General features: G+C 45.0%; 2 protein-coding genes across 10 annotated transcripts in view; one reads left to right on the top strand and one right to left on the bottom strand.

The window, feature by feature from the left end:
* Positions 1–15,814: 15,814 nt before the first annotated feature.
* Positions 15,815–111,385, top strand: SLC45A4 (solute carrier family 45 member 4). Of its 5 annotated transcripts, none has more exons than XM_060277571.1 (9): positions 15,815–16,116; positions 68,410–74,333; positions 75,861–76,531; positions 97,410–97,598; positions 99,698–99,877; positions 100,639–101,714; positions 102,661–102,760; positions 102,986–103,197; positions 104,327–111,385. In XM_060277571.1, exons 3-9 carry the CDS (start codon positions 76,291–76,293, stop codon positions 104,690–104,692), a joined length of 2,364 nt encoding a protein of 787 aa, XP_060133554.1. In that variant the 5' UTR covers positions 15,815–16,116; positions 68,410–74,333; positions 75,861–76,290; the 3' UTR covers positions 104,693–111,385. The 5 variants fall into 5 exon arrangements, with proteins under 5 accessions (XP_060133554.1, XP_060133555.1, XP_034980298.1 ...); XM_060277572.1 differs by having other exon boundaries at positions 68,410–73,395; XM_035124407.2 differs by having other exon boundaries at positions 68,410–68,539.
* A 9,419-nt stretch (positions 111,386–120,804) lies between these two features.
* Positions 120,805–144,179, bottom strand: part of DENND3 (DENN domain containing 3) — a 41,941-nt gene continuing 18,566 nt past the window's right edge. For 3 of the 5 annotated variants that reach the window (XM_060277573.1, XM_060277574.1, XM_035125222.2), the window contains 14 exons: positions 140,716–140,812; positions 137,819–137,922; positions 137,318–137,496; positions 136,260–136,781; positions 133,018–133,280; positions 132,166–132,336; positions 131,029–131,158; positions 130,573–130,680; positions 129,002–129,138; positions 128,170–128,330; positions 125,555–125,688; positions 123,824–123,936; positions 123,568–123,705; positions 120,805–122,293 (listed from right to left, as the gene is read on the bottom strand). In XM_060277573.1, coding sequence (XP_060133556.1) covers positions 122,093–122,293; positions 123,568–123,705; positions 123,824–123,936; positions 125,555–125,688; positions 128,170–128,330; positions 129,002–129,138; positions 130,573–130,680; positions 131,029–131,158; positions 132,166–132,336; positions 133,018–133,280; positions 136,260–136,781; positions 137,318–137,496; positions 137,819–137,922; positions 140,716–140,812 — 2,458 coding nt within the window. In that variant the 3' untranslated portion in view covers positions 120,805–122,092. Of the gene's footprint in view, positions 122,294–123,567; positions 123,706–123,823; positions 123,937–125,500; positions 125,689–128,169; positions 128,331–129,001; positions 129,139–130,572; positions 130,681–131,028; positions 131,159–132,165; positions 132,337–133,017; positions 133,281–136,259; positions 136,782–137,317; positions 137,497–137,818; positions 137,923–140,715; positions 140,813–144,179 lie in introns of those variants that run through there. The other 2 variants (XM_035125223.2, XM_035125224.2) reach the window with 2 other exon arrangements.

A 144,179-nucleotide genomic window follows, 5' to 3' on the forward strand; every position in this document is an offset into this window, starting at 1 on the left:
CATGATATTTCACTGCGGTCACGAACATGAGGCCTTTGACAGATGAATAATAGCTTTTGCAAAGCCTTCCCCCTCCTCTCCCTCTCCCTTTTCTGGGCCTTAAAATAGGTTCTCTAACTCCAGCAGCTAGTCCCTTCCCATGAGGACTGCTCTGATGGGATGGAAAAAGCAGAACGCTTCCAGAGAGGGCTCAGGGCCCATTGAGAGCAGGGAAACTGCAGGCCTGCTGAATAGTTTATGGCCTTTCATGCCACTGCTCCTCATTGCTGGAGCCATAGGCCTGTCACTCATCTCCTGGGAGCCTCTCGAGATGGTTCTGCAAGCAAGCCGTATAACAAGGCTTCCAAAACTGATTGCTTTTTAGCAAAACGAGAAAACTGGCTCGTATGGAGCATGGCTTTTGCCAGGGCATAGCTGCCAAGTACCCCATTTTCCCCGGGAAACCCCCGTTTTGACTTACCTTTTCCTGGTGGTCCCCCATATCACTTCGTCTCCCGTTTTTCTCCGTTATTTTCTCCTGCCGGCGGCCATTTTTTTTCCTTTTTTGCCCTTCTATGGGCACAAAAAATGGCCACCAGCGGCTTCAAAAGTAGCTTCTACGCATGACCGGAAGTGCGTCGACGCAACTTCCGGTGTCGGGCCGCCCATCTATGGGCACAAAAAATGGCCGCCGCGACACCGGAAGTTGCGTCAACACATTTCCGGTCATGCGTAGAAGCTACTTTTGAAGCCGGCGGCGGCCATTTTTGGTGCCCATAGATGGGCGGCCCGACACCGGAAGTTGCGTCGACGCACTTCCGGTCATGCGTAGAAGCTACTTTTGAAGCCGCTGGTGGCCATTTTTTGTGCCCATAGAAGGGCAAAGCGACACCGGAAGTTATGTCGATGCAACTTCCGGTGTCACACGGCTGCCGGTCCCGGAATCTGCAGTCCGGGACTTGGAAGGTAAGTGCCAGGGATGGCGGAGAAATGCCTTCACCTTGCCGTTTAACATAAGTGTCCCAGCTTCACTTGAAATCCGCACCATCTCTGATTTTCTCTGACCAAGGAAGGCATGCAAAGATTCACATGTCGAGCATGGGCGTACCCAGGATCAAAACTAGGGGGGGGGCAAGGGGAGGGGCCAAGGCACGGAAGGGGAGGGGCCACAAAGTGGGCAGGAACGGCGAACTCGCACTCCGCCGGGCTGTGCCCCTCCCTAGGAGCAGGGCTGGTGGGCGGAGGCGGAGCCCAGCCCAGCGGAGTGCGAGTTCGGCGTTCCCGCCCACCGCGCCGCGCTCCCTGGTTCCCCGCCGCGCTTGGCCTCGCCTGAGGGCGCGCCGGGGAGCTGGAGGGAGGGTGCGGCGCGGCGGGAATGGCGAACTCGCGCTCCGCCGGGCTGTGCTCCGCCTCTGCCCACCAGCCCTGCTTCTAGAGTAGGGCAGCTGCCCTAACTTGCCCCGTGGTGGGTACGCCCTTGATGTCGAGGGGAATAATGTACAAAAATGCAATCTATAAGGGGGAGGCAGTGGCATAGGAACCCTCTCCGGCACCTGGGGTGGGACATCGGACGCACGGCATCCCGTACTGTCACTGTGCGAGAGCGGCAGACCGTACGGATGCCACACAAGCGGCGCCCATACTAACTGCACACGCGCCCTCAGCCACTCTACTACTGGGGGGGGCAGCGGGCCATCTAGTCACCCCCCCAGTGGTGCCCGGGGTGGCCCGCCCCCCTGCCCCCCTTCGTACGCCCCCAGGGAGGAGTGGTGCTTATACTAAGGGAAGTTGTATGCTGTGTGTGTTTCTTTGCAGATAAATGCATGCAAATTTCTTCTTTAAAAAAATAATAATAATTGCAATGGGACAAACTGAATTTAAGAATGGAAAAAATGAGAAACCGAAAGAAACAAAAAAAGGCAATTTTTGCCTCCCAGTGCTTGACATCACTGTCAACAAAAGAGGTTTAAAGACTGTCTCAATGTAAATCTTTAGAAATGTAGTATAAACACTGACAACTGAGAAACACTGGCCTGCAAGCGCTCCAGCTGGAGAACAGCCTTTACCAAAGGTGCCATGGGCTTTGAAGAAACGCAAGGGAGAAACGTGCTAAGAGGAAGGCATGCTTGGCAAATCCACACCGTGATCAACTCCCGCCTGGAAACCAATGTCCCCACTGTGGAAGGAGGTGTGGATCCAGAATTGGCCTCCACAATCACTTACGGACCCATTGTTAAAACCGTGTATATGAAAGACAATCTTACTCGGCTACGAGTGATCGTGAAAGAAAGAAAGAAAGAAAGAAAGAAAGAAAGAAAGAAAGAAAGAAAGAAAGAAAGAAAGAAAGAAGGAGGAGGAGGAGGAGGAGGAGGAGGAGGAGGAGGAGGAGGTCCTTATCATTCATTCCGAGTTATGGACAGGGTAGCTATATGACAACACTGTTTCAACCCTGAATTTCTTGCGAGGTGTTTACATGTCTTCCCATCAACCATCTATTTGTCCCGCATTTTTCAAAGCATTCCACTGTCACTTTCCAAACTGCAAAAAGACCAGGCTTTTTTTTCTTTTTTAAAGTGAATTTGTTGTGTAAAGGTGATAATGCACTACAGTGGTACCTCGGGTTACAGACGCTTCAGGTTACAGACTCCGCTAATCCAGAAATAGTACCTCGGGTTAAGAACTTTGCTTCAGGATGAGAACAGAAATCACGCGGCAGTGGCTCGGCTACAGCAGGAGGCCCCATTAGCTAAAGTGGTACCTCAGGTTAAGAACAGTTTCAGGTTAAGAACGGACCTCCAGAACGAATTAAGTTCTTAACCCGAGGTACCACTGTATAAATCCACTTAACTGCAGAAACCTAAAGTTCTGGTATGAGCTCAGCTCTCACCCCCACCCCCCGCAAAATACAGTCCGGAGGTCCTCAAAGAACTCTGGAGCAGGGAGGAATATATTCTACCAGGTTAGAAGCAGGATTTACATTATTTTAAAGCAGGGGTCAGTGAACTTTTCCAGCAGGGGGCTGGTCCACTGTCCCTCAGAACTTGTGGTGGGCTGGACTATATTTTTTTGAGGGGGAAATATGAACGAATTCCTATGCCCCACAAAAAACCCAGAGAAGCGTTTTAAATAAAAGCACACATTCTACTCATGTAAAAACAAGCTGATTCCCGGACCGTCCGTGGGCCGGATTTAGGGGGCATTGGGCCAGAACCGGCCCCCAGGCCATAGTTTGCTTACCCATGTTTTAATTTAAAGCATCTCCTGCCAACCTAGTGCTTGTGGAGGCTGATGGGAGTTGTAGTCCAAAACATTTGAAGGGAATTTGATGAGCGAAAGTAGCTTTGAACAAACAGCAGCCTCTGTTCCATAAAGATTTGGAGACCTCTACCTCGCTCAGTTCCTGGAAGGGAGCGTTGTTTGCTTGTTCACAGCTTCACTTCCTTCCGCCCTCCGACGAAAATGTTGTCTTAAGTGGCTTTTGCCGACACGTGCAGGATCCCCAGAAGGATGATATAGGAAACGGCGAGTTTCCTTTTCGGTTCACTTTCTATTCAAAAGACAAGGGAGTTCCCAACTTAACGGGTGATGGATTGCAACTTATCTGACCCTTTGGCCAACAGCAATCATAAGAAGGAATTTTTATTGCATTCACGGGTAAGTGCAGAAACGTGCTGGCTAGTATATGACAATGGGGAGGTGCTTCTTGTACAAATAACAATAAAAATACAGGTTTATAATTTTAAATTCCACCTTATAGGGGGTTAGGAGAGCTGTAAATAATGCCAATATATTTTGCTTCTGGCAAGCAATGTGCCACTTTGTTTTCAGATAGTGCATTGGTTGTTGTTGTTTAGTCATTTAAAGGTAAAGGTAAAAGGTAAAGGGGCCCCTGACCATCAGGTCCAGTCGTGTCCGACTCTGGGGTTGCGGTGCTCATCTCGCTCTATAGGCCGAGGGAGCCGGCGTTTATCCGCAGACAGCTTCCGGGTCATGTGGCCAGCATGACTAAGCCGCTTCTGGCAAAACCAGAGCAGCACATGGAAATGCCGTTTACCTTCCCACCGGAGCGGTCCCTATTTATCTACTTGCACTTTGATGTGCTTTCGAACTGCTAGGTGGGCAGGAGCTGGGTCAGAGCAACAGGAGCTCACCCCGTTGCAGGGATTCGAACCGCTGACCTTCTGATCAGCAAGCCCTAGACTCTGTGGTTTAACCCACAGCGCCACCTGGGTCCCCTGTCATTTAGTCATTTAGTTGTGTCCAACTCTTCGTGACCCCATGGACCAGAGCACGCCAGGCACTCCTGTCTTCCACTGCCTCCCACAATTTGGTCAAGCTCATATTCGTAGCTTCGAGAACACTGTCCAACCATCTCGTCCTCTGTCGTCCCCTTCTCCTTGTGCCCTCAATCTTTCCCAACATCAGGGTCTTTTCCAGGGAGTCTTCTCTTCTCATGAGGTGGCCAAAGTATTGGAGCCTCAGCTTCAGGATCTGTCCTTCCAGTGAGCACTCAGGGCTGATTTCCTTCAGAATTGATAGGTTTCATCTTCTTGCAGTCCATGGGACTCTCAAGAGTCTCCTCCAGCACCATAATTAAAAAGCATCAATTCTTCGGCGGTCAGCCTTCTTTATGGTCCAGCTCTCACTTCCATACATCACCACTGGGAAAACCATAGCTTTAACTATACGGACCTTTGTCGGCATACGATTCTAAAAAGCCCAGGACACAAATTTTCACGGCCCTCTAGCAGCTATGGTGGCTCATTTACCAGAAGTAATGTTTTCGCGCTAACTATGGATGTGTATACTCAATTCTGACCAAACTGATTTTGATGACACAGTTGTACATGATTCCACTTTCCATTCTATTCGTTCCTGCCATTTCAGGGCACAGCCAAGGGGGCAGGGGGTCAGCTGCCCCCCAAATCAATAAAAATCTGAGGAAATCATTTATTCAAAAATGGGATGTGTACAAAAGATATCTACAGAATAACAACAGTGGTACAATATCTATGGCAGCGTTTGAATGACCCTTGTCTAAAGGAAATAAGCAAACAAGTACAAATTGTTGTAAGATGGTGTTAGAAAATACAGAAATAGTAAGGTAATAATGATAAGTACATCCATCACCAGAAAGGTTATATGCATCGGGAAATGATAGGAAGTCTATTGTATGTTAGCAAAAAGATACGAAAAAAGAGATTGTATAAATTTAATTTAAATTCAATTTTTGTAAACATATATAAGATTATCAGTACACGATTGTTTTCATCTTGGTATATTGTGTATGTTGTCTATGAATATCTATAAAGCATTTAAACTGGGGGGGTGGAATAAAAATAAATAAATAATCTGAGGTTTGTCCGTCCCCCAACAAAAGTTCTGGCTACACCCAGGTTTAGGGCAGACAATGTGCCTTGTTTTCAATTGGTACATGTCCCATATCTTTCTGCTGAAATCCCATAACATTTTATACCACAGATGTTCAGAAGGGGTGCCTCTGTTTTGTTGTGCTGTGGCTCTTCAAGATGGAAACGCTCTGTTATTGCATCAATAAACCTGCAGGATTATTATTTTTAAAAAAACAACTACAGCCTGGAGGGTTCCTGGGAATACACCTCCTGTTTTGCTCTCTAGGGCAGTGATGGCGAACCTATGACACGCGTGTCAGACGTGACACGCAGAGCCCTCACTGCTGGCACGTGCCCCATTGGCCCATTCACGCTGTTGTTGTTGTTGTCCCCCCCCCCCCCATTTGTTCTCCCGCTCCTCCTACAGCTCTCCTCCTACAGCTTGTCTCCGCTAGAGCTTGTCTCAGCTGTTAAAACCCGGATCCCTTTTTGTTGTTGTTGCTGGTAGCCAGTGATTGGTTTTTTAACCCTTTCTGTGCTGTTTTTTCTGGCGCATTGGCAGACTATGATTGGGTGTAACAGCGTTCGTTTTTTAACCCGTTCTGTGCTGAGTTTTTTGGTGCTTTGGCAGACTATGTCGGTGCTGCGTGTTAGTTCCAGAGAAGGTATTATTCGTCTCTTATTTCTGTTCTCATCCCCCCCCCCAAAAGCACAGCAGCTTTGGGGCACCCCTCCAAAAAACCAAAGCAACTTTGCACCCCCAAAAAACCTCCAAAACTTTGGTCAGCAGCTCCCCCCAAAAAGCTCAACAACTCTGGGCACTTTGTGATAAATAAGGGGTTTTTGGTTTGGTTTGGTTAAATAATTAGTTATTGGTTTATTAAATACAGTTATATATTACAATTATACATTTTTGTTATTTAAACTATAAATATCGCAAAATTGTGTTTTTCTCTCTCGAAGTGACACACCACCTGAGTTATGCTCAGTTTCTTGGCGTATTTTGACACACCAAGCTCAAAAGGTTGCCCATCACTGCTCTAGGGAATCTGTTCAGGAGCCCAAATTATCTCGCCTGCTTACAAATTCGCTTCCTGGTAATGCCCAGGAAAATCTAGACATATGACAGCCGTATTTGTGAAATGCTTCTGCTGCACTTTGCTAGCTCTCCTCCTCTCCCCCCCATTGCCCTGATTTTCTGACTTTGTGTAACTCAACCCCTCCAGTAGAAGCCAGGCAATTTGCATAGCTGCCAAGTTTTCCCTTTTCTCGCGAGGAAGCCTATTTGTTTGTTGAGGGTGCAGAGAATTGTCAGGGGTAAATTCCCAGGATTCCTCGCAGGAAGCAATGTGCTTTACATGTATAGTGCATATACCGAATCCTCTTTTAAAGCCACACAGGTGGGTGGTCACCCCTGCCTCCTGGGGAAGTGAGTTCCACAGGTTAACTATGTGCTGGGTGGATAAAGTACTCTCTTATATTTGTCTTGAAATGTTAAAGAAGCTATGCACTGTGATGAAGCTTCAACTTTTTTAAAAAAATGCCTTGAACTCACCCACCTCTCTACATCAGAATTGTTTTGAACCCTTCCACCTCTAGTTTCCATCATCACATTAGCAGGTTCTTTACTAGCTACAAAGCAGCGTGCATCTGGGTTCACAGGCCCTCGGCTGAAATCCATGGAGATCCTGTAGGCTTAATCCTCTGTTGGATTACTGCAATCCTGCCCCATCTTCCTATCTGTTGAAGTTGTCCCTCTAAAGTAGGGTTGCCATATTTCAATAAGTGATAAAACTTTTTCTTTTAGTTTTGGCCAAAGTTGTTGAGGTTTCTTGGGCAAAATCGCCCAAAAATGACGTGGGTTGCTATACGTCTGGATTCTGCCAGACATTTCCCCAATCTCTGCTACCGGTAGGACACTGCTTCCGACTACAATATTCAAGGTATGTCTGGGAAATTCCAGGCGTATGCCAACCCTATTAAAGGCTGAGTGCCTATTAGAGTGCCTGGGCTCGGCCAGCTGCCTCTCTGCCTTCTCAGTTGGGTTCTTCCCAACATCATTGCTTGTGATCTATTGGGAGAAGTCAGCCAGCCTGGGCCAGCAACAAGCGATTATCACTCCCGCAACATTACCATCTCAGGAAGATGAGAACACCTAAACATTAGGAAGAACTTCCTGACAGTAAGAGCTGTTCAACAGTGGAATTTGTTGCCAGGGAGTGTGGTGGAGCCTCTTTCTTTGGAGGTCTTTAAGCGGAGGCTTGACATCCATCCGTCAGGAATGCTTTGATGGTGTCTCCTGCTTGGCAGGGGGTTGGACTGAATGGCCCTTGTGGTCTCTTCCAACTCTTATGATTCTAGGTCAGGAATAATAGCTGTGGAGTCATTCTCACCTGCTAACACTGACTCCTTGAGATGGATGCAAATTTCCTCCTACTGTATCTTTCGGACCTTATGTCAAGACTTTTTTTTCTTTTTAAGGATTGAATATATGCAAAGACAGAAGTGTGTTCTAATATTGACCGAGCACAAAAGCTGACAGTTCCATTTTTCTGGCATTGTCCTTTGCAATGCAGAGAAATAAACACACGAAGCATTACAGTAATGTGAAGAGCAACAATAGAAAGGGTGGTGGCAGGTACAAGCATGACTGCGCAATACCAGCTTACAACGATAAGGGACACTGAAGAGAGATCCGCGCTTGTTTAATGAGGTGTGGATTTTGTCTTAGGATGCTTTCAAAATGCACATCCTCAACCAACAACACCATTGACGCAGTTGCGAAAGGGTAGGGTAGGGTAGGGAGAGTTAGTGTGTGTTAACAAGCACAAACCGTCATCCCTGCCCAATAAAACAAGGACATCTGAAGGGCTCCAAACTTAAATTGGGACTCAGCTACATTAGTAAAGAAAAAAGTGTTTTATATACAGTGGTACCTCCGGTTGTGTATGGGATCCATTCCAGAGGTCCGGTCGGTTTCCCAAGGTTTCCATAACCCGAGGACCACTTCTGCGCACGCATCCCAAAGTTAATGTACCGTAACCAGAGGGTTACGTAAACAGAGGTTTGACTGTATATGTTATAACGCCGTGACACTAGATGGCGCTGTGGAGTCCCGTCTTTTGCCAACATGATTTCCCACTTTGAGGTTTACGTTTTTTTTCTGAAAAGCTTTTTTCGTTGTGTCTAGATCCAGCCTTGGTTCAACGCCTGTCCCTCTTCCTACAGAACACTGGACATTGTCGTTCTGAGATCACACCTCCCCTGACCCACCTTCTGGGAACAAATACTTCTTTTCCTTTCCACCATCTCCTTTCTCGCTCTTCCTTTCCTCCTCCACCCCCTCACCACCAAAGTTTGTCCCAGTGTCAGGAATGTACTGGCAGATGTATGTGGGAAGCATTCGCAGTCTGGCGATGAACTCGGTTGCTTTTTCTGAGAGACAAAAATAATAGCTTGAAATAAGTCCAGGGGTCTTTCAAAACCTTGTCCTCCCCAACATGCTTTTTACACAGAGGTTGCCTCACACCAGCTCAGACCACCGGCCCATTTAGCTCCATAATATTGTCATGAGTTGGGGGAAGGGGGTAGGCTGGATGCCTAGTCAAAATCAAGGTCGTGTACATGACCTTCTGGTGGCTTCCTCTACAGCCACTGGCCCACCCCAAACCTGCTGAGCTTCAGTAAGGGTGGAGTCTCCATGTGGCTTCAAACCAGCCCAACTTGTGCTTCTTGGTGCATATTTCCCCCCCCCCCCCCCCGTCTAGCTAGCTTGAGCACAAATTGCTGGATGGCCTGTTTTCATTGTAGATTAACCCAGCCGAAAGCCACACTTTGGCTTCCAATCAGATAAAACAAATCATATATATACACCCCAGTTTAGCTACAGTCATGCTTAACTGATGGGTTAATCATTGTCACTTCTGTTCTCACGGCATGTAAAAAACTCTGTGCCAGTTTGCTTATTGGAGAGGGTATTGAGCATAGAATAGCACCGCCATCCTTCAGTCACGAGGGTCAAGATCACTGGCACACTTGTGTTTAAAAAAGTTCCCCAGTCAAGGAGTTGCCCCAAAATGTTTGGGGCCTCATGATGCTTCTGGGCCAGGAATAAAACAAAATAGAGATGTTTAGGTTTTATGGCGGGGTCATCTTTGGGGTGGGGGCTGGCTAAAACACTGGAGATCTGCTTCAAGGGCAATCCTGAGCTAGGAGGACGGTGGTTCTGACTTGATATAAGGCAGCTTCATGGGTTTTTAAGGGTCACATTTTGTGACTGCATGTGATGAAACATGGTGGACAAGACTTCCACATCACGGGGCATAAGAGCATAAGAAGACACTCTACAGGACCAGGCAAAGGCCAATCAGTCCAGCATCCTGTTCTCACAGTGGCCCACGGATGCCTCTGGGAAGCCTGCAGGGAGGTCCTGGGAGCAACAGCACTCTACCCCAGTGTTTCTCAACCTTTTTTGGGCCACGGCACACTTGTTCCATGAAAAAAATCACGAGGCACACCACCATTTAAAAAGTTAAAAAAATTAACTCTGTGCCGCCCTATATTATAATTATGACTGTAAGAAACACTTGCCAAATATTGCTTTCCGGCGGGTTAGAGCTGTGAATTGGCGGCCGCCAGGCTCGTTTGCACCGAGCTTTGGGAAAGAGGAGGAGAAATATTGCTTTCCGGCGGGTTAGTGTAGTGTATTGGCGGCCGCCAGGCATGTGACAATGCAAATCGCCCTTCTCGTTGCCGCACGTCGCGGCACACCAGCCAGCGTCTCGCGGCACACTAGTGTGCTGCGGAACAGCGGTTGAGAAACGCTGCTCTACCCACTTGTGAATCCCAACAACTGGAATGGAATTCAGAGGCATTCTGCCTCCTACAGTGGAGGAAGGTTACACAGCCATCACAACTAGTAACCATCAAACGCTTTGCCCTCAATGAATTTATCTAGTCCTCTTCTATAGCCACCCAATGCATTTCATTGGGGGTTGGCTAGCAATGTTGTTGTTGTTGTTTAGTCGTGTCTGACTCTTCGTGATCCCATGCACCAGAGCACGCCAGGCACTCCTGTCTTGCACTGCCTCCCGCAGTTTGGTCAGACTCATGTTCGTAGCCGCTGTCCAACCATCTCGTCCTTTGTCGTCCCCTTCTCCTTGTGCCCTCAATCTTTCCCAACATCAGGGTCTTTTCCAGGGAGTCTTCTCTTCTCATGAGGTGGCCAAAGTCTTGGAGCCTCAGCTTCTCGATCTGTCCTTCCAGTGAGCACTCAGGGCTGATTTCCTATTTTCTGTTGTATAACTCAGTTCCACTGACAGCCTTGCTATAGAAGTTAAAGCACTACCATTTTCTAGGCAACATAGGAATCTCTAATTCTTTATTCCATTCATTTCTTAACCTGCATATCAAATTGATTTATTGATTTAAAAAATATAACAAAAGGTAATCATTTTTTTTAGTTTTAAAGGATTTTCCAGGGAGTCTTCTCTTCTCATGAGGTGGCCAAAGTATTGGAGCCTCAGCTTCTCGATCTGTCCTTCCAGTGAGCACTCAGGGCAGATTTCCTTAAGAATTGATAGGTTTGATCTTCTCGCAGTCCAAGGAACTTTCAAGAGTCTCCTCCAGCACCATAATTCAAAAGCATCAATTCTTTGGCGATCAGCCTTCTTTATGGTCCAGCTCTCACTTCCATACATCACTACTGGGAAAACCATAGCTTTAACTATATGGACTAGTTTGCTAGTTGGCTAGCAAACTCAGCTGCAAAGGGTTCAAGTGCTTTTTTATTTTCAAAAAGTTGAAGCCAAAGCATATTGGACAAAAATATCATATAGAATTAGTTCAGATCAAATCCTGCAATTTCCAGGCTAACTGGTTCGTCTCATTGTCAAAACGCCCATAGGTGCTAATTCTCTGCGTCTACATCAGTCCCACAATTGTATAAACTCCCCTCCCCCCCCCAAAAAAAGTCTCTTATAAAGCTATTTCTTCCTTCCTTCCCATAAAGACTTATAAGCTAGCAATCTTCCTCATTAGCGTAATATTCCACATTTCCTTTCTCCAGAATCTCCCAGATGGCAAGTGTGTGTGTGTGTGTGTTTTCTCTCTTCTCCCCCCCATGCTTCTGCTAATAATAAACATGCCATAGTTAGCTTTTCACCTCTTTAAACACTTGTGTTCCTGGACCAGTTTTAGGAAACTTGGAAACCTAGGGCAAACACTCATACGGCACGGCTCAAAATCACTCTGGCCGTTCCTTGCTGCTTTCCAGTTGCAGAGACGGCCATCTCACTTCTTTCTCCTGCCTTTTCAAGGTTAACACTACAGGTCAATGCAAACATTATCGAGCAAGGTGAGTGAGCCAATGGCCTCGCCCACTATAAGGAAACTTCCTATGTTCCAGATACACAACCTGATTTAGACCACTTGATGTCTTCCCCACTGCCCGGAATACTTATGTCTTTGGCTGTTTATTAGATATGAAAAAAGCAGCCATCACAAATGTTGATCTGTACTGTGGATCTTGAAAATACAGAAGAGCAGCAGGCCTTGGGAGCTTGCGAGTGATGCCCTATTCCCAAGCCTGACACACAGCTGTTTCTGAATTAGCACAAGACATTGGCTTTGCGTATCCTTTCTTGTTGTTGTTGTTGTTGAGTCGTTTAGCCGTGTCCGACTCTTCGTGACCCTATGGACATCCTTTATTACGGTGCCTCAAAAGCACACCTTGACACAAGTCCTCTGGGTTTTGCCAGACAATAGCCACCAAAGCACCAGACACTAGATTCATTACTTATTAACCCCTGTGATCAAGAGAATGTGCCCTGGCAGACTATTTACTTTAGGGAGTAGTGGAATTTTCCCTTTTCTTCCTGCAGGAGAGCTAGGGGTGTTTGGAGTGGACTTGCATCCTGGTCCTTACTTTACTAGATAAGAGCTATGGGAAATAATCAGCTCTCGTGAATCTCCTGTCTTTCTTTATTAAGTAAAAGCATTTCAAATCTACCTTTCAGGCCATACAAAGGAACTTCCAAGGAAATGTTTATCACAAAATACCTAAATGGTATTTTTTAAATTAAGTTTTCCAACCAACAAACACATATTTAACAACACTAAAAGGTAAAGGTAAAGGGACCCCTGACCATTAGGTCCAGTCGTGACCGACTCTGGGGTTGCGCGCTCATCTCGCATTATTGGCCGAGGGAACCGGCGTATAGCTTCCAGGTCATGTGGCCAGCATGACAAAGCCGCTTCTGGCAAACCAGAGCAGCACATGGAAGATGGACTCTTCTGGAGGCAGTTAATTGCTAAAGGTAAAGGTACCCCTGACCATTAGGGTCCAGTCGTGGAAGACTCTGGGGTTGAGGCGCTCATCTCGCTTTACTGGCCGAGGGAGCCGGCGTACAGCTTCCGGTGGACAGCATGACTAAGCTGCTTCTGGTGAACCAGAGCAGTGCACGGAAACGCCGTTTACCTTCCCGCTGTAGCGGTTCCTATTTATCTACTTGCATTTTGACATGCTTTCGAACTGCTAGGTTGGCAGGAGCTGGGACCAAGCAACGGGAGCTCACCCCGTCACAGGGATTCGAACCACCGACCTTCTGATCAGCAAGCCCTAGGCTCAGTGGTTTAACCACAGCACCACTTGGGTCCCTTAACAATACTACAGTGTCACAAATATTATAGGGAGCATATATTCGGAAAATGCATTCTAAGTACTCCTGCTACTGACACAGCACACCAGAATTAGATTTGAGATTATGGGGTTCTGCCATCTGTGTCTGAAGTTGGCAAACTGGAGGTAAGGGGACTATACCTCAGTAAATCTATTTTTGTCTGTCTCACTCCTTGCTTTTCTGAATCTCTTTGCTTTTCATTCAACGCCAACTGCCACACTCTATCCGCTACAAATAGATTCTCCAACCTCTTCCAGTTTTGTGAGATTTCCAGATGTGCTGCTACCAGGAGTTTCAGGAACAAGTCGTTTAAGATGTGTAGCTTTGTTTACCTGTTTGCTGAAAATTGACATTAAAATGTTTCTTTTATCTCTGTGAATATAAGCGACTAACTTCTCAACTCTACCTGGATTAAGATGCTTTTAAATAAATACAATTGTCCTGGACGTCTTGTAAAGATTAACCTGGTTTTTCCTGACCATTAGAATTTGGTATTAGTAGATTCTTTTTACCTCTGGGTTGTATCCAATGCCAGGCCTACTCAGAGTAGACCAGTTGAAGTTAATAGACATGACTTACACTAATAATAATAATAATAATAATAATTTGTGCCCCAAACACTCTGGGCAGCTTCCAGCATATATAAAAACATAATTTCAATGGGTCTACTCTCAGTAGAACTTTCAACCCTCAAATTTTATTATACTGTTTTTATGTTTGTATTTTGCATACCACTTCAGAGATTTGAAACATTAAGCAGTTTAGAAATGCTTTTAAATAAATAAAATATTATTTGGTAGGATCACCAAGGGCCAAAGAACATTGCCTTGATGGCTGAATCTTGTGGACTCTATTGGAAGGTAGTGGACTCCCATTCACTGTAGGTTTTTAAGCAGAGGTTGGATGGTCATGTGCCATGGGTGCATTAGCTGGGATTCCTGTATTCCCGGGGTTGGACTAGATGACCCTCAGAGTCCCTTCCAACTCTACAATTCTATTTGGTTTGACAACTGCCCATCCCAGTAATATATAATGAAGATCTGACACAAAATACATGCGGGTATAGCATGAAATTGCAAATCTGTAGACCTCATTGGTTGACTCAGGCTATGACCAGAGAGAAAAAGAGAGTGAGTTTTTCAAAGCTGTGGGTAGATTTTAGCCACAACAAAAACTTAGTGGCATTTTTAACAACTCAGCTAATTTGGGTGCCCACCACTTAGCTGAAGATTTTGCCTTGAGGCTGCCCAAACTGGTTAACTCATTTCTTGGAAGTCACAAGACTGAAGATAATGAGAGACAACTGATTGTGAACTTGGTGGCTTGGAGCTATCGTTTTCAAATTTTCTCCTACGGAAACAGGACGTTCTGTAAAACATGCATTCCCATTTTAGATGAACCAAAGTTTACTGTGTTGTCCAAACCCTAAACTACAGTCAGTCTTATCAATTATTACTGAGAACAAGCCAGCGTCATAAACTATGGTGACTTGTTTTCAGTACTCATAGAACTGAGCGGTGTTTGTTGAGCTTCAGGCAACACAGCAAGATGCAGTTAATAAAAAACAAAAAACCCGAAAGTTTCAACTTCTCAAATCTTCCTTGCAGGCACAGTGGAGGAGGAGGGGTGTGTGAACTCAAAGCCGCAGCACATTGCATCTGAGCAAGGTAAGAGCCTTACCTCAACTCACAGGGTTTGGGCTGTGCACATTGGTTCCCAATTGGTGGTCTGTGGGCCACAGAGGGTCCTCATAACCCACCCAGGGTATTTCATTGTCAATTGCTTGTCACAGTTTTCAGCAGTTGTATTTTTTTAAAAAGCCGACTTTTCAGGATTCCCTACTATGGTGTTGTTGACTACACTGTACCAAATTCCAGGTTCCTTGGGTAAGGCAGGGTCCCTCTCAGCCTTGCCTACCTCATGGGGCTGTTGGCATTACCTGAGATCTGGCAGATCTGAGTTCCTTGGTGGGCCATACGGAGAATGAGCAAATAAACCTCTGCCCTATGAAATGCACCTGCTATAAACCATTCTAGGCAGATCAGTTCAAAGCCAGGCAAGTGCAGACCTGCGTAGGATTTCTTCCCCACCATCCATCATGTGCAGAAGGGTTTTAGAGAAGGGCGTTTGTTATTTTTAAAGCCAGCTTAACTCGAGCGAATAATAAGCATTCTGAGGCTGCTTGGGAGTTATGTACCACCGCACTCCGCGGGGCTTGTTTTTGAGCGCGCGCCCGCCCGCACGCACCGATTGCAGCGGCTGCAAACTAGCCGGCGCCTATCTGCACACGCCGAACGTGCAATGCCGGCGATCCTTCCCCGCACCTTTTCCCAGGAATGCACCCCATTCTAAGTCTCCCCACCTACAGCGCTTGCCTCTGCATCCCCCAACGAGCTCGCCGCATCCACGAGGCCTTCCCTGCCCCCCGCAAGGTGCGTTGCGATTCCCGCCACTCGCCCCCGCCATTAACTCTCCCCATGCCCCTCTCCCTCCTTCCGATTCCTAGCGGGCGCCCTTCCAACAGCCCCCCACCTTCGGCCCAGGCTTCGAGCTGACGGCGATGCTGCAGCGTCACTGGGCACAGCAAGTTCTCCCACCTTCGCGGTGCGCGCGTTCTATTTCCTTGCGTGCGTAGCCAATCGGCGCGCTGCGGGGGGAGCCCTGCCCTCCCCCTCATTGGCTGGCCGCCTCCCCTCCCTCTTTCTCTCTTTTTCTACACCCCCCCCCCGCGCCCCACTCTTTGCCCTTCGCTCCTCAGGCGCCCCCTCCTCGCTAGCCCCGATTTGCATATTCATGAGGCGGGCGGGCGCGAGGGAGGGGCGGAAGCGGAAGCGTTGCGCGGAGACGGTTTCCGAGGAGCCGAGGGTATAAAGCGCCCGCCTGCGCAGCCCGCCGCCCGCTTCGGAGCCCGCTGCCGCCTCCGCCACCGTTGCCGCCCGGTCGCCGTGACAGAGCCCGACGCTCGGCCGCCCTGACCGCGACCCCGTCCCCGGACCGTGACCGGACAGGACCCGGCCTCAGCGGAGCAGCCCGGCGCAGCAAGCAGCCCGCCCCTGCGAGGGGGAGCAGCCGGGCCCCGGCAGAGCAGCGCGCTCCGGCAGGAGCAGGTACCGGCCGCGGAGGGAAGGGCCGCGGGGGTGGGGGCGGGTCGGAGGCGCGCGGTCCACACGACCCTTCTGCCTCGCGACCCTGACACGCATCGGCACTTGCTGCGAGGAGGGGTAGGAGGAGGGAGGGAGGGAGAGCGCAGGGGCGCCGTCCACACGGCCCTTCTGACTCGCGGCCCTGACACGCACCTGCACGTCGGAACGGGCCGCCGGGAGGGGTAGGAGGTGTTCGTGCGGGAGGGAGAGCGCAGGCGCGCCATTCATACGGCCCTTCTGACTCGCGACCCTGACAGGCATCGGCACTTGGTGCGAGGAGGGGTAGGAGGTGTTCGTGCAGGAGGCAGACCACAGGCGCGCCATCCATACAGCCCTTCTGACACGCACCTGCATGTCGGAACGGGCCACTGGGAGGGGTAGAAGATGTTTGGGAGGGAGGGAGAGCACACGGCCCTTCTGACCTGCGACCCTGACACCCATCTGTGTATGGTCTGGAGTCAGGATTGGATTGTTTCCCCGAGGCAGGGAGGGTAATGGTACGCCATCCATATGACTTATGTCCTGCATCCCTGACGCTCACCTGCATGTCGGAACAGACTGCTTGGGGTGGGGTTTTTCCTTGAGATGTACCATCCACACAACGCTTTTGTCCCACATCCCTAACATGCACCTGCACTTCGGAGTGGTCCTGCTACAACAGTCTTCTGTATTGTTTTCTCCCCCACAACGGTCTGGGGGATGGGCATAAGGTTTCACAGCTTTCCCTGCTGCTGAATGCCCCACCTTGAAACAGGTGGCATTTGGAGGTACAGTGCCTCTGCCCCTGGAGGTTTTACTCAACTGTTGTAGGTAAAATTGCTAAAGAAGTACCCCCCCCATGGAGATTTGGTTCTATGGGTTGTTGGCATTCAGGGGTATGTAAGTTCTATGTAGATGTAATGTAAACTGAGAACACATTTATTCAAGTACAGTATGTGCTTGGCTACATTTTGGAAAAAAATTAAGCAATCTTTAGGATTTGTTTTCGGTGTGTATTCTAGCTTTGCAAGTTGCCTTGTGTTGATAGGGTTAGTGGTTAGAGTGTTGGGTCTGGGCGAACAGGGTTCAAATCCCCACTCAGCTGATGAATCTCACTCAGTAACTTTGGGTCAGTCACTACCCTCCCAGCCTAACCTACAGTACCTTATAGGGTTGCTGTGAGGATTAAATTGGGGAAACAGATGCCACTAAAATCTTGCCCAGTATATATATATATATTTAATCTTGGTCTGTCTGGTGCTTGTAGGAAACCCACAAGCAAGGCCTAACAGCAGCCAGCAGCAAAAAAAATTTGTGCCCTTGGAATATGAAAACCATCCAACCAGGTCCTGGAATTTGGTGTGAAGACACATCGGGCCACCACCTTGGTTGAAGGTTTAGGTTTAGTCACTGGATGGGAGACATCTTAAGAACCACATTCATGTCACCTTGGGGGGAAAGTGGCATGTAAACATAAGGAGTAAAAATTTAGCGGGAGACATGTTTTTCTGGGTTTCAGGGTATCCTGTGTTTATACCCTGGAGTTCTTTTTTTGGTGTCTTAATGTGGCTGATAGCTCCATAGCCCCGTGTGGATTTCCCAGTCATTCCCTGCCACAAACCAGTTAATCTAAAGGCTGCCTGCTTTGTGGTTTTTTTTAATATATCTGTCGGACCAGCGGAGCAATTCAGGGTACCAAGCCCACATCAGGGTGGGCTTAGAGAGCAGAACTCTTTGAGAAAGAGACTGGTGGAGGAAGGGACCCAAAAGGAAACACACAAAGGGGTGTCTCTTTAGGAAATTTGCCTTGAAAGAGGATTTCATGGCTGGGGAGGGGGCATTCTTTTGGAAAGGTGTGCATTTGAGTAGGGGTGTGTGTGTCTCTGGGCGCCGGGGTGGGTGTTGGAGGAGTGCGGAGGCTGTTGTGTGACTGAGGAATTGTTGTTCTTGACATCCATCTGTCTTGGGAGACACTGGAGGACTGCGCCTTTGGGGGTGAAGTCAAACTGTTGGGGAGTTACAGATCCTGCTGTGGCTGTAGAAACCGATACAGGAGAGACATGTTTTGTTGCAGCTGGAGCAGATGAAGGCATCTGGTTGTGTTGCTGCAGATGCACCACGGCGTTCCTTCTTTCTGTGCTCCTCCCAGGGGTCATTCCTCCTCTGGTCACTGCTGTAGCTGCACAACCTGACTCTCTGTCTCCATGCAATGAGGTTGTCTGTAAGAGATTCCCACATGGCGGGGTTGATGTTGCCAGCCTTTATATTTGGAGGCATCTTTATAATGCAGAGTTGGTCTTTGTAATGCAGAGGGCAGAGGAAACCTGGAGTGTGTACATTGACTTGGAAGCGAAAGATACAAGTAGGGGGTTGGACTAGATGACCCTCGGGATCCTTTCCAGCTCTGCAATTCTTTGAACAGCAGATTCAAGAGAGGGACCCTAGCAAATGGGGTTCAGAAGAAGAAGGGCTGGGGTGTTGTTGGAGAGGAGGATAAGGCAGAAAGAGGGCTGGTGAGTTTGAGAGGCAGGGTTTTGGGACAAGGGAGAGAATTGGGTTTGGTGGGGGATGGAAGAAGACAGCCTGTGGAAAAGAGGGAAGACACATTTTTTAAACTATCCTTAAGATGTTCTTCAGGGAGTTCAAAAAGGTGAGCAGAATCCCAGCGGTTGAGTGAGAAATAGCTGCAGAAGCAAAAAGTTTGTTAATGGGAGGAAATAACTGGGGGTGGGAGAAGATCATAAGGTTGTCTGATAAGGCAAGAGAAGAGGAGAAGAGATCACATGTTGGGATCTGTGTGTGGAGCATGCTAGGGCTGAGAAAACTGACCCTAGAAAAATCAGGTGCTGAAGGGGCTGTAAGAGAACTTGAGAGAGAGAGAGAAGAGATTCTTATCTCTGCAAGGTCAGGTTGAGGAGGCAGGATGAGTTAAGTGTGGGCAAAGGGCTTGGGGTTTGAGACAAGGAGTTTCTTTCTAAAGCAGGACGTGCAACGGAGAGAAAAGGGAAGAAGCAAATAAATGTGTCGATCCTGGAAAAGAGAGTGAAATGAGGGAGGAACTTTGCTCCTTGTAGTGCTTCGAGTCGGCAACTATCAGAACAGACTTCGAGGGCGGAATACAGGGTGGGAAAGAATCACAGGGAAGGTTGCAGTGACTTGTGGCAAAGGGGGGAGTGTTTGGGGTACAAGAACAAGAGGGGTGCGGAAACCAGAGAAGTGGAAGGGGAGCAAAGTGCCGCAGATAAAGATCTGCTGGTGTGTTGAGTGTCATGTAGGTGACCAAATTGTTATTATAGGAGGAGGCAGCAAAGCATGAGGGGGATTTGTTGCCATCCTGAGAGGCATCTATCTACTGAGGGAGACTTGGAGGGCAGCTTTTGGTATGTACTAGCTTTATGTGGAGATGTGGCTTGTGGGTCATTGAATCATAGAATTGTAGAGTTGGAAGGGACCATGAGGGTCATATAGTCCAACCCCCTGCAATGCAGGAATCCTTTGCCCAACGTGGGGCTCAAACCCACAACCCTGAGATTAAGAGTCTCATGCTTTACCAGCTGAGCTGTTCCAGGTGTAGCCTAGTGGGTCAGCCCCATCTTATCTGTTGCACCCAGAATGTGTATTGGGTTTTCCCTTTCAGTGTTGGGGACCTTTCCTGCATGACAAAACTTTGTTTCATTTGGGGTTGGGCAGGTCTGGTAGGAGGAGCAGAAGCTTAAACTGGGTTTCATCAATAAACCCAGCAATAAATCCTGTTTTGTGTCACTTTGCCTGTAATGCAAATGGTCAATTCATTTTGCTGATCAGGTAAAGTGCTTCAATTTGCATATTTGTGGTTTGACCCCAACAGGGATGAAATTCTTTGCCCCCGTATTATAAATAAGCAGGAATAGCATGTGTTACAGATGCAAACAAAGTTAACTGCATAGGATTTCTGAAAGCAGGCATTCCCAGATCTAAAAATACAAAAGTAATTTTTGTGTGTGTCAAAAGATCTCTCAGATATTGTTTGGAATGTTGTACTCGAAGCCACATGAAATATATTGAGTTATTTAGGCATGACTGAAGTGTATTTAAAGAGAAATTTCTTCTCGGTGTTGGGAGGAAAAAGGCATGGCTGACCTTGAGGCTGCTCCTGGAAAAAGGCAATTTGTTTTCTTGATAACTATCTCCATAGCCCATAATGCTTTAACTGCATGTTATCCTTACACCAGATCCTTCACCGGTTATTTTCGTTGGTGTTGTCAGTGATTCCAGCTTTAGAGGAACTAAAAGGAGCGAATCTGGTAGTGCACGTGGATTGAGAGGCTGATTAGCTAGCTGCCTGTTAAGAGGAGGAGGAGGATCTGAAAGAAGCTCAGCAGCAATGCTTGGCTCTTGTATGTACTGTGTTGACTGATACCCAAACTGAGGGTTTGGTCTACAAAGGTATGTGGATGCCCACTTGTCCGGTACCTAGTGTAGCAGTGCTAATGGTATTATTCCTTTACTGCCATTTAACTTTTGAAAATGCATACGTTTAAAATGGCTTGCATTGCACTCTGCTCTGGCATAATTATCTGTTATGATCTGTATCGCATTGCACTGCCTGGCTTAAGCACTGCTGGTAATATTTGCTGAAAATCAGCCGTATCTTCTGCTGCTTGCTTTCGGCGCAAGTGGGCGGATATTGGCTTGGCTTTGGAACAGAAGGGTGAGTGTATCTCTAAACAGTCTGATAACTGGGAGGCGGGGGAGATCCTTAAGCTGTCATACTTGCTTCACAGCAATCGGTTAGTGTGTTTATATGCTCTGCCCGGTACATATTATTCTGCCCACAGTTGCTTCATAGATCAAGATAGCCTTGCTGGCGAGAGCTGTAGCAAAATTGCGAGCCGTGCTTTTTCGAGTAAGGCTGCACAATTGGGGCACTATGCCTTTAAATGAATAGTTCATTTGTAACAAACACTTCAGAACCAATCTTCCTTAAGGAACGGGCTCGGAACTCCAAAGGGGAAATTGTACAGTTTATGGTTTCTGAGCAATCTTGTTCTTTACAACAAAGAGTGGAGTATTTCGAGCTTCGTTTATGTTTTTGAAAGCGGTTATTCAGGGCTACTTTTTACTGGGGCCGCTGCCAAAAAGATGACAAACGCTGAAATGCAGGCACTTAAAGGTAGCAGCAACAGCAGAAGCAGCTGTTGTCTTGGAAATAAACATTAGGTTGGGGCTTTCAGGAGCACAGTTTCATCTAGTGGGCATTGGTTGTTTTTCTCAAGCAGTCCTTGAGACTGCTCCAGCAGTTGGAAAAAAAGGCTGATAAGTCAGGCAGGGATGCAAATGCTGGGCATACGTAGATGCTTTGCTTTGCACATTCAGAAAAATGAGACAGAATTCTGAGATGATAGAATATAGTACATGGTACGATTTGAGATTGCCAGGGATGAGGGATCGGTTTTGAATGCTGCAGCACATTAACAAAATATAAAAATTGGGGAGCAACTGGGGATAATTTCTCTGTTATCTGCATGCTAGTTTTTCTACTTAAGGGAGATTTTATATGCAGTGATGCTTAAAAATGGGGTTTGCATGCACACCCCCGCACTTGCATCCTGAAGTGGTACATTCCACCTCACAATTTTACCATCTCATTCTGCTGCAGGTGTTGGCCAGGTCTGACACTGTCAGGTCACTGGTCTCTCTAGCCCCCTTTTAACAGCTGGCGGTCGGCATCTCTGCAATCTTGGGCCAGGGTCTTTCCCCCACTTTGCTCCCTGAGATTCTTTCACTTGGGGATGTCAGTGACTGAATCCGAAATATTATGCAATGCAGGGCGTTAGTTCTGCCACGATGGGCACACTCCAAATATTGCATTTGCACTCCACAATTGTTTCAGAGAGTTCATCTGGCATTGTGGCTTAATATAATATTGCCCCAGCTGTACAACTCCCTTCTTGCAAACTCATGGGAAGGTTACATCATAATTTTTCAGCTGTTGCTTACACAGTGAAGGAGCCTGAAACCAGGCATAAACCTAGCTTATATAGACTGCTGCTGTTGTGCATGCTTCACAATTCAGACTACTTATTCAAGCAGAAGAGGCAGCAGGAACGAATAATCCTGTGTTTCTGCAAGTGTTTTTACTTGGCTTTGTTCACCAAGTGGCCCTCTCACCGTGTTGTTCGCTCCCTGATTTGAGTGCATTGTGTTTGGGTTTATTCATACGTCAGGCTTCAAGAGGATTGCAGAGGTTTAGCACTTTCCCCTGTTTTTAGCTGATTTATTACGGAGCTTTAATTTTTATATAATTTCAGAGGGTAACTGGCCACAGCTCGGCCCTCTACATGTTAGTTCAGGGACTGTTCCTTAAAAATGCAGATTTCACCAACTCCCTGAGACAAATGGTTCTACAGGTGAATTACTTTCTCTCCTTGCCTAATTAGCTTTGGCTTTAGAACATAAAATCATGCAAAGCCGGAGTAGGGAGTATTCATGGTTTGAACCATCCCGTGTGAAAGGAGCAAGGTGAGGAGTTTATAGCAGCTTCTAGAGTTCATGTTCACTTTCCAAGGATTTGGAGCTATGATTACCAGCGAAGAGTACTTAAAGATCTCTTTATGGAGACTACTTTAACGTAAGCTCTGCTAGGAATTTTGCAAATGCCAAGATAAAAGCTTAAGTTGTTAAAGCCCAATGTAGTTGAGAAGCTGGCACTATTTATACCTGATATGTGCTCGGCCTCCCTTTTAAATTAAGCAGTTCCCCTTTTGCATATGAAGATACTCAGATGCTTAGCCAAGCTCCCTTTCCTGCCCTTTTTTTTTCATCAGACCTGTCTTGCAGAGTGATCCTTCTTGACTTCTTACACCCTGCATTCCATCCACTTGGCTGGCTGAAGGACTAAAGTTCACCCCAAGGTCTGGGGCCATTGCCAAGGTCTTGGGAAAAAAATGTTTGTTTATCCTAGGGGAAGATGTCATTGGCTTGGCAGCTCACAGGCGTTGCCCTGCCAAGCTTGATTGTGGACTTTGATTGACTGCATAACATGGCCTTTTTTGTGCTTTTACTGGCCCCGTGCTTGGCTTTTAAACTTACAGATGGAAACAGGGGGGAAAGCATCTCATGTAGCTAATCTTCATAATCTTAGCCAACTTCTGATGTGTGGCATTGTGTGAACAATCTTCTGGATGGTGATCACATTGGTGTATTTGACCAGCCTTGTTTCTGCTACTCAGCATTACTGTAACTCTAATACAAGAGTTTGAATCATGTGTCCAAATAAAATACCGTAGATTAAACATTGTAATTGTTAACTGTTTACAATTGTTATAGTGAAATCCTATTTTTTTTTACTTTAAAAAAATAAAAAATAGCGCCTTATATGTAAAAAAGATACATAAATACATACATACATAGAATTATTTTTAAAGTCATAAAAATGTATTTTAAAATTATTCAACATTGCACTTCCAAGGGCTTCTTCAAATGTTAGCTTTTTAGTGTGTGCCTGATATAGCATATCTAAACACAAAGTGTTGGTTAAAACCAGGTATTTGATATATGCACCATATAAACACATTTGTCCAAGATCAAGGCTTGATTACAGCACGTCAGAGATTCTAACCATACTTGCATGCGAAATTAGTGTTTTGTAAGCTGTCAAAGTTAAAAGCTAGTTTCAGTACAACTTCATTCACTGTACTTTAAAGAACTGTAGCCACGGCAGTTTGTAGCAGCAAATACAAGTATTGTGGCACCTTAGACAAAGAACCTGGATTGTTGAGCCTGGATATTATACAAATGAAAGCCCTACATCAGGGGTCCCCAGACTACGGCCCGGGGGCCGGATGCGGCCCAATTAGCCTGCCAATCCGGCCCGCGACGACCCCCGCCGCCCGCTCTTACGGCGCGCAGCGCAGCAGCGCTCTTCCGGGTTGGGAAAAAGCGCCGAAAATCCTTTCTGCGCATGCGTGTGGGCCTCTCCCGACCCGGAAGAAGTCATTTCTGGTGCACTTCCGGGTCGGGGGAGGCCCACGCACATGCGCACAACGGATTTTCGGTGCTTTTTCCACCCGGGAAGCGCGCCGCCGCGCCAGTAAGCGCCCATGCCCACGGGCACGCACTCCCCCGCCCTCCGGCCCGTCGCGCGATCGGCGCGGTGGGAACCGGCCCAAACGCCGGTAAGTCTGGGGACCCGCGGCCTACATGAAGCAGATGGAGGGGGGACATTAAACCTGAAATGCAGCAGGGAACAATGGTTGACGAAGGGTGAATCTACATTGGTCGGCTATAACGTCAAAAATCCGTTATAAAAATGTGACACCAGAGGATGCTGCATAGTAGTGACCCGTCAGCAGTGTGAAATTGCATTGAGAGCTATATAACTTTTATCATAGCCTTTAACAGTGTTTTTATAGATCAATGTAGATCCAGCCCAAGTGAGAAATAAAGATAATAGGTAACAGCAGGTTATGTGTATTTGCTTAGGAAACGGAAACCTCGGTCCCTCTTCTTCCCCTTAACCTGCATATCAAATTGATTTATTGATTTAAAAAATATAACAAAAGGTAATCAATTTTTTTAGTTCTAAAGGATTTAGCCACTTGTTCTAGTATCTCAAGCATCTCAGAAACTGACTGAAAATGCTACTGCTCCAAACAAAGTTGTTAATAGAATGTTGTAGCTTCAAATATTGCCATTGGGTTAAATCCGATAGCTGATATTTATTTCTTTAAAATGTTTTAAAATGTTAAAAATTCATCTTTTGATTCAACAATAATTTAATGTATGTCTGCATATATGACTTGGGAAATATTCCAAATTTCTTAGGTACATGTTAAGCACCTTTCAGCCGCCTGCAATTTCTTGTGGTTTGGAAGCACTTGCCGTTGTTCTGGGCCAAAATTCAGGCAAATCAATGGACAAAAGGGGTCACAGGGAGGCTACATTGATCTGTGATGTCTTTTGAAGTGCACAAGGGAAGGCTCAAAGGGAAGCAAATACGTAGAAAAAGTTTAGAGTTCTTCTCTTGCATGCATGTTCGTTTTGAATGCATAGGGCATCCATAGTCAGAGCATTTCATCCTTCGCCTGCAGTCTGAACAGCATCTGCCCTCCCAGCAGAAGCCCTGCATAAATCTGAGGTCAATCGCTTGGCTGTTCTCTGAAAGCTGCTTCCATTAACATTATGATGTCATGGAACTTTAGAATCCTAATGTTTTCTGTTACAGAGTCATCAGAAGCTAAAAGCATCTCTGCTCAAACTTTAGACAGACCATCGTGGGTAGGGAGGGCTCTTTGGGATGGGGGACGGTAATGGTTCTGGAAAACAAAGTTCCATTCTGCTAGTCCATCAACCTGACTCTTGGTTGCACTATAGAGATGGGCCGTTGCGGACTGCATGTTGGAAGGAAGCAGAGCTTTCCTGCCATAATAAGCTAACCTGCTCCAAGGTTCTGGTCACTGAAACTTTTCAAGCCAGGGGGCAATTTGCCCAGTCCTGCCCTGTTTCAGTTCAATCACAGCTGCAGCGTGTGCCTCATCTTTTGGAAGCTGTCAGATGTATTTTGCAAGCCAGGCTGATCAGATTGGAGCTGGCCTAATTGCATTCCCCTTGGATCACTTGTCTCCTTGCATATACCCCTGCCCACGTCATATGCTACAAAGCCTTCACATATTTGAAATTCCATCTTGCTTCTTCAGGAAAATCCAGGGAGTAAACAAGATGTTGCATTCAGTCACGGCCAGGATCACCGTCCCAGAAAATGTTCCGATGAAAACACCCCACATCCCCGATACATAGATTAGTGCTATGTAGGCAGCAGTGTTAAAATCTCAGACAGCCTGTAAGACAGAGCTATTCCGCCTGGCCTTTAATTTGAACTCAGCCTGATTTTTTATTTCCCTTCTCTTCCCCCCTCCCCCCTTTTATGAAGATTACCCGCTCTGGGCCCCCACAGCTAATTCTCCCCTAGCCTCCTCGCTGGCCCAAGTGGTCTAATTTAGCCAGCTAGCCCTGGTGACTATCTAATGTTTATTGGATGGATTTTCCCCAAATTGATTCGTGAACTTGAATTTTATTGTTATTCATGCTTTTATACTGTATTTTATGCTGCTTTTATGTTGTATTACAATTAAGTGTTTTAAATTTGTTGGTAGCCACCCTGAGCCCGGGGTTTTTAACCGGGAAGGGCAGGGGTATAAATGAAAATTTATTATTAGGAAGCTAGGTGCCCAATAGCTCCTTAAACCAAAGTTTCAGTCGCCAAAATGGAATGTCTTGTTGACATTTTTGGGCAAGACATGTTATTTTTTAAAATGATGGACTGACTGAGATTGATTCTCAGTTAAACATCTGGTTAGTTCAGATGACAACCCTGAGCTGGGTTAAGAGCTTTGAGAACTGAAAGAAGAAAAGTCACTTGATCCAGGGACAGTCCCACATATATATTGGCCTATTCCGACCTCTTTATCTTAATGGCGACTTCTCCTGCTCAGGCTGCGCAGAAAAAGCATTTTGCTTCCAGAAATTCATTCCGAAGGTGCAGATAAAATGTAACTGAGAGAATTCTACAGGATGTGGTTGGTATTGGTGTGTGAAAACAGCCGGGGTATGATCCTCAGGCGTGCACCTCCAGATGGTGGAGATGTCAGGCGCCATCCTGGCACCAGGCATCTTCACTTGGTTGCAAGTGGTCGAACGCTAGGTGCGAAATGCGCCTGGCGCCTGGCTAATTTCAAACACTGGAGTCAGCCACTGGTGGGTATATTTATTGTGGCATCTTTGTGGTGGTTCTGTAGCAGTTTAGATTTGAGCATCAGTCTAATCATATTTACAGGTATGAGAGATTCTGTGGTGAAGTATTTACGCTTCAGCAAGTGAAGCATGCCAAATTTTTGAAAGTGTGGAGCTTGGTTGTCCTAATTCTCCAGTTAACCAGCTGGTATAGCTTTTTTAAAATAGCGCAGTGATTGCACAAACACCTCTTAATTGCTGGGAAAGATTCAAATGGTTAACTTCTGCGTTCCAAACTAGACGTGACTTCAAAGTTGCGTTAAGTGTGCCACTTTTTGTTTTGTTTTTAATGCGAATAGAAGGCACAGAAGATGTTGGTCTTTTGGATCTCAGCATGCCTCTGAAAGTGACACATTCTTTGGAAATAATTCCCACACTGAAATCTAGTTTGACCCTTACAGTTACCACGAAGCCAGAGTATGTGGAATTTGCGTAATAGGTAGAAAGTTAGCAACAGGGAGTTTTCATGAAAATCTCCTGTTGTGAACCCCCTTTTTAAAATTGTTGGTAACACACTATTGTGTAAGCTATTCCCAATGGCCCATATCTATAATCCCCATTAAAAATAAGTTTAATAGAACACAAGTAGCTTTCTGAAAATAAGCAAAGATTTACCTTTACTAGGTTTGTCTATATGAACTGGTTTTGTTAAAGGAAATGTATCAATAAGCTGTTTCCACTTTGGTCCCAGCAAATACAGTGGTACCTCGGTTTAAGAGCAGCCCTGTTTACAAACTATTCAGTTTACAAACTCCACAAAACCGGAAGTAGTGTCCTGGTTTGCAAACTTTACCTCAGTCTAAGAACAGAAGCCGAGCGGTGGAAGGGCACAGCGGTGGGAGGCCTCATTAGGGAAAGCGCGCCTCGGTTTTAGAACAGTTTTGGTTTAAGAACGGACTTGCGGAACGGATTAAGTTCATAAACCGAGGTACCACTGTAAATGTGTATTCTGGTGCCAAGTTGGTCTAATCTATTGGCTCCTCCATGTTATAACTATCTCCCTGTGGAAGGCTAGCTTGTGCGAGAGAGATTTAAATCTAGCTCTTCCCTTTGGTATGCTAGTCTTCTGCATGCAGGGAGATGGTTTTCTAGGTGGTAGAAAATTCACAGCATGCTGTTTCCCCACCCATAGGCTGAAATGTCAGAGAAGGGCTTTACCACATGTTTTTGTTGAGCAAAACACCTCAATTTTCCATAATATTGGTCTCAGATTTTGGGAGGAAACCTTGTAAAAGTGATTATGATTAGCTTTTCACATACTGATGCTAATTAAAACCTTAATGTCAACAGTGTGCTTGGCACTGCTCAGAACTTAAGTGGTGGGGGCCCTGCCAAGAAGAATTGTGGTGTGCAATCAGGCAAGCTACCTTGTTCCATAATTTGCACTAATTCTAATCTTAGATCATATTCTTTGGAGACTATCGAGCTCTCTGGTGGTTAAAACTTCTAGTCAACAAGCCTCAGCAGTTTAAACCCTCGAACACAATCCAGCAGCTCTGGGTGCTGTGAAGCCAGCATTTGCTTTGGGGGGGGGGACTGGAAATGAAAGGCATACTGCGCTTACCCTCAAGTTATGGCTTCCGGATTTAGTTGCAATTTAAATCCTAGCATGGTTATGTCATAGTAGTTGCTTGCTTTGTAATTAGCATGTGCTAATGACTTACCTGGAGGCTTATAAACTTTCATACTATTGTGTATACTTAAAGGCCTGCAGACAAAAAAAGAGTAATTATTCCAAATTGGAACGTGAGCCTTCCTCACACCTTCAAGTGCTAGTTATGTGCATTTCTCCCCAGGTTGCTTTCCCCGCTTAGGCTGCTTCCTCTGGCCTGATCCTTTACACTAACTACTGTGTAATGTTCTCTGTTCCAAATATACTGTAATTTTCCCGGGCTTCCTGGCGTCTTCTATGCTCCTTGACTTGCCACCCTGTGGTCAGAGTACTGTTACTCCCTCGAACGTGAAGGTAACTTGGCCGATCATCATTGACAGATGCCTCACTCTCATTGCCGGAGTAGATTTAAGGCAGCTTTGTATTTAAACACTTAGCTGGTACTCCTAGGCGCTCTATCGCCCTTTCACGCATGCGCAAAAGCGCCGCTCAGGTTGCGGACTTTTCGGGGTGTGAACGGCACCCCGGAACGGATCGGGTCTGCAACCCAGGGTACCACTGTAGACTGGAAAGAGAAGTTGCTGAATTGCAACTTATTACCAAACTTAAAACCATGGAGAGACCTGGTCTAAAGCGAGACATTGGATTCTTATCTCATTATGCATGATAAAGCTATTTTTAGCCATCTCACCCCTTGCTTTTTCCTGTAAGACCAATTGCAGTCCTTAACCTAGACAGCATCTTAAAAAGCAGAGACATCACCTTGCCTACAAAGGTCTGTATAGTTAAAGCTATGGTTTTCCCAGTAGTGATGTATGGAAGTAAGAGCTGGACCATAAAGAAGACTGATCACCGAAGAATTGATGCTTTTGAATTATGGTGCTGGAGGAGACTCTTGAGAGTCCCATGGACTGCAAGAAGATCAAACCTATCCATTCTTAAGGAAATCTGCCCTGAGTGCTCACTGGAAGGACAGATCCTGAAGCTGAGGCTCCAATACTTTGGCCACCTCATGAGAAGAGAAGAATCCTTGGAAAAGACCTTGATGTTGGGAAAGATGGAGGGCACTAGGAGAAGGGGACGACAGAGGACGAGATGGTTGGACAGTGTTCTCGAAGCTACGAACATGAGTTTGACCAAACTGCGGGAGGCAGTGGAAGACAGGAGTGCCTGGCATGCTATGCTCCATGGGGTCACGAAGAGTCGGACACGACTAAACGACTAAACAACAACAACAACAAACAGTTGCAAACAGGTTTGCCACACCTATCAGCCAATCACCCATTCCCACCACCCTTCTGAGTAATACCCCTCCCCACCCTCTCACTGTATATAAGGGTCTGGTGACTTCTGTTTCAGTGTATCTGAAGTAGTGTGCATGCACACGAAAGCTCATACCAATGACAAACTTAGTTGGTCTCTAAGGTGCTACTGGAAGGAATTTTTTAATTTTGTTTCAACTACAGCAGAGCAACACGGCTACCTACCTGTAGCTAAAAGCATGTTAGAGATCTATGCTCTGGGCTGGTCCTCAAGGTTTAAAAATGTGATATGGGGGAGGAAGACCAATAAAGCAAGGTTGGTGTAGAAGTAATGTTTTAAAACTCCAACTGCAGGATGTTCAATTCCCTAGCTACATAGAGAATGTGAGGAAGAAAAGACACACAGTTTGAAGCCTCAAAGTGCTTGCACTAGCCAGAGGCTTCTAAACGTAAATTTGGCTTGCACATTTCAGATATTGGGACCCACAAATTCATTTTGTCGTGGAAGGTGTCCTTCCCTGTGTGGTGAACATGAGTCCCTTGCTCCCTGCCTCAGATCTAGGATCCTCAGAACTTCTCTCACACTGCACTTTGGGATAGTAGCTCCAAATTGCCTCCTAAGTTCAGTGTGAACTCCAGCAAGGAGCCCCCTCCCTTTCCCTGAGTCCTGGTATCCAAATCGGTGTACTTTGGTTCATACCGTTTGATGGCAACCTCCATGTACTCAAGTCTTGGTTGTAGCATTAAAGTATTTCTTTGACGTGGTGGTCAATATTAAGTTGTACTGATCTTACAGTAGGGGTGAGAAGTGGAGTTTTTTTGCTGGAATCTCCGTTAACTTGTCTGCCTTTGTTTAAAGGGGAACAGTAATGTTTTTGTAGCCGAATATGACACTCGTGTTTTGCTGACCCTGCATATTTTCCCTCTTCAGCTGGCGAGCCTTCTGTTGCACGCACTGCTGGCTCATTAAACGAAAAAACAAAAAAGCCCAGTGACTTCAAAACAAGTCCATTATCAAGTGCCAAATAACTGGAGGGGAGGGGTGAATTTAAAGACAAACCTCATGAAGATTGTCTGTGCACTTAATTTCTCCCATTCTTGCCCTTGGCCTTGCCCTGGCCAGCTTCCAGTATGCTGTGGTTCAGTCACTCAATGCCATGTTCCAGAACTGTGAAGCTGACCACCCTAGCAGTTAATTTCCTGAAAATTCTGATCTTTTTTGCAGTAGTGTGTTTTTCACAGAGAACCTGCATTCGCTGCTGTAAAAAATGTTCCTCTGATACCCGATAGGAATTAGACATTAAACGTCGTTGAGGCAGGATCTGGGAGCATATGGGTAAAATAAATTCCGGTGCTTCTCATGCGTACTTGCTTTGCATTAGCACAGCATCTAACTTCAAAGCTGTCACTGGCCACAGTGCTCTGTGAATGAGGATGGGGCATCTTTTTACACCCCCCCCAATCTATATAGTGCAAGCCCTATATGGCTGGCATTGGCCCAAGCTGTTTGTAATTCTGGACACGTCCATCAGGGCAGTGTTGGGACTTGGACCTCTTTGAGCCCAGGAGCCCCCTAGACCTGGGAACAGCCTGAGCTGCGTCCAGGGGGATGTGAGAGCCTCTGTATTCTTTGCTTGCCCTTGTTTCCCTCTTCTGATAGTGAGTGCAAGCAGGGCCGCCCCTACGTGCAGGCTGGGTGGCGCAGGGCACCATGGCGCCGGCCCGCCAGGAGGGCGCCGCGAGCTGCGCCCACCCGCTGGCCGACCGGTCCGCCGCGCAGCTGCGCCTGCCCGTCCGCCTGCCGCGCAGCAGCGCCTGTTGCATGCGCGCTGCGCCCACCCGCCCACCACACTGGGAAACGGGGTGGGAGGGCGCCGGAACGGGGCGGGAGGTAGCAGAAGTAGCAGAACGTCAACACCAACTGTCTTGGAGAAGTGGAAGCTGACATTCTCATTGACCCTAGTATAGCAGCAGTGGCCTTCATGCCATCAAAAACCTTCTCTAGCAAGTGCTCATTCCCTGTGTCTTTACAGTGTAAAGAAATGTGATGATTGATTGATTGATTGATTGAATGCCATACTCACTTTTCAGGAAGGCATGATATATTTTCTCTGTTGGCTTTTCTTTTCCTTTATGTCTTATTGTAATTTTATTGGTCTTAGCCGCCCTGAGCCCGGTTTTGACTGGGGAGGGTGGGGTACAAATAAAAATTTATTATTATGTTTACTAGTAAAGGGATAGCTGCGTGTGTCTTGGATGCTAGCTGGGGTGATCCCAGCTGAATGACTCGGAAGTCTATGTGTTGTTGCTCTTTGCCTGGTCTGTAGACAAACAGCCTCTTTTTTGTGATTTAACATCCTAGTTGTTCAGGCGATTTCTACTTAAGCACCAGCTTTGTAACAGCTACAGCTCTATTCTGGGAGCCGGCACATGTCTCCCTCGGAAGAAAGTGGGTCCTGGAAGAGGCAGCCACACTTAGCTCTCTGCTGCCCTGCACTTCTGTGTGAAAGAAGACAGTGGGGATATAGAATGATGCTGAAGTCCCTATCCTCTGATTTGGACAGATCTTGGAGCTTGTGACTGATAGCTGGAAAGCTCAATGATCGCCATACTAATTTTTATGTTGCCAAATGAAACTGGAGACAGCTGCTTTGCACACATAATTTGATACGCATAAGGAGCTCTAGTTATCCTGGAGTCTTCTTAGGGCCATGGCATAATGGGTGGGGACACAGCAGAGGGGTCAGCCCCCTGCTCCTTGCAGGATGAGGCTGCAGAAATTGTTTTTCTAAAGTGCCTCCAGGCTTAGGGCTGTTCAATATCAGGACATATTTGCTGTCTGCCTGCAGATTTGCAATGTCATACCTTGGGTTACAGCTGCTTCAGATTGTGTTTTTCCAGGTTGTGCTCCGCACCAAACCTGGAAGTACCAGAACGGGTTACTTCCGGGTTTCGGCGCGTGTGCGCAGAAGCGCTAAATCGTGCTTTGTGCATGCGCAGAAGCACCAAATTGCGACCCATGTGTGTGTAGACGTGAGTTGCAAATGCTGCGGGTTGCAAATGTGCCTCCCGCACGGATCACGTTCGCAACCCGAGCATCCACTGTATAATGATCGAAGTGTCAGTAAGGACACATGAGGAGGAGGAATATTGTATTTTTAAAAAGGTGGGGTGATTTAGGGTGGTGGATTTGACCCATGAACCCTGTACATATTATAGACAGCTGAAAAGCAGATGTACCTGTTTTTAATATTACCAATCTTTTGTTAAGAACCTCAGAAGAGCCTGCTGGATGAGGACAAAGGCTATTCGCTTCTTGTGACCGATGAGGATTAACCAGAGTGCCGTATTTAAGTGTGTTCATTGTATTTAAACAAGCAAGTATGCACAAGTGCTCAGCATCTAAGGCACTCCTTTCCTGGAAAGTTCATTAAAGACTTCCAAAGACAGTGTGAGGCCATCTGGTTAAACGGAGACTAAACAAATGGGTATAAGTTTTGTAAAATAGATTTCCTCCCCCTGCCTGTTTTAACTGCTGCACATCCTTACTTTTATGGATTCAAAACACAGACTTAAATAGTTTCCTATTATTTCTTGGTCGTGGTATTTAAACTGTTAGTTTAAAACTAGTGTTAAATTGGTCTAGTGTTCTAAATAATATTTCTGAGCTGTTGCTTCCCCCCCCCCACAAGTGGTTTGGGTTGCTTCTCTATTCTAACACCGTAGAATGCTGTCCTACTCTAGGGTAGTCATATTTAATTCACAGAGCAGAAACCTTGTATAATAGGGATTGGCCCAAATTATTTCGCAGCAAGAGCCACTAAGAAATAGGTTGTAGATTGTTGTTGGCATCTATTTATCTTGAGAGACAATGGAGTGCACCTTCAGGGGTGAAATCAAACTGCAGGAGAATCACAGTGCCTGCTGTAGCTGCGGAGACCAGTAACTTGTGATGCTAGATAGCCTGCAAACCTCTATTTGGAAGCACTGGAGTCAGGCTTCTGATTGCTGAGCTGTTGATCTGAACTTGGTGTTTCAACACTGTTGCTTCATTTTCACTTCTGTTTGTAAAAAAAGAAAGAAAACAGAAAACAAAACGCAGCTTAAGCAACTTTTGCTTCCTGACTGACTCGCCGCACTACAAAGCTAACATAGATCTTGGAAATATATGTTTAAAATGCTACACTTTCATCTAATGCAGAATGCTTTATTAATCTGCCTGAATGAGTCATTGCTCTACTGATAAATTGAAACATTATTTACATAAACAGATGCATTGTACTCTGAGTTTCCAACCCTTCTACAGTATTCAGAAGTTAGTTAGTTAGTTTGCTTGCTTGCTTGCTTGCTTATACCCTTCCTTTCCCACTGACCGGGACTTTTGTCCACAGATCAATTGTTTTTTACCTGGGCTTGTAAATATTCCTTCTATCCATGTGAAGTTTTACACTGAGACTTGTCAGCAGAGTGTGCAGCAGTTCAGGGATAAGCTGGGAGTTTGGTGATCTGCCTAATAACGTAGCATTTATTGTGTGCATCATTTTCTGGACAAGTTCCAGAGCTACCTATTGTAACTGAACAGGTGACGCGAGAAACTCGCCCTTTGAACTCTAGAAGATAATAGTAGTCAGGCTATAACTGCGGTGTTGAAATAATCCCGTATTCTGTGCTGAGGACAACAAAATCCTGTGACCTCAATACATTTTTGCAGACAAAGAGAATTTCCTTATTTCTGCACCATTCTGCTCACGCAAAGAGAAGGCATGCTGAGCCCTGAACAGTGTTCAACACCCACAGATGTCCAAGTTTCTGAGGCCCTCGCTGCATGTTCTCAGATTTTATCTGAGAGGTGGAAATGTTTTAAGTACACCTTACAGATCTGTAGTGAAGTGTTAAATCTGTGTCTTGGCTGCACCACTTCTGACCTGTAGGTGGGGGCTCATACAGTTGAATAGCCCTCCATGCAGGAAAAGGAATTATCTGCTCTCGGAAAACTCATTGGTATTATGAGAAGCTAGGGGCTGTGAAGCAAGCCAGGCGAAGACTAGAGTGCAAGTGGTGCAAGCCTCGCTCTGAATCTGACTGCAGTTGAACCTCTGTTTACGTAACCCTCTGGTTATGTAAACTTCAGGATGCGCGTATGGCAAACCCAGAAGTATTTTACCGGGTTTCACCGCATGCGCAGGTTGCGGAAACCTCAGGATCCGATCAGACCACCGGAACGGATCCCATCCGCAACTGGAGGTACCACTGTAGTGGCCAAAGGTCAGTATTGGGGTGCTTCTGGATCTTGCTTTCCCACTGAATGCTCAGGTAGCCTTGATGGCTAGGAGCTCCTTTAATCAGGTCTGGCTGTGACAACTGCCGTTGTTTCTGGGCCCAGGATAGCTTGAACACAGTAGTCCAGGCACTGGTGACTGTAGCATGGGACCACTGCAGTGCACTTCATGTCAGGGTGGATTTGATTTAAATCAAAGTGATTTAAATCACGATTTAAAACACGATTTAAATCACTAGTCAGTAAGGCTTGATTTAAATCATAGTTTTCTACATAAAGACTAATTCTTGATGGTATAACTTTAATATGCAAGTAGATGAAGATTTTTAGAATAACAACTTTTCATATTAGTTTTTTATCCCCAGTTTAATAGGTTAATCATTCATATTTGGACAACTTTACTGTTGTACTTAGGAAGGAGAAAAATAATCATTACCTTAATAATAACAATTTAAATAGATTTATTCAACTGAAACAATAACATTACAGCATATGCTGTTTGCTTAAACAAACATGTTTGTTAACTAATTTGGCTAAACAAAAACAAAAAATATATATCTTAAGAAACTTAGACTGTCAGCCCAGCCTACACATGAAAAACTTAAATACTGTCCACTCCAAACAATCAGAAAAAATATTGTTTCTATTCTATTCACTGAACTTCTTGAAACTTAGCACTGAAGGGGTTGTTTCTGTATTCATAGGTTCGTAGAACAATAGGATTAAGGTCTTTTTCTCAACTCTGTTCGTGTTATAACATTTTTGCTGTGAAGAAGAGGCATGTGATCTCTGTTGAGTCAAATTCAGTTTTGAGAACTGCAAAAGTAAACCAAGCATCTGTGATAATATCTTGTAGGCAGAGAAACTGCCCAATAATCTTACAAAAACCTCTGGAAGAGCATGACATTGTGAATGGATTAATATAATTTATTTACCCCAAAAATTAAACATATACAACCTTATTCTACATAATTAAAAAACTAATCTTTATTTCATGATGGAATAACCTTTGGATGGTAATATATTTTCCTCAAAAAGCATTTTATTTTTAAAAAATCCGATTTTTTAATTTTTTTTAAAAAAAAAACATTGATTTTTATCCACCCTGCTTCATGTGGGGTTTTGCTTGTCCATGCTCCAGCAACTGTAGTTAGCGCCGATCTGCAGAACCGGAACTTTTAAATCTGCCGCATAATGTTCATTACACACTTGCAAGGATTGTATCTTCACTGTGAAAGCACCTGCACTTTGGGGGCCCCTGCCCACTGACATTAGGCAGGTCCTTCCACTGTACAGTGGTACCTTGGTTCCCGAATGGCTTGGCTCCCGAACAGATCGCCTCCTGAACGCCACAAACCCAGAAGTTAGTGTTCCGGTTTGCGAACGTTTTTTGGAAGTTGAATGTCCGACGCGACTTCCACGGCTTCCGATTGAGTACAGGAAGCTCTTGCAGCAAATTGGAAGCCACGCCTTGGTTTTTGAATGGTTTCAGGAGTTGAACAGACTCCCAGAATGGATTAAGTTCAAGAACCAAGGTACCACTGTACTGTTTTTGGTGTCTGCTAAAAACACTTTTGTTTAGGGCAAGACGTGTAAATCTGACATGTATTTTAACATGCAGTTTTATGGGGTTTGTTTTGATCAACTTCTTTTTAGCATCTAGTTTTCTTTGTATTTTTTTAATGTCCATTTTATGTAGATCACTCTGAGATTTTGATGATAATATAGTGCATAAACCCTGTTAAGTATGTGAGAAGGTTGGGCTGGCATGTTCTTCCTTGACATCTAGTTTTGTATATGGATGGAAATGTATTTGTATGGAGGAATGCTCAGTTATGTTCATCCCCACCTGCAGTCTGAAGTGGCGTAGCCCAGAGCTGGGCTTGCTTTCTCATTGAGGATCTGACTTTTAAGATTGTCCTGCAAGCATTCCAGTCTTAAGCCGCGTGGAATACAACGAGTGCCAGGGGAGGATGTTCGTTGGCATAGCATTACCGCTTCGGGGGTACATCATGACCTGCGTTAAGAAACCATGGACTCAAAATATCACCCACACGCCCTGCCAATAATCGCACATAACGACAAACACTTTAGTCGCTAAATTGTGCCCATGTGGCATAACAATACGGCAAAAATACTTAGGGCCATGGCAAGCCTTTCTGTTGCATGTGTGGACAGGGCATGGATCCTAACAAGGAAAGTAACAAAGTGATTCACTTTTTATGTTGGGAGGCATACCTATTGAGCAAGTGGAATCGCTAATGAAAGCATTTAGTCCCACCATATCATGTGGCCAGGATCCAGCACGGGCAAGTCTCTGGCTGCCTAATATTTTTTTTCCATGGAGTTCATTTGCATGCTAATCCTGTATGTAGCAATTTGTAGAACTGCCCTTGCAGGTGTCGTTACTGCGCTCTGTGTTTTGTTCCAATGGACCAGAGCCAGCTTTGAGATGCTCTGGAATTGGCGCAAAAGCGATATTGGCGCTGCCTGCACAAGTCCTGCATCTGCTCAGGACTCTCGCCTGCTAAAAATTGGTGCCTCCAAGCTCCCCTCCTCTCCCTGCTTCTTCTCTTTGCCTCCTGCCAAGCTCCCTCATCTCCAACCCAGGAGTTGGTGTAGCCCAGGTCCTAGTCTCATTCTCTGATCATGCAAAGAGTGGAGAGCAAAAACAAGCAGCACACCTTGTCAGGACAAAATAAGATAGAAGGAAATTGCTAAATGGAAGGCACTTCAGTAATGTGATGTCGAGGTAACATACTGGATCTGTCCATTAAGTTGGGCTGCCTTGAGTAACCATAAGCCGTTGTGCCAGAGCAGATCTCAGAACTGCACTAAGTCCTTTTTTTTGTTTTGGCGTCCTTGAGATTACTATGGCAAATAGTAATTAGCTGTAATATGCAGTGCAGTAGTCCTGTGCCAATGTAACAGGATGGGAGGAAAGAATTTGCTGTAGTTCAAAACTTCAGTATTTGCTGACCTGGCACCATTGCAAGATGGTAGACTCTTGCTCTATTCCATTCTGCTGGAGCTGTATGTGGCATGAAGAGCCAGACTGGCCGATATTGAATGAGAAGATGAGCATCAAGTAATCCCCCCATGTTGCACAGGTGGCTGATTTCCCCCCCCCCCTGCAGCTTGTGTAGTTCCTCCTGCCAGCCCACCTCCATGCCAGGGATCCTAGTAAAACCTGTCTGGAGCTGTTTCAACTTTCTATTTAGCTGTTGCAACATCGGCTTGTGTTCAAGAACACTCAGAAGGCTGTACCTGGATTTCCAAGGTACAGCTGACTTGTTACCCGCTGTAGAAAGCTCTGTGTATCTGTTTTTGAAGCAGTATGTGCACAGACTTAAATGAAAAGTGTGGAGGGCGGGGTAAGGAGAGTATATTCCATGGCAGTTGTCTCTATCTGTGCACAAAAAAAGCAAAGCAGAGGTCAGTGCACAGACTCTTGTTCTGGGCCTGCAGGGGGCCAGGGAAATTAAGTTTATGGTTCTCGCATCTGCAAAGCCATTCCAAGGAGCCACCAGGCAGGATGGCTGGGGAATGTAAGGAGTTACGGTGTAGGAATGTTGTAACGTTTTGGCTGAGCGCTTCCCAGCATCCAGACACTGGGTCCTCGTGCACATGGGCCATCTTCCAAAGAAGAGCTTTCCTGCCAGTCAGCATCATGCTACACACGATTCTGATGAAGCTGGCTCTTAGTTTTGATTAAATTTTACTGCTTCCCTTTTGACCATGGCTTTTTGACATCCCTAATTTGATGGATTTGTTTCTCACAGTAAAGCAGTGCCAGTAATGGAATGCATGAGAGGGTGATGGATAAGGCAATATGGTCTTCCTCGCCAGGCTTGCTAAGATGAAAAATAGCCTTCTTAGGTAATGGGCGCCTTAAAAAGTATCCCCCCCCCTATGAACTCTTAAATTTGCATAATTTTTTTAAAAAGCCTTCATTCCATTTCTCTTCTTGGACCCAAACTTCTTGTTGTTTGGTCGTTTAGTCGTGTCCGACTTTTTGTGACCCCATGGACCAGAGCACGCCAGGCACTCCTGTCTTCCACTGCCTCCCGCAGTTTGGTCAGACTCATGTTCATAGCTTTGAGAACACTGTCCAACCATCTCGTCCTCTGTCGTCCCCTTCTCCTTGTGCCCTCCATCTTTCCCAACATCAGGGTCTTTTCCAGGGAGTCTTCTCTTCTCATGAGGTGGCCCAAAGTATTGGAGCCTCAGCTTCAGGATCTGTCCTTCCAGTGAGCACTCAGGGCAGATTTCCTTCAGAATGGATAGGTTTGATCTTCTTGCAGTCCATGGGACTCTCAAGAGTCTCCTCCAGCACCATAATTCAAAAGCATCAATTCTTCGGTGATCAGCCTTTCTTATGGTCCAGCTCTCACTTCCATACATCACTGCTGGGACCCAAACTAGTGTGTGAAAAATGTCTGGAAAAAACGGCTCTTTCTTGGCAGTGGCTATGGAACCTGGAAGTGTGTAGGCTGGTCTTTGCCACCTTCTGATATCTGAGGCTGTTTATTTCTGGATTGCAAACAGGGTTTCCCTGTGTGATGACTTTTGCCAGGAGAAGAGGAATGTGACCTTGTTCATTCTCTTAGTTCCTCTCACTTGCACACAGTTGGAGAATCACCAGTTTAGGCTTTCTCGTGTTCAGGCGCATTTGCTCTCAAGAGAAAACCTTGGAGGCTGACTTTGGTATTATTAAAAATAGTTTTTTATGCGCTTGTTACGTGAGCCCTCTCCTCCCACATCAGAAAAGATAGCAGCACGTAAGGGGGACCAGCAGTCTAGCTCTGTGGATGGCAGCTTCTTCTGTCCAACAGCTTTGGACGACTTTCTCATCGCCACCGTTTGACTGCAGCTGCAAATCTTTGCAAACGTTGCCTGCAGGTTTGCTCTCTCCTCCACCCCTCCTGGTGTTGGAACTCGCTGTTGGCAGTGCTAGAAAAGCATTTTGCTCTAGGCAGCATGTTAAAACGAGCCACCTACATACTGATGCTTGGAACACCTGGGATGGGCTGCCTCTCCCGAACCTGTATTTTCTGACTGTATCCTTTATTTAATCCTTATTGTGGTCCTCAGGAATCCTGAGATGAACTACATCCAAGAGTATTAAAAGAACTGGCAGAGGTGATTTCAGAACCACTGGCAATAATCTTTGAAAAATCCTGGAGAACAGGCGAAGTTCCAGCAGACTGGAGGAGGGCAAATGTTGTCCCTATTTTCAAAAAGGGGAAAAGAGAGGACCCAAACAATTACCGCCCAGTCAGCCTGACATCAATACCAGGAAAGATTCTAGAGCAGATCATTAAGCAAACAGTCTGTGAGCACCTAGAAAGAAACTCTGTGATCACTAAAAGTCAGCATGGGTTCCTGAAAAATAAGTCATGTCAGACTAATCTGATCTCATTTTTTGACAGAATTACAAGCCTGGTAGATGAAGGGAACGCTGTGGATGTAGCCTATCTTGATTTCAGCAAGGCCTTTGACAAGGTGCCCCATGATATTCTTGTAAAGAAGCTGGTAAAATGTGGGCTAGACAATGCTACCATTCAGTGGATTTGTAGCTGGCTTACTGACCGAACCCAAAGGGTGCTCATCAATGGCTCCTCCTCATCCTGGAGAGTAGTGACTAGTGGGGTGCCACAGGGTTCTGTCTTGGGCCCAGTCTTGTTCAACATCTTTATCAATGACTTGGATGATGGGCTTGAGGGCATCCTGAGCAAGTTTGCAGATGACACCAAATTGGGAGGGGTGGCTAACACCCCAGAGGACAGGATCACACTTCAGAATGACCTTAACAGATTAGACAACTGGGCCAAAGCAAACAAGATGAATTTTAACAAGGAGAAATGTAAAGTACTACACTTGGGCAAAAAAAATGAAAGGCACAAATACAGGATGGGAGACACCTGGCTTGAGAGCAGTACATGTGAAAAGGATCTAGGAGTCTTGGTAGACCACAAACTTGACATGAGTCAGCAGTGTGATGCAGCAGCTAAAAAAGCCAATGCAATTCTGGGCTGCATCAATAGGAGTATAGCATCTAGATCAAGGGAAGTAATAGTACCACTGTATTCTGCTCTGGTCAGACCTCACCTGGAGTATTGTGTCCAGTTCTGGGCACCACAGTTCAAGAAGGATACTGATAAGCTGGAACGTGTCCAGAAGAGGGCAACCAAAATGGTCAAAGGCCTGGAAACGATGCCTTATGAGGAACGGCTTAGGGAGCTGGGTATGTTTAGCCTGGAGAAGAGAAGGTTAAGGGGTGATATGATAACCATGTTCAAATATATAAAAGGATGTCATATAAAGGAGGGAGAAAGGTTGTTTTCTGCTGCTCCAGAGAAGCGGACACGGAGCAACGGATTCAAACTACAAGAAAGAAAATTCCACCTAAACATTAGGAAGAACTTCCTGACAGTAAGAGCTGTTCGGCAGTGGAATTTGCTGCCAAGGAGTGTGGTGGAGTCTCCTTCTTTGGAGGTCTTTAAGCAGAGGCTTGACAGCCATCTGTCAGGAATGCTTTGATGGTGTTTCCTGCTTGGCAGGGGGTTGGACTGGATGGCCCTTGTGGTCTCTTCCAACTCTATGATTCTATGATTCTATCCCTCTTCCTCCAGGCCAGCCTGCTACCCTCAGCAGGTCTTGAGCTCCTTCCCCCTTACTCTCCATTTTTCTCTTGCATCTTGTGTAAGGGATCATTGAGGGCAGAAAGGTTGAAACCACTGCTCTATGAAGTCTGGAACTCACACTCACTGCCTCAGTTTAACTTTTTGACAGCTCACTAATCAACAAGTGATGTTCCACCTGCTCAGCAGGACTTCCGCTTCCCCTCATCTCTGTACACCCCAAAAACCTGCATCGTAGGGTCCCTCAACCCTCTGGAACAGATTTTGAGTGTGTGCTGGGTGTGTGTGTGTGCTACACTTGTGGATGGAGTTTCGTTGCACAAGTGGAAGTTTGATGCATGAGATGGACACAGCAGCACTGGGTGCAATATTACACATCTAGTGATTAGGGCTGTTTTTATCCTACACAACTGGAACAGGGTAAACTGTAACAGGGAAGACAGCATAGTTTTTCTCCTTGATGAGGCTGGCTCAGTGATGGGGATGAAGGCTGCCCAGTGCTTAAAATACAACGATTTTCGCATTAGTGATCCCTTCTGTGTTTGGATTAATGAATTACTTTCATATAGCTTGCCCAACAGTTTAAAAATCTGCTGAAGCCCTCCTGCCTCATCCAAGATGAGGTGGCTGTCAGTGAGAGGCAGAGCTTTTTCGGCTGTGACAGCCTGTCTAGTCATGAAATCCCCTCCCTAAGGCGTCCTGCCTGGTGCCTGCCCTGCTGTTCTCCAGGCACCTGGAAAAGACTTCTTTTGCAGTTTTGTTGCTGTTAGTAAGTTTCAATATAATTCTTTCTGTTACTTTGATTCTGGTTTCATTAACGATTGAATTGCTTTTTTCTCGCAAGCTGCTCTGAAATCTAGCTGGGTGGTGAATGAATTATTGTACCTCAACACAGCAGATTAATTTTGACTGGCTTGGTACGTAGATAGTTATTACCATGGCTAATAGTGAAATGATTGTGATTGAAGTGTTCATGTTTAGATGCAGTGTGTCTCTTATTGCCTAGGGGATGCGGAGAAGAGTTAGTGAGATCTATTGCTTTTATACACACTTTATAGACTTCCTGGAAACATCGGGCTGGCCAGTTCTGGAAACAGATCCAGTAGGTCTCATGCTGGCTCTTGAAATGAGATACAAAAGGGATGAAGGCACTCCCTTTTGAACAACCTATGTTAGCATGGGGACTGTAAGCTTCAGTGTTGTACAACTCTTTTATCAGTTTCTGTGCAAGCAGGAACTGGACCCTTCACAAGAGGTAGGTGTGATTTGGTCTGTTACCTTAAAACTACAGGCTAAAAATACTGAAGCTGCCTACTGCAACTTGAAATAAGTTGTTTGTTCATCCTCTTTCAATAATGAAGATGCCACAACCTTTGCATGTTTTTAAGATGTTAGCAGAGGGCTTGATGATTAGCTAGCTTACGGCTGCATAAATAGCTGCCGAGCTGCTCAGAGGAAAACCTGATATATCTACCGTCAGCATTTGGTGCCATGTGAGATTCTACGTCAGAAGATTAAAGGGCTAGCTGTGGCTAAAAATATAAGCTAGTCATGATAAACATTGAGCTCCCGGCCATGTGAATGTCCACAAGGAATGCATGCTGTGTGTACAGCGCTTCCTCAGGACGAGAAAGAAGTTGCTGAAACTGCCTGAGCACTCGGCGTGGGATAAGAGTTCTCTGCCCTCCCCGGGATGCATGATTTTCCTGGGTTCCTCTTCCTCATCTGAGAAGGGAACACAAGAATTGCTAGTAAGCGGTTGTAACCTTAGCACACTTCAGCCTTGAACTTAAAAGTTCAGACACCTTGGGAAAATATACTTTGCATGTTAACAACCCACTAACCAGTATCTGCTTTCCAGCTTCAGATTTTACCCGCAAGGCTGTTGGTGAAGATCTAGGAGCTTACTTGGTAACTGCAAAGCAGAGAGACATTTTCATGTGTAATTGGTTTCCAGCATGGGGCTATCACCCTTCAGATGTTATCACCTGGAGATCTTGGTCCTCACTCACTTGGGTGTGCAAGTCTTCTCTGTAACCATGTGGGGTTCTTGGAAGAATCCCAGAACTCTGGGGAGTTCTCTGTTCACTTGAAAATACCTGAAGAGGACTACTAACCTTGCAGGGATAATCCTATGCTACTAGTAGTTGTGGACGTAGTCTGGCAAAGATGATCAAGGGTATGGAAAAACCAAGACTAGGGGAGCTTTGTTGGAGGAGTTGGGTATGTTTAGCCTGGAAAAGAGTGGACTCAAATATCTAGAGGGCTGTCACATGGAAGATGGAGCAAGCTTGCGTTCTCCTGATCCGGAGGCTAGGACCCAAACCAATGGTTTCAAGTTACAAGGAAGGAGATTCCAACTAAACATCAGGAAGAACTTTGACAGTAGAAACCGTTTGACAGTGGAACAGCCGGTCTCTCTTGAAAGATTGTACACACTTCTTCAATGGAGGTTTTTGGGCAGGTGGTTTTTGGGCCACCTGTCATGGATTCTTTCGTTGAGATTCCTGCATTGCAGGGGGTTTGAGCCACAGGACCCTCAGGGTCCCTTCCCACTCTACAGTTCAATGATTCTATATGTGCTGCAGCTGAGAATGAATGAGAAACCTGGCCAGAGCTGTGTTTACTCTTGTGATGAAAGCAAAATAAATAAATAAATGCAGCTAAGCCTCCATTTCTTGCCACAAGGCTGACCATGTTAATCTCACTTCGCTCCTGCACCCAGCTGTTGAGGAAAAAAAATATCAACAGAATGTAGAACTCTGGGGAGTAAAAGAAAATGCTTAGGACAAGATCAAATGGTGAATCTTCAGTTTTCAAGAAGCTGAATTTTGCATGGCATCTTTTGTAATGACACAGCTACCTGTGCTTATAAAGTCTAAAACTCAGAGCAGCCTGGATTCCCAAAGCAGATCTGCAGATGACTACTAGATGTTATGAGGTGTGATGCATATTGCTAGCGTTGAACGTCTGTGCTTTGCAAACAGTAGATAAATCTATGCCAGCTCAGTCTTTAAGCTCATGAAAAAAACACATGTGCAGCCAATGTTTTCTAAGACATTAATGTATCCTGTCTCTCCCTACTGCTGAGGCCCCTCGTCTTCCAGGGGTGCCAGTTAGTTTCCTAGCTGCCCTTTTCTCATGCCCTCTATACCTTCTTTCATTCTCCGTCTGTGCTTTGCCAATGGCTTATCTGATGGAGAGGCTACAGACAGGATGCAACAGGAAGCAGAAAGGAAATGACTCAAGTTTTTTTTAGGAAAATGTGTTTGGGATTAGGGATTAATAACTAGCCGGGTGCCAAAGACAGTATTTTATCCATGAGAAAAGGGGGGGAAATACTGAAAAATGGTGTCAACAGCTCCCTCCCACATAGACAAAAGAGGTTTGCACCATTAGGTCTCGGCGCTGGATTTCAAACAGTGGAGTTGTTTGTGGTGCCAAGCTATTCTTATGGGAACTTTTGTGTGTGTGTATGAGTACGAAGCATGAATTTTAAACCTTGCCTTGTTTTAGTCAGCAAGAAAGTTTTTGATTATGATACTGCCTGGATCACTGTAAACGCAAGTTATATATGGATTTTCCGTGTGGAGGACAGTTCCATGGTTTGAGAGCCTTGGTGACTACTTGGTGTAGAAGACATTAAAGGACATTAAGTGGGAGCTTTTGTGGTGTTCAGGGGTGGGTGGGATCCACGATCACAGCTGTGAAAGAAAGGTGCAAATTTCCCTCCATACTCTGGTCCTGATGAGAATAATCTCTATGACGAAACATATTGGGAGGCAGTATGCCTCTGAACATGGAATGGGGGAGATTCAGAAGCGGGGGTGGGCACAGTTATGCTCCTGCTTGCAGGCTTCCTGTAGGCACCAGGTTGGCCACTCTGAGAACAAGATGCTGGACCAGAGGTGGGCCTTTGGTCTCCAGAATTCCTCCTATGTCCTGCTGGTCACCAGGTAGGGCTAAAGGTTGTGCCAGCAAAAGTGTGTGAGTGAAACTTTGGTCAGCTTGTTTCCTTGATGGTGACATTTGTAGAATTTAAAATTCCCAGTTCTCCCATATAGCTTTAGCTCTTGCCACGTCACTTCTAAATCATCTACATGCACAATTTGAAGTCAAACTACAAAAATCTGACATCAGGAATCACAAGATAAGAGAAACCAGTAGGAGAACACTTCAATCTCCCAGGACATTCTATACAAGATCTCAAAGTAGCTGTCTTACTACAAAAGAATTTCAGAAATAGACTGGAAAGAGAAGTTGCTGAATTGCAACTTATTACCAAACTTAAAACCACGGAGAGACCTGGTCTGAATAGAGATATTGGATTCTTATCTCATTATGCATGATAAAGCTATTTTTAGCCATCTCACCCCTTGCTTTTTCCTGTAAGACCAATTGCAGTTGTTAACAGTCAACAGCTTTGCCACACCTATCAGCCAATCACCCTTTCCCACCAGGCTTCTGAGTAATACCCCTCCCTACCCTCTCACTATATATAAGGGTCTGGTGACTTCTGTTTCAGTGTATCTGAAGAAGTGTGCATGCACACGAAAGCTCATACCAATGACAAACTTAGTTGGTCTCTAAGGTGATACTGGAAGGATTTTTTTTATTTTGTTTCAACTACGGCAGAGCAACACGGCTACCTACCTGTAGCTAAAAGCATGTTAGAGATCTATGCTCTGGGCTGGTCCTCAAGGTTTAAAAATGTGATATGGGGGAGGAAGACCAATAAAGTAAGGTTGGTGTAGAAGTAATGTTTTAAAACTCCAACTGCAGGATGTTCAATTCCCTAGCTACATAGAGAATGTGAGGAAGAAAAGACACACAGTTTGAAGCCTCAAAGTGCTTGCGCTAGCCAGAGGCTTCTAAACGTAAATTTTGTTTCTCTTTCCTCTGGTTTACTATGCATGGCACCATATACCCCAAAGCGTGTCTCCACCCCATCATTCAGCCCGGACACTGAGGTCCAGCTCCGAGGGCCTTCTGGCAGTTCCCACACTACGAGAAGTAAGGTTACAGGGAGCCAGGCACAGGGTCTTTTCAGTAGTGGCTCCCACCCTGTGGAACACCCTCCCATCAAGGGTCAAGGAAATAAACAATTGTCTGACTTCAGAAGACATCTGAAGGCAGTCCTCTATATAAAGTTTTTAATGTTTTGTGCTGCACTATATTTGATGTTTGACTTTGTTGGAAGCCGCCCACAGTGGCTGGGGCAACCCAGTCAGATAGGCGACATATAAATAATAATAATACTAATTATCATTATAGTATTATTATTATTATTATTATTATTATTATTATTATTATTATTTAATTTGCACGGCACTATGCATAGCATTTGGAAAGGGTACGGACCCCCCAGCTCAATGCATTCAAGGAGCAAAAAATAGTTGGTAAACTCTGTTGGAAGCAGATCTAATTTAAAACTGCTACGGGCTTGAAAAATGAACTATAGAGCTGTAGGGGAAGCTCCTGCAGCATTTCTAGCACAGGATTTAACACTGTAGGAGTATATTCTTAATGAGAGAACCTGGGTATCAAAAGTTAAAGGATACCTGCTTAAGATGCATATAGGTTGCAAAGCAGATTTTGGAGCTTTTCCACGTTCTGGCATCAGTACTTCTTTCCCCCAGCCTTTGAGACAGGAAATAGCTCTTTCAGAAACCCTGGAGTCAGCTGTGAATATACCACAGCCACTGCTCTTGGAGCTCTGCAGATGCTGCAGACTCCACGAAGCACTTATTGTACATAAACTGCTGTTTCGAAACTGGGTCAGCCGTGTGTGCGCTGCAGCATTTCTGACTGCATGCTTTTTGCAGAGTTGAAAATCGGTGCAGGAATACCCACACTCACCATTTGCCACACTTACTATAAAAAAAAAACCTTTAAAAGGCAGCTGCATAACAACAGCGCCATCACCATACTGCTTGGGTGTTTCGTCATCCTAATATAACAAAAACATTGATGGCTTAACTCTGCTTTGTTGTTGTTGCTGCTGCAGCAGCAACTACTTCCATGTTTTTTAGTGGTGGTGTACGTGCAATGACTTCATTCAGCATTTTTGCGCAATACAGTGGGTGCTTGGGGGTTTAAGGGATATATTTATTCAAAGGTTGGATATGCATTTCTAAAACAAGGTGAGAGCCTCATTCCAGATCCCTTATGTCAGAATGCGCAGAAGCCTGTCAGATCTACCTACCCCCCCCCCCAGCCAAACCCCAAGATGTACCAGCCAGATGGGCAGGGCATACATAATGGATAAATAAATAAATAAACACCATTATTATTACCAACCAGAGCAAATACAGCTAAAATTTGAGAACAGGGTGCTTCTGAGCCTATAAATTTGTTTTCAGTATGAGAACTGAGCTCAGTCCTCTCACACAAGTCCACTTTCGGTTTTTCTTGTTTCTTAGCCTGATTTAGGGGGGGGGGAGGAGTTGTTGTGGTGTTAGACCAGTTGGGGAAACCAAACCTAGAGGACCTAGAGTGATCATATACAACAAAACAAACAAAATCAAGGTTTAGATCATGATTAGGCAAACTAAGGCCCGGGGACCAGATGCGGCCCAATCGCCTTCTAAATCCGGCCCGCGAACGGTCCGGGAATCAGCTTGTTTTTACATGAGTAGAATGTGTCCTTTTATTTAAAAATGCATCTCTGGGTTATTTGTGGGGCATAGGAATTCGTTCAATCCCCCCCCAAAAAAAATATAGTCCAGCCCCCCCACAAGGTCTGAGGGATAGTGGACCGGCCCCCTGCTGGAAAAGGTTGCTAATCCCTGGTCTAGATAAATGTAATATATTTCCTTAGCGTATGTGTGCAAGAATTTAAAAACAAGTATAGGCCATCACCATTTCCTCTTTGCACAGAACGGGCAAGAGACAAATCATGCAACGGGCATTGCGAAAGGAGTCTTTCTTTGGAAAATACTTCCCCTGCTAGCGATGGATAGCATCATGGGATGGGAGGGAGGAATATTGATGCCAGCTGATAGTGCAACCCCATCTCTTATCCAGGTCATGTAGATCACTTGCCTGGTGATATTGTTGTGGTAGTGTTATAAGAATTTTGAGGTCATATCTATATATATATAATAATTGTTCATAAAACATGTACATGAATGTACAGGCACATGTCTGAAGCAGCACAGGAAGACAGGCCTTTCTGACACCATTTTGACTCTCTCTCTGACCAGGTGTTCCTCTGCAAGGAAGAAGTGGGGTGGGGGGAACCTTCTCATTGTCTCAGGAATTAAAGTGATAATCCCTGGCATCCTGATACCTGACTGCCAGACAAAAGGGTGTGATTAACTTGGCTGGGAAACAGGGAAATGTAAATATCTCTCAATTTTGTTGATTAGGTTTTGGGGGGCAGGGGGCAGGGTCCAGACTGCTCAGATTACTGCCACCAGACCTCCCCTTTCATGATGTACCTATGATGAATCTAGGGAGGGGGGTCTTGGGCTACACCCCTTCTGTGACATATGGATGATGCTTCTGGGGGGTGGGCTGAAACCAATTTCAAATTTCTTTTTAAGGGCAAGACATCTTTGTTTGGGGTTCCTTCCTTGTTCTCCTGTGTGAGAGGAAGGACCCTGTTGCAACAGCAAAAATAAAAGTGCCTTGCTTCGTACGTCCTGGTTTGGTCTCTGTTATTTGGTGGGCAGGAGACGCTTAAATTCGTCTGCTTGCCTGGATCCTTGAGCTCTCCCTGGGTCAAGATCCATTTCTCTGGGTTCATAGGAACCAGCTTAAATTTTACAACAATTTGGCGACCACTTCGGGGACCCAGTTTTGCCTTGAGCTCCGGGTTCACTGAGGAAGGGGAGCCCAGCGCGCCCTTGCCTCTTTTGCAGGGGGGTAAACCAACCTCAGGACCCGAGGCACTTGGTAGTAATTGAGAGTCCAAGCGGGACCCCCAGGACGAAGCAACGTTTAAAGGGACAAGGCTGTTTTTTTTTCAGGAACCAGTTGGAAGCTGGAGACAACGGGATTCGACTGAAAGGATCGGTCGTGAGTATTAAAAGGGGACACCTTGGGTGAGCTAAGAACCACAGCAACTAAAAATCTATTTCTCCACTTGGACTATCCTTTTCTACTCTCCTCTTTGGACCTTAGTTGCAGCAAGGCTGCCAGGCACAGTTACAAGGTAGAACTGAGGTCCAGGGCAACAGTCTTTACGTTAAACGCAGAGCTCAGAAAGACTGTCCCAGCTCCCTTCTGCCAAACTGAGCAGAAGTCTGAGCAAACTGTCGCTTTTCTACCAATCTGGGAATCTGGCTATCCCAGCTCTGTTTCCTATTCCTCTGCTCTTAATCTTCGGGTGAAGACGCCCCCCTGCCATGGCGACCTTTGTTAGGTATGACCCATGACCAGAGATTGCAAGTGCGCCCGTTCCTTTCCTACTACTCTGTATCTCTGTATTCCTCAGTTCCGACCTGACATTGCGTAGGCAAGCGTTCAGTAGGATATGAGTCTAGTGTGTAAGAGGCAGGGAAGTTGCTGTGGAACCCTCAGGCAATTGATGACCAGTGGGAGGGTTCCAATAGGGTTTTAGCTGCACCAGGCCGCCTAGTAGTTAGTGCACGCGAACGGCAGGCAGGAACACCACTAGGACGTGGGGGTGAGTCATAGACTCGGGAAGTTAAGAGTGTCCAGGAACAGGGTCGGGGACCCGAACTGCAGTATAAAAAGGCTTAAGTAAAATGGGTGCAACCCACTCTAAGGAATTCCTTTCCCAGACTCCCAACCGAGGCAAAGCACAACTGAGGCTTGGCTCCGGTAAGGACTTTGAGGATGAAAGTCCACTCCAATTCGTTCTCTTAAATTGGCACGAAATCCCCGGGGCGGACAAGCTTGAAGGGAACCAATTGCAAAAACTTTGTAAGAAAAAAACACTGGGTCCGCTTTACTATGGACCACCCAGATGAGGGGAAATGGCTACCAGGAGGTTCCTTTAACATACAGTGAATCTCCGCTTTAAAATTAACCCTGGTGAACTCTGAATGAGAAAAGTTTTGTGAGGAATCCTACAAAGTATGTTATGGTATAAAGTTATATATATTTGCATGTTACATGTTGTCTGTGTTGTCTGTGAAGTGTATGTGCGTCTGATCCTTGTGTCTGCTATAGTTCATTGTTCCCCTTAAAGTAAATGAGAGATATAATCCAGGTTTAGGAAATTAGGGGTTTGTGTAAAATTTGGCCATGACACCCACAGACTGCCTTTTTTAAAGCATGCATAGTTTAAAATAATATAATAATAAGGCAAGCTTGCTTAAATAATCTTATGTAAGGGCTTGATCAACCCAAAAACAATGGCAAATATTTAAAAGAGTGGAGGTAGTGTGTAAAGGTTTGTTTTAAAGAGGCTGTAGAAGGCCATTTTTTCCTCTCCAAAAGTAAAAAGAGGGGGCAGGATGAAGGAAAATAAGAGTAGTAAGTTTGAAAATGCTTGCTCAATGCTTTGAAAATATTTTGAAACTTGAAAATGTTCACTTCATGAGGTGTGCAAATGTTGTTATTGAGAGAGGCTACAAAGGGGAGTCTTTCTCCAAGTGACTAGAGGAATATTGACTAAAGGAAAATTGAACAGCTATTCCTATAAAGGTGGTTTGTTTGTCAAAAGTAGAGCTTCCATAGCCAGGAATTGTCTATCTGAGTCTAGTTTTAACTTTGATTGTGTTGGACAGAAGGGTTATTGTCGGGCTCCTGATATCAGTCTCTTAAGGAAAAAAACTCATCTGCTAAAGGGTTCTGTATAAAGTTGGTATTTTCATTCAAATCTTGTGAATCCTGTATCTTAGAGGGTTAGACTAAATGACCTCAGGGTCCCTTCTAACCCCCATTTTAGAGCTATGTGAAAGGCAATGTGTCTGATGTGGTGATGGGTTGAAATTCAGCCCAGCTCTGCTTTCTGGCAAGGAAAGATTATTGGTTTTCAGAGTTGGAACAAGAGTGTAATTGTTGTTTTTGTGGAGTGATTATATAAGTTTTTATCACTTTCTCTATTAAGGGTTAAAGTTTAAGCACATATGAAAGTCTTGAACATTTCCCAATCTTTCTCTAGAGAGTAAAAGTGGGGTGTATGTGCATACCTACCCCTTTCTGTACAGAAAGGGGGAGCGGGAAGGGAAAAGGGAGATTGTAACCTTGAAAATGTTTGTTTGTGAACTCATAATATTTAAGGTCTGTGTCACAAGGGAGCCATGTGCTCTGTATGTAATGTTTCACCATGTGACTATGGAATATGGTGTTCCTTCTAGGGAAATGTTATTAAAAGTAGAGGATCCATAGCCAGCAAATGTCTATCTGAGTCACTTTAACCTTGATTCAAATGGACAGAATGGTTTTAGTAAGGAAGTAAATTCCCTCTTAAACTGTTTATCCAATCTTAAGGTTTGCTAAAGGCTTCTATATAACGTTGGTACTTTTAATCTTCCCCTTCCTTATTTTTCCCTTAGTACACACATGTGCTTCCGTGATAGGGCATAGCCTGTGTTTCCTTCCCAGTCAGGCGTCTGTACTCAAATGTATGTGTATCCTAAGGGCAGTGATAGTGTTGAGATCCCCATATTTCAGAAGGGGTGGACTAGATTACTCAAGATCCCTTCCAACCCTTTCCAAACTTGCAAAAAGGAGGGAGAGAAAATGTGTTTGTAAGCACTGAAAAGTGAGTTTCTGTGTAAAATCTAACCCTATTTTAAAATCTACTCTTTCCCCTTCCCTTCCTTTATTCAGATGGTAATTTTGTCAAGAGGTGCAGCACTTTAAAAAATGGTACAATAGTCTGCCGAATCATGAACTCTGTACATGCACAGAGGCTATGTCAGCTTGAAGAGGAAAATAGAGGAGAAAAATGAGGTTTTAACTAAGGGGCGAAAAGGTTATAATCTGCTCATGAAATATTATTCAAATTTCTTAATGTAAAGCTTTGAACCACTGAGGGAAAACAACCTCATGTGTGTTACTGGTCCATCAAGGTTAAGTGGTTGCCAAGTTCCAAAAATCTTAACATGCCAGATTCTTTCCACAGGTATAAATAGCAGAGTACTACTATAAGTCTGTCTCTTGAGTAGTTTATAAATTAATTAAGAGGTTCAAGGTTATGCTTTGCACATGAAACTTAAATTTAAATTTCCTTATGTAAAAATAAATAGATAAAGAACCATTGAGAACCATCAACTGTTTAGAAGCTGCCAATTCCAGTTCAACATGCAAAACTCTGTACATTTTAGGAACATTTCCTGACTGATTTTCACATGAAATAATTTTCCCTTTCCAGCAGAATACTGAGATTCAGTGTGCAGAGAAATTCTTTCAGAACCTTAATGCAAAATTATCTCCCAATGGGGGGGGGGGACGCCACCTAAACAAGCCCCTCCACACTTGGAAATTCATAGAAAATTGCTGTCTACCAGTTGACAGACTATGCAAACAAAAGGCTCCATTTCTTTCCTAGCAGGTACTCAGGATGGATACTTATCTCTCATTTGCATTTCACCCCGAAGCATTACCCTATGTTAATATAACCCTCCCTTTTCTAATGTAGCAATGATTGAGTGTTTTGCCAATTCTTTTCTTCCACAGCAAAAAAAAAAAAAAAAAAAAGTGAGGAGTGAGGAGATACAAACAGTAATTTCATTTCTCTTTGGCGCTTCTCTTTAGCTTATAAATAATCTGCTTCCATTTATTATATCAGTTTTTCCATTATGTCTATGAAATTATTCTAACAATAACCAGGTAAAAATTGTTGTGTGAGTGGTAATCTAAATTTTATTTTGTTTTATTTTTGTATCTTTTTTTTGGTATTTCTACTTTTTCTTTCTGTACATACAAATGTAGCATCTAACTCATTCTTTCCTGTAAATAATAATAATAATATTAATCCCTTTCAAACAAGATACGTGAACCTCAAAGAGAATTCAGAACCACATAAGGAAAATGTTAATAACTTATCGATTGTGTCCTAATTAACAAAATTTTTGTCCTTTGTTTCCTCCACAGCCAAACTAGGTGAAGTAAATTAAACTGACTGAGCAGACAATAACAGCAGTAATTAAATATGAATGATAATAATAATATTTAGATGAATAAAATGCTTAACTATGATCTTATATTCTTTGCAGCTTCCCAAGAAGAAATTTCTAGAATATTCTCCCCTTTCTTGACTTTATCATTATTATACTATTTATTATTATTATTTTTTAACTAATTATATCTTCAGGCCCCAACCCCCTGCAGGCCTATTTTCAAAAGGATGTTTTACAGGAAACCAAATTGACATTTTATCTCTTTGATCACAACCTAAGAAGGAGGACCTAGAAAGCTATAACGTTTCAGCAAGGTTTAGAAGTGCTGTTATAGAAGTACTGTTAACTTCCTCCCAGTGACTCGAAGGCAGACAAGAAAACCCCCTTGTTGGAGATACATGCAAAAGCAGCAAGAATTATCTCAAGTTCACCTGATTGCCTCAAGATATACAAATGGCGTATAATTAATAATTTGAAGGTTTTGTGCATTATGTGTTATATAGGAATACTGAAATGTGTCAAATGACTTTGGGACAAAGGGGGAAAGTGAATTGCAAGGACATTCTCTCTCCTTGACCTCAAGACTCTGTGCCCTAGGATTTAAAAGCAGCCGGAATTGTCTCAAGATCATGATGGCCTCAAGACATACAACTGATATATAATTATTAGGTCTTATGTTGCGTGATATTCGACAGAAACATTGAACTATGTCTGACAGTATGTTATTTCCACAAGGAGGGGGAGGTGAACCAATTTTGTGTTTAATTGTTGGGTTTTTTTTTTAAAAAAAAAATGTATAGTGTCCCAATGTTTTTTTTTTTGTATTATTGCCATGCATTGTATGCCTTTTAAAGGATCAGGATATTGCATAGTTCAGTATTTAGATTAGATCAACTTATGACCACATTTTCTTGTCCCACCTGGCACTCTGCAGTGTGCCAACCTTCTCTACACATTTTTTAAATTTGTTTTTACTCATTTTACCAAGAATAAGCTCCAAGATCCATGAAACACCAGATAAATGAAGGTATTTATGTCTTGATTTAACAGGAATGATCCCTTTTAGAGTTAAATTTGATTAATTTGGACATGTTTTATGGGGCTGTATAAATTTTAATTTGGCTTCAGTTCTAATTGGGCAAGTGTATCCAAGGTGCAAGTAGCTTTCTTCCTTTAAGAGCAACTGGGCAACTCCCTACAGTGCAAGGCCAGAGCCTATAATAAAGGCCCATAGAAAGCCCAAGGCAAAGGCATCTCTCTCATGACATGTCCAAACCTGTGGCAGCTATGGTGAGTGCCAGGCGACATGGTCAATATGAAAGCCCTAAGGGGATTCACCAGGGATTGTTGCTGTTGTGCCACGTTGGAGGTGTGCAACCAGAGGAGAGCTAGCTTTTGACACCTGAGAACACACAAAAGGGTAAACAAGCAAACTGCACTTTCCAGTCAATATTGGTGGACCATCCTGTTAAGTGTAATACATAGACCATTTTTGAGAAATGCTTCTCCCAAAGTACTAAAACAACACATCTGGTTATTCTTTTGTGGGGCAACAATTTTTAAGAAAAATTATAGCCCCAAATGGGGAATTGTTATAAGAATTTTGAGGTCATATCTATATATATATAATAATTGTTCATAAAACATGTACATGAATGTACAGGCACATGTCTGAAGCAGCACAGGAAGACAGGCCTTTCTGACACCATTTTGACTCTCTCTCTGACCAGGTGTTCCTCTGCAAGGAAGAAGTGGGGTGGGGGGAACCTTCTCATTGTCTCAGGAATTAAAGTGATAATCCCTGGCATCCTGATACCTGACTGCCAGACAAAAGGGTGTGATTAACTTGGCTGGGAAACAGGGAAATGTAAATATCTCTCAATTTTGTTGATTAGGTTTTGGGGGGCAGGGGGCAGGGTCCAGACTGCTCAGATTACTGCCACCAGACCTCCCCTTTCATGATGTACCTATGATGAATCTAGGGAGGGGGGTCTTGGGCTACACCCCTTCTGTGACATATGGATGATGCTTCTGGGGGGTGGGCTGAAACCAATTTCAAATTTCTTTTTAAGGGCAAGACATCTTTGTTTGGGGTTCCTTCCTTGTTCTCCTGTGTGAGAGGAAGGACCCTGTTGCAACAGCAAAAATAAAAGTGCCTTGCTTCGTACGTCCTGGTTTGGTCTCTGTTATTTGGTGGGCAGGAGACGCTTAAATTCGTCTGCTTGCCTGGATCCTTGAGCTCTCCCTGGGTCAAGATCCATTTCTCTGGGTTCATAGGAACCAGCTTAAATTTTACAACAGTAGTTATAGTACTGTCCTCCATGGACAGAATGGTTAGTTCTTCGTTTCTTTCTGCCTAAAAGCATAGAAATGTGCTTGAGTGATTTTTTTTTATTAAAAAAATCCCTCTTTTAAAAGCAGAAAAGTCAGACAACTAACTCCTCTGTTCAACAGGATTGAAGAACTAACAAGCGCCTCAAATCCATGGTTGTCAAGCGCATTTGATTGGGGCAGGCCAAGGTTGCATCAACCACTGTTTGCCTTTTTAACTAAATGGAAGACCCTCCATGTCCAGTGACAAAGAGTTCAGGGACCAAGTAACTTTGAATATCAGGCACTGGAGGCAAGCGGGGGAGAGGGGCATGGTGTCCATCTTATGGGTTTCCTGCAGCTACTGGCCAGGCCATGATTGAAAGCAGAATGCTTAGGGACTGAGTGGTCTACATAAATCTGATTCAGCAAGTCCATTGTTAAGATATCATAAGTGATCAGGAATTTCCTTTGTGGTGGGGGATAGGTGAGCTGACAGGCGTATTTGGAGGAGCTAGTGGTTGCTGGCTGCTTCAAGGGACTGTTTCTGAAGACATTCTCTTGTGACCTCCCCCCCCCCCCTGCACGAATGCGCTGGTTTTAATTCATGACTTTGAGTGGTGAAGTTAAAACTTGATTTTTCAAAACAGAGAAAGGGTCATTGGAGTCACGCACCTTTCGAATGAGAAAACAAAATAAACCAGGCTTCGTCTTGATATAATCTTTAGTTTCTTTCCTTCCTCTCTCAGGAAAGCAAACATTTTAAGAATGTGAGGATCTGCTAGCAATAAAACACGATGGCCTGGAATGGCATAGAATTAGTGACCCCAGACGATTGGCTGGAATCCTTGAAAGGGGGCTTTTCACTGTCGAAAACACAGTATTATCTCCTCCCAGGACATCCAGAACTAGTCTTAATCCTTTGCCTGTCTGCAAAACTAAAATAGGTTTGTTCATATCATGTATTGAGATGCATAGGGCCTCAAGATCAACACTCTAATAATTAACCTAGTTAATGGAGGGAAGGAAAATGTTATGGGGCCCTGAGAGATAGATAGATATAGATATATAGATGATGTGCACAGAGCCATGTAGCCCCAGTTGGTTAAAATGTAAAGCTGAGACATTTTTGAAGGTGTGAGTTGTAACTCAGGACCCCAATCCTTTAACCCCAACCCCAAAAGCTGTGGTTGGCTACAGATGAAATAGTTAAGGAACAGGCACCTCTTCTTCAGCCAGTTTGCATGTTCAGAGAACTGATTCCTAGTCTTCATCATCATCATCATCATTTATTATTTGTTCCCCAGCCACTCTGGGTGGCTCCCAATTGAATACTAAAACAATACAGCATTAAATACTAAAAGCTTCCCTAACCAGGGTTGCCTTCAGATGTCTTTTAAAATTAGGATAGCTGCTTATTTCCTTGACATCTGATGGAAGGGCATTCCACAGGGCGGGTGCTGCTACCGAGAAGGCCCTCTGTCTGGTTCCCTGTAACCTCACTTCTCGCAATGAGGGAACCGCCAGAAGGCCCTCAGCGCTGGATCTCATAGTTCAGGATCAACAGCAAATTTGAAAACAGACTCCCAAGTAAAGGAATACAGTTCAATACAATACTAAAGATACGTCTGCAGTTCTTTGTGACTGGAAAGAGCAAGGGCCGGGAACTTGTATAATACATATAGATCAGTCAGCCCAAGTGGTGGTGTTTCTGTAGTATCTTGGGAAGAAGCTTCTGATGCGTTATCTGGAGGTGCCAGAGATCGATATGTGCAAATTATGTGCTTTGCCAGACAACTGTGGCTGCCTCCCCATTATAAATTACAAAAAAAGTATGAAATGTCCTTGCATTTTTTTCCCTTTGCGGAAATTTTAACTCCAGCCTTTGTATGTCTAGCAGTATCAAATGATTGATGCAAAATTTTAAAAAAATCCTTCCAGTAGCACCTTAGAGACCCAATAAGTTTCTTATTGGTATGAACTTTTGTGTGCATGCACACTTCTTCAGATACCTTTCGTGCATGCACACGAAAGCTCATACCAATAACAAACTTAGTTGGTCTCTAAGGTACTACTGGAAGGATTTTTTTTATTTTGTTTCGACTACGGCAGACCAACACGGCTACCTACCTGTAACTAGAATAAATGATTGATGAATGCTATGCTTGAGTTTCCAATATCACCCTGGTTCACAAGTCTCAATAACCATAACTTGAACTGTGATTTAATGTATTTATTATTGTGTGCTTTTTTTGTAAACTGCTTAGAGGATTGTTTTCAATAAAGCAGTATAAATTTTGATAAGTAATGTGAATGAGCAGGATGTTGGTGCAAGCTGCTCAAAAGTTCCCAGAGTGCTCCTCCCTTGCTCCCGCCAGCTCCACTGCAGGTGAATCACAGAGAAGTCAGATTTTTGGTTTACTTTCCTCCACACCAACCACACGCAGCAGCCGAAATTCATTTGGGGCTTATCCCTTGAGCCAAGGATCACATAACATAACAAGCCAAACCCTGGCGTGTTATGTCTATAGCATAGGTAGGCAAACTGGATCTGGCCCAATCACCTTCTAAAAACGGCCCGTGGACGGTCTGGGAATCAACGTGTTTTTACATGAGTAGAATGTGTCCTTTTATTTAAAACTAGCTGGCCCTACCACGTGTTGCTGTGACTCAGTCTGTTAAATGGAGCCTCAGAGTCCCCCTTCAGACTCCGCTCACCTTCAGAGTCCCCCTGTTTTACATCCCGGCCCCTCCTCCCCCCACCCCTGGCTCATCCCTGTAATTGGCCCCACCCTGTCCCATGACCTATCCCGCCCCCTCCTCCCTCCACCCAGGCGAGCCCCCACCTCCACTCGGCCCAGTCTGGAAAGCCGAGCTGAGATACTGTGGAGAGGGAAGTTTTCCTAGGTGCAGTACGAGTATAGCCATCATTAGAGGGTGCTATTTTGCAACCTCTCCTGTGCTCCCAGCATGCACTTTCGTCTGATTTGTGAGTTCTGGAACACGTGGTTTTGGGGGTTTTATGTTGTACAGGTGTGACATCTATCTTTGAAAATGGTATGGGCTTGCTCTTGTAGTCACATTTGACTTTGTGTCCAAATTTGAACGCAATCGGTCAAGCGGTTTCCTTGAACATTGGAGACGAACACACATGCCCAGTTTACATTTAGATCGATAGATCGATAGATCTCTGGGTTGTGTGTGTGGCATGCCTGGTGTTTTTACATTAGTAGAATGTGTGCTTTTATTTAAAATGCATCTCTGGGTTATTTGTGGGGCATAGAAATTAGTTCATTCCCCCCCAAAAAAGTATAGTCCAGCCCCCCCCCAAAAGGTCTGAGGGACAGTGGACCGGCCCCCTGCTGAAAAAGTTTGCTGACCCCGTCCTATAGCATGGTAGAAGCAAGGGAGGGTGATGGTTTAATGTGGCATGTGAGTTGTCACCGTTTCATTATTGCAGCAGACTGCTTTGGGGAGGCTTGGAGATTAGTACAGAACCAAGGTTGAATGATTCAATTATAACCAGGACCTATGGATCTCCAAGGCGTTGACAACATCCCTCAGAGCGTTTTATCACAATACTTTGTAAGTCAGTGTTGGCCAAACTTGGCCCTCCAGCTGTTTTGGGGACTACAACACCCATCATCCCTAGCTAACAGGACCAGGGGTCAGGGATGATGGGAATTGTAGTCCCAAAACATCGGGAGGCCAAAGTTTGGCCATCCCTGTTGTAAGTGGTTGAGCTAGTCCGTTCAGTGGGAGCATCTGCTCATCTAGGACTGGCCTTATGGAGCTGTGGCATATGACGAAAGATGCTGTAAACCAAGGTTAACTGCATGCTGCTCACGGCTCAGCATTGCATTGAGGAAAGTCAGCGTTGCTTGGCATCAGTTGCCTTTACATTTCAAACAAGGCAATACAGGAAGTTGTTAATTCGGACAACAGCGGCAGCTTTGCTCCTCCACTTTGCATCTGCAAACACCAATTACATGGGAGCAATGCCTGCGTTGATGCAGCTATTAAAAAGCAACAGAAACAGGGCCTGTGGTGTTTGGCGCACTTTTGGGGGCGGGATGTGGCAATAATCCTCTAAATCTGAATAAAATCGCAACCAACAACGGCGTTTGTGCTGCAGGATCAGAAAGAGTTGAGTTGGGTCCCAGAGTGAAGACTGCTTCTTTGAAGCTCAGAGCTGTGAAAGGGAGCATGGAGCAGAGTGCTCTTCACCCACGCCCCTAAATACAGTACATTCCGGACTTGCCTATAAAGACTTTTTTAAAAAGCTAAAGGATCTCTGACAGTTAAGTTCAGTTGCAAATTACTCTGGGGTTGCGGCGCTCATCTCGCATTACAGGCCGAGGGTGCCGGCCCGGGGCGACCCAAAGCAACTCACAAACAAGATGAATAGACATCACCACCGAAAATGCCAACTTTATTTAAATTTAAGTCTAGTTCATGTGCTCCTAAACAGGCATATAACAGCTCTGTATAATAATTTTTCTGTTGTGAACCGCCCTGGGATCTTCAGATGGAAGGACAGTATAATAATAATAATAATAATAATAATAATAAATTTCAGCTAAACAGAACTTTTCTGCTACCTTGCAGGACATTATATCAGGCTTCCTAAGATTGGTGCCTTCCAGATGTTTTGGATTACAGCTCGACCATTAGCCATCCTGGCTGAGGATGGTGGGAGTTGGAGCCCAAATATCTGGAGAACATCAGTTCGTAGAAGGTTGCATTCAATAATCCAGAGCAGCTGGGTGGCATAGCACGCTTTGCATTCAGGAGGTCCCTGGCAACTCCAGCAAAAAGAGCCAGGGTAGCAGGTGACGAGAGACCTCTGGCAGAGACCCCCAGGGGGGGGGCTTCTGCTAGTGAGTAAGCAATGCTGCCCTAGATGGACAAAAATTCTGACCCAGTATGTATCCTGTGTTGCTTGTTAATGCCTCTTCCGGTACAAAACCGCATCTTAATTCTAGATAAGAGGACAATTCTGAAGTTAATGGATTTCTGTTTGGCAGTCGGTACACATGTGAGGTTCTCAGTACGACCGCTTAAATGAAAAGCAAGAGCTTGTACAGTGGTACCTCCACTTACGTTCACCTCCGCGATATGTACGCGGCAAACCCAGAAGTATTTTTCCAGGTTTTGCCACGTGCCCATGTGCAGAAGCAGCAGCTCCGGATACGCACACCTCAGGATCCGACCGGAGCTCCGGAATGGATCCCGTGCTGAACCAGAGGTACCACTGTACTTTGGAATTTGGAAGGCTCTGTGATAGGGTCTAGGATAGTATATTCTGGATCCTAACCAGCATTCGCTGCTGGTTAGGATCCAGAATATGCTATCCTAGACCCTATGCACTCGAAAACCCACACTAAATGAACATTCTCCATAATATTTGATCTCAAACATGAGTAAACCCTCCCATCCCTGTTTTCTTTTGTACAAAAAAAGAATAACTCAATGTAGCTATGCTAGATGGCAATGGGTTTAAGTTTGAAACAATTGGTAGGCTTTAGCCTGGTTGTATTAATGCAATGAAATTTTAAAGACGACCATAATTAAAATATTAATTCAATTTGCATAAACATTCTTAAAAGTAGAGTCCCATTTTATTGATTTTTTAAATTTATTTACCTGTCCATTGGGCACAGAGTGCTGGGTTCTTTGCTGGTTGTCAGAATTGGAAGCCCAAATTAATCAGGGGCCACTGTGGTGACCCTCTCCTTTGTGCCAGATAAAAATCGGGCTGGAAGGGGTGCTGTTCCAGAAGTTATTGGCAAGAAGAATGCTTACAGTTATTGAGAGAGAGAAAATAATAATGGTTTTCCACCCTGCCACTCTTGACAAATATACCTGAGAATTAAATATGGCAGTTCAGTAGAGCAAGTTGAGAAGTTCTTATATTTAAGATTAACTTTCTCTGTGTCTGCTTCGTGGGCTCCATACATTGCCAGAACTAAATATGAAAGGCTTGCCAGTGAATGCAGTTGATATTCTTAAGCCCATGGAAGGAAATATGTGCGGCCAACTAGGAAAAAAACAAGGCAACAGTAGGAACCCACAACGAAGCTTGCTTGTAAAATAATGTCGTTCAAAACAGAAAATGGCCAGACCAGGAACTATGAAAATTTCACTCAGAAAGGGGGGATTGGCCCCAGTTGACACATATTGCAGGATGCATGTCCTCTGAGCCAAATCTCGCTGTCCCTATTCCCTGTTTCAGTCTCTCCCAGCTAGCGGAGGGCAGTTTACAATCTCAGTCTCAAATCGCAAACCTTTATTGGCATATAAGCAAGATTCCAAAAAGGTTCAGTAGAATAAAATTGCTCGGCAAAGTCTGCATCTAATGATGAAAATACTGTTGTATAACATTCACGAATCCCCATTGCGTGTTGCAGAAACCTGGCTCCTATCGCCATCTTATCCCCGTCCCGAGTGAACATTAGGAAGGCTACCTTGCCATTCGTCTTACTGGCACTCCCTGCTAACAACCAACTGATGAATGAACTTAGATTGAATTATCTGATACAAGGGCCAGTGCAAAAGAACGCGCACGAGTGATTCTATAGGACTCTGTCTACAGGGCATAGTCTCTCTGCAAGTGGCATTTTCTGGAATCTCCTGTAGTATTGCTCTCTCCCTGTTGCACTCACAGCCTCCGGGCCTGCTAGATTTTGCTTGGGATGCTATTTGACCCCCTGTATTTTTCAGAAAACTCCATGGACAAAGACAACAGGCATATAAAAGTTATGACGCTGGAAGATGAGCCCCTCAGGTCGGAAGGCGTCCAACATGCTACTGAGGAAGAGCGGAGGACAAGTACAAGTAGATTCAGAGCTGATGAAGCGGCTGGGCCAAAGCCGAAAGGACGCTCAGTTGCGGATATGCCTGGAAGCGAAAGGAAAGTCCGATGCTGTAAAGAAAAATATTGCATAGGAACCTGGAATGTAAGAACCATGAGTGGAGGTAAGCTGGATGTGGTCAAAAATGAGATGACAAGAATAAATATCGACATCCTGGGCATCAGTGAACTAAAATGGAAGGGAATGGGCGAATTCAGTTCGGATGACTATCATATCTACTACTGTGGGCAAGAATCCTGTAGCAGAAATGGAGTGGCCCTCATAGTCAACAAAAGAGTGGCAAAAGCTGTAATGGGATGCAATCTCAAAAATGACAGAATGATCTCGATACGAATCCAAGGCAGACCTTTTAACATCACAGTAATCCAAGTTTATGCACCAACTACCGGTGCTGAAGAAAATGAAATTGACCAATTCTATGAAGACCTACAACACCTTCTAGAAATGACACCAAAGAAGGATGTTCTTCTCATTACAGGGGACTGGAATGCTAAAGTAGGGAATCAAGAGATAAAAGGAACAACTGGCAAGTTTGGCCTTGGAGTTCAAAATGAAGCAGGGCAAAGGCTAATAGAGTTCTGTCAAGAGAACAAGCTGGTCATCACAAACACTCTATTCCAACAACACAAGAGACGACTCTACACATGGATATCACCAAATGGACAGCATCGAAATCAGATTGATTATATTCTCTGCAGCCAAAGATGGAGAAGCTCTATACAGTCAGCAAAAACAAGACCTGGAGCTGACTGTAACTCAGATCATCAGCTTCTTATAGCAAAATTCCAGCTTAAACTGAAGAAAGTAGGAAAAACCACTGGGCCAGTAAGATACAATCTGAATCAAATCCCTTATGAATACACAGTGGAAGTGAGGAACAGGTTTAAGGATTTAGATTTGGTGGACAGAGTGCCTGAAGAACTATGGATGGAGGCTCGTAACATTATACAGGAGGCAGCAATGAAAACCATCCCAAGGAAAAGGAAATGCAAGAAAGCAAAATGGCTGTCCAACGAGGCCTTACAAATAGCGGAGGAGAGGAGGCAAGCAAAATGCAAGGGAGATAGGGAAAGATACAGGAAACTGAATGCAGATTTCCAAAAAACAGCAAGGAGAGACAAGAGGGTCTTCTTAAATGAGCAATGCAAAGAAATAGAGGAAAACAATAGAATGGGGAAAACCAGAGATCTGTTCAAGAAAATTGGAGATATGAAAGGAACATTTCGTACAAAGATTACCATAATCAAGGACAAAAGTGGTAAGGACCTAACAGAAGCAGAAGACATCAAGAAGAGGTGGCAAGAATACACAGAGGAATTATACCAGAAAGATATGGAGGTCTCGTACACCTCAGGTAGTGTGGTTGCTGGCCTTGAGCCAGACATCTTGGAGAGTGAAGTCAAATGGGCCTTAGAAAGCATTGCTAATAACAAGGCCAGTGGAAGTGATGATATTCCAGCTGAACTGTTTAAAATTTTAAAAGATGATGCTGTTAAGGTGCTACACCCAATATGCCAGCAAGTTTGGAAAACTCAGCAATGGCCAGAGGATTGGAGAAGATCAGTCTACATCCCGATTCCAAAGAAGGGCAGTGCCAAAGAATGCTCCAACTACCGCACAATTGCGCTCATTTCACACGCTAGCAAGGTTATGCTTAAAATTCTACAAGGCAGGCTTAGGCAGTATGTGGACCGAGAACTCCCAGAAGTGCAAGCTGGATTTCGAAGGGGCAGAGGAACCAGAGACCAAATAGCAAACATGCGCTGGATTATGGAGAAAGCTAGAGAGTTCCAGAAAAACGTCTACTTCTGCTTCATTGACTATGCAAAAGCCTTTGACTGTGTCGACCACAGCAAACTATGGCAAGTTCTTAAAGAAATGGGAGTGCCTGATCACCTCATCTGTCTCCTGAGAAATCTCTATGTGGGACAAGAAGCTACAGTTAGAACTGGATATGGAACAACTGATTGGTTCAAAATTGGGAAAGGAGTACGACAAGGTTGTATATTGTCTCCCTGCTTATTTAACTTATATGCAGAATTCATCATGCGAAAGGCTGGACTAGATGAATCCCAAACCGGAATTAAGATTGCTGGAAGAAATATCAACAACCTCAGATATGCAGATGACACAACCTTGATGGCAGAAAGCGAGGAGGAATTAAAGAACCTTTTAATGAGGGTGAAAGAGGAGAGCGCAAAATATGGTCTGAAGCTCAACATCAAAAAAACCAAGATCATGGCCACTGGTCCAATCACCTCCTGGCAAATAGAAGGGGAAGAAATGGAGGCAGTGAGAGATTTTACTTTCTTGGGCTCCTTGATCACTGCAGATGGTGACAGCAGTCACGAAATTAAAAGACGCCTGCTTCTTGGGAGAAAAGCAATGACAAACCTAGACAGCATCTTAAAAAGCAGAGACATCACCTTGCCGACAAAGGTCCGTATAGTTAAAGCTATGGTTTTCCCAGTAGTGATGTATGGAAGTGAGAGTTGGACCATAAAGAAGGCTGATCGCCGAAGAATTGATGCTTTTGAATTATGGTGCTGGAGGAGACTCTTGAGAGTCCCATGGACTGCAAGAAGATCAAACCTATCCATTCTTAAGGAAATCAGCCCTGAGTGCTCCCTGGAAGGACAGATCGTGAAGCTGAGGCTCCAATACTTTGGCCACCTCATGAGAAGAGAAGAATCCTTGGAAAAGACCCTGATGTTGGGAAAGATTGAGGGCACTAGGAGAAGGGGACGACAGAGGACAAGATGGTTGGACAGTGTTCTCGAAGCTACGAACATGAGTTTGACCAAACTGCGGGAGGCAGTGCGAGACAGGAGTGCCTGGCGTGCTATGGTCCATGGGGTCACGAAGAGTCGGACACGACTAAACGACTAAACAACAACAACAACAATTTTTCAGCAAGGATCAAGACCACCTCCTACCTACCTTCTCCACTCCCTGCACCACCTTTGTTTAGGCTTCAAGGCCATGCACTTGTGGCTTAACCTCTTTACTATACATAAGCAAGCATTAGCAATATTACATGACATGTCACCTTACCACTGTCCATTCTCATCTGGTGCATTTATTTTTATTTACTTTTTAAAATGCATTTGTGTTCTCATTTTGCATTCTTATGTTGCAGACCGCCCTGTGATCTTCGGTTGAAGGGTGGTATGCAAATATAATACAGTGGTACCTCGGGTTGCAGACTCGATCTGTTCCGGGGTGCCGTTCGCACCCTGAAAAGTCCACAACCCGAGCGTCTGCACAGATGCGTGACATCATTCGTCACATCTGCGCATGCGCAAAGTGTGATTTCACACTTCTGCGCATGCGCGTGGGTTGCAGACACGCCGAACCCGGAAGTAACCCGTTCCAGGACTTCCGGGTTCAGCGCGTCCGTAACCCGAAAAGACGTAACCCGAGGTATGACTGTCAATAATATTTCCTTATGCAAAGTAGAACCACTAAACATCTGTCTCCTCCTCCTCCCAAGTTCCTTTGAAGTTGTGGCTTAGGGTACCTGTGACTTTCGCCCGCATAGGCCTATATGCAATTGGAGTCATCCTTCTGTTTAGTAAGCAAGGTAGAATATTTTACTTGTGTGGATAAAATGGTTTGAGCTGGCACTCCCGCAGATTGAAAACTGAATACAGGAAAGAATTGCTGGCACTCCCGTGCAGGAAGGCTCAGCCACGGCTGAGAGGATTTTTGCCTGGAATGTTTCTATTCGGCTTCTCCTCTTGAGGCTTGCTTTGGCGAGTGCCAGGCTGCAAATGCAACATTTTCCACTCATAATTTTTGTGGCTTTAAGGGGTAGACAAACATCCACATTATGCTTGCTTCTCAGTGTAAGGTATTGAAGACCAACCTCGCTGTTTGTTTGAATGCTGTGCAGAAAGGGAGGTTAAAGGCAGCTCTGACAGGGGAAACAGATGCTCCTCTTTCAAAATGAAGGAACTGCAACTTCTGAAAATGTTGATATCGGCCAACAAATGCCCAGAGAGTTTATTCAGTAGGTGCTTTTGCTAACAGCGTTCCAGTTGGTGGAACAAGCAGCCATCTTGCCTTGTTGTGTGAAGCCCTGCATCTGAAAAAGGAAGCTATTTTTGTTTGCAAAGTATCTTTTATGCCAGAACTGGGGTTTATGCATATTTCACGGTGAATTTGGACAAATTGGATTGATGACTTAAGTCATTTACAGTATCACTGCCTGCTTTTTTGCTAGACGTTATCTTAGCAAATCATCTTTAAGAGGCTGATAAGTGCCCACAATACTCCCACAATGTTTATCCTCTTACAGTGTAGCTTATATGTGTGTGTGTAAAAGTCAAACATGTTTTTGCCTTCCTGCTACAATCTTAGCTTTTGACACAGGCCCCCTTATCTTTCAATTTGGTAGAATTAACATCAGCATTGCCAGACTAAAGCCTTCGAAGAATCGCAATTACCCATCTTCAAAGCACACACAATCGCCACTTACAGAATTTGCCTCTGAGCTTTTTATGGCCTGTTTACTTTTTGAGTTCTCTGTGAGTGTTTCTGCCACACAGAGATACCAAGACACGGTTTCACATACTGTACTTCCGATAGCTGAGGTGCATTCATTGTTGTTGTTTTTAATTGGAATAAAAGCCACATTTCTGCTCGTACGCCCCAAAATATTTTTAAAGAGTGTCTAAACCACAGAGCTTAGAGCTTGATGATCAGAAGGTTGGCGGTTCGAATCCCCGTGACGGGGTGAGCTCCTGTTGCTCGGTCCCTGCTCCTGCCCACCTAGCAGTTTGAAAGCACATCAAGTGCAAGTAGATAAATACATACCGCTGCAGCGGGAAGGTAAATGGCGTTTCCGTGCACTGCTCTGGTTCACCAGAAGCAGCTTAGTCATGCTGGCCACCAGAAGCTGTACGCCGGCTCCCTCGGCCAGTAAAGCGAGATGAGCGCCTCAACCCCAGAGTCTTCCACGACTGGACCCTAATGGTCAGGGGTACCTTTACCTTTAGCAATGAACTGCCTCCAGAAGAGTCCATCTGTTTGTGTCACTGCATGAATTACTGGCCTGGGAGGTGATGTTTTTCCTGTCGGAAGGAGGCAATGTCTCCAGAACAGCAAGTCCTTGCACTGCCGCATTGGGCTTCCTTCAACAGTTGTTAACTCTGATGGATTGGAAGCAACTGAATGATCCCACTTTATCCAATGCAGAAAACCGCATCTAGATAAGACTGATGGGAGGGAGGCAAAGCTCACGGTGGAGGCCATGTGGAGATGCAATTGGTATCCTTCTCTGTGGGTGGATACTTTGGGACCACATCTTAATTAATTTTATGACAGCACACAATATTATTATTATTATTATTATTATTATTAAGAAGGAAGAAGTCAAACTTCTGGAGTGGATGGTAGCGGGGAGTACTGGGTTGTCTTAAGTTGTCGTGATCCCTATATTGATTGTCACAATGCACTGATTGTTTCCTCCTTTTGCATTTAAGATGCCCTGAGGTTTGTCGGTCTCATCACTATAGACGTTGCCTGGGTAAAACTCTTTACTGTGCCTCTTCATTTGCTCTGCTTGAGGAAGGGAAGCCAGCTGTGTTAATGCCTAGACTGCTTGAATGACAGGTAAAAAATGGCCACCCAATGGGTCACTTGCAGTAATGTTGTATGAGAATGCTTAGACGTTTAATAAAAATTACTGGGTTTGTATTTTCCAGGCCTTCACTGTCTTTCCAGTGCAGAGTAACTGATAATTAGTTTTCTTTTGTAATGCATGAAAGGAGAGCCCTTAATTGCCAGCCTCTATGAGCAACTATCTCGTGGCCATTTATATAAGCTCATAAGCATGCGTTGGTTCATTTAATTTTGTTCAGATTTTTTTCCTTGCTGCTCACTTTGGTCATATTCAAAAGTACATCTCACACCAAACATACTCAACTGCAAACCATCAAATTAAAATGGAATGTATATAGCTGGCCGCAACTGACACATGGGGCTGCCCTTTCTTGAAGATGGGAGACATTTTTTGTGCCAGGTCAATTCAGACATACAATGAGTTATGCAAATCAGTATAATTTATGCATATACGCTTTTTTTCATGGGCTTGCTCATTTTGCTTGCAGAGGTCTGGGTAAAGTCTTTGGGTTTTGCAGAACTCTTTTTTGCGAGGAGTGAATTGGAAATGGAAAATAACCTGAGTAATGCAGGCAAAGTTGAATAAACCTAAACTGCTTTTAAAATCAAACTCGAGTGGTTAGCCTCTTCTAGATTACAGTGGTCTTTGAGATACATATCCAGATTGCAGCGAAGGTGCAGCAGAGGGTTGGTGGCACCCCTGGGTGGGAATAAGGGGCCAACAGTGATAAGGGGCTGTGGTGCAGTGATGTCTGAACTTATGCCTTGGCTTTTGTGTCTCTTCTGCACTGCTGTCTACCTGAAAGCTCAGTAGCCTAGAGACAAAGCCACGGCACAGCAAGATATGTAGTACAGTGGTACCTTGGTTCTCAAACGCCTTCGTACTCAAACAACTTGGAACCCAAGCACTGCAAACCCGGAAGTAAGTGCTGTGGTTTGCAAACTTTTTTCGGAAGCCGAACGTGCTCTGTTTTGAGTGTTACGCTTCCGATTTGAGTGCCACACTTCCGTTTTGTGTGTTCTACTGAGGTCTGTCTGTTTTTGCAATTTATTGTGCGCTTTTGTTTTGGTTTTGTGACTGTGTGGAACCCAATTCAGCTATTGATTGATTGATTGATTGATTGTGTGACTGCAGTACATTGTTTATTGCTTTCATTTTTTTGGTCAGTGATCTCATTAGATAGTAAAATTTATGTTAAATTGCTGTTTTAGGGGTTGTTTTTAAAAGTCTGGTACGGATTAATCCGTTTTGCATTACTTTCTATGGGAAAGCGTGCCTTGGTTTAGGAACGCTTTGGTTTTGGAACGGACTTCCGGAACGGATTAAGTTTGAGAACCAAGGTACCACTGTACATATGTCCTAAAGGTTGTGCATGAATCACAGAACTGTAGAGTTAGAAGGGACCGTATTCCAACCCCCTGCAGTGATTGACACTGCAGTTTCTCCTTGTGGCCTTGGCTTATGACACAAACACCAAATGATTGGTCACACAACTGTTGTCTTTGGTTGGGTGATGACTCTTGAGGTAAGCCTTCCCTGTTTCCATATGGAATTTGACATTTATCCATTAGACTACGGGTAATTTTAGGAAAGGGAAGCCTCATGTAATCATCATACTGAAATCCTACAGCAGTTAAGACACAAAGCACCCTATCCTTGAATCATACATAGCTGCTGCTCCCCAAAAGAGCACAAATTCTGGGTCCGGAGAGTTCCTGTATGCCTCTGTACAGGCTGGTAAAGAGAGATGTTGTCAACATCATGAGACGAAGCAAGTCACATCTTGCTCACTCGCTCTCCATTATGAGGCAATGGGCCATGATGAAAGAACTCTCACATTTCAAGCTGGTAACAAGGGGCACACAAAGGGCCTCTTGTAATCTGAGAGCGTACACCCATGGATGATACCTGCAATATTAGATGCTGAAAGATAGCATCTCTGAGATAATTCCCTATTTGTAAAGCTCTAAAGTAAAGACATGCCACTCCCTGGCCTATGCAGCATAGTACACACTGGGTGCTGTTGTCATCCTTGGCTCAGGGAGCCAGGCAAATAACTGCCTTCCTTCTGTCCTCCTTGGGGAAGCGCAGTCTGAAATGCAACTGCAGGATTTCGAAGCATTAAAATGGCACATCTGGTTTCCAGAATCTGAGCAGCACAGGTTCACCATTGAAGGACATGACTGTACTGTTCCTGGGTCTGCCACACAAATGAGCCTTAATGTTGAAGTTTCGATGCACAGAGGTTCAGTTCTGCATAGGTTGCTTTTCAGTGTCGGCATTCAGGTTCTCAAGGCCTCCTGAGCACTAACTTGCCTCGAGCCTAAGCCGGAAAGTTTCTTCATGACCTCAGAACAATGGCAGGTCGGTAGGATAGATTTGATATCCAGGACTGCTATAACATTAGAGCATCTGAGCAATCAAGAGAAGAAAAGGGGGGGGGTCAAAGGTATCTGATACAAGACTCCAGGAGCAATAGGCATAAATCTAATCCGTCTTGTGGACTTTTGCAGTGACCATACAGTCTATCCGTAAGTTAGTGTGTCTTATAAAGGGATCGCTAACTGTGATAGTCTTGCTTTAAATAGTCTTTCTTAAATGTTTGCCCTTGTAATCAATAATTGGCAAAAGATATAATTGAACCCACTAACCTTTGCCTAGCAGCAAGGCAGATCATGAACAGTCGATGTCTTCCTTATCTTAGGGGATGTGAACAGATGCAATACTACAGTTGCAGTCAAAGTTTTTTTGCCCTTTCAGGCCATTGCAAAATGCTAGAGAAGCAAGACTGGTTGGGATGAAGGGAAAGGGTATTGCAAGCTAACTTAGGAATATTGAAAATGGGTCACCATTTACAAGTGCTCCCCAAGGCCCAGTGAGATCATTTGGAGGGAATTCATCCATGATGCTTCATGTGTTTGGTGTTAGCCTACGACGTTGTTTTCCTTCAAAATGCTACTTTTTATTCCAGCCACTTGGGCCGGTCCAGTTAGGTGCAGATGGATGGACTTAACACTCTGTCTCTGCGTACCAAATTGTTCACTCAGTCAGGATCCTGCTGGAATGTCTATAGTGATCCGCACTCATTAGGAGCCCCGCAGGATCAGACCAAAGGTCCATCTTTTTCAGCATCCTGCTTCCCATAGTGACCAGTTAGATGCCTTGGCGAAGCCCACAAACAGGGTGTAAAGATATGGACGCATTCTGTTATTTTCTTCCCTTGGATGTCTTGGATTCACTGCCATGCCGTCGCTTAAGCATGGAGGTTCCATACAAGCAACGTAGTCATCCACCACTTGTAAGAATGGGGATTGTATTCAGGCCTCAGCCTAAATAGAGCAGAACTTGGAGTATCACTTCACAAGCTGTGCCGTGTGCCAGCCTTGCAGAAGATCTTATTTCTCGCAAAGTTAGAAAACAACAACAACAACCTGGGATCTTATTAGGTTGCGTGAGCTCATTCCCATAGGATTTAGATCAGTGTTGGATAAAACTTGCTGTATTCATCCATTCCTGGAACGTAGGAGTTTGAAATTCAGTGTGCGGTTACTCATTTTGGACTGATGCTTTTCTTATCAACACTTTATATTCAGAAGGTGTAAGTTAGTTCTTTTGTTTCAACTTCATATCATACAACTGTAGAGTTGGAAGGGACCCTATCTTTATGCATTAGTTAGTATTTCTATCAAGGCACTACAATCTCAACACCTACACCCATTATTACAAGAGTTATTCTATTCTACATATTTAAGTAATCTAGCCATTGGTCTCTTGCTTGCCACTATTAACTCTGTTTTTCCATTTTTTAATAATCGCTGCCAATAGTTGCAACAAGTCCAGTTACTATTATGGAACAGTAGTAGAATTGTGCATGTCTTAATAATCATGCCTCTAGTTCTGGGCACATTTGATTCCTGCTTTCGACAAGCACATGGCAAGTGGCACATGGCAAGCTGATTTTAAAATGGAGGGAACTTCAAAAGTGGCTTGTGATGTGGCCTGAAGGTCTGCTTTTGAGAAGGAGCAACCTTAACCTGTAGCTCTGTAGATCCTGGACATGGAACACGACAATTTCCCTGACATATCTGGAATACTGTAGCTGCAAGCTGTGTCTGTGCAGAATTTGGCAAGATATTCTGGAAAATCCGTATGTATGGCAGTGTCGCTTTTGCCAATTTGCCAATCATCTTCAGAAAAAGCTCGATTTTGCAAAAAAAAGGTCAACAACTTTGGCCCCAAAGAAGCTCAAAGCTCAACAATTTTCCTTTCTGGATTTTCACTTTTTGAAATATGGCAACCCTACCTATGAATTAACCAGGTTTGCGTTTTGCAAGTGATTTGAAAAGCAAGCACATAATTCGGCATCGTTTCTTGTTACAGGAGCAGATTTTTATTTTTAATGCAAAACAATTGCAGTGCCAGTTTCTGTTGAGAATTAAGCCAGAGTCGCAGGTTTCTTGAACTGCTATAGGCCAGTCCTGTGATAAGCGCCACACTTGCATAACAGAAGCTGAAATATTTGTCCACAAGAAACTGCATTCACATCCCAGTGAAGTATCCCTTTTGCCATTCATTTGCTCCTGTTTAATGTGATTGTCTGTTTGGTTTGCATGGGAGCTGGGTTTCCTTACCAATACATCCCCATCAGCAATGCATGCAGCTTTGATGTACGGCTAGATCAATTTGTAATAATTGAGCTAATAACAAATGGGCCTCTCCAGTCGAGGACTCTTCTTCCCCAGTTTCTAAAAGTCTCTAACAGTTGTGCAATAGCACATTTCACTTGTTGGGCTCACATCTTGTTTGTTGTGGAGAAGACTTGTACCAAGCACAACTGCCAAACAAGGTCAGCAACAACAGAACATATCTGCATAAAGTATTGTGTGTGTCTATGACTAAGGAATCTGCCAGATCATTTCATATCTTTGAAATTGTCGTTGTGGAGATTATAGGCCTGAACTTGTATGTTTGTGCATCTTTCTGACCTAGAAAGATAAGCCATTGTTGTCATTTGTGATCCACTGATAATGGATGGGAGATAACAGTCCCAGCATTGAATTTCTGAAATTTATTTCCAGAAAATGGGGGGAGGATGAAACATGGGAATGTTATCATCATTTCACCTTCTTGCAGTCCGCAGTGCTTGCTTCGATACATGTATATTGGTGCATAATAATCTGTGCAGAATTAGATGCAAATTGGACAGAGCAGAGAGTCATTAGATAACTCAGAATGGCATTAGCTCACTGTAAACAGTGCTGACGTCCTAAATTAGGGCTGTACGCTTTAGTCACTGAAAGCTGTCATTTGTTCTTTAAGCAAATCATATAGTTAACTGAACAGCTAGATTTGAGCTCTCAAACCTACCCTTTCTGGAAAACCCCAGTGTGTTCTACTTGCCTTAGTACATCCTAGAAGTCTGCTCAACGATACTGATATATAATTAACAACCAGTGCATCTGTGACTCTTACCAGGACCAGCAAGTGTTATGTTTGATGGTTGTTTACTCCCCGATATCAACTTAGAAATTGCTTTTTAAAATGGCTTTTTAAAAAAGGCCGTCTCTGCCCTCAGGCTTAGCCTTTAAAAAATGACACAAAAGGAAGATGGATCGAGAGGGTGGAGGAAATAGGCATATTTGAGTACTGTACTTGTTCTCAGTTCCAGAAACTTTTTTGAACTGTAATTGGGCACAGTCTGATTGATTGAACAGCCACAACAGCCCTTTCAGTTGCCTCAAGCTGCTTGACATCTGTTGGATCCACCTTGCTGAAGCTTAGCAGGTCTGCGTCCTTGAATTCCCTGATTGAAGAAAATATAAATGTACTAAATAATATAATAAAAGTCACTTAACACGGAGCCATAGATTCCATGGAGCTATGTGTTCACAGTGAGAGCATAATTTGGGGACATGGCCATAAGCGTGGTAGAAGAGGCCTTGATTTGAGTTCATTTACATTCCTAGAACAGGGAGAGGAGATGTAGCTTGTCTCAAGGTGCCCTGATGGTCTGTGACATGCAGGGTAGATTTGATTTAAATCAAATTGATTTAAATCACTAGTCAGTAAGACTTGATTTAAATCTTTTTTTTTAACAGAAGGACTCATTCTTGCTGGTATAATCTCAATATTTAAAGCCAGATGAAGGTTTCATTTTTGGAATAATAAATTTTCAGAGAAGTTTTTACAGTTATATAAAAATTACTGATTTGGTTATACTATTAGAAATACATAGACAGGTAATTATGAAATTATTGTGAGGTTTAATAAGTTAACTGTTTACATTTGGACAACTTTTCTGCTGTACTTTATTGGAAGGAGAAAAATAATCATTTCCTTAATAACAACTCAAACAATTTTATTTAACTAAAACAATAACATTATAGCATACATATCCATGTTTCTTAACTGATGTGGTTAAACAATTTTTTTATAAGAAACTTAGACTGAGTTTTAGCACACATGAAAAACTTAAAACAAATCCGTATTTCCTGATGAATAGCCTTTGGACTATTGTTTCAGGGCTGATTTCCTTCAGAATGGATAGGTTTGATCTTCTTGCAGTCCATGGGACTCTCAAGAGCAGGCATCCCCCAAACTGCGGCCCTCCAGATGTTTTGGCCTACAACTCCCATGATCCCTAGCTAACAGGACCAGTGGTCAGGGAATATGGGAATTGTAGTCCAAAACATCTGGAGGGCCGAAGTTTGGGGATGCCTGCTCAAGAATCTCCTCCAGCACCATAATTCAAAAGCATCAATTCTTCGGCGATCAGCCTTCTTTATGGTCCAGCTCTCACTTCCATACATCACTACTGGGAAAACCATAGCTTTAACTATACGGACCTTTGTTGGCAAGGTGATGTCTCTGCTTTTTAAGATGCTGTCTAGGTTTGTCATTGCTTTTCTCCCAAGAAGCAGGCGTCTTTTAATTTCGTGGCTGCTTTCACCATCTGCAGTGATCATGGAACCCAAGAAAGTAAAATCTCTCACTGCCTCCATTTCTTCCACTTCTATTTGCCAGGAGGTGATGGGACCAGTGGCCATGATCTTGGTTTTTTTGATGTTGAGCTGCAGACCATATTTTGCACTCTCCTCTTTCACCCTCATTAAAAGGTTCTTTAATTCCTCATCACTTTCTGCCATCAAGGTATAGTGTAACTTAAGTAGAAGACTATCTTTAGAAAGATTTTTCCTCCAAAAGCATTTTATTTTAAAAATACAATTTAAATTTTAAATACCCATTTTAAAAAAAATAATCATTGATATTAATCCACCCTGGTGACTTGCCTTTTGTCCTTCTTCTTTGCAGATTAATCAGCCGCTCGATGGGGATTACCAGTGGAGCAGCTCTTTGTGTCACCTTTCCACCTTTGTGTAGCAAGCAAAACAACTTCAGCACCTCTTCAATAATAATTATGAAACTGGTATTAACTGAATGGCAATTATGGATTTTTAACTCTAGTTCACAGTAAGCAAAACGCAAGCCCAGCAAGCCATATGTTGAATTTCCTTACCAAATAGCTTTTTGTTCCTCTGAATGTTTCAACGCCTACACACGAAATTGATGACGGAACCTGTTCGTAACGAGGGAAATTACAAATATTGCTTGCACAAGGAACGTGACGCCATCAGAAAGAGAAGACACCGTAACTTATCGTTAGAGATGATAGTGTTATTTATATAGGTAGAATAAAATAAATAAATATATAAATAAATATATATATATTATATATATTTTTATGGTAATGAAAATGGCTCCCCAGAATGCTGACTCGGAATCTATGCAAGTTCAAGAGCTACCCGTGGTTCAGATTCAGAAACCGGAAAACGAGAATGCGAGTAAGGAGGAGACCATAAGCGAAGGATCCATAGATCGGATACCTGTCCGTCTCTGGGTGATGCACGGGGCCGTGATGTTTGGCAGAGAGTTCTGTTACGCCATGGAGACAGCTTTGGTGACGCCAGTATTGTTACAAATTGGTAAGTGGAATTGCACAACCATTGCATAACCATGAACAGTTGCCATCGTTCATCCTCTGTTATCCATGAAACAGCAGAACAAGTCGGCCCTCTGGAGGTGTTCTCCGATTTTGCTGTACCCACCTCTTCAAGAGGCAAGCAGAGACCACAGGTTACAAGCCACTGGTTCTCAGTAACCCACTCCTGTGTTGGAACCTTCAGTCCACATCAGTGTAACCAGGAGCCATGTGGGTTGAGTGGATCATGCGATTACTTTCCATACCAGTGTCTTGGCTCCAAGGGAGGTGCCATGCTGACGTGAGAAGTAACCGCATCATCCAGCCACCCAACCCAGTTTGCTTCGCTGTGTTGCCAGCCGATCACTATGCTGCAGTGGTTTATGGATCGGTCTCAAGTCAAAAGTATCATTCAACAAAACCTTAGTTCAGGAAGGATTATCCAAACCCTACAAGGCTGGTATGGTGGGGTTGGGAGTTAGAAAGAACTGTAACTTTCACTAAATCAGGCAGGTTTGTAGGTGTCATATGAAGAAATTAACTGATCCCATTATTGGTGTGTGTGTGTGTTTCCTCAGAGTTACCTTAATTTTTCTGCCTGCTGTGCCTTCCCCTTTCCTTTTTCTACTGTCATCCTTTAGAGGACTTGCAAAACTTTTAGCTTCTGGCTGGGTGGATTTGATTCGAATCAAATCTATTTAAATTATGATTTAAATCACTAGTAAGTAAAACTTGATTTAAATCATTTTTTTTACAGAAAGACTCATTCTTGCTGGTATAATCTTAATATTTACAACCAGATGAATGTTTCATTTTTGGAATAATAAGTTTTCAGAGTAGTTTTTACAGTTATATCAAAAATTACTGATTTGGTTATACTATTAGAAATACATAGACAGGTAATTATGAAATTATTGTGAGGTTTAATAAGTTAACTGTTTATATTTGGACAACTTTTCTGCTGTAGTTTATTGGAAGGAGGAAAATAATCATTTCCTTAATAACAATTTAAACAATTTATTTAACTAAAACAATAACATTATAGCATATGTATCCATGTTTGTTAACTGATGTGGTTAAACTTTTTTTTTTAAAAAAAAACCCACAACTTAGACTGAGTTTTAGCACACATGAAAAACTTAAAACTTATTACCTGATGAATAGCCTTTGGAGAATAATGTAACTTTAATAATAAATAAATAAATTTTATTTATACCCCGGCTGAGACCAAGCTCAGGGCAGCTAACACCAAATATATAATACATTAAAAACACAAAATCAAAATAAAATTAAGTGTGAACCCACGAATCATAACCGTAGGGGTAAGGAATTAAAAGTTCACCAGGCCCGTCCACACATGCTTGTCCAATATGTGCCAGAAGATAGAAAATTATCTTTAGAAAGATTTTTCCTCCAAATTCATTTTATTTTAAAAATCCAATTTAAATCAAAAACATCCAATTTAAATTTTAAAAATCACGTGGGTTTTTTTTAAAAAAATTATTTTTAAAAAAATCATTTATTTTTATCCACTCTGGATATATCACTAGCTGCACTTACAGCTACCTTGCAATAGATACTGCTACACATTGCACTCCACTAAATTAAATCCCCCCACACCTTCCAATACAGTCTTCCCCTTATTGCCTCCCCAGGTGTGCATTTGGCAATCCTAAAGGATTTAGCTCCCTGCTGTATTTATGGGTAGGCTAGTTTGTTCCAGGGTTCAAAGGAAAGCCCAGCCTTCATTTATGATAAAGTGATGTTGAAAGATTTGAAGTGGCGGTGACACAAGTGCTGTTCTGGGCTGCCCCGAGAATGCCTCGCTCTGAGAAGAACCCCCCAACTTCCTAAGAGTAAGAGGGGAAGTGAGTGTTGGGGCTACTGCCATGTTAGCAGCAGCAAAGGAGAGGGAAGCAAAGAGGAGCCAAGTGTGACACAGTGCTTTGTGTTAACCTGTGCAGGGGCCTCCCTAGGTGCGGGGGGACTGGGGTGATCGCCCCCATTCACCGTACCCTAAGGACACTACTGGACACACATTTTTTGTGGTTCTAGGCCTTACCTGTAACACACTATTGAGCCGTTCTGCTTTTTCTCAGGTTCTCCCCAGGTCATTGCAAATCCCTGTTCAATAAGTCAACTATTTCAGCTATCCTTGAAATGTCAACTGACTCGCCACACTTTTAAAGTCGCAATAGTGTTGATCTTCCAGTACCAAAGTCCATCTTCTTCCAAAGCTGATTAAGCTCTTGAAGTTCACATTACTCAGCGAATAATACATATGCCAATGTCTCCTGATGGTTTGAAGCTGTTGCTTGTGCAATAGGAGTACAGTAATGCTTAGAATTAGATTTCAGTTTAGATGCTCTATACGTTTGATATCAGGGCAGGTACATTCGCATATGCAGAAGAAAAGGGGCCAAGTTGCTGTGTGGCCTTGGGGAAGCCACATTTCTTACCTAACACTACCTCACACGTTGTTGCTTAGAAGCACCAATTTAGTTTTGAACCCTCAGGATTGGGTGGGAAATCTGAGCAAGTTAACTTATTAAGGGAGAAAGGTTGTTTTCTGCTGCTCCAGAGAAGCGGACACGGAGCAATGGATTCAAACTACAAGAAAGAAGATTCCACCTCAACATTAGGAAGAACTTCCTGACAGTAAGAGCTGTTTGGCGGTGGAATTTGCTACCAAGGAGTGTGGTGGAGTCTCCCTCTTTGGAGGTCTTTAAGCAGAGGCTTGACAGGCCTATGTCAAGAATGCTTTGATGGTATTTCCTGCTTGGCAGGGGGTTGGACTGGATGGCCCTTGTGGTCTCTTCCGATTCTATGATTCAATTATTTAAATTGACTCAAGGATGTCTACACAGAGCATTTGTAATGTTAACCTTAGAGTGTGATACATAGCATACGAGATTGTGATTATCAAAAGGGACTGATGTAAGTTGGAAGTGAGTGATGTGCAGCTTTCAGTAGTGTTGAAGACTTTATCTTAAGATGCAAGGCATGTCTCCCAATTAACTGCAGATCTCTCAGATTATCCACAATGAGTGAACGTGGAGCGGCTTTTGCTGCATAATTTAAAGCCATTAAAAAAGATGGAGGCGTACAGTAGTAGGCAGAGCTTCATTTGCAAAATGTTGCCTACAAATAAGGAGCTTAGCTTGCGAAATATTGGCCTGGAAAGGTGTTTGTGCCATAACTCTTCTCGGAAATCTTTAACGCCTCTCTTTGACCCCGGTGAGCTTAATCTGGACGTAACTTTTCCAAAGACCTGTGGGTTGGATGGCTCAGAAGGAACCTCAGTTTGGACGCAAGGCAGGTTTTTACACTCACCCAAGGGTGTGCCAGTGTTCTGGCGTTAGCAACTTAAAGCTGCCCCTTGAGAATTGTGTGGGGCAGGTGTGCCTCCTGGGGAGAGGCCGAGGTGAGCTGCCACATACCCTTTTGGGCGGGGACTGAGAAAAGTGGTGGAGTAACATCAGATAATTTTAACCTTTGGAGTCGTAGATTAATTTCTATGTATCCCTCTCTGTTCTCTATCCAGGCAAGCACAAAGCCTTGTTGGAGGTCAAGGACACAGTCTAGACAGGCAAAAACACTCAAGGAGGGTGCAGAGTTAAGGGGTGTGGCTAGCGAGGATTCCGAGGGCCAGAACAGGGAGGCCCTAGACGTGAAGTTCTCCATCTCAGTGGAGAGTGAGGGTGCGTAAAATGCACTGAACCGGTCTTTGCTACAGATGGCACCATCTCCCCTATCAAGGAGCAGAAACCTTTATCCCAGCAAGTAGGTAGATGCCAGGAGCGAGCTAGCGGGAAATCACAGTTAGTGGAGTTAACTCTTTATCAGAAAACAACAACAACAGGATCTGCACAGGAGTGTCTGGACTAATGAGCACAGCAACTCATCTCCAGCAGGTCTTGCCCCTGCGAAGCAGTTGCGGAGAGTGGAGGTCCCCACCTCCTCACAGCTATCTAAGTCCCCTCATTTCCAGGGTTTACCCCAAGCAATCTGAGTCTGCACTTTCTCCACCCTCTTCAGACCTCTCCTGGTTCTTCAGGGAGAGGAGGAGGGGGAGACACCCTGCAGGAGGGGGAGACACCCTGGCTTCTTCACCAGCTGCACTCATCCTTGCCCCTTGGCCTCCCTCTTCTGCTTCAGCTTCTGCCACCAATTCTGGACATCTCTCTGCTGTAGACTCCTCACACTCACTAAGCCCTGTTACCTCTTCTGCTTCAAACACCTCCTCTTCCCGGTCTTCTCCCTTTGACCACTCATCATCGGCCAACCACTAATCCCCGGACTTTGAGCCTTCTTCCCTTGGGAGTTCCCCAGCTGGCTCCTCCCCGCATTCCTCTGCACCCAGCCAGTCCAGTAGAGGAGTTCTTTTATAGGCAGAGGAACTCTTAAGATTTAAGGACTCATGCCATAATAGGTTCTGATATTTTTAAACAGTGCCGTATTAAATACCTGGGTACCATTTAGTCCTGCCATCACCTTCAGAAAAGGATGGGATAAAATGTAGATATTAGAAGAGGTGATAAGTGGGTCACAGTATTGCCTGCCTTTCTGTGACCACAACGGTGATGCTCTCTGCAGCAGCCAGTGATCTGCCTCCAGGCTGTCCTGTAAAAAAAAACGGGACCAAGCTATGCAAATTTAGGGGGAGCGATCTCATTCATGTGCTTGTGTGTAGAAATTCATACTGTGCCTGGAACCTGGACTCGTGCCCTCATCGCTTTGAGGTGTGCTGGCTAGTAAGTTTCAGCAGCCCCTCATTTACATAACTCTGCATATTAAGTAGAGTGCTGCCGACATTTATACGTGCAGTTTCTGAAGACTTAAATGAGGGCACTTCCACTGACATTCCATTGCAAAATGCCTCCGCTGTGCTTGTGGTGGGGTTTTTTGTGACTTTCGAAATGGACTTGCAGTAACCCTGGTACCAGTTGCATGTAAGAGAACCTTTGACCTCCGCTGGATAGGTCTCTCCAAACAAACCCTCCATTGTGGCCATTAATTTGCACGTGTTCTTGTTCTAAACTGCGCTACCCTTCGAACAGTGCTTTCTCCAGATTAGTAGCTGGAAGCATGTAACCATATCCAGGGCCTTAGTGGCATAGCAACAAGGGGAAAGTAAGCCCTATTTTATCAGGCAGGTTTCTCTTGCATGACTTGCTTTTCTGTTGTTCTAACCCCCAACCCCAGGCTAGCAACTTAAGAAGTAGGGGAAACAAATAGGAGTTGATTAGTGAATATAGTACACTTGGAAGCATCGGTCCTATGGCGTTAAGGTGAGCATCTCAAGGAGGTGCAGATAATTTCTGGGAGAAGCAACTGCTCTTTCCACATCTGGCTTGCAGCCTAAGAAGGAGTTTGGGGAGTACACAGCGGGTGCCTCTCCCATGCCAGCTCCCTTTCCCCATTGAAGTCTAGCTTTCTTGCATGCTGTTGTTGTTTAGTCGTTTAGTCGTATCCGACTCTTCGTGACCCCATGGACCAGAGCACGCCAGGCACTCCTGTCTTCCACTGCCTCCCGCAGTTTGGTCAATCTCATGTTCGTAGCTTTGAACGTGAACGCTTGCATGCTAGCTAGAGTTAATTATTTTGTGACTTATTAGCCTTCTTTTTCCTTTTCTTCTTTGCAAGGTCAAAAAAGTAAGTCTGTAAAATCCACAAGAGTCCATTTCTTGTTCCCGGTCCTCTTTGGGTCTTCAAGAACCAGCGAAATCTAAGCTTATTTTCTACCTTTAGGTGTGAAATTAAGTTTGCTCTCCCAAAAACAAACATCCCTCTTGCTTGCCCGTTCTTTCTCTTGGGCTTCGAAATGATGCAAACCATATTGGCTGCAGATGGTTCGTGAAGATTTAAGTTGGTTGCAAGTTTGATCTGTTTCCCAGTTTGGAAAGCTGGCTGCTAAAGCCGAACGAGTTCTTTAGCAAAGAGAAATCAAGACATACCTGCTCTGTGCCTTAACAAAAAAAATAGAGCTTGGTGTAGCTTCAAACAGGATTTCTGCATTGTCAGGGGATTAAGCTGACTCAAGAATGCTCCACTTGAAATCCTCAGATATTAGAGGATGACTTGAAACTGCGGCTCTGCGGTGAACCTGATTTCTTGCCTTTTGTCTTGCCAACTTCAAATTAAGCATGTTGAGAAGGATCGTTCCCATTTGGGATTCTGTGGCTTTCAGGTAAAAAATGCAGGTAAAGGGAAACAACAACGCTGCTCAATCTTCTTGATGTTGGAAGCAGCAAATAGTTTTATAACAACCCTTGATGGGCTGGGAGAGAGGCTTTCTTTTTTAATATCCTATCGCTGTGTATCTGAGCCACCTTGCGTTTAAAACGCTTACAGTATCCTCCTGTGTTTTTGCAGAGATTCTCAAATTTCATCAGGTTTGACTTGCTGGGATGGGGGAGTAAAATCTCCTACTGTGCTCCCTGTGCCCCTCCCCACTCCAAATAAAAATCCGTTTCTAAAATACGCTTGCAGGGGGGTTGTAGAAGGAGCAGGCAGTACACTTATGTAGCAGTATTAATTTTATCACTTCGTTCAACCGGCATAGCTGGATTAACTTTATTAAGTGCTACAAGCACAATGGCCCTTTTAATACCCTAAGCACTTATGGTCCTCCATTCATGAATGAGCTTCAGTCATCAACCGGCATACTATATAGAGGCTTCCCAGAGCTGATTGTCTAAATAGCCAACCCCACACAGAATGAAGCCCCCACAGTTTTGCACACAAATAGGATTTGTGTATCTCTTTCGCAGCTACAGGAAGCATCAACTTCAATAAAGGCCACATGCCTCGGAAGTGGCAAACACTTTTCTTTCTTTCTTTTTTTATGAAGCTTAGTAGGCAATTATTTTAGAACACCCTCCCAGTTCCAGGTTTTCAATGAACGGTGGGGCTAAAGGGATTGATGGATCTATTGGAATGCTTGGAACGTATGAATCAGCAACTGCGTTCCCTTTTGACGACAAAAGAATTTGGGCGAGTGGTTCTTTTTTGTGTGTGTTTGGAGTGCAGTAAAACCACCTCCGAATACGCCAACTGTGGGTGCATTCACCGCCATTGTTGGTTAGGTAATCGTAGGCCTTTTTGAAAGGATAACAAAGATTGCGTTTCATTTTATAATGGGTTGGTAAATACGGCGACTCAGTGGTTTCCTTTGCATAGTCTGCAGGAAACTTAAACCTTCCCTTTTGCTGTTTTGGTGTGTACTGCAACACCCACCCACCCCAAATTGACTCATCTATGGAGACAAGCCCCACACACAACAACTGCATGTGGCAAAGGATTCTGGGGCACATTCTTCATGGAAGGTGCTGGCCAGCCCATCATGCTTCCCCATTGGTTCATATGTGTTCCAGGTGCAGCGCTTCTAAATCCCCCTGCATCCTGTGGGAAGATTGAGCTTGAGGCAAAGCTGTTCTACCAATACCGATCATTTCATGGTGCTCAACTCCCAATAAGCTGCTTAAAAAACTCAGGGTTCCATCAGGCCTGTTTGAAACCCCCACAGTACGTCGTATAGAAATAAAACTCCTGAGCAAATCAAAATAATATTTGAATGCAAACAAAGACCTTCCCGGGCAGAAAGCTGATGAACTTGGGACCAAGAAGGTTTTGGAGGTGGGAAGAGAAGGGGAGATTTTAGCACGGAGCATGTGAACTTGCAGAAAAGAGCATCACATTGCCCAAAACATGCTGGGCCTGTAGAGTACCTGGTTTGTGCGCTCCTGGCATCTCCCCTGCCTGAAATTCTGGAGAGCCACTGTCAGTCACTGGGCTATGTCGGTCAGTGGCCTAATGTGGTCTAAGACAACTCCCTATGTTCCCATTAATGCACACATTTTTGCTTTTGTGTTTTCCCATTCGTACATCTCCAAAAATTAGGGGTCCAGATTGGTTTTTGTTTGGGGGTGGGAGGGGGACACTTTCATGGCATTCATCTTGATGCATTTTTGGAGGAGGATAAATTACACCCTAACATGCAGGTGGCGCAAACCACTGAGCCTAGGACTTGCCGATCGGAAGGTCAGCGGTTCGAATCCCCGCGACGGGGTGAGCTCCCGTTGCTCGGTCCCAGCTCCTGCCAACCTAGCAGTTCGAGAGCACATCAAAGTGCAAGTAGATAAATAGGTACCGCTCCGGCGGGAAGGCAAACGGCGTTTCTGTGCGCAGCTCTGGTTTCTCCAGAAGCGGTTTAGTCATGGTAGCCACATGACCCGGAAAAACTGTCTGCGGACAAACGTTGGCTCCCTCGGCCAGTAAAGCGAGATGAGCGCTGCAACCCTAAGTCGTTCGCAACTGGACTTAACTGTCAGGGGTCCTTTACCTTTTTAACACTTTTTAATACTAATTTCCATTTCTCTGTTTCTCTTCTGCAACAGCAAATACGTTAGAACTCTTTAATTTGGAACAAATGCAAACTGTTGTACTGTAGAACATGTGACATAAAATAGTATTCCTGGTTTTCCAGAAAATTGCAGCAGTTCACACTACTGTGCTTTTTCCTTTTTCTCCCCCCTCTCTCTTTTTCTCTTTCTTTGTTGTTCATTGTTTCATGGCACTCTATAACATCCAGCTGCTTTTTTCATTGATTCTAGCAAAGTGCTCTCTAACCACATGTTTACAAAGGACGTCGTTTCTGTGTCTGATGTCATCAGTTTTGTTGTGCTGCCCCCACTGTTTCAAAAAATATATTAATTTCTCTTTCCTCTGCCAATAAACCACACACTGCTTCTTAGATCAGTTTGGAAACCATTTTCATTAATCTCTGCCAATTTATTTGGACAACTTATTCATTGAGTCCCTGCTTCTCAGCCCGCAGCATTTGCTGGCGTTCTATCCAAGGGTAATTATGAGATCATTGCCCATCTTGAATAAACAGGGTCCCCCCCCCCATTGAAATTGATACAGATAATTCTCATTTTAGAGAGACAACTAAGGTTTTGTCAAGACAGATCAATATTATTGTCCTCCTGGTAGCAGGCCAGGGATTTTAACCCTGATAGTGACTCTGTGAGGTCCCATGTTTATAAGAGCATCCAGAAAATAATCTGTTTTAAATACATTTAGCCAGGTTTGCCCCTAAAGCTTCCCCATCAAACTGTACTGTGTGCATTACCCTTATGGGAACTTGTTCCTAAATTGGTCAATATCCTTGGAATTGCAAAAAATCTCTATTGAGCTTTGGGTAAACTGGGCTGCTGCATGTCTGTGGGCGACACATGTCATTAGAACTGATGTCTAATCTTTCAGTGAGAGCACTGCAGGCTTACATAACGCATGTGGCGCATAAGTGGGGGCCTCATGTACAGCCAGTGCGTTTTAATTACAGCCCTCCGGAGAGGGGGAGGGGAAGATTATAGCACAGCGAAAAAACTGAGCCTTTGCAGGCTGGCATCTCTCGTGGAGTATTTGGGAAGGTCCGTGTGGTCTTCCAAGTGCCTTGCTGACCATTTAGGAAAGGCTTGATGCTTTTTCGGGGCAGTCCCAGCTGTACCCACTGTACTGCCTTCTGTGTGCGGGGTGCTGGTGGTTATTAGCTGCCCCCTGTACTTGTCACTCCAGCTGACTAACAGCAGTCCGTTGCAAAAGTCAGCAAATTTCTCAGTGTGAGCATGTATGCTGGGGCTGGGCGGCGGAGGGGGGAGCAGTTTACAGGTGTTCACTAAGAGTCTCAAGGAATCTGCATTGGAGGTGGAAAAGGGGAAGTTGGGGCTTTGACACACACCTGCCTGCATCCCCTCCAATATTTTCTCGCCCAGATCCATCTCTGCTTTCAAATGCACAACCTTTTTTGTTTTTTAGTAAATTGAGATGAGCTTATCGCAAGGTCAGTGGCTGGAAATCGCAGAGAGAGAGGAGGGGCGGCCGTTGCACCCATTGTTCTGCTTGTGGCCTTCACGTGAACATCTGGTTGGCCACTTGTGAGAATGGGGTGCTGGCTAAGTTTGGCCTCTGGCCTGATCACAGCAACTAGGCTCTTACGATTGTAATTCGCATACAACAAAGTTCAAATTCTGTCTACTCAAAAAGCAGTACTGCAGCGAACCTCTCTGAAATGAAACAGGGTTCCCTTCCTTCCTTCCTTCCTTCCTTTTTTTTTAAAGCAGATTTATACTTCTTTTCTGTCAAAGAATCATAGAATTGGAAGGGACCCCCAGGGCCATCTCCTCCAACCCGCTGCAGTGCAAGAATCTTCTGTTCAACATGGGACTCGGGCCCACGACCCTGAGATTAGGAATCTCATGCTCCATTGACTGAGCTGTCGTTTGTGGTCCATTGTGCAACTACAAGCCACAAAGTGAGGTGAACACCCGGTATAGATGCCTGCTCAGTTTCATCCCACTGGCTGCCACCCAAATTCCCCCCCCCAGCAAGTCACAAGCCCTGGGAACTTGCTTTTTAAAAGAAAAGCGGCTGTCAGGTTCCACTCTTGGGCAGCGTTGCTGGTGACATGTATGCCCTGCTCCTCTGCTGCCTTTTTGGCATGTACATTCTGCCCCGACGGCTTTTTGTTGCACAGCCAATAAAACATGACAGTGTTTGATGAATACAGCAGCATAACTTAGCTCTCGCTCAGTGTAGCACAGAAGGACGGCAGGGAACGCAGTGACAGGGTAGGATTCAGTGAAGAATGAGCAGATGGGATAATTGGCAGAAGGAAGGAGGGCTCTCAGTTACCTCCACTGGCCTGTTGACCCCTTTCAATGGAGCCCAGTTGCTCCCTCGTCAGACTCCTCTTGGTTCTGTTGCATCAGTAATTCTGCAAGCATTTGATCTGGTCAAAGGCAAAACAGCTTAACCAAGGACGGATGCTACTTGCTCAAGTACATAAATTACTTGCAAACCAGTGGTGCTTCAGTACTGAGAACCTCACTTCAATTTATTCAAGGCCACTTACTTCAAAGGGAGGACATTACTTCGGTCAGATGGTGCTAAAGAAGATGGTGCTCTGATCATGAATGTTTGGGGAATGGCAAAAAGCAGGCAGTGTGCTCCTTGTGTTCTGCAGAAATACTTGTTTCCACCAGTAAAATATTTCAATTATTCCTTCATTGACAGAATCATAGATCTGTAGAGTTGGAAGGGACCCCCAAGGGTCTATCCCCTGCAATGCAGGAATCACAACTTACTCTGAATATGTGCTGTTGATAAACAACAGGTTTTCTTCCAGAGGATCATGGAACTGTGTTTTGTTAAGGGTGCTGAGAATTGTAGTTCTGTGAGGGATGAACTATATCTCCCAGGACTTTTAAATGCATGGTGTAGATAGGACCATAGGTTTTTTTTGCCTCCTGGGAGTTATTTTTTAAAGAACAAAAATAAAAACTACTATTCCCATGCACCCTAACTGAAAGCAGTGCATTAAGAATGAGGCTTTTAAATCTTTTCTTGACAGTAGAGAGCCACTCCCTGCTCCTGATGTCCGACCTTGCACTTCAATATCAGTAGGGTTGCTTGAGGGGAAGTTGACTGCTGGACGCCAAACTCAATACAAGCTGGGTTCTGGACATGGCTTGTACTGTTAGAATTTCAAAACCAGGAGAGTTTGGTTTCTGCCCTCCTGTGGTTCCAAAATTGGAGCCCCATCCACACTTCAGCTGCTTCTCCACAATCTCCTGAAAAGTAAAGGGTGGGTGGATCTCGTTCTAGAAGGTACCATTTATGCTTCTGTAATGGTACAGGTTTGTGTGGCACTGTGGGTTAAACCACAGAGCCTAGGGCTTGCCGATCAGAAGGTCGGTGGTTCTAATCCCCGCGACGGGGTGAGCTCCCGTTGATCAGCCCCTGCTCCAGCCAACCTAGCAGTTCGAAAGCACGTCAAAGTGCAAGTAGATAAATAGGTACCGCTCCAGCAGGAAGGTAAACGGCGTTTCCGTGTGCTGCTCTGGTTCGCCAGAAGCGGCTTTGTCATGCTGGCCACATGACCTGGAAGCTGTACGCCGGCTCCCTCGGCCAATAATGCAAGATGAGCGCTGCAACCCCAGATTCGGTCACGACTGGACCTAATGGTCAGGGGTCCCTTTGCCTTTGCCTTTACCTTTTAACTCAGGAAGTGGGTGCACAGTCTTCATTCCTTCCCAAAAAAACTGCTCCCCCAAAAAACGCTTCCATGGGCACAACCTTGATAACTAGATAAAAAATGGCCCGTGTTGACAGCCTCCAAGGCACCTGTAATACAAGGAGGTGTCCTTGTTTCCACGTGGCCGATCTGAAACCTGAAAAGGCAGAAACCTCATGAATCCACCAAGCACGTTGCATCACCGAGCAAACCCGAGCAGGTGGCAATTTCCACTGCCAAGCCTGTTTGGAGCAGTTGTCATTCGCCCGAATGGTCACGCAGGGTGTGTTCCCGTTGCTGGGTCACCCTCCAGATATAAAAGATACACCCTGAGCCAACTCTGCAATTAACCTGTGCAATTGAAACATTCCCCTTGCCAGAGCTGAGCAGCTTTCCACGAGAAGAGGGCGCAGTTGAACGATAAGGAGATTGCTTCCTTTGATTAGGATCTCTGTGGACAGGAGCCAAACCGCCTTTCCTCCGCCTCTGCTCGTGGTCATCGTGTCAGTTTGTGCGCCTGTGGAATTGAGCGTGTGCAGAGTTCGTTCCTCTTGTACTTGCTCTCATGGGGGTAGTGGGAATTAAGGACAAGTAGCCCATGTCCCTTGAGACCCTGCAAAGTGTTGGTGCTGACCTTTAAAGCCCTAAACGGCCTTGGCCCAGTATATCTGAAGGAGTGTCTGCACCCCCATCGTTCAGTCCGGACACCGAGGTCTAGCTCCGAAGGCCTTCTGGCAGTTCCCTCACTGCAAGAAGTGAGGTTACAAGGAACCAGGCAAGAGGGCCTTCTCGGTGGTGGCCCCCTCCCATCAGATGTCAAGGAAATAAACAGCTATCTGACTTTTAGAAAACATCTGAAGGCAGCCTTGTTTAGGGAACTTTTTATGTCTCGTGTTTTATTGTGCTTTTAATATTTTGTTGGAAGCTGCCCAGTGTGGCTGGAGAAACACAGCCAGATGGGCGGGGTATAAATAATAAGTTGTTGTTGTTGTTAAACTTGTGTTCCTGTATGAGCAGATTCTCCCAGGGGAGTGGATTTGCTTCCGCCAACCACCTCTGCCTTTCAAAATTGCGGGCTGTGGAGTGTGTGTTACTCCCTATTACAGAGGCGGAGATTATCTTGACCCAAGAATGCCGTTTTTTATAGCAGGCCCATGTCTGCTGCAATCATAGCAAGATGATTTACACCTTGCATCTGTTTGGCACGGTATTGTCTGCAGTTGGTGCTTCTCAAACCTGGGTCTCCAGCTGTTGTTGGAAGACAACTCCCATCATCCCTAGCTAGCAGGACCGGTGGTCAGGGCCGATGGGAGTTGTAGTCCAAAAACAGCTGGAAACCCAAGTTAGAGAAACACACTGCACTCACAGGAAGCAGCTGTCTAGGATTACAGGCACGGGGGGCACTCTCAGCCCCAGCTGGAGATACCAGGGATTGAACCTGCACCTTCTGCATGCCAAGCAGCCACACTACCAACGGAGCTACAGGCTTCTCCAAGCCGGAGCCAGGATAGCTCCATTGGTAGAGCAAAGGGACTCTTAAACTCAGGGTCATGGGTTTGAGTCCTACCTTGGGCAACAAATTCCTGCATTTCAGGGGGTTGGACTAGATGACCCACATGGTCCCTTCCAACTCGACAGTTCTATAAGCCCACCCACCCCTTTTTTGCCACTGGGAGAATTTGGGTTCCTTTTCCATCTTATCACTGTCTTGTGGGGGAAGTGAGAGGAGCAGAGTAACTTAAAAAAATGCATTTGTGTGGCACAGCTCCTCCTCCTCAGGCCAAGCTTTGTCTGCCAGACTCTTGGACTTGCAACAGACTTAGCAAATGCTGCTCCCAATTTTTCTGGGTGAGAACGCCCAAGAGGAGGGGTGGGTCCTCAGTAGGTCAGTTGTTACGAGTTGGAAATTGTAAAGTTGAAAAGGGGACTGAGGATCATCTAGTCCAGGCACCCGCAAACTTCGGCCCTCCAGATGTTTTGGACTACAATTCCCATCATCCTTGACCACTGGTCCTGTTAGCTAGGGATCATGGGAGTTGTAGGCCAAAACATCCGGAGGGCCACAGTTTGGGGATGCCTGATCTAGTCCAACCCCCTGCAATGCAGGAATATGCAGCTGTCCCATGCGGGTACAGAACCTGCAACCTGGGCGTTATCAGCACCACGCTCTGACCCACTGAGCTACCCAGGAGAAGGAGCTTCCTTGGGATAGCTGAAAACTTTGGCCTTAAAAGTAGGGCTCCTTTTTCACCACCCAAGATGGTTCTCATGCAAGATCCCGTCCCTACAGACCTTATCGCGAAAGGAATATTGAATGTGCCGTGTGACCGAGACTCTGCTAACAATTTCCTGTGAACAGCCAACTCCTCAGGTCCCACTATTGTTGCCCAGTCAGTCGCTGGGGCTTTTTTTTTGTGTGTGCTGTGTGTCTGGGGGGGGGGAGGAAGAACAAACAAAACTTATTTACTGTTGGCCCATGTCCTGTTTGTTTGTAGCTCGCTGGGAAATGCCATTTTTCCAGAGTCTCAGCAGGAGCAGTGGCCGCAAACAAACGAAATTGTTTTCTATTGATTTGTGTGGGCACGTCACAGCTTTGTGCAAAAGGCAGGGTTGTGTTTTTTTTATTAAAAAAAAGTTACAATCGACTTTGCTTATCAGGGGTGCTTTTGGGTGACCTGTTTTCCCAGACTGTTTTGCAGCACTTCCTCAATAACTTCCAGGAGAGGTGTATCATTCCCACCCGCTCCAGAGGTCAACAGAAACAAATGTGGGGGGGGGGGAGGTAAGCATTACTCAAGCTAGTCCCTGATAATGAGCGCTGCCAAATCATTTCGTTCTCTTTTCCAGTTAATCCCATTGGAATAAGCATGGCAGAAGAGAGCTGGTGGGATGCAGTTCTTTGAGTTGTAGAATCATAGAATTGTAGAGTGGGGAAGGGACCCTGAGGGTCATCTACTCCAACCCCCTGCAATGCAGGAATATTTTGCCCAGTGTGGGGCTCGAACCCACAGCCCTGAGATTGAGTCTCATGCTTTACCGACTGAGCTATCAAGGGCCTGCAGGTTGTTTTAGTAGGAGTCTGTTTGCCAATCCCACCCTCACCAGCTTCCCATCGTGTTCGCTGAGCAGGCTCAGTCCTCATGGGGTTGTTTTAGGTGGGCTCCCATTTTACAGTCCCTCTCCCCAAGTTATTTTATACTTCTGTGAAAAGTTGAGGTTCCCCCTGCAAACTAGCTGATGCCGCCCCACTCTGCGGGGACGGTGCCATTCTTGCTGCCTTGTTGGCATCCATCTGGTCTTGAGAGACAATGGAGTGCGCCTCTGGGGGTGAAGTCAAACCGCTGCATTAGCTGGGCCAAACTGACCTCCTCGGGACACAGACCTGGGCAGTGTGGATGGAGGTCTTCTTGGGCTGCCCAGAGGACAAGACCCACCTCTTTGCCTTGCTGATGTGGCCCAAAGGAAAGCACCAGCTTAGCTGCAGGATTTGCGTACAAGGCGCCATCCAACTGTCTTGGGGACTCCACTCCAGATCTGTGCAGGGTTTACTCATTAGCCTTTTCTACTCCTAAAGATGTCCCGCAAGGCAGCGGAGGTTTAGGATCAGAGTTTTCTTCCTCCTAGATAGGCCACCTTCCCAGGTTGACGAGCCCCATCCCACCCCCTTCCCTCTACAGCACATGCAGAAACCACTTTCTTGACCATGGAACCCACTCTTGGTCTCTTCCGCTCGGTCTGCTGGAGCCAGTCTTTGCATGCAGAGGAAGTCCCTAACTCACAGAGGGTTTGAGACCTAATGACTACCCTCACCTGGTTTAGCCAGCCAGTCAAAGCTGTTCCTGGGGTGCGGCTGCTGTCACATGCTGGCATCTTCTAGGAGCCGCAGGTGAGAGCTGAGTGCGCGCGGGGGGGGGTTCCAAAGGTGCACAAACTACCCCAGAAGCAGCACAGCATGTTCCCCATTAGAGGTGCTACCCCCTCCCCTAACACCCCATATGCCCCTCTTGCTGTATAAGCACAAGCCATTAGTATACATATACAAGGGGGATCTGCAACAGAATGTTGCAGTATGGGGTGCTCGTGTTTACTGTTCCAGTGAGTCAACCGTACTTTCCTTCCTACCCCCAAACAGGGAGAGTGGTCATTCCTTGAGGGTGGCCAAAGTACAGGGTGTTCCCAGATAGCGCTTTGAGAAGGAGCACGGCTTATTTTCCTGCTGTGTTCATCATCATTTCTTACTGTGAAACTGAGAACTCTAAGGGTAGAGGTTGGTTTGGGCTTCTCAGGATTTTGGCGAGAACTTCTGGGGTCGCACCGCAAATCCTCTGTGAGCCTAGCCTGGCTTGCGCCCTCAATTGCAAAGATCTGTATGGAACCCCTCAAGCCTTCAGGCGGGTTTAAGGCGCCGAGAGGCACAGCAAGCCCAAGTAACTCCTTGCCAAGACGCGTGATTTTAAATCACTACAAGTAACATGGTGTGGGCAGCGGGAAAACATGATGTTCCCAGCCCTCCTTTGGCTTACGATGCTTCAAATCCCTGCAGCGCTCGGTTTCCAAAACAAGAGCGTATTCCTATCGGCAGCTGAAAGAACATTTAGAGTGGGTTTTAATTTTGTGCTTGGTCAGCTCGGATCAGATTAAGAGCCGCTCTACAAGCTAAGGGTGCGCTGAGTCCCTTTCTCTTAGTTGTCGGTGGCAAATTCAGAGACAGAGGCCTCTTTTATGCTGCTGTACCTGGATCTAAATTCCTGACTGTGTTTTGTTCCATGTCAGATGAGGTGATAGGGTCGGAGACAAGCGGCGTTTTCACAATGCTTAGCTCCTGAAATCCTCCCTCCTTCCCCCCTTTATTTTTGCTGTGCTGTTTGACTGAGATCCGAGTTGTACTTACGATGTACTAAAAAGGGTCCCCAAATCAGTTCCCTTTTTTGTTTTCACTGCCTACGGGTTTGTTACGCTTGTATTTTGTCTCTGGCGCATTGCATGCCTTTCCTGGATTTAGACTTGGAAATGCACCCCATAAGGGAGTTCCTTGCCCCTAGCCCAGATGTATTGCACTCAGCTGGTCTTGTGGGGTGCTACCAGCATTAATTCCTAAACAGCCCGCTAATAGGTTGTGGTGAATTAATAGAATGCTGCTTTGTGACTAGAACACCCCTGTCCCGTCCCCCTGGAGACATGGTACGAGCATCCGCAGAATTAATACCCTTAGCCATGCCCCACTCATTTTCTATTCAGCCCCTGCTAGCAGCAAGGAATTCTGCCATAGCTCTCTGCATCAGATGCAGTTAGATCACTTGCTCACTCCCGTGGGGGGGGGGAGCAGTGCCCTCCCTCAGAGGAAGCTGCCTGTTGCATCTCTGCAGGAGTCTCTGCTTCAGTCAAGGGACTTCCTTAGCTCTTGCAGAAAGAAACACAGTTGATTGAATCCTTAATCTTGCACTGTTTTGGGGGGTGGAAAGAAACTGTGCTCCAGCTTTAATAAAGGGTGAAAAAAGAATGTGCCTCATCTATCAGAAGTGCAGGAAACCTCTGTACAAACTTGCCTGTTTTTGATCGTATAGTTAATATTGTCTTCAGTGTTGATACTAAAGCAGGCATCCCCAAACTTCGGCCCTCCAGATGTTTTGGACTACAATTCCCATAATCCCTGACCACTGGTCCTCATGGGAGTTGTAGGCCAAAACATCTGGAGGGCCGCAGTTTGGGGATGCCTGCACTAAAGCCATAGGGGAGCCGAAACTGTTCCTGTGTTCGCTTTGGGATTCTGCAACTAGAATGAATTAAAGCAGGCTGTGTGTATCCAGTTTTGAGTTTGGGAAGAATTGTTTGTTTCAAACTGAGCTTAGGGTGGTGGGGGAAAAGGAGTGAACTGGAAACCGAGATGAAATGGGTGGTTTCTGGATTGTGGAAAGGTGTGTTGGACTTGTTGAGGGGTGGGGCGTTGGGAGAGAGAATACCTGTGGGAGCCCATGAAATGGGCAAACTGACCGCTGCCTCAAAGACAACAGATGAGTCTCATTGCTTCCCATACACCTGTGAGCTTTCCCTCTGGTGGCATCTAGAATCTTGCTCTTCCTTTTAAAGAAACCCACAGTGCTCAGCGGGTGCAGGGAAACTTTGACTTTCCAGGTGCTGCTGAACTACAACTCCCATCGGCTCCAGTTATCGAGGTGTAGTTTAGCAAACACCTGGAGGGCAACAGGTCTCCCTATACATGATACTCAGAGCCATGCATACACTGCTAAATTCTCTGCTGTATTGCACAATTGCAGCCGTAATAAGTATTTCAGTGAAAGCTTCGGACAGGTTTCTGAAGGTGGGTGCCCTTCCCTTGTTTATACGCCACACAGCGAATGTCCAGCAACCTTAAAAAAATATTGTGTACTAGTCAGGTTTGTCCTTTCTTTCTTTCTTTCCTTTTGCCAGCTGCGGTTTTGACAGGCTTATTAAAACAGGCTGTACCAATTTAGGAATGCAGACATCAACAAGCTGTTTGAAGGAGAGGTTTTCCAGCCGGCAAACAGCGTAGCTGGTGAAATTGCTGTTGGCGTAAAACAGCACACCCAAAATATATCTTCTTCTTTTTAATCCACCCCTCGTTGCCCCTTGTTTCTATCCTCTCAGGTTGTAAATGCAAATTAAAATTAATCTTGGGATTATTATTGATCCAGAAGCTCACGCTACCATGCCGGAATTTGCAGCTTGCAAAGGCGAGATACAAATTTCACGAGTTGAAAAAACCCTAAACGCCGCCACCTTATTTTGCTTGGCATTGGCTTTTGGCGTCAAAATCTCAGCTACATCTTTTAAAAACAAGTTTCCACTCCTTATATTTAAGTTGAACATTAATTGGATTGTTTTAAAGGTAACCTTAGATGCATGTTAAATGTTTCTGTTCAAACGCTACAGGTTTTTTTGGGAAAGCCCAGCGTATTATCTCACAAAGTAAGTCTGCACGAAGATTAAGATCTGTCCGTGCTTTAAATAACAGCCCTTTTAGTCTCGCCTAAACAGCCATTTCAGCTTCTCAACCACGGATTGCGTAATCCCGATGGCAAATACAGAGTAGTAATGTAACCTTAAATGCATGTTGATCATGTTTGCAAGGTCAAATCCTAGGCACATCCCGGTCATGTGTCTTTGGAAAGTGGATGTTTTTACCACAGTGGGGTTTTAAACATTGGCCTTGGTTGCCCAGTTGCTAATTGGGACCTCTCAGATGATTATTTGAAGTGGCGAATAAAAACATGGTTGTATTTGGGGGGGGGGGAGATGCCTCCTTTTTTAAAGCAGCCTCTTCTGTCACGTTATTCTGACACTGGCACCATCTACAGGCTACAAGTTAGTATTACACGTACTAAATAATCTCTTCAATATATAGTGTTATCTTTTCCCAGATACTCAAAGGTGGCATTTCACAGCCAGTGAAACAGCAAGCCCAGCCTATAAATGTCTATTTGTTGGGCTTCATAAACGGCGGAGGAATCAGCCGTCCTGTTGCTCTCTCCCTACTTAATGGAATAGTGAAAAATTAATAAGGGGCTCTTTTCCGCTCAGGTTTTGGCTTTCTTTGGCAGAGAGCTAGAGCGCTTTGTAAGATTTGCCGTATTTGCAGATGTGCAAGGAGAGTGTGAGTGGAGGCAAGCAGCATTTACTCCTAGGCAGAAAACCCACTCTCCCACATCCATAGAAACATTGGAAGGGGCCTTATCCTTGCTCCATCTAGTGTGTAATAAATTATTGTATTTTAATATTTCTGTTGGAAGCAGCCCAGAGTGGCTGGGGAAGCCCGGCCAGGTGGGTGGGATATAAATAAATTATTATTATTATTATTGAGTGGCAGCAGTTTTCCTGGGGTTTCAAGCAGGAGTCTGTTCCCAAGCCCTACCTGCAGATATTGGGGGTTGAACCTGGAAGCTTCTACCTACAAGGCAAATGCTCTACCAGCGCTCCGCCTCTTTAGGGAGAAGATTTATCAATACTGGGTGAACTCAGTGTTGAAAACATTTGGAAGAACTTTCCAACAGTAAGAGCTGTTCAGCAGTGGAACAGACTCCCACGAGAGGTGGTGGACTCTCCTTCCTGGGAGGTTTTTAAACAGAGGTTGGGTGGCCATCTGTCATGGATGCTTTAGCTGAGGTTCCTGCGTCACAGGGGGTTAGACTAGATGACCGTGGGTGTCGCTTACAACTCTAAGATACTGTGATTCTAACTCCGCAGTGGCGGCACTCACACAAGGAGCACCACGATGCTGTTAACCTCTTAGAACTCCTGATCCCTCAAAGATAGTTTCTTTCCAAATGTCCCCTGTCCTTAGCTGTTGCATTCCCTTGTAACACTAATGTTTAGTTATATTAATGTAGTGCGGATTTCCGCATTTGATCCGTATGTTTCCATTCTTATTTCCAAGTGGGGTCATGGTTGTGCTCTAGTCAGTGCAAACAAGTGAGGCACAAACCTTGGTTTCATATCCTGGCTTGTTCACTAGTTACAAACTGCAGTTCCCTGAGGTTAGATGCAACGGGGAACTGCGGTTTGTTTAAAAGCAGAAGCGGGTGCTTGTAAATCTCCTTCTCGTGGACCCAAAAGGAGAGTGCAAGCCCAAGGGTCATTCAGCCACAATCTTGTAACAGGAAACCATGGTTTCTTGTTGCATCTGAACCAGGCCAGCGTTTGTTTGCTTGGTTGACTTTCTTAAACCTACAGCAGCATTGGCTAGCCTGGGGGTCCTGTGTTGAGTTGAAGATGTTCGCTTTCCAAAATGTAACCAATAACCCTCTTGAATTATCTTGTCTTTTAGGTCTTCCTGAACAGTACTACAGCCTCACTTGGTTCCTCAGCCCAATCCTGGGCTTGATCTTCACTCCTCTAATAGGTTCAGCTAGTGACCGCTGTACTCTCAGCTGGGGCCGCCGGCGGCCTTTTATCCTTGCCCTCTGCATTGGTGTTCTCTTTGGAGTTGCGCTTTTCCTGAACGGCTCCATTATAGGTAAATCAGGGGCTATGCTTGGATCACTGTGCTGTCTGCTCAAAGAAGCAGCAAAGGGCCGCACTCCGCAGCCAGCTAAAAAAAGCATTAATTGCGGAGACACTGTGGGATTTTGCTACCGAGCACCCGAATTCTGTGACCGGAACATGCCTGCAGAAAGTAAAGTTGTCTAATTTGCTTGGGTGGTATCCAGCATTAGCCCTGCTTACTCAGGCTTGTTAAGTTCAGTGCCTTAGCCTCTGTTTCTTCTCTCATCAAAAGCGACTGCCGGGCTTATCGTGAGGGCTTGTGGTGTCTGCATTTGCAAGCTCACCTTCCCACCAATTCAGTGGTTACCAGCAAAATCGTAGCAGGTCTGAAACGACTGCAGCCTGCTCTTGGCATGGGAAAACTGTAGGAACCTGTTCACAGGGAAATGTTTCCTGTTGTGCTCTGATTTCCCTTTAATGCATATCTGGCAAACATATCCTGTTTCCAGCATTATTTGAAAGGGGGGCGGGGGAGAAGGACAAAAAGATCGTTTCGGTTTTTCTTGTTCTGTTCTTAGGCTGAGAGGGGGAGAACACGGCGAGATCTAAAAATTGTTTATCAAATGACTAAAATGGGGAAGAATAACTCTTTCCTTTATCGCTGTCGGCGCTGTTAGAGCAACACACTGGGGAAAACAATAGAAGCTGGGAATTTACCTTCTTTGGGGATTCAGCCTGAGGCGAACTCCAATTGCAAGTCTTCACGTTTGCTGCGTATTAGCCAAGGTGGTGCAGTGGTTAAGAGTGCAGGGCTAGGACCTGAGAGACCAGGGTTCAAATCCCCACTCTGCCACGAAGCTCACTGGCTGCGCTTGAGCCAGTCACACACTCTAAGCCTACATTATTATTATTATTATTATTATTATTATTATTATTATTATTATACCACCCTTCATCTGTAGATCTCAGGGTGGTTCACAGGATAATAATACAAGAGAAAAACACAAATAACATAATAAAAACAAGAACTGAACAAAACAGTACACACACACACACACCCCAGCTTGTTGTGAGGATAAAAAGGGGAGGAGGGAAAGCAGAATATAACTGCAGTAATAAACAGATTTGGAAAACAATTTGTTTCCCCTGCTTCTGTGCCCTTCTCATCCTGAGGACGGGAGCACCATCGAGTGCTCACGCTTTGTAAAATAGGCCCCCAAAGCTTATGGAAAGGGAATGTGTTGGAACTTACGAAGCTGCCCTCTGCAGGGAAAGGCTGTCTCTCTCTGCACTGATCTAGGGTCTTTCCCAGCCCTGCCTGGAGATGTCCACCAGTATTGCACCTTGGAGCTTCTGAATGCAGAGCTCGTGCTGCACCGCCTCTCTCCCCTGCTTGACTCGAAACACTTCCTCCCACTCTGGACTTAGAAAGCCTGCAAGCCCTGATCTCTCTGAGGTGGTTCAGTCCATGAACATTAGATCTGCCCCACTAGAACGTTCAGGGCTTTGCCCGCAATTGACAACAAGCAACATGTGTATTTTAAAAGCCCCCCTTGCTCCCCAGCCAACGCTTCAAATCTTGGCAACTCTGGGGTTTTTTTTAAAAGAGTACATTCCTCACTCTGTGGTGTGGTTGTAGCCAAGCACATTTCATTACTTCCTCCTTGTTCTGTTTGGGGGTTCCACACACACACACACAAACACACACACACACACACACACACACCTCCCACAAGTTGTGTAATAAACTTTTTGAACACCGCCTTAACCTGGGCTGACCTTCTCAGCCAACTTTTGTCTGACAAGGGAAGAAGCAGGTAACCAAGAGCTCCCAAGGCCAAATAAAAATGTGCTAATCAAAAACACAACGTGTAAGTCACTCAAATGCAAAACAAGCCCTCAAACCAGGCCTGGCCTAACCCATGCCACAGGGCTGAAATGCCCAGCCAGAGCGGCCAAGGGATATTTCCAGCAGTTTGTCTTGGCAGCCGATCCGTTAAGGAGATCCGTTTGTTTCCTTAATAATAAAAGGGACTGTTATTTTGTTCTTGGGTCTGTTCTTTACGAGCAAAAGAAGAAGTGGGAGAGAGAAAACTCCCTCCTGTTTTCTTTGCTCTTCTTTCCTGCCAGGCCTGGCCATCGGAGATGTCCCAGACAAGCAGCCCATCGGCATCGTTCTCACTGTCCTGGGTGTGGTGGTCTTGGATTTCTGTGCTGATGCGACGGAGGGGCCGATCCGGGCCTATCTGCTGGACGTGGTGGACAGCGAGGAACAGGACATGGCGCTCAACATCCATGCTTTCTCAGCTGGTATGTGATTCTGTCTGTTCTTCTGTCCCAGGCATCTCTGGGTAGGGCTTGGGAATGTCTCCTGCCTGGAACTCCAAAAAGCTGCTGCCAGTCAGTGTGGGACAGTACAGTGCTAGACTGACCCAAGGGTCTGACTCCATATAAGGCAGCTTCCTGTGGTCCTTAAATAATTTTTATTTCAATTTATTCCATAGAAGAGCATACTTAAACTTCCAACAGCACTTAACCTTTTCAGATTGTACCCTGTTTCCCAAGTTGGCTTAGTTGAGATGACACCAAACCATGGTTAAGGAAAGTTAACTGTCACCAGAGTTCTTGGGGGGGGGGTTGATCAGCCAGCAAAGCAGAGCAAAGAAGCTTTGGTTTGAAGGAAACTTGAGAGAGAAATGCTCCTGGCTTTACTGTATGGTTGGGAGTTCAAACCACGCTTTGGGTTCCAAACCATGGTCAACCTGAAACCCTGGCTTGGCTTGATCGCTGAAATGACTGCTTTCGGCAGCTGTGTCAAAAGCAAGGTCTGTCCTTTTGGCAAGCTGCAGTTCTCAGCTGAACTAAACAAATTAACTACATCAGATTAATGGAGCTACTGTTACCGGATGGGAACCTGTGCCCTTGTTGAGGGATTCCAAAAAGGAAGACCTTCCTTCCTCTTTTATGTAGCAGCCAGATAGGAGGCATCGCTGCCTCGCCCACTTGCGTGGTCCCCAGCCTTTTCACAAAGCAGCCAGTGCCTAACCTTTTGCCCTCCTCTCCTTCCTTAGGGCTTGGAGGGGCCATTGGCTACATGCTGGGAGGCCTCGACTGGATGCAGACGTTCTTCGGGGTCCTCTTCGTCTCCCAGGAGCAAGTCCTCTTCTTCTTTGCCGCCATCATCTTCTCCGTCTCTGTCGTCCTCCACCTTTGCAGCATCGAGGAGGAGCAATACAACCCCCAGCAGGACAGGATCGACGACGAGGCCGACACCCTTTCGAGCGCCAAGCTGAGCGGCAGCCTCCCTCCCCTGAGCCGCCTGAACATCATCAGCGAGGAAGACCATTACAGGAGCTCCATGTACCATGACGAGGTGCAGTCTGAGCAGGACCTCAACATGGACTTCCTCGACGTGGACATTGTCCGCAGCAAGAGCGACTCTGTCCTGCACATGCCCGACGCCACCTTGGAGATGGAATCCGAGCTGCTTTTCCTCCACGAGATCGAGCCTTCCATCTTCCAAGACTCTTCCTACCCCAACACCCCGCACAGCGCCAGCCAGGAGTACATGAAGGCCAAATTCAACCGCCTGTCTGCTTTCCTCAGGGAGAACGAGAAGGAGGAGGACATGTTACTTGATAATCACTTGAACGAAGCCAAAGCCCCCCACAGCAACGGCTCCCTACCAAAAGACCTCCTGAACGGGCACGCGAGGATCGGCATGAAGCAGTCGAGCACCTCCAACTCCATGCGCAGGCGCAAGCACATGTTCTACCGGCAGCCTTCCCACACCTTCTCCTACTACGGCAAGATCGGCACCCACCGCTACCGCTTCCGGCGGGCCAACGCCATCGTGCTGATCAAGTCCTCGCGGAGCATGAACGATATCTACGACATGCAGAAGAGGCAGCGGCAGAGGTGCCGGCACAGGAACCAGAGCGGGACCACCAACTCCAGCGGCGACACTGAGAGTGAGGAAGGCGAGACCGAAACCACCGTCCGGCTCCTGTGGCTGTCCATGCTGAAGATGCCCAAGGAGCTCCTGCGGCTCTGCGTCTGCCACCTCTTGACCTGGTTCTCCATCATCGCCGAAGCCGTCTTCTACACCGACTTCATGGGGCAGGTCATTTTCAATGGCGACCCCAAGGTGAGTCGCAAAGCTTGCCCTCGCAACGTATTCATCCTCTCCATAGATATTTGGCATTGCTCTGCAAATTAGTTCAGCCCAAACAGAGGGTGCTGCAAAGAAATTTCCCAGCTTTGTTTCATCACTATTAGCCTCGGGGTGCCGCCTCCAGGCCACCTGGCAGGCAAGGGCTTTTGAAGTTTGGTTCTTTGTGGCCCAAAATTGTATTGCTTTGTGGCCCATTTTGGTTTTGGTTTTACACCTTTTATTGTTCCAAGTTTCTCGAGAATCTTTCTTTGAAACAGGTTGAAAATAAGCTAGACGAATAAACGAAAGTGTAAATCCTGGCCCAATTGCACTGGCTACTGATTAGTTTCCAGGCCCAATTCAAAGTTCTGGTTTTGACCTGTAAAGCCTTAAATGCCTCAGGACCACAATACCTCAAGGACCACCTCTGCCTATAGGAACCGACCTGGACCCTGCAATTATCTTCTGAGGCCCTTCTTTGTGTGCCTCCTCCTCAAGAGGTTCAGAGACCGGCGACATGAGAGCAGGCCTTTTCTGCCATGGCTCCCCATTTGTGGAATGCTCTCCCCAGAGAGGCTCGCCTGGCACCCTCATTAGATTTTTAGGAACCATGCAAAAATCAGGCCCTTGGCTGATTAACATTCTATGTCCTTTTAAATATATTGGGGATGGATATTTGTTTCTTTCTTTCTTGTTTTTATTATTAACATTCTATGTCCTTTTAAATATATTGGGGAGGGATATTTGTTTCTTTCTTGTTTTTATTATCTGTTTAATGTTTTTATGTTCTGAGCCGCCCTGAGATCTCCAGATGAAGGGCTGTATGCAAATTTAATAAAATCAATCAATCTTTGGCTAGGCAGAGAGGTGCAAACATTGATACTGCCAAGTTCTTGTTCATAGTTTGGCCTTTGCTTAAATCTCTACTGCTTCACTGCAGGCCCCTTCGAATTCCACCGAGCTGCATGCCTACAATGCCGGCGTTCAGATGGGCTGTTGGGGATTGGTCATCTATGCTGCTACTGCAGCTGTGTGTTCAGGTAAGAGGTTCTGCGCCAGCAGCTGAAAGTCTGTGCACCCCAGACCAGAGAAGCCGAGTTTGGCTGACAGATAGGAGAATCAAGGAAGGGGGCTGGGCGGGGGAAGTTAGCCGGGGAAGACCCTGGCAATGAAGTGCTTTAACGAGGGAGAGTTGGGCGGCTAATTGCACCCAGAGCAGGGGGCGCTTTTCTCTAATGGCGACATGCTTGGCCCCCCTTTTGCAGCCTTGCTACAGAAATACTTGGACAACTACGACCTCAGCATCCGAGTGATCTACATCCTGGGCACGCTGGGCTTCTCCATTGGCACGGCAGTGATGGCCATGTTCCCCAATGTGTACGTGGCCATGATCATGATCAGCTCGATGGGCATCGTTTCCATGAGTATATCCTACTGCCCCTACGCCCTTCTAGGGCAGTACCACGACATCAAGCAGGTATGTGGCCGTGGGCCGGGTGTGCGCCTCCCCTCTCTCGTGTTGGGGAACGTGAGTTGGGCAAGAACCATACGGACATATGAAGTCCGGCCCCAGATCCATCCAGCCCAGCCGCTGTCTGCTGCAGCCTTTCCCGACCAGGTGTCTTGGACTACATTTCCCATCAGGCCCAGCCAGCACAGAGGGGGTTTGATGCTTTGAAGCCATCCCACGACATACACAGACCTGCAGAGTCAGTCTCTAAGCTCTGGAGAGCCTTCAGGGAATTGCAAGAGAGGGAGACAAGCCCGTCAGATCGTAGTTTGCAGCTGGAATTCCCAGTACCTAGCAAGCAGCTCTTCAGGCTGCTTTTGGCCCAAGGATTGCCAGTTCCTCATACATACACAAACACACAAACACACATTCTGTTATACAATTTAAAATACTCATTTTAATGTCATTAAAATATCAGTGGCTTCCGTTCTTCTTCCATGGTTCGTTTTTCATATCATAGATTCCTGCGTATTTTACAAAAACTAAACCATTCAATATTCCATCAATACATCCATCAAACCTTTTTTACACTGTTGAATTTATCTTAATGCTGCCAACCTTTTCAGGTGTGCACAGTTCCCCCCCCCAAAAAAATATATTCAATAAATGTTTTCCAATCTTCTCTAAACGTGTGTTCTTCTTGTTCTCTACTTCCATATGTTAAATCTGCAAGCTGCGCATATTCTGTCAACTTAAGTTGCCATTCTTCTTTAGCTGGGACCTCACTTGTTTTCCATTTTGGGGCTAACAGAACATGGGCCGCAGTAGTAGCATACATAAATAACATTCTTCCCTTTTTTTGACACTTGGGAATTTCGTTCTGAATTATCCCCAACAGAAAGCACTCCGGGTTTGTTTTGAAAAGTAGTTTTAAACATCCCCCCCCATTCATTATAGATTATTTCCCAATACTCTTTTACAAGTCCACCACATATTAAAGAAGGTTCCCTCCACCTCTTTGCAGTTCCTGACCACGGACGTAGAGGACTTGTCCCCATGTCAGTCCCCAAAGCAAGCCGCTTCAGATATTGTGATGTGTGCTCTGCTACCTGATTCCCCAATGGTTGATAGCATCTCCTGTCCCTTTCTCTTTCAGTATATCCACCATAGCCCTGGGAACTCAAAGCGAGGTTTTGGCATAGATTGCGCCATCTTGTCCTGCCAAGTCTACATCTCCCAGATCCTAGTAGCCTCTGCGCTGGGAGGAGTGGTGGATGCTGTGGGCACCGTGCGGGTCATACCCATGGTGGCATCGGTGGGGTCTTTCTTGGGCTTCCTGACGGCCACGTTCCTGGTGATTTACCCCGATGTCGGCGAAAGCCCGAAGGAAGAGCAGAAAGGGCTGGCACCTCCCGTGGCTACCGAGAGTGGCGGCGACGCGGATGGGGAGAAGCCAACCGTGATAAAGCTCTCTCGGAAAGAAGCCTCCACGACGGAAGTGGAAAACGAGTCGGTCGTTTGAGCGAACCACCGCCATTTGCACACATTCCAAGCCGTTTCAGGTGCACGAATCGGGACGTTCTCGCAAAGCAGAATCTGAACTTTTCAAAGGACATCCTTGCTGCAGCATCGAATTGAAATGGTTCTTTCATGCAAAAATGTAGATGAAATTCCATAGTCTTAGGGTAGCCTTGAATAGGTAGCTTTGATGCTGATTGCTTTCCCTACAATCCAGAAAAATCTCCTTTCTTAGAGGTATTTTTAATGGCAAGAAAATGTGTTTCCAAGGTGACTTTTATCGATGGGCAGGAAAACGTTCTTGCATGGTTTGCTTTGGTTTTTTTAGACCTCATGGCGGTTTTTCAAAATTCTCAAATTACTCATTTGGACAGTATATTTCCCTTCCACCAACACCACCATTTTTTAAAACTCTAATTAAAAACGAAAGCAATTCTGGCCGCGGCTTCTGCAGAGAAGTTTTCTGATTTTTGTTCTGACTCCTTCAGACCTTGCAAGTTTAGCAGGATGGGGTATTTTAAAACTGATGCAATTATTATTAGGCTGACAGCCGCAGTTCTCTGCTTTATGTTCCTCACCCTCTTGAACCATAGTCTGGATTTCATTATTTTTCCGTGCAATTACTACTAAGTATTTTTCCTCCCAGACTTCCCTTGGACGTATTGCATCAGTTTCTCGCAAGAATTGCTGTCGCTTTATTTTTTATTATTGTTTTGTTTTTAATTCAAGCTGTTTGGAGCACCTGTCCCTGCCGGCTGTTGCTTGCCAAGGATTCCTCGAGTGCGATCTCTTCGCCGTAGAGATAGTGATGTTCCGGTGGTCGGGAGGGACTTTTGGCAGGCCTTGGGACGGGGGGGAGGCGGCATGTGTAGCTCTAAGGAGCACCAGTGGAACATTCTGTGACCTGTTTTGATCGGCGAGCCGGTCAGAATTTGACTTATTTTTCTTCTCATCTTTTGGTGGCGTTTGAAAGCCAATCATCTCCTTTGCGACGAAGCTGCTAAATGGGAACGCAGATTCCCCGCTGTCAGTTTCTGCAGGCGGGCTGCGAGGTTCCCCTTTGTTTAGAAAGGGGTCGTCGATTGCACTTTTTTCTGAACTTCTGGGCTGGAAATTGCGATAGCGGAGGGTTTTGAAAGGTAGTCTCGCTCCCGCAAGCGTAAACCAAAGGCCTACCTCTTGATAACTGCAGCCTGGAGAGAAAGAGAGAGAGTGTGTGTTTGTTGCGTGTGTTGTTATTGTTGTTGTTGTTTTTTTAAAAAAGAAAATGTATCTTGAAACAGCTTTGGGCCTTAAAGAAAAGAAAATTCACCATTTTAAAAAAATGCTGTAACTTTATTCCTAGGTATCCCGGAGTCTTACTAAGCTGTTTTCCCATGTCCTTTCAACCCAGACTCCCTCCCCTCCCAATCCCCAAATTCTGAGTTCAGGACAATAGCAGTAACACACATAGCAGGTCGTCAGGTAGGCCAGACCCTGATACCAAGCCAGGTGTCAATGCTGGGGATCGGCAGCCTGTTAGAGGATGTCCTTAGGAACAGCCAGCCTAGAAGGTCCTTCTCATTGGAAGTTGCCGGAAGGGGGGGGCTTCTCCTTGCACGTTCCCCTTGCGCCTGCAGGCATTGGGAGCCAAAAGAGGCCGCAGCTGGTTTGCAGGCGGAAACCACATTGAACCCAGGCTGCTCTTGCGAGAGATTTCTGCTGCCTCAAACTCGCCTATTTAAAATGCATGCCTTGAACCATGCTGCAAGTATAGCAATTCAAAAGTAAAAAATCCTATCTATCTATATATTTCAGAATGAAAAGCAGTTTTTAATAAATTACTTGAATTGTCAATGTTTGTATGTCTGACCTAGCTGAAATGGAAATCGCCTGGCTGGCATCTCTGGGTAGTTTGATGGCATCTCCTGTTTGTTTCTTAGCTCTCCATCAATTTACATATTTTTAGCTCCGTCGGTTGTGGTGGGGGGGGGCGGGGGACAGGGTTTGCATAGGCTTTTTAGAGGCCAGGAGGATTTCATGAATGCTCATTTTATATACAGGGTTTCACAACCCCACCCCTCCAAAAAAAAAAAAGATGACTATTTGGTGCGTTTTGTTTGAAACTTCTTTTCAGAGCACAGTACAAGACTACTGAAGCAATCCAGCTATAGGGGCGGGGGGGGGGGGGAGAGAGAGAAAGGAAAAACTTTTCAGGAGCTTGTAGCCAAGAGAGCCCTCACCTCCACCTAAACACAAAGTCTCCTTTCACTACACATGTGACTTGGGGGGGGGGGACTGCTTCATGACATTAATTTGAAATAGCTGTTCTCTGCGTAAATTACACCTTGTTCTAAGAGGACTCCATCTCTTTTCCTTGAAAGCTCTTTTTTTTTTCTTGACTCCGCCTGGCTCTGCCTGAACTATTGAGGATGAGGAAGGCAAGTGTTTATTTTACTTTTATTTTCCAAAAAGGAAATCGCTTTCTTTTCAGAGGACTCAAAAGCTTATTTTTAGACGAGCACATCAAAATTTGGAGGCTTCCTGGAAGTTCCTTGGTTCCTACGAACACTTGCTTTCTGACCGGCTCTGCAGTTGCGGGGGTCACAATTTCCGTGTCGCTGTTGGCTCTGCCAGAATCTGAAACACAATCGTGCATTATGGTGCTAGGAGAAAATTGGCAGGTCTTGGTAAACTTTCCGATCTTTTGGACCCTTGTAAAGAGAACGTGGGCAAACGAGAGATTTAGCCTTGTAGCAGGGCTTAAACCCTCCTTGTTACTTTTAACATTTATGTCATAGAATTCTGGATAGCATTTCCCTTCCTGCGCTCTAGAATTTACTCTTTAGGGCTTCTGAACTGCAACCTCCAAGCCAAGACATGCTGCTGTCTGTGGAGAGATGCAAAGAACTTGGAGCATATGGGCCTAGATGAGCCCAGAGCAAAGGTGGAGAGAGCAAGCCCCAAATTCTGCCTGGGAGCCAGTTTCCTCTTTGTAGATGCATTTATTGTCTTGGTCCCATCTCATTAAATCCCAGCATGGGATCCTTGTCGTTCCCATTTGCCTTCTTCAGGTGCTGAAGTTCAAATTCAGTTGAACAGAACTGAATCGGGAAATGTCTTGATTTTGGGGAGGCAGAGGGGGCTATCGGTATGCTTCCTATGCAGGCTGTGATTGCTGTTTAGACATGACACAGGAAGGTATGAGGCAGATCTAAGGCCAACACACCCTGGAATTGTAGGTCTGCTTGGGGGCTCTGAATCCCCCACATCCTAACAACCCCACCATTTCCAAGGTTCTTTAGGAGAAGCGTCAGCCACTGAGTTTTTTTACGTCATGAGCACACTTCTCATTCTCTCGTCTGTCTCTTACAGAGCACACTGTTTCTGGTTTTAAATAATGGGACATTTCCTTTTCCTCACTGGTTTTGAGACGTTGCACCTTCAACCAAATCTTTGTGGAGCAGAGTCTGGCTCACAGGCACATTTAACACGCTGAAAATCTTCTGTATTTGCCATCAGATATCTGGTCTCGTGGGCAGCGTTTATTGGACTTTGTAGGGCTTGATAGGGTTATATGTAATCTTTTTTAAAAAAAGAAAGAAAGAAAGAAATCACACAAATTGATTTGCTGTGACAATATCCAACTGGACTTCAAGCTTGTATATTTAAGATAACTTGTGGAGAGAAAAGCAATAACCTCTTCCTCCTTATTTGCACATGGGGATTTGCACCCAAATACTCTGATCTTTCCCCTGCCTATTCCGTCACCCAGGCTTTCTTCAGGATTCCCAACCACACCATGTGGGCGACCGATCCTCCTCTTTCTATCTTAGGAGACGAGGCTGTCGGGAGAGTGGAAGACCAGAACCCATGTGATTCTTCCTGGCCCCGTCCAGCGCTTTTTACTTTAGACCATTCCATGAAAGTGGAGGATAAGAAAGCTCTGTTTAAAGCAGGCATAGGCAACCTTGGCTCTCCAGATGTTTTGGAACTACAACTCCCATGATCCCTAGCTAACAGGGCCAGTGGTCAGGGATCATGGGAGTTGTAGTTCCAAAACATCTGGAGAGCCAAGGTTGCCTATGTCTGGTTTAAGGGATCAGCAAAGGAGGCTGCCCCATCACCATCTTGCCTCTGCTGGGAATGTGTTTTCTTCTCTTCCTCCTTGTCGGTTCCTATGGATGAAACCTCCAGCGAAGGGTCCCTAGGCTGGATTTCCCAGAAGACTTTACCTGCATGGAGTCATAACAGCTTGACACATCCCTCCACCCCAAAACACAGCACGATAACTAAAACCCAGCAGAGCATTTCTTCTCCGCAGCTCAATTTTGGGAGCTCACCTGGGCGTCTGGCATTCTTCTGGTTCCACCTTTTCACTGTTTAGCCGCTGGAAAGCTTTTTCTTTATTTTGAAAATGAAAAGGGGTTGGGCCTGGTTAAGGATGAATTGAAATGGAACGGGCTGAGCCTCGTTCTGCTGCTGTTGTCACTGTACATTGAAACATGGTGTTCTCTACCGTTTCCTTCTGTCTGCTAGCAGGACACAATCAGCTCTGACTTGGATCCATTAGTTGCTTCTTACACAACCCGAAATCTTGCATGACTCCCCACGTAAGCACATGTAGCAACTTTTGAGTACCTGAAGTGTCTTTTTTTTGGGGGGGGGAGTGATTTGGTTTTTATTCATTTGCATCTACCCCTTGTTTTTTTTCCTGTTAATAGGCCAAATAAATGTAACAAGACACAAAAAAATATTGCACAGAAATGGGGGAAAGTGACTTGGGAAGAAAGAAAGAAAAGGGATACCAAATTTCACCTGTGTGTGTCTTCTCCTAACTATGGATTCTTAAACGTGCAGGTTTTGTCATTTAAACAGCCAATCTACAAGGTTTTTAAGACTGCATTGGGGGGGGGAGGGGATCGCATTCGCAAAATGAACAAAAAGAAGCAGATATTATCTACCCACAGTTCTGTGGTTCATGTTGCTCCCATCATAAAAGTTTTACTGAGGATGTATCTTCTGCTGAAACACTTGTTTATGCCCCTATTTTATTTTATTTTATTTTATTTAGGAAGGGTCTCAGAGACACCCACATGAATTCCAGGAGCATAGAGTTCTTACATGTACAACTTCATTGTGGTAGTTAAATTCAGAGCAGGGATGGTTTGGTTTTAATTCAAGAGTCAGGTGACACTTTGACCTTAGGTGGGATGAATTCTTCCTTTCTGCAATTTGCGGGTAGGCTAGCCCTAAGGTGCTGGTTTTGTTTTTTTCAAGTTGCCAGAATAATTCCTGGGTGCGGAAAACACGCTGTGCAAATTTACCGCGCGTGTTCAAGGTGGTCTTTGCTAGAAGCTGTGAAGAGGCTTCTGCACAGTTTGTAGATCAGACCACCTTTGAGCAAGCGGCGTTAATATCATCCGTTTCCAGATCTGCTCTAGGAGAGCGAAGACTAAATCCACTGCCCGAGGGCTCCGGTATCTTTTGGGGGAAAACCAAACAGTTGCCTAAGAGGGAGAATTCCACCCACTGCAACTTCTCTCACTATACACAGCTGTGGAACAAGCAAAAGCTGCTGGGATTCCTTCTAAACATAACTACATCTCTCTTAAGATTCAGTAAATTTCTCTCCCCGTGCACCTAAAAGTTCTGATGCAATAACTTGAGGAATCACCCTAGAGGTTACAAAATGATACCTGACAGGTCTTGCAGGGACCGTTGTCCGATGTGTAGGAGAAGAGGACATACCATGTTGCTTTCTGATAAACGGAAGGGGCGTTGTAGAGGTTATGCATTTTCCAGATAGTTGCCAGTAAATTAACTTCCAATGAAAGGCACCTAGGTAAATAAAACTCTGGGGGAGAGAGAGAGTTACAATGTAAACTCCTCCTTCAGGTCACAAAATAGCTTACTTTATTGATCAAGTGTCAACTGTCTAATTTCATCAAATTAGAATCCAGAAAATCTCAGCTCTGTCTGGCTTGGCCATCACCCGATTTAGCACTGACTTTTAGTTCTGCTTTGTTTTTTAAATTTGATAGAAGCATAACCACCTCCTGGATAATACAATTTGATCACCTGATCTTTCCTTCGCTATGTACTTTTGTTGTTGTTGAATTTCTGCTGCAACATGGACGTGAAACCTCCTTGGTAACCAAATGGCCAGCTGGAATATTAAAAATTTTTAAAAAATGTCTCCCCCTAGTGAAAAGCTGCATCTAGGCATCTCTTAATGAAAACAAAATATAAGTAAATATATATATTTAGTTCCATTGTGAACTGGCCATATGACAACTTGTTTATCAACTTATTAAGTTGGGGCAGAATACTAGCTCTTGCTGAGTTTAGCAATGTTTATAAGTGTGTGTTAAACACATAAATGTTTCGAGTTTAACGAGGAAAAAGGGATAAATAAGAAATGTGACCGATGAATGTGTCTGAGTGGATTAGATGGCAGAATGTTCTGGGATTTGATTTTGACACAGAGCTTTCTTTTTCTGGTTTTCAAGGTAAAGACTTGTTGCATGAGAAACAGTTTAACTGTTCTGCACTTTTGGTCTCTTTGTAATTTCCCCCACACCCACCCATTTATGGATAGAAATGGCTGAATGTAGAGTTTAAAAGAGAGAAAAAACAACCACTATTTCACATTTACATGTGTTCAATCCATTGTTCTACAGTTCAATCTTAATAAACATTTCAATATGAGCCAGTGGATCTGGGTTTTTGTGTTCATGGGGAATGGGAAATAAGTCAGTCCTGCTCTTACATAAATCTAAATAATTGGGTGCACATAGAATTTAAGAGAGCCAGCCCATTTGAGCCCTAGTTCCTCTTCAAATCTGTCTGCTAATGTTTTGGTTCCTCTTCCTTGTCTTCTGATATGCAGCCCCTCAGTAATAAGAAGATGGGGCGGGGGGGGGGACACCTGGCTTACTAGCAGTAAATGTGGGAAAGATCTAGGGGTCTTAATAGACCACAATCTTAACACGAGTCCACAGTGTGATGCAGCAGCAAAAAAAGCTAATGCTATTCTAGGCTACATCAACAGAAGTACAGTGTCCAGATCAAGGGAAGTAATAGTTCTGCTCTATTCTGCCTTGGTCAGACCACACTTGGAATATTGTGTGCAGTTCTGGGTGCCGCAAATCAAGAAGGATGTTGACAAGCTGGAATGCGTGCAGAGAGGAGGGCAACCAAGATGATCAGGGGTCTGGAAACCAAGCCTTAGAAGGGACAGTTGAAGGAGCTGGGTGTGTTTTGCCTGGAAAAGAGAGTGAGGGGGGGTATAATAGCCATCTTCAAATATCTCAAGGGCTGGCGGCACATAAAAGAGGGAACAAGCTTATTTTCTCCTGCTCTGGAAGGTAGGACTTGAACCAATGGATTCAAGTGACAAGAAAGGAGATTCTGACAGTAAGAGCTGTTCAACAGTGAAACCTTGGGAGGTTGTGGGCTCTCCTTCCTTGGAGGTTTTTAAGCAGAGGTTGGATGGCCATCTGTCATGGATGCTTTTGTTGAAATTCCTGCATTGCAGGGGGTTGGACTAGATGACCCTGGGGTTTCAGACATTACACCAGGAGCTTGGAAGAGTGTGCAGTGTTCCTTCGAAGGTCCATTCCACCCCCTCATCCTCCCTGCTTCCATCTAAAGTTCAAAGTCATCCTCTTCTTGCTGAGCAGCTGACTCTCCCAGCCTTTAAAAACTGTAGATGCAAGAGGACAGACAGCCATGTCCACAGCACTGAAGACTCCCCCCACCAAGGAGCAGAAAAGCTGCCTGTCTGGTACTAAAGCTGTTTGTGGCTGTTTGTGTGTGGCAGCAGCCCAAGAACTCCTCCCTCCTCCTCTCACTAGCTACGCCATTTGTCATTTCTATGTGCCAAGCAAGCAGTTATAATGCTCATGTATACATAATGCTGGCAGGAAAGTGGTGAGCTCTACTCTGTAAACATCCCAAGGCATCTTGGTGCCTTGGCTCACTGAGAGAGAATCGCCACCTCTGGGCCCACGGCAGACAAAAACAGCGCTGACAACTTCAAAAAAAGTTCGACAAGACAAGGGAAGCATTGTTAACATTGCAGCCTAAAAAGTCTCAGAAACAAGTCTTTTAATCTGCATCAACCAGCTGTTCCCACATTAGAAGCCCCCAGCATACGGACTATACTGATAGCTATAATTTGATTTTTGTATTCCAGGTTGATGCACGCACACCCCCACTAGGGCCAAATGATCCTCAAGGCTGCTTACAAAACACTCAAGCAATGCAGAAGGGGGGGGGGACCCTGCCTAGTGCCCCTTGATATTGCAGCCCTTCCCTTCAGTTCTGTGATCCAGGACAACAATCAGGCAGAGCACATTTGTAGCATTCATAGCATTTGTGAAAAGATTGTCGTCGTTTATACATATTTACACACTGCCTCTTTGACAGGAACACAAGGCGGCTTACAGATTTTTTAAAAAAAGAGCAGCTAAAAAGCATTGGTGTAAGTAGCCATTCATTTAAAAGCGAGCACTGATAGAATTAAAACTACACACAAACATTAAAAGTCTATTAAAACCCATCCAAGTGATTACAGTGAAAGCAAAAACAAAACAGCACAGCCCCAGCCTTTTCACTAAAAGCAGTCCGTTCCCAAATGCATGTTGGAACAAGGAGGTCTTTGACTCCCTGCAGAAGGGCAACAAGGAAGGAGCCAGTCTGGAAGCAGTTTGGAAGCAGCCACTGAGAAGGCCCTCTCTCCTATGTGAGCATGAGACTCTTAATCTCAGGGTTGTGGGTTTGAACCCCACTTTGGGCAAAAGATTCCTGCATTTTAAGGAGCTGGACTAGGTGATGCTCACGGTCCCTTCCAACTCTACAATAATAGTTTGGACCTAAGCTGCAGAGGGCTTTATAGGACAGAAAACCAGGGTGTGCCCTGCAGCACGGAGAGGTCCAGGCCTTTTTTTCAGCCAGAACACCACCTCTTTGGTCACAGGTAGATAGCCATGTTGGTCTGCCGTAGTCAAAACAACGTTGGAGGCGATGTTGTAATGCAGCCCCAGCGATGCCAGCAGTCGGGCGGAGAAGGGTCCTCCCCCCCCCCAAAAAAGCATTATCCCCCCCTAAAAAAAGCTTGGCAACTTTGGCTCCCCCCTAAAAAATACTCGACAACTTAGGGTTGTCCGTCCATAAACAAGTGAGAGTTCCTGCACCTCTTTTTCTAGGGGGGAAAAACATTGGGTAGGTCCATAAATTACTTGGGACACAGACCCCAGACTTAAAGGCTGGGTGAAGCGGGAGGGGGGGCTGAGGGACCCCAAACACTCCTGGAAGGTACCAAATTGGCGAAGGCTGTCCTAGGATCTGGTGCCTCCCACAAGCCCTTTCTAAATTACAGTAACCAAGGCACTAGCAGCCAAAGAGGCTGACTCATTTCTGCCTGGTCAGACGCATGGGTGACATCAGCCATGCACTGTTTAAAACAAAGGGGCATGTGGTGATACTTTGCAGAATAGGCCCTGACCTGGTAGGGGAGTGAGTTGTAGTCTTGGCCCACCCTGCTCTCTGTTTCAGGGAACATTCACTCAAACTGCTCCTGACTCATGGGACCGGATTTCATCCCGTAATTCCAAGCTTCTGTCCATTCAATTTTTTTATCGGACGCTTTTCTTTTAGTTTTGAAGCCATGATGCAAACTCTCTATTATTTTAGCCAAGGGAGCAGCGAAAAAGAATGGAGGCGGACAAAGGGCTTTGAACGCGAGGCAGCAGTTCCTTTTCCTAATTAATAGCTGCCATGCAGTGTTTCCTGAGTCGCCAGACCCAAAAGCCTCTGCTATCACTCCTGAAATGGCCAGCTGTGGAAACAGCCTCATTGTGATGTGAATTTTGTACCGTAACAATGAGCGGTCTCTACTGAGAGCTGGTGTAGATCAGTCGTTAAGGGACGCAAATCAGGCAGAGCTGCACTTCTGTGATTTCAATGAAATGTTAGGAGGAACTTCTTAGCGCTGTTTGACAATGGAACAGAATGCTTTGAGAGTTGGGGGTCCTCTCCTTTCCTGTAGTATTTTGGTGGCACGGTGCACATTTCTCAGGGACACGGTAATTGCTTCCTGCACTGCAAATCCCGCTTTGACACCAGGAGGGGTGACCTTAGGTAACCTCCAAGTCCCCTTTCAATTCTGTGACTGGAAGACTAAGTTGCAGAGGGCGAAAATATTGATGGGCAGGTATCAGCAATGAGTTGGGGAGGATAGAATTCTGACAGGCATTGACCAAGTTCTTTTTGGCACTACAGCACCAAACAGGGAGCACGGGAAGTTCCTCCCTTGGTAATATACACCTTGGCAACCAAGTGCATGGTGAAGAAGAAGAATTTTAATAATAATTTCATTATTTTTACCCCACCCATCTGACTGGGTTGCCTCAGCCACTCTGGGAGGCTTCCAGCACATATAAAAACAGAATAAAACATTAAAGACCTTCCCTATACAGGGCTCCCTTCAAATGTCTTCTAAAGGTTATGCAGTTACTCATCTCCTTGACACCTGATGGGAGGGTGTTCTACAGGGTGGGCGCCACCACCGAGAAGGCTCTGTGCCTGGTTCCCTGTAACCTCACTTCTCACAGTGAGGAAGCTACCAGAAGGCCCTTTGAGCTGGACCTCAGTGTCCAGGCTGGACAATGGGGGTGGAGACGCTCCTTCAGGTATACTGGACCAAGGTCGTTTAGGGATTTAAAGGTCAGGGCCAGCCTGGTTTGGGGAAACACATCTGCTGCTGTCCCTGCCCCTCCTGCTTGCTAAGTGCTGGGCCGGCTGCAGGCCACACGCTCCATTGCTCAAATCCATTTCCCAAAATCTCTTCCCCTGTGAGTGTGCTTCCCGCCCCCGCCCCCCACTGCCTGGCAATGAGAGAGACACTTTCCGAGCATTTATGCAGATGAATGCAGCAGCAGTGACAAACCCCACGGGTGGTATTGCCGCTATCCAAGCAGCGCCTGTGTTAGTTGCCAGAGTCTGCTAAAGTGGAGTTATCAGTCACGTTACAAAGACAACCCTCCAGGCTTTTCTGAGAGAGAGGGAGGACCATCCAACTTAAAAGTCAAATGATTTGTCGGCAGGATTCTGCTCCTGACTTATGCCATGCTTACGCTCGGTTTCTTCGCTCCAGCTAGTAAAGTTTATGTTGAGGGGTGAGAAGGGACGAGCGAGTATTTAACACACACACCCTTCCCTTTTCCTAAGCAGAGACAAGAGGGAGGCTTCTCTCTGCCGGAAAAGCTGCAAGGCAAAAACAGGGCCATTTTTATCAGGACCAGGGGGTTGTGCCATATCAGTATCCCTCGTCCACTTCCAGCCCAGAAGCCTATAGAAAAACCAACTGGGTTTGCTCCTGCTGTTTCCAACAAGCTGTTATTTACCGTAGTGATGGGGGCTGGGCTAGGAGGCTTTAAAGGGAGATAGGGCAAAATCTGTTAATGGTTTTGACAGCTGTCAACAGCTTTTAGCTCTGATAGTTACTTGGACCTTTTGGAGACAGTATGGTGCGCTATTGAATGCCAATTACTGGAGCATTAGCAAGCAAGGACCGCCGCCTCCCTCATTGCTTCCTGGTGGAATAGGATGGGGAGCCGCTCCCCCTTCAGTCAGGAAGCTCATTGGGTGACCTTGGACCAGCCACTGTCCCTTAGTCTCACCTACCTCACAGGGGTGTTGTGAGGGTAAGATGGGGAAGGGGTAATACATGCCGGCAGATACAGCTCCCTGGAGGAAAAGTGGGAGGGAAACCTAATCAATAAATTCAGCAAGGCTTTTCTTATGTCCTATCTCCAGCCTCTACCTGAGCACCAAAGTGTCAGGAGTATGGGCAGGAGTCAGGCTCTGGGGCCTGTAGTGCTTTGCAGGACTGGGGCCTGCCTCAGCTTGTGCTGGAGAAGCAAGGCGTGGCCACACAGGTGAAGACATCAGCTTGTGCTGGAGAGGCAAGGAGTGGTCACTCAGGTGAGGCCACTTGATACCTCACTGCACCTGGTGGCAGGAGCTGGGAGGGATAAAAGCTCAGCATTTCCCTTCAGCTCTTTGCCACAGCAATGCTATCCCTGCCTGGTTGCCTCTGGCCTCTTGCTCCTTGGACCCTCGCCTTGCCGACGCCTTGATCCTCGACTCCCAGACCTTTGCCTCTGCCTTGCTCCTTGACCCTGTGACTGCCTGCTGCTGGACCCTCAGCCCTGCACCTGTTCCTGCTTCTACATCACCATCTTGCCTCTGGTCCTGACGTCCTCAGTCAGGGCTTCACTCGCCCGCCGACCGGACCGTGACACAAAGCTTCTCTTTACTTTGCTCCCTGCATTGAAAAGGATGGCAGAGACCGGCCGCAAGGCCCTTGTATTGCAAGGAGTGTTGTGGAGGATGCTCTGTGCCCGGGCTTGGGGAGCAATACAGAAGGTGCCCAGTACCCGTTTGACACATTTGCTGTCCCCGGTGCACCTTCTTACACTGCAAACCCACCATGCTCAAGAGCTGTATCCCAGCCGATCAGTGAGCAGAGCAGCGACTGCTGTGTCCATTGCTGGGGCTGGCTAGAAGACGTCCTTTCATTTGATGCAAGCAACATGAGTACGAATCAGCGCAAATGCTTCTTTGGCTCAAAGCTCCGATGCCATCCAAGTCTGAAAATGCAAAAGGAAGTCACAACAGCTGTATACTGTTGTTGTTGTTGTTGTTTAGTCGTTTAGTCGTGTCCGACTCTTCGTGACCCCATGGACCATAGCACGCCAGGCATTCCTGTCTTGCTTTTATTTAAAATGCATCTCTGGGTTATTTGTGGGGCATAGGAATTCATTCATATATTTTTTTAAAATATAGTCCGTCACCCCACAAGGTCTGAGGGACAGTGGGCCGGCCCCCTGCTGAAAAAGTTTGCTGACCCCTGGCTACAGTGGTACCTCAGGTTAAGAACAGTCCTCCGGAGCAAATTAAGTTCTTAACCCGAGGTACCACTGTAATTCCTGTGCCCCACAAATAACCCAGAGATGCCTTTTAAATAAAAGCACACATTCTACTCATGTAAAAACACCAGGCAGGCCCCACAAATCACCCAGAGGTGCATTTTAAATAAAAGGACACATTTTGTTGTTGTTTAGTCATTTAGTCGTGTCCGACTCTTCGTGACCCCATGGACCAGAGCACGCCAGGCACTCCTGTCTTGCACTGCCTTCCAGTTTGGTCAAACTCATGTTCGTAGCTTCGAGGACACTGTCCAACCATCTCGTCCTCTGTCGTCCCCTTCTCCTAGTGCCCTCAATCTTTCCCAACATCAGGGTCTTTTCCAGGGGGTTTTCTCTTCTCATGAAGTGGCCAAAGTCTTGGAGCCTCAGCTTCAGGATCTGTCCTTCCAGTGAGCACTCAGGGCTGATTTCCTTCAGAATGGATAGGTTTGATCTTCATGCAGTCCATGGGACTCTCGAAGAGTCTCCTCCAACACCATAATTCAAAAGCATCAATTCTTCAGCGATCAGCCTTCTTTATGGTCCAGCTCTCACTTCCATACATCACTACTGGGAAAACCATAGCTTTAACTATACGGACCTTTGTTGGCAAGGTGATGTCTCTGTTTTTTAAGATGCTGTCTAGGTTTGTCATTGCTTTTCTCCCAAGAAGCAGGCGTCTTTTAATTTCGTGACTGCTGTCACCATCTGCAGTGATCAAGGAGCCCAAGAAAGTAAAATCTCTCACTGCCTCCATTTCTTCCCCTTCTATTCGCCAGGAGGTGATGGGACCAGTGGCCATGATCTTGGTTTTTTTGATGTTGAGCTTCAGACCATATTTTGCGCTCTCCTCTTTCACCCTCATTAAAAGGTTAATTCCTCCTCACTTTCCGCCATCAAGGTTGTGTCATCTGCATACCTGACGTCGTTGATATTTCTTCCGGCAATCTTAATTCCGGTTTGGGATTCATCTAGTCCAGCCTTTCGCATGATGAATTCTGCATATAAGTTAAATAAGCAGGGAGACAATATACAACCTTGTCGTACTCCTTTCCCAATTTTGCACCAATCAGTTGTTCCATATCCAGTTCTAACTGTAGCTTCTTGTCCCACATAGAGATTTCTCAGGAGACAGATGAGGTGATCAGGCACTCCCATTTCTTTAAGAACTTGCCATAGTTTGCTGTGGTCGACACAGCTATATACTACTTACTTTTGAAAGACTGGCTGCTAATAATTCAGGTGGCTTGTTAAATTTCACTCGGTGGTGGTCTACAAAAAGGCTGGTGATGGGTCTTCCTTGAGAGGAGCACTAACACTGCGGGTTCCTGTTAAATTTTACTCAGTGCTGACCTGCTCATTCTTTTATGAAGGTCCTACAAGAACAGAGCCATATTGCACCAGATTGGACAAATGTTTTGTATACATGCTGGAAACTCAGGTGTGCTTACTTAAAAGGAAGTGCCTCATCCTTGCAGAAGCAAATAAACTTTTCAAAGTCACCCTCTCATCTCTCTCCAAGCTGCATCATCTATTCTTTTGCACCCATTGCCCCATTTTTAAAGGAACAGGGGAGACAGACAAGAAGAGCAAAGCAGAGGAATGAGTTGCTAATTTTCTAGTCCTGCTTCAGTTCCTTGAACATTACCCTAATATGAAGAAAAGGCGGGGGTGATAGAAAGGTTCGCCTGGCCAATTTCTTCTTGGCAGACTATGTAGCATGCACAAGCAAAGCAAGAATGCAATTCTCGGTGGTGGGTGGTGGATGAGTTTAGACGGATAATATAAAACAGTTTTCTAAGAATGCATATCCAGATTTCTCCATTGCCTCCTTAGGGAAGGGACAATCACATTGCTGCTTCTAACACTCAGTGAAGAAAATGGGCAAGAGGAACATCAAAGAATCCCCAGTCAAAATGTGGAAATCCCAGGAATGGATTGAATATATCACGTGACAACAGTCCTGGCCAATTATAACTTGGGATCTGAGTGAGGCACTAGTTCAGTCTCTTGAGGGGGATTATAGTAGCAGGTCTGGGGGGATCCATCCTGCCTCCTACTTTCAAGAGGAATTGCCTTAGTGGGAAGGTTCCATCTCAAGGACTTCCCCACCCCTGGGTTTGACTCAACCCCAGTTTAGTAAGAGCGTTAGTTTGCAAAGCAACAGCACCCCCTGCTGTCAGGAAAAAAACCAAAAAGAATGTGAAGATTCTAATCTTATGGTTACCAAGCTTCATAATTGCATTCTGCTTACAGAAAAGAAAAGTGAGGCACCTCTCATTTCCCTCTTTCTCCAATCCAAAAAGTACATTTCAAATGTGCATTTCAAATGATGCATATTAAGCCTCCAGTTACTTTCTCCTGTTAGGCCCAGCAAACTTCCTTAATTTTTTAATCATAGGAAATTGGGGGGGGGGGCAGACACACCTATTCAATCAACATTCTGGGCAACTTTAATGCTGTTAATCCCTTTACTGGCACTGTTGGAGGCCCCAAGAGGCCTACTGCACCTCTATCCCCTCTTGGACGATGAACCATTGCAAGTGGCTCCTTTCTGTTGCAAAGCTGACCAATTTAAGAGCGCCCCATGGGGGAAAATGTCAATACTAAAAGTCAATTGCAAAAGAAATACATAAAGACGAAGCTTCCCCACTTACTTAAGCACTGAAAGGTTAGCACCAACTTTTCTATTTCTATAATTACCTATAAACCCCTCATATGGTTAAGCATGCCATAAAAGGGCAAGAATCCTCATTCTATCACAGCGTGAAGAGGTGCTGGGCTTGTGCCCCTCATTTCTCAGCCACAAATGCCAAGAAAGGAGGAGATAAAGGAGAAACAGATGTTGCCCCATGACTTCTTGTGCCAGAAGTCCAAGAAGCAGCCACGGTATAGCCACATTGAAGGCACCCGTGGATTTGCAGCTCTGTTGACTTTTGCACTGCTGCAATCTGCTGGAGGAATCTGCTCCTCTTAGAGGTAGAGATGGCAGTGCAATACATAAGTCACAATTTCCACACGTATATGGATACAGATGTTCGATGTCAGCTAAAGTATGAATCCCGTCCTTCTCAGGTTGATCTGTGTATTCACTATTCCAACCTGTTGCATTCAGTACAGATTTTTCAGTAGCTAAAGAAAATGAAAGGTTAGCTTCAGCTACTCCCAAAAGGCATGGTTTTATTAGTAGATAGAAATCCTTCTGTTACACACAGGGAATATGAAATTAGCAATTTGTAACACTTCAATCTTTTATTAAACTGTTTACAAAAATAGCAAACATTTCTGTCTTTACAATGCTATTCAACACACTATCCCAATACGAAAGTTAAGGCCGTCAAAAGTTTCCTTCAGGCTCACTATATAATTACTTTATAGTGTTAAAAAGTTGGAGGACAGAATTACTTATTTACAATTCAGCTATAAATATTTTTTAAAAAAATGGCAGGGGAATGACTCATTTGTGAGTAAAGACTCCTGATGTGAATGTCTGTTGAAGGGAAACGTAGCAGAGCGCCAGTTGCTTGAAGTCGGCATTTTGTGTTATGCACCCGGCAATGAAACTTACAAACTTTCTGAAAGGCTGTGGGAAGTAAGAGCATTTGAAAAAGGAGGAGTGGCATAGCTTATGTTCGCAAATAAAGGGGAGCACCTTTGAAAATTATATTGTACGTTAAATGTATAAACAAAGAAAGCAACAGTTCCATTTTTAGGGAATTGAGAACCTGATTTGCAATTCTTCAGATTAGCAAGTAACCGCAATCCTCAGAAGGGGAAATTTCTTCAATGCACTAGTGCTAGTGGAAAAGTCTCATGACAGCAGCACTTTGGGGGGGGGGAAGCTTATATCTTACTATAGTGATCTCTACAGTGCAGCGAGAAGCTCCCTTCTTGCAAAAGCCTCCCCATTCATTCTCAGTGGGGTAACTCAACATGGCACAAATCTTGAGGTCAACATTGGTAAGCCAGGAAAAGACAGGTCTCTGTCAACCAACTTATCCCATTTAAAAGACACTATATAATCTTAAGGGCATTAGTCATCATTCACCCTTCTAAGTTTAACAGACTTTGCCAGATTACCGTAATTGCACTCTAACAGTTTGCCTTTCAGGAAACACAGAACCTGATGACGCTGTCTGAACAAGGTGCCACCGATCCTATAATGCAGCAAACAATAAACTTCAAGTGCTTTCTACAATTTGATATTAAAGACTCATTCAATGATTTACTAGTACGTTTTCAAGTTTCTTACTCAGTGTATTCATGGTCATCATAACCCGATATAAATTTACTTCTGCTATTCTAGAACAGCAATAATAATTACCCTGAAAAGTGATCTAATAAGTTAAAACATTGAAGGAAGAACAAGATACACACAAGACTGAAGCCAGCGGACTCTCTGTACCCAGCCTTAAAAACTGAATTAAACAAAACTGAAACACTGAACTTTATTCAACCTTCCAGATTGCTATCTTCCCTTCTTCCTTTCCAGAGCCACTAAGAACATATCTGTCCTCTGCAGAGCACAGAGCTTTCACCGTATCGATGTGCCCAACCAATTCTTTCTCCACCGTCTTCTTTTCAACATCAACCACATAGATCTTTCCTTTGATTTTGCCTTGAGAAAGACCTCTGCCGCCAACCCATATCTGAAAGACAAACACATCCTTTTAAAACAAAATACTGTATTTCCATTGTGCATGTAAATGTGGATTATTTCATAATTTATTCCAGCAGTAACAGGAGCAGCTGCAAGAAAGGAAGGGGGGGGACACCTCAAACTGGTGACTAATAGCTAATTTATTAATACAAGTACTAATGCCCAACTTATTTTGGCATATGCGATCACCTTCAGGAGACACAAATATGTATCTGATCTTTAATGCCTCAGCATACATTTCTGAGAAGAAAACCACAGAACTCACAGTAATATGGATCAACTTGGCATGTTAGCTGCATAACCAAGTGAAGTTTAACATTTAGTAATATTTAGATAGTGATGTAAGCTAGCATCACTATCTGCTTACATTACCCTACTTTTCCATGTATAAAACACCCCCATGTATAAGACACCCCTTATTTTGGGGGACTCTAAGAAAATGAGGGGGAGATGGCAGAGTTGTTGAGCTTTTTGGGGGGAGTGCCAAAAATTGCTCACCAACACGCATCACAAAATCCACCTCTTGTCTGTCCTCTCACTGGCAGAAGCTGCCAATCACCCGCCCTATTACCACAGCGTCAGCCAATCAACGCAACAACCGTAAGACGCCCAAAAGCTATTGTCAGCCGCGGCAGCAACCAATCAAATCACCCTATGCACTATCCATGTCTAAGACTACCCCAACTTTTAAACATAATTTTTACAGAAAAGAACCTAGTCTTATACACGGAGTAGTACGGTAATTGTTATTTAAATTAAAATAGGGTATTTGAGACTGCCCACTCCACAGTAAGTAAATTATAAATAGTTGGTAGTTATAAATAGGAAGAGGAGACTATGGTTCTCCACAGGCTGTCAGATACAAGCAAAGTGATAAATGACAGAGCACACCATTTCGCCTTCACTAATTCTGGATGCGTCATGAAAAAGCTACGCAATGCCATTCTGGAGTCCTTGGAGGAAAAATACAAAAAAAAACTTTCCAAGTGTGCCTGGTTCATTAAACAATGAGAAGATTATAGCTAAAGAACCCTCAAACCAAATCCATGAGCCTAACAGAACTTTAGATTTGCGATGTGGCAAATCTGAAGGGAGCTTCAAAAGCGGCTTGTAATTATGGCAGAGGGGGGAGTGAAACCCTAAGCACAATTCTATGGAGTTAGCAAGAAGCCTTTGCATAAACCTAGGCGGACTTCTGTATCATAGCTGAGATCTCTGAATAAGCCACCAGAGGCAAGCAGAGTTCCTTTGCATCCGATTTACCTGGTTTTTAACTTTCATCATACATGTGATCTCTGAGCAGTCTTGCAGGCTGATCTTTTGAGAGGGCGTCGAGAGATCAGTCATGTTCCAGAAATACAATTCAGTGCTCGCTGAACATGATGCCAACACTTGGTCACTCTAAGGCAAAAGCGAAGAGAAAGGCAGGAGAATAGTCGTATTAATGCAAAGGATTGCTTAGCGTGTTTAGGTTAAGGTGGTAGTAATAAATCGACTGCCGCAATCTACTGTTACAAACCTCAGGGAACAACTGGAAACAGAGGAAGGGCATAGCTCTCGTGTTGTCTTCCATTTGTACCTTTTGCCGAATAACACCATTTGTTGAGACGACAAGAATACAGCTCCCTATACCTTAAAACAAACATTCACAAAGCACTTAGTAACAAAGATAATATTGTCTCATCGAAGCAGAAATGAAGATGGGGGTGCGTGAATCCTTTACACAAAATAAGTAAATATAAGGTGTGACCGAAAAGTAGGGTGAATCACCCCTGTATGTGATAATATGAACTGCCAGATTCACAGAGAGACATGGGAAGCATCCATCTGTATCTCGGCTAACATATGTGCAGGTGTCTTGGCATTTGTTGACGGCCTACGTTCATGTGGGAGCTGTTTTGTTGTTGTTTAGTCGTCTTAGTCGTGTTCGACTCTTCGTGACCCCATGAACCAGAGCATGCCTTGGAAACTCTCACTTTCTTCTCAAAGCTTCTCCTTTTTTATGTCCATGGAATTTTCTTGGGAAAATACTGGAGCAGTTTGCCAGTTCCTTCTCCAGGTGGATCACAGTTAGTTTAAACTCTCCCCATGACTTGTCCGTCTTGGGGCTGTTCAGTAGCTGTTAATAGTGCAGTGTGTTGTGATTGAAAATGAAGCAGAGAGTCAAGATGAAATTCTGTTTCAAATTGGGTAAATCGGCATCGGAAACCCGCAATATGCTTACAACTGTGTACGGAGATGAAGCTGTAACTTGAAAGTGTATGAGTGGTTTAAGCGTTTCCGTGAAGGGTGGCAAACCATTGGAGATGACCCTTGGTCTGGCGGACTGTCGACAAGCAGAACAGCAGCAAATGTCGACGAGTTTGGGAGTTATTGATGTGGGATCAGCGTTTGTCTGTCCGAACGATGGCAAAAGGATTTCATATTCCACGTGAAATCGTTCCTGAGGTTACTGAGTTGTCCCACCTCCATATTCTCCCGATCTGGCGCCACCAAATTTCTTTATTTTTCCAAAACTGAAATCTGCACTGAAAGAGCACACATTTTCCAACATTTCACACATTCAAGCTGCTGTGATGAGGGAACTAAAAGCAGTACGAAAAGAGGACTTCTCTAGAAGTTTCCAACAGTCTACGAACCTTGTCAACAGCGCATTGTATCAGATTTCTGTCCGATTTCTGTGACCATTCACCAAACTTTCCGGTCACACCTTGTATTTTTTCTAAGCTTAACACTAATATTTTTAACTATGGAATAGTTTAGCAAAAGGATATAAATGGTTCACAGGGAAGAAAAGAGAACATGTTGGGGACCCTAATCTGGTCCACTGCACCATTTTGGGGCTCCATATTTTCTGGTGCTGCTTTCTTTCTATTAAGCATTGAAGGGAGATACCAATCATGTTAGGAAAACTCCTGTTTCTGACAGGAGTTTGTCAGGTTTCGTGAGCACCAGGTGAGCTCTCTTTCCAATGCAGAGAAGTGCTTCTTGCAAAGTACTGAAACAACAGGCTTACATTTGCAGCAAGGAAAGAGTCTTCCCAGAAATGAAATTTAAATTAATCAGTCCCACGGTTTCAGCTGTAGTCCGCTAAAGTTATTATAAGCATTTGGCTGAAGGTCTCTAAGAAAGAGCAGGGGGAGGCTAAAGGTGGCCGGTTTCTTATGAATCAAAGCCAGATATGTTTTCCCCCAACCTCTCACTTTTAAATGAAATTCTTTTCAGGTAGAAGAAGACACAGGAAACTTACAGCACCAAAGCCTGTTACTGTGGAATTGGATAGCAGTCAGAGTTTCGCAGGGCAGCTGGAATCTGCGGTTCACTTTCAAGGTGCTGATGTTCCACATAATCACTGTTCCGTCCACGCTGCAAGAATAGGCCTCACTGCCCATGCACAAGGAAAATAATGTGATGTTAGGACATTGTGTTACAATTTTTTTAAAAAAGTTGACATAGAAATTAATACTGTGGGTGAAGCCACAACATGTAATTCAATTCACGAGTCCCTGTCTGCCCGAGAAGTCTGTGTGTGTGTGTGTGTGTGTGTGTGTGTGTGTATAGTCTTCAAACGTTACCTTTACCCCTCCTGCTTTTCAGCTAAAAAATTGTATTCCAAGTTTTGTAGTATATAGATTCTAGCCTCCTTTCACTGCAATCTCTTAGCTCATACTTTCCAGACAAATGAGTAGTCACCGCAGAGGGAGTTAACTAAAATTTGTCCAATAACATTTCTCCTGCATTAGGGCTGCGCTGCTGTTTATATCTGTAAAATAGCCTACTATATCCGATCTCATGAATTAGATATTGAGAGACACACACACACACTACTGAGGAACCAGCTTTTGGAACTAATACCTCAGCTCAAACCTGGTGTCATCCAAACTGGACTGCTCTTATTTCAAATGCGGTCATACCTCTCCAACATCCACCTGGACAAAAGGTGAAAATGTAACTGGAAGATGAATTACATTTTCTAGTTTCTAAGCTCATCTTTTTGCAAGGAGTTTTCTTGTTATTTTGACACATCTCATGGATTAGAAAGTTCTGCAGGTGACAGGAGAGAGCCACCCTCTACCTCGGGGCAAGGGAACCTTTGGACCTCCAGAAATTATCGGACTTCACCCCAATAAGCCATAACCAGCATGACCAGGAGTCAGGGATTTTGTAGTGCAGGAGGACTAGAGGACTACAGGTTCCCAGTTCCTGTTTTTCATTTAAAATTGATAGATTGTTGATAGTTTCTCCCCTCGCATTGTGAGAATCTGGTGATCTGATTTTTAGAGAAAGGAGGGGGAGGAAACTGCTCTTCTCTTCTTCCATCTCTGACTGTGTGGGCTTTTTCTGTTTCATCTTGTACTGATAAGATGGCTGCATGAGAGCTGTAACACTCGTGCAAGTGAGCCTGTTGTATAGTACCGGTATGTAGTTTAGCTTTTGTAAATAAACTGAGGTATGCTTCTAACCTCCAACAAGCTTTCCGCATTATTGCGCTACTGCTGAATTGGTGCTCACAATCGCAGTTGTGAGTCCAGGCTACAGGGGAATGCTGAAGGTGCTCCAGTCGCTTTGCCTATGCCCAGGGGCTAGTGAGACGTGGGGCAGAACCTGGCATATACCCACAAAATATTTCAAGTGGGTACCCAGTGTAACGAGTATGTGTAGCTTCCTCACGAGTATAGAATCATAGAATCATAGAATCATAGAGTTGGAAGAGACCACAAGGGCCATCCAGTCCAACCCCCTGCCAAGCAGGAAACACCATCAAAGCATTCTTGACATGTGCCTGTCAAGCCTCTGCTTAAAGACCTCCAAAGAAGGAGACTCCACCACACTCCTTGGTAGCAAATCCCACTGCCGAACAGCTCTTACTGTCAGGAAGTTCTTCCTAATGTTTAGGTGGAATCTTCTCTCTTGTAGTTTGAATCCATTGCTCTGTGTCCGCTTCTCTGGAGCAGCAGAAAATTAAGCGGCTCCAAACCCAGTGCTTGGTTTTACAGGGTTTTATTATATACATATGCACAAGACAGAGCATCAAAAAGCATGTCTGATCTAATCCAATCCAGAATCTGGAAGCACCTCCCTTCGTGAACGCCTCCAGCACAACCCCCTAGGCACCTTGAACCCCCTCCTTTGGTCCCTCCTCTTGTCGCCCCTCCTCTGCTGGGCTGAGGGAGCTGGAGGAGCACTCTCTCCGCTAGAGCTGCTTAGCTGAGGGACCGGCTCTGCCCCTTGTGGAGTCTCCCCCTCTTGAGTGCTTTGGTCCGCCCCCTGCAGCCCTCTCTCTGGCAACCTCACCTCCCCAACATCCCTAAGGGTCAGCACCTCCTCCTGAGCCTCGGTCCCACCTTCCAGAGGAAGCTGAGCACTCGTGGACTCTCCGCTGACCCCTGGTGGCTCCCTGACACCCAGACATGCACAAGAGAACAGAAATGTTTTACAAACTGGTGCATCATCCAGCTTCTCTCGCCAAAACCGTTTTGCTGCGCTTCCTTTTCCTTCCCCGTGAAATTCCTCATACTTGGACATTTGGCTTCAGTGGGTTTAAAAAATGAACTTCTCACTAAAAATTTCCCCACGTGCTGAGATTGCACTGTTGTAAAGCTACCCCCTTAGTTTCCACTAAGCTTTGTTAAGTTCTGTGTCCTCTAGGTTTGGGGGGGGAATTCAAAGCTGCTCTCCATTTTTCACCTAGAGGTGGGCTGAAAGGAAGAGGTCCTAAGAAACAGGGGCTCAGGAATTCCTCAAGCAGCTGGCTATCAGGAGGTTCACAGCCTGGTTTTTGGCAGCACATATCTCCTGCACTCAGGATACAATCCTAGTTGGTCTTTGAACAAGAGAACCTGCCATGCTATATATTCAGCTGACCTGGAGATGCCGTCTCCGTTTTCCACAATGATGTCCACAACTTCAGAGCGATGGTCGTTCAGCTGCTTATTGCAAGACATGCTGTGGGTGTTGATCAAATAGATAATGGAGTCCTGAGAACCGATCCAGACTTGGCTTTGTTCTGCCATTACCATACAATTCTGCATTTGTAAGAAGAAGAAATACTCAGGAAGACTATACCATTGCAATATGGAAGCTCTCAATATCGCACCAAAACGTAACAACCCTGAAAAGCTTTGATGATTCTGAAAGACACACAGATGTTTTCCAGAGGTGAAATTCCAGTTAACTGTGTGCTGCACAAGCAGCTGTGTGTAACCTTGAGCCTCTTGGATGGGCAGTTCCCTATCCCAAACACTGAGGGAGGAGAAGCATCTGTCTCTACTGAACTTAAGGAAACACCTGTGCCCCTTTCTGACATATGCTGCATAGAAACCTGTGCCTCTCAGGTCCTCCTGGCAGAGTCTCTTTGCCCCCATCGCTCAGTGAAGCCTTGGAGAATTCCAAACAGTGTGTGTCAATTCCACTAGCAGCTAGCCACTATTTACCTCCCAAGAAAAAAAACACGGGTGGTTTTCCTTCTGCACCTTTCCCTGGATTTCCTGATACAGTATATCTGGACAGAATATATTGTCACATAAATAACAATGAAACAGAGAAAAAAAAACCCAGCACAACTCACATCTACCAAAACAAAAACTAAAAGGATGGAAGACTCAGAAAAGCTTAAAAAGTCAAAATGCCCATGCGCATTTCAATACTTTTTGCAAGCAAATTAAAAATTATGCAGTATTTGCACAGCGTTGCTTACCAGTTTAGAGTTTCCTACTTTAAGATAGTGCTGTATGGACCACGTCGATGCATCGAACACAACCACCTTCCCCTCATTTAAGGCACACCATAATTTTGGGTGGGCATCCCCATGCTTTTCTGCTGGATCAAGTTGCCCTAAGCATTTGAAGGAGAAAATAGTGACACTCTTGATATAAAATCATAGCTGCCAAGTTTTCCCTTTTCTTGCGAGGAAGCCTATTCAGCATAAGGGAATTTCCCTTAAAAAAAGGGAGAACTTGGCAGCTATGATAAAATACGTTTGAACAAATACATTATCGAGCAACGTACTATCTAAGAGTATAAATCTGGCTATGCCATCTTACAAATTGGATTACTGGGGAACACTGTAAAGAGCAGCTTTGTTTCTGATGGCTATTAACGTCTCCCTCAGCTGTTACCTTTTTCACTAAGAAGTGTTTTTGTTCAAGACGGTCCCTGTATTTTACAAAGCTTAACAGAGCCAAGAATGGAGGATGCGGGTTTCAATGCATCAGATTTACTGGAAGACCTTTCCAACACAGGTGGTGGTTATAAGAACCACTCTTCAGCTTAAAGCACCAGCACTTTCTGCACTGGGAGAAGAGAAGAAATGCTTTTTCTGGTTCCATAGCCAAAATAAATCATTTTGATACTATGCTATAGTACACTGAAATGCTTATATGTTCCTTTGATTGTCCTTGAATCTTCCTGACATGTTTGTCATCCTTTTCTGCCACAGCCTCTGAGAACCGCAGTAGGGTGTTCACTCCTGAACTACTCTGTCATGTGTCATTTAGCCCAGGGTTTTCCAAACTTGTGTCTTCAGCTTTTTCTTCTTTGGACTACAAATCCCATCATCCTTAGCTAGGGGGACCAGTGGTGAGGGATGATGGGAATTGTAGTCCAAAACAACTGGAGACCCAATTATGGGAAATCCAGAATAGTGAGATAAATAAAGGTAAAGGACCCCTGGACGGTTAAGTCCAGTCAAAGGCGACTATGGGCTTGCGGCGCTCATCTTGCTTTCAGGCCGAAGGAGCCGGCGTTTGTCCACAGACAGCTTTCCGGGTCATGTGGCCAGCAGGACTAAACTGTTTCTGGCAAAACAGAACAGTGTGATCAGTGCCAAAGCACACAGAAATGTCATTTACCTTCCTGCCGCAGCAGTACCTATATATCTACCTGCACTGGCATGCTTTCAAATTGCTAGGTTGCAAGGAGCTGGGACAGAGCAGCGGGAGCTCACTCCGTCGTGGGGATTCGAACCGCCAACCTTCCGATCAGCAAGCCCAAGGCTCAGTAGTTTAGACCACAGTGCCACCCGTGTCCCTTTTTAGTGAGATAGATATTTGGCCTTGGAATGAGGATACCAGAGTTCTTATTGCCTCCTCTCCTCAGCCATGTAATCTCACCAAGAGGCCTCTTTCTGTTATCTACCCCAACTTCTACAGTTGTTGAGAAGCCAGCATACCCCGTCCCGACACACTGGGGTGCCGTAGTGTCACTGAGTGCAACCAGCTCCAGTTGTTCCTTGACACACACCCCTTCCAGGAATACAGTATTCCATACCTGGTGTGTAAAGTAAGACTTCTACTGCTTGTGGGAAAGTTTCCCCAGCTGATGGATTAATCTTGTGCTTGAGCGTTTCTCTCGTTGTTTTGGGGACCATCATGGGGACTGAAGAAGAGCAGACAAATACATGTTGTTGTTTTTTCAAAGTTTATATCAGGCCCAGGAAGAAAAACACATGCAAATGCCTGAAGAAATAAAGGCCAGTCATGGAATGAAAACAGTCAGAATAGTCACACAACAGGTCCTGGGATTCTGCTCCTCCTACTATTAGCCCTGGGCCTTGAGAAGAGCCTTTGGGTGCAGTCAAACTCTGACACACTGTTCTCTGGCTCCTAGGCATTCCTGGGCTTGATGCATGATTGGGGATGCCTTAGCCCAACAGAGTTCTGGACGACGCTCTTAGATATATAACAACGGTTCTAGCAGGAGCATTTAAGCCACAAACCAGCTCACCTTCATTCTTCATCTTGTCAAAGTAAGATAGTTTGGAAGCAGCATAAATGATCTTAGAGGACTGCAACACACCCACGACTGCATCCATCAGAAGAACGTTCGTAAGTGCTTGTTGAATATATTGAGGGTCCTGGGGGACAAAATGAAAAGAATCCATTATGTTCTGTGAACCGCCCTGAGACCTCCGGGTATAGGGCAGTATATAAATTCAATAAATAATAAAACTACTTATTTGCTTTTTGCCTTCTGTTGCTTTTTTTTTAAAAAAAGAAAAAGCCGATGCTTATCTCCCAGTGTGTATGTCCACGATCATCCCTTTCGGCTTTGCATGTGTGCATAATGCAATATTCTATAGAATCACATTACCAAATTCTATCTAACAATATGAAGCCTTTGTTTATTTACTTATTAAAAAAGGTAAAGGTGTCCGACTCTGGGGTTGCGGCGCTCATCTCGCTCTATAGGCCGAGGGAGCCGGCGTTTGTCCACAGACAGCTTCCGGGTCATGTGGCCAGCATGAGAAAGCTGCTTCTGGCGAACCAGAGCAGCCCACGAAAACGCCGTTTACCTTCCCGCCGGAGCGGTCCCTATTTATCTACTTGCACTTTGATGTGCTTTCAAACTGCTAGGTGGGGAGGAGCTGGGACCAAGCAACGGGAGCTCACCCCATTGCAGTGATTCGAACCACCGACCTTCTGATCAGCAAGCCCTAGACTCTGTGGTTTAACCCACAGCGCCACCTAGGTCCCTTATTTACTTATTAAGTTCCCACTTTAGGGGAGGAAATGCTTTCCTTCAGGGCCCTTTAACTAACATCCCATTAACAGTAAAAACGGATTGCACCAATCCATCCAGAATCAGGTTCAAATGTGCGCCAAGGAAGCCATACAATAAAACGGTCGTTTAAAATATGGATACAGAAGATGTCAGGCACATTAACCAACAGTATTGTGGTTTTTGTAACGACAGCTGCAGTCCTGGCAAAATTGGTCACTTCACTTCTCTATTAATCTTCTCTTACAACTGAAGGCGAGCAAAACATGGGAATTTGAAAAGTCAACAAGATAGTAAAAGCATGCAAAACTTTTCTTTTGACAATACAAAACATATTTCAGCCGCCAATTCAAAGTGCCAGACCTTGTGATCATCTGCCATTTTCTTCCCAGCCCACATCTCTTTCACCATCAAGTGCCACAGATCACATTCAGATTTAAGATTTGCTTCGAAAACCTCCTTTTTGGACATGGCTTTTATCTTTAGGGTGGGAATCCGGAGAAGCAGGAAAGCAACTGTCGTACTCTTCACTTCCTAGGTTTGGGAGAAGACAGAAAAACTAGAACTTCAGTTTTAAGTGAGGCAAAGTACAGCTACATAGCCGTCTCCTCCAAAACCCTTCCCTGTAACTTTTTCAGTACCTCGGATTCTAAGCTCTTTCCAGAGGCTTGCTTCCAATGGTCAGGTGTGGAGAAACCACCAGCCTTCCAGATGTTGCTGAACTACAAATTCCATCATGCCTGGCCTGGCCATTGGCTATGCTTGCTGGGGCTGATGGGAAGTGAAGTTCAGCAACACCCAGAAGGCCAAAGGTTCTCCAAACCTGCAACAGATGCAACAGAGCCCCCTGGATTGTATTGTATGCGTATTATTAAAATGCCGGGGGGGGGGGAGAGTTCCAGTAAGAGATGGCAAGAATTTCCAGCACTAAACAGGTTGCCAAACAGACACAACTGACCCAAAAAATTAAACTTTGGTATGGTAAAACTCATGTTAAAAGCCAAACACTTACACAAGATGTTAATGGTGGTTTTAGATACAGGGTTGCCTCAACTATTTCTTATGCATACCACCACCAGCCCTAAAGCACATAAATATATTAAAGGCCTCTATAAAGGCCACCAACTGGGATATAAGGTAACCCCAAATCTGCAGTCATATAATAAATATCTTCAAAATTAGGGAATTCAGCTGCTGAGTCTATGTCACACTCACCTCTATGTCCCTGAAAGTTGCAATCTCTTGATAGCCAGGCCGAACTCCTTCAGTCAGAAGGAACAGGCGCTTCTGAGTCATGGCTATTTTTCCAACTCCTTTGTTCGTTTTAACAGAGGACGACAACTTGTAGACACATTCGTTTTTGTCTAAGCGTTCTATTACACTGGGGGGCAGGTTTACTTCTTGTGCCTCTGCTTCCGTTTCCTTCCAGTAGGTGTAAAAGTCCTTAAATGTTTCCGGGTCTATTTGTTTCTGATGTCCTTAAACGAAAGGAACAATTATTTCCTGTTAACATTTCTACACAACCCGAGACACCCTGAGAAAAAGTCATGCTTAACCTTGTTTGACACGACACAGGAAGCCAAACTACGGTAGTTCATCTTTTACCCAAGCAGTGGGACAAGGTTTTAGCTTCTGTGGCAAATGTGTTTTGAGATTATAAGCCACGTCTTATAACATTTAGAATTTAGTGGACTCAGTTTCATTCATATAGAAAGCGATTATCTATGACAACATGGAGATGTATTAGGGGAAATGATTATTTGAAACATATGTTTACAATGTCCAACGCTTACAAATTTTTGAAGGAAAGTATTAGGATGCGTAAATACTACTGGGGGGGGAATTAAACCTGTCAGGTGATAATATTATCCTAAACCACATGCCAACAATATGGGGTTTGACAGTGGGTCAATCTAGATTCTTTGCACCTTTACTTCAGCCAACAGACTGATATTGGTTCACTGGAAAAATAATACAGTGTGTATTCCCTTTGATCAATGGATACAAGATATGATAACTCAACATTTGAACGGATTGCTTTTAGACAAAGATTGTGTATGGATAAATATAATGATATTTGGAATGCATTGATGAAAATTATAATGACTTGTTAATAATTGTATATTCATTGGAATAATCATACTATTTATATACCCGTACATTGTATTTTGTCACAGTTTGAAGCACTTTTTTCTTTTTGTTTTGTTTTGTCTTTCTTTCCTTCCTTCCTCCAGTTTATTTCTCCACTGAAAATTTGCAATAAAATATAAATAAAAACAGTAAGCTTTCGGTTTCCTTCCTGGCCCTCTGCCTCTGCCATTACGGCCCCTAACATCTCGAATTCAAGTATCTATCCTCTTTTTTTTCTGAATGGAAGAAGTGGCTTCATATGGACTAGGCTTTACAAGAGGAGATGGGGCAGGTGAGATGAAGTGGACAACCCAGTCGCAGAAGAAACTGGAGAAACGGAACAGCAGCAAGACATGGAGAAGCAACAGCAGTGTGATGGCTATACCTCATCCACAAAACAATTGCCACAATGTCGCACGGATAAAACCAACATCAGCTGCTACTATACGTACCATCTGTGACTGCAGAACTGCCTCCTGAAAAAAGACCTCAGCAACTATTATCAAGTCACCATTTTAAGTATGGTTCAAGTAACTCCGCAATTGCTGCCGGTTTCATCGACGCAGTCTCCCACTGAGTCTAGGCCGGGCAAGCCAATATACACAGAGACAGATTCCAGACATGGCCAAGGAAAGCCTGCCAACTCTCAGTAGCAAACATGTACAGGTTATTAGAAGTGTAAAATGAGATATCAACCGAACCACGTGAAGCTGGCAATTCTGCCTGCACCAGGTAGGTACCATTTTTGAAATGCATCTCATTTTGGATGATAGCGCTGCAGAGAGGCAACAGAATCAGCCAAGGTATCCCATGTTTTTTACTCATAGACCTTTCCTCTGCAACAAGACTGGCCTCGTTTCATTCCTACCATTATTAAGCTACGGATGCAGGACTAGGGCAAACACAGTACAGTGGTACCTCGTGTTATGGATGGGATCCGTTCCGGAGGCCTGCCCGCAACGTGAAAAGCCTGCAACTCGAAGTGCGGCGTCTGCGCAGGTGCACAGCATGATTTGGCACTTCTGCGCATGCGCAAAGCGTGGTTTGGCACTTCTGCACATGCACGAGCGGCGAAACCCGGAAGTAACCCATTCCGGTATTTCCGGGTTGCCGCGGGACGCAAGATGAAAACACTCAACCTGAAGCAGACGTAACGTGAGGTATGACTGTAAAAGTCATTATCCCTATAAGGAATAATAAGAACACCGAAATACGAAGAGAAGGTGAGATATCTCAGTCAGTAAAGCATGGGAATCTCAGGGTTGTGGGTTCGAGCCCCACATGGGGCAAAAGATCCCTGCATTGCAGGGGGTTTGACTAGATGACTCTCCTGGTCTCTTCCAACTCTTCCAATTCTATGGGAGCAAAATTACAACTGAATATGAATCCAACCAGTGATCAGCGATTATTACTAATGTTGTTCTCTGCACTGCAATAATAATCTCAGACACTATGTAACAGGCTAGCAATGGAGAACTAAGAACAGGTTGATGCAGATCAATATTTGCTTAGTGGCTATTGGTTGCAGGATGCATGCAATCACTTGGTAGGCAATGGGCTTCTACATCACGAGGAGAATCTCACCCCAATTGTGAAGTCTTGGCTCACGTTAAAACCTACATATCACCGTGGATCTGTATGATCAAGCAAGAGATTTGAGATCTAGGCTCTAGTCTAGTGAGGAGTGTTGTGTTTATAGCAGGTAAGGGTAAAGGTAAAGGACCCCTGGATGGTTAAGTCCAATCCAAGGTGACTATGGGGTTGCGGCGCTCATCTCGCTTTCAGGCTGAGGGAGGTGGCGTTTGTCCGCAGATAGTTTTTCTGGGCCATGTGGCCAGTATGTCTAAACCGCTTCTGGCGCAATGGCACACCGTGATGGAAACCAGAGCGCATGGAAACACTGTTTACCTTCCTGCTGCAGCGGTACCCATTTATCTACTTGCACTGGTGTGCTTTCGAACTGCTAGGTTGGCAGGAGCTGGGACCGGGCAACGGGAGCTCACCCCATTGTGGGGATTCGAACTGCCAACCTTCCAATCGGCAAGCCCAAGAGGCTCAGTGGTTTAGACCACAGCGCCACCCGTGCCCCATGTTTATGGTACAGTACCACAACCCCAGAGTCGGACACGACTGGACCTGATGGTCAGGGGCCCTTTACCTTGCTGGTGTAGTTAGCTTTGCCAGCATCTCCTTCGCAGCAACAAACGTATCGGGGAATGAACATGTTTTATGTCAACAGAAAGAGCAATCTTCGAGGAAGGAAAAAACATAGGCATGAAAAATTCTGATGAAAACAACTGCATTCGAGCATATTTTTCCCCACTTACCTACTGTCAGTGCATCAAACAGCCGATGAATCGTGTCTGTGTCTTTGACAATGCCAGATTCTTGAACGCGCTTCACAAAGTCATCCAGCTGCATGTGCGTTTTCGGCAACTGGAATTTTTTCACACGGTCGTCTACTTTGCTTATTTCCCTTTGGTTATCCATCACTTGACTTATCAGCCTCTTCAGCTCTGGCTTCTGATCCGCTTGGGAACGTTCAGAAGGAGGAAGGTTTTCCACCACTTTCCTCACAAGGTCTGTGGGAAATATCCTTATGTCTGTCTTATAAAGGTTCTGGAAGTCCAAAAGCGCATTCAGAAGCTTTCCTTGCATCAAACCAATAAGTCCCCGGAGGTAGAAATACCTTGCCAGAAGCGCAGAGTTATCGGGAGATGAAATATTTATAGCTCTGGTGAGATGAGTATAAAAATCAAGGTAGTAAGAAAAGACACACTGGCTCAGAAGAGGAAAGTGGATTTCTGGGATCTTGAAAGTAGTCACTGACTTAGAGGTTGATCTCGTAGCTAGAAAAGGTAACAAACAATTGCATACAACTAAAACAAATGCAACTAAATAAAAATAATTATACAACTTTTAGAAGGCATCTGAAGGCAGCCCTGTATACGGAAGTTTTTTTTAAATGTTTGATGTTTTATTATGCTTTTATATTTGTTGGATGCTACCTCGAGTGGCTGGGACAACCCACTCAGATGGGCAATGTGCAAATAATAAAAAATAAGATTAATTTAGGAAGCAATAGGCCATTGACTATTGTTGCGCCTGTCCCACTCTGGTTTCAATGCCCCTTCTAGGAAGGCTTGCTTATGTTTACTCTTCTGAAAATGATTGTAAGGAGACTGGCAAAAGTAACGGCCTAGCGCTTTGCAGTAGGACGAAATTGGATTCTGAGACCTGACAACCTTTCCCTAACCATGGATTGGTCTTCAGAATGTAGTTCAAGAGGGGGGGGGGCTGTATTTGACATTTATCTTATCTTTTTCATTTACACTGGAATAAGAAGAGAAACAACTACAGCAGCCCAGTTAAGTTCTCTTCTCACCTTGCTTCATGTCTAAACGCCGAAGAGAGGAATTCCTTGTCGGGCCATCCTTTGGCGCGATCTCTTGCAGATTAGGCAAACTCAATCCCATTCGCCTGCTCATCATGTACTGAGGATTAAACCTTCTTGAAATTACTTTTTCCATGGTTGGCCTCCTTGGGCTGAGTACTGAAGTTAACCTACAGATAACAACATCATATATATATATATATATATATATATATATATATATATATATATATACACAAACACACACACACACACAGCATCCAGCAAACTTTCCGCCCTTGCGGCAGCTGCGTTTCACAAACCCAAAGGCAGTTACCAACCCGTATTATTATTTGATGAAGTGGGCCAAGGGATTTCAAAGATTATTTTAAATCATGCTTCTGTAGCAAAACTTCCCCAAAAATAAAGGAAAAAAAGCCATGTGTTCGGTGGAGTAGAAAAGGGGTCTTTTGCCATGCAGCCGCTATATAAATAGTGAAAAGGCTTCTTCACCTGTCTATCTCAGCTTCAGTGCTCAGCTCTAGGCGAGCAAAGGCATCCATCCTTCTGTTAAGGCGAGCTTTAAGGAAAAAGTGAAACATATAGGTTTCCAGCACCTGCAAAGCGTAACAGGAAAGCGACATTATTATCTTGACATATTTAAAGGGCTAGCTATTCACTGACATGAAACGTCCCCGAAGGGTCCCCTTAAAGCTGGACTTGTATGTCTGCACACTTACAATTAGTGCTTCACACCAGAAGTTCACCTGTTGTGTTTTTCAGGGCAAAACACGGTTTTGTGAGGGGAAGGGGAGTAGCATTTACCGTACCTAAGAAACTTCCCAATGCTCTGACCGAAAGCCCAGAGGTAGCATTATTATCAATTTATGATGGGGTAGTAGGTTCACAGGCCATGAAGGACTCGCTCACAAATTTATTGACAAGCTGCGCAAATCTTTATAGCTAGGAAGTGGAAGGGGCGAGCAGAATATAAAATGGAAGAATGGTGCAAAGAGGTGTGGGATATAGCTATTAATTATAAATTAACATGTGCCGTTAAGGTAAGATGGGGAATATGGTGTTTGTAGAATTTGTACTGTTAAAACGGAATGGGGTCAAACCATCGCAGGAGGTGTTGGAATTTTGGGAGGTTGGATAGTTACAACGGAATGGTATTGTGGGGTGGTGGGGTGCACATTTTTGTTCTTATTTATTTATGATTATTAGTTTGTAAAAATACAAATAAAAAGAAATAAGAAAAGAAACTTCCAAATGCTGCGTTCGTTTTTCTTTTTGCTCTTTTTTCCCCTTTTTACTTTTTGCTCTTAATCACACCCATTGCTTCTCCAAGCTGCCGCTGCAACTTTTTAACAACAACAACAACAACAACAACAACAACAGGATCTTCTCCCTGGGAGCAGTCATGTGCTCAAACTCAGGGATCAGGGCCACAGAGTGAACTGCATAATGGTGCTCAATGATAAATTTAGTCAGAGCTCGCTAAGTATGGACCTTGCTGAGGGATGAGGTGCCAAACAAGGCAGTATGGCCCTCTGTCTCAAGGGGGGGGAACGACCACATTTTAAACAAATAGTTTAACATATATATATATATGCAGCTTTCAAATCTCCTTCCTGGGGAGAGCATTCCACAAGTGGGAAGCCAGTGCAGAAAGGGCCCGGTTCTCGTGCTGCCACCCTCCAGACCTCTCACAGAGGAGGCACACAAAGAAGGGCCTCAGATGATGATCACAGGGTCTGGGTGGGTTCATGTGAGGAGAAGCCGCTATTGCGGTCACATAGAGCAAATTGCAAAAGTTCAACCAGGACGTGACAACAGCCAGATTTGCCTCCTCCAAGAAGAGGCGAAGCTGGCACGCTGGCCAAAATTGTGGAAAAGCAACACAGACACGTGATTGTAAAAAGGCAGAGCTGTTGCCCTCTTTCGATGCAACGGCTGAAAAACTGAAAGGGGGGGATTCCTTCTTTTCTAATTCTGTTTATTCTCTATGTGCCTTTTTAGCAGCATTCATCCACTAGGTGGCATGGTATCAACATGGGATATTGGCTTCACAACGGTTGCAGTTGCCTGAATTTCGTCACGGGAACAATTTCACTTCAGGGATGTTGACGAGACACCCTGAAAACTCTTGTTATCCATTTCCAAAACAACCCTGGTGGCTTATGTTCAATGGATGACCAGGACCTATGGAGTTGAGGGATGGGGGAAAGGTGGTGGCGGGGGGGGGGCATTTGGATCGGACACAAGCTCCAAAGAGGCCCCTCAAATTTGGACCCTTGTTAAAATTATTGGCATTGGGTAAGTTTCACAACTTGTCCGTATGCACTTGAGACCAAAATGTGACAATCTCACAGCTTAGAACGGCATGTTTAAACAAATAACTGATACAGATTTAGTCATGTTAAAAGAGATTTAACTGATACAGATTTAGTCATGCTTGAGTTTTTGTTCTCGTGTTATTCCAAACCTAGCCTCCCCCACTCCCTTCAGAATCAGGGGCAGAAAGACTGGAGATCTCCCCTCTTGTTTTATATTTATGGTCTTTCATTTCCCCACATTCTCCTCACAACAAACCTGTGGGGTAGATATTTAGGGCCAAACCCAGTGTTTGGCCCAAGATCTTGCAGTGAACTTCATGGCTGCGTGGTCTCCCGGATCCTAGACCAAGTAATATCCCACCACATTATTTCATAATCTGGGAATTGGCCTAAAAGTGAATATACTGGGTGAGGGAAATGATCTTTTTCCATAGGTCTGGAAGGCTGAGGAAGTGCCTATTATCAGTTGTGGGTGGCAGCTTTTAACAGTCCACTAACACTGCCTAGGGTGAATTTGTGGGGCGTTCTGAGCCCGACAAATTCACCCTACCAGGTCCAGGGTCCACCAGCTACCACTGAGGTATTCATGGCAGTTTCCTGGTCCTTGGCAACAGATGCCATAGTCCAGGCTCTTCCAGGGCAGAAGAAGGAATCAGGGAGCTGACCTTTCCAGTGATTTTAGTCAAGGTTCTCCCATTACAGAAGCAGCTTTGTCATGCTGGCCACATGCGGACAAACGCCGGCTCCCTTGGCCTATAGAGCGAGATGAGCGCCGCAACCCCAGAGTCGGACACGACTGGACCTGATGGTCAGGGGCCCCTTTTCCTTTACCTTTTTATGCCAAAAGATGAAATCCTTCTTTCAACCGAGCTGCACAGGTAAGACCAAAGGAATGAATAAACAGCTAGAAGCTAAATGGCTTTAAAAACAACAACATTGAATTCATGTACTTCCCATAAAAGAACACTTGTGAAGGAAAGCTACAGGCCACATCTAAAATACCTGAATTCTTTAAAACTCTACTTATAATATTGAGTGACAAAATGATACAAATCAGTTCTGAAGATTTACCTTTTTGTAAAACTGCTGGTCACACACTGCTCTCGTTTTCATAAATTCTTCACTATTAAATACTCTGTGCTCATAATTCAGATGATCTTTCACCTCCCTATTAGTAAAACAAAATCATCAAAATCAATAATGAATAAAGGCCCTTATTAATTGTGCCCATTTCTTTAGGTGGAATCATTAAACCCACCCACCCCCTTAATTCTATTGTAATCTGCAAGCCTTCAGCAACACATCTAATACAGCACAGAGCATCCACCACATATAAATGACACGGGGGGAAGGCATGTGTCATGGAAGTGTACAAGCTAGGGGTGGAGAAGGAATTTGTCTGGGCCACTTTTCACAGAATCATAGAAGTGTAGACCTGGGAGGGATCCTGTGGGTCATCTAGCCCAACCCCCTGCAATATAAGAATCTTTTTGCCTGACTTGGGACTTGAACCCACAACCCTGAGATTAAAAGTCTCCTGCTGTACTGACTGAGCTATCTCAGGGAACCAAACTGGCCCGACACTCCCTAACTTGCTTGTGGATCAGAACACAGCTCCCAATCGGACAGCACGCTTCGACATATTTTGAAATGCATTTCGGGGCGCAGAACATGCACACACAAAAAGGTTTAGGAAACTGATACACATGAAGGATCATTCTTGTGCATAATAGCTGAAGCCAATGACTGGTGTTCTGCAAATCAGTCTAACCCCTTTCTGCCCTAGTGGCTATTACAGCAAGATGGTCTGCAAGCAATACCTTATTGTTAATTATTGCAAACACACATATCCTGATTCGCAAGCAACAAACGCTTCACATTTGTATTTTTCTTGGTCCTGGGTTCTGGCGCATAAAGCAGTAGAAGAAAGGAAAGACACTACTGGAAAAGAAGAACAAAGGGAAAGTTGGAAGAAAAGGACGAAACAAAAATCTCATGCCCATTGACAGAATGTTGACTGGCTTTAGCACTGTAACACTTTACCTCTTCATATAAAGCAGTGGCTCAAATATTTATAAACGCAGCAATCATTCCCCTTGAGTATTGGTACGCCTGTCTATGGTGCTAGGGGTACCAATTATGTGCAGTGAATTAATATTGCAGTTTTGAAAAAGACATCCCTAGCGTTTTTCCCCCAGGTTCCAAATTCTAATTCTGTTCGCTCTCTTTTAAAAAAAAAAAAAGCAACCACAATGATGCTCAACTGTTATTATGACCTTGGGTAGACGCAACATTTATTGATCTCTTTTCACACCGACTCATCTTCTTCCACCGAAACTCCGCTAACTTTTCAGCAGTGACCACAGGGCAGAATCGTGTCTGCACTGAAGTGACCATTAAAAACAACTCAAGCGCATTTCTAGTTCTCATTGGAAGCAAGCTATGGTCAGCAGCCTTTGCAACCCCATAGTTAATCCTGGAAGGGGGGGGGAACTGAGCAGAAGGGAGAACACAAACTTGTAGGGTGCTCTCATTTATTTTAACCACGGTTAAAATTAGCAAGGCATCAGGAAATGTCACAGCTGCATGGGTACAAAGGAAAATGTCAAATGAGTGCCAAAATCCAGGTGGACCGTTAACCTTATTTAGGCACAGTCAACTCCCCCCCCCCCCCCGAGCAGATGGGGGGGACAGGGGGGAGGGAGTCCTGCTACATGAATAGACCTCATTCCGTGCACACATCAACTTAATTGAAGCCCATCCAGTAGGTCTATTCAAAGTAAAACTTATTTGAATTCCACCCACCCTCAATCGCCACATTACAATGATTTAACACAGAGTCAACAGCCAAAACATCCCAGTAGTGATGTATGGAAGTGAGAGCTGGACCATAAAGAAGGCTGATCGCCGAAGAATTGATGCTTTTGAATTATGGTGCTGGAAGAGACTCTTGAGAGTCCCATGGACTGCAAGAAGATCAAACCTATCCATTCTGAAGGAAATCAGCCCTGAGTGCTCCCTGGAAGGACAGATCGTGAAGCTGAGGCTCCAATACTTTGGCCACCTCATGAGAAGAGAAGAATCCTTGGAAAAGACCCTGATGTTGGGAAAGATTGAGGGCACTAGGAGAAGGGGACGACAGAGGACAAGATGGTTGGACAGTGTTCTCGAAGCTACGAACATGAGTTTGACCAAACTACGGGAGGCAGTGCAAGACAGGAGTGCCTGGCGTGCTATGGTCCATGGGGTCATGAAGAGTCGGACACGACTAAACGACTAAACAACAACAACAACAGCCAAAAACCCACTTGAAAGCTCAGCATAAAATGGTCCTTGGCTCCAAGCATGTAATCCCTTTCTCTTAACAATGATTCTGTCCTCAAGACTAAGTCCTGGAAGCCTGGGGGGCTTCATTACTCACTGAATTGTTTGCAGTGGCCCCCCTCCAACCAGCTGCAAGTCTGATGAGTAATGTGATGCACTTTCCAGCCAGGCAGGCAGTGTAAAAGTACATCTAACGTAATTTAGAGTAATTAACATTCACTATGAACTTCAAAGGAGCCCTGATGCATCAGAATGGAAGCCCATTTAGTCCAGCATCTTGCTCTCACAACAGCCAACCATCTTCTTTCTTCTTTGGCGATCCCTCGTAGCTGAGTAAGACTGTCTTCCATAAACATGGTTTTAACAATCAGTCCATAAATGACTGTGGAGGCCAATTCTGGATCCACACGTCCTTCCACAGTGGGGACATAGATTTCCAGGTCGGAGTTGATTACGGTGAGTGTTTGCCAAGCATGCCTTCCACTTAGCCCGTTTCTCCCTTGCGTCCTGAGTCCGTGTGTCTTCAAAGCCCACCTTTGGTAAAGGCTGTTCTCCAATTGGAGCGCTCGCAGGCAAGTGTTTCCCAATTGTTGGTGTTTATACTACATTTTTTTTAGATTTGCCTTGAGAAAATCTTTAAACCTCTTTTGTTGACCACCAGCATTAAGCTTTCCATTTTTAAGTTCAGAATAGAGTAGTTGCTTTGGAAGACAATCATCAGGCATCTGCACAACATGACCAGTCCAACGAAGTTGATGTTTGAAGAATCATTGTTTTAACACTGGTGATCTTTGCTTCTTCCAGTACACTGGCATTAGTTCGCCTGTCTTCCCAAGTGTCTTCCCAATTTCCGGAGACACCATTGATGGAATCGTTCGAGAAGTTGAAGATGGTGTTTATAAGTGGTCCAAGTTTCACAAGCATACAGTAAGGTTGGTAGTACAATAGCTTTGTAAACAAGTATTTGGGTTTCCCTGCGAATGTCCCGGTCCTCAAACACTCTGCACTTCTATCAGGAGAAAGCCGCAGTCGCAGAGCTCAAGCGATGCTGGATTTCGGCATCAAGGTTGGCCCTTGTGGAAAGATAACTGCTGGAGCCATCCCTATGCCCAGGAGAAACACTGCCATAACTGAGCATCAGATTCAATACCTCATTTACTCCTTCACTGAATCAAGGGACTCTTCATTTTAGTGCAGAAGAGAGCAGCAGA

This window comes from Zootoca vivipara, chromosome 8 (genome assembly GCF_963506605.1).
Source record: "Zootoca vivipara chromosome 8, rZooViv1.1, whole genome shotgun sequence".
NCBI classification, from domain to species: domain Eukaryota; kingdom Metazoa; phylum Chordata; class Lepidosauria; order Squamata; family Lacertidae; genus Zootoca; species Zootoca vivipara.

Bases quoted from the DNA above. Each gene is read 5' to 3' on its own strand.
- SLC45A4 (XM_060277571.1), top strand. From the start codon at position 76,291: ATGGTAATGAAAATGGCTCCCCAGAATGCTGACTCGGAATCTATGCAA. The intron at 97,599-99,697 runs GTAAATCAGGGG...CTTTCCTGCCAG, and splicing joins CCTGAACGGCTCCATTATAG to GCCTGGCCATCGGAGATGTC. The intron at 101,715-102,660 runs GTGAGTCGCAAA...GCTTCACTGCAG, and splicing joins TTTTCAATGGCGACCCCAAG to GCCCCTTCGAATTCCACCGA.